Genomic DNA, 144,179 nt, shown 5'->3' on the forward strand with positions numbered 1-144,179 from the left:
CTGGCTGTGATTGGTCAAAACACCTGCTGTGTGTGAGGCTGGCTGTGACTGGTGAAAATGCCTGCACAGCAACAACAGTTTAACTCTATGCTTTCTGTTGTTTCTGCTGTGTCATTGAGCTTACCTCACATCCGTATAATGAATCTTAAAGGCATATTATATTTTCTGCTTCTGTGAACACAATATATAACAGTTTTATGGCATCCAAACATGAAGTCACTGTAAACAACTCTGCTTTTGTCTTTAACACACAAACATAGGAACTGTATTAAGGCTATTGGCAGGTCTAGCTGTATAAACATATAAGCTATATTAGCAACCTAGGACAGGTCTTAGCTGGCCAGCTACACTCCCACCAAAATTACCTATAATTCTATGTTCTCAGTAGTAGGACTTAATCATGAATTTGAGGAATTTTCCATCAGGTTCTCAACTTCCAAGTGTCTTTTATCACTCTCAAGTAGAACAACTAACATCTGTATAGGACGTTCCAACTTGAGTGGAGTAGTGAGACGTTTTATCAAGTTTTGAATCTCCTATTTGTAACAACACTCTTCTTACTAGTCTGTCTTCATCCTTTTGAACTTCTAGAACTTTGGCCAATTTCCATTGACTTCTAGGTAAATCTTCTTCTTTCAGTAACACCTTGACATTTCTTCTGGGTGCTTGCCATTTACTTCTTAGCATAAGATTGGCTAAGTACTCTTTCCTCCATCTATTCCAAAACTGTTCTGATAGATATTGAACTCTTCGCCATCTCCTTTTAGCATATAAATCCTCTTTGGGGAACTTGCCAGGTGGTGACTGTATGTAATCAGACTTAAAGGGGTATTCCCATCTTCACTTTTCATACTTACCTTTGTTGAGCGCGACAATCACTTCCTGAATTCTTCACCCGCGCAGAAGACTGAAGATTTTCTCCTGGCCAGGCCGCGCAATGTCCTGAACGCGCACGCTGCCGCGCATGCACCATGGTGACTTATTCCTGGCCTGTATAGTACAGAGCCGGCGTGTGCGTTCGCGGCTCTGTACTATACTGGCCAGGAAGAAGTTATCATGATGCATGCGCGGCGGCGTGCGTGTTCAGGACATATCGGGCCCGGCCCGGAGAAAATCTTCAGTCTTCTGTGCAAGCGCCGCCCGGCGGGATTCGACAGGAGAGGTGGCCATAACCAGGGAAGACAAAAGACAACGATCAGGTAAGAGGGGACATATTTTCTCAAAAAGGGTGGGAATTGGGTAATTAAATGTATTTACAAAAATTATCACTGTCAAATCATTAACAGATTTAACAGTGATCATTGTGATGGGAATACCCCTTTAAGGTGAAGTAGATGGTTGGGAGTTAAAGGGTCCAAACTTGTTGGATCGTTGATATTATCAACTGTAAGTGGACAACTGTTAACAATAGACATTACATCATAGAACAGAGTCCTAAGTGAAGCACCATCTATTCTTCCAGCGTGGTTTTTCAACACTGAAGTTAACACATTTCTTACAGTTCTGATTTCTCTTTCCCAAACTCCTCCTGTATGGCTTGCATGTGGAGCATTCATATGAAAATCACACTGTTTCTCAAATACTCAGTTACTTTTTCTTTATCGATCTCTTTTAGAGCTTTCTTCAATTCATTCTTTGCGCCGACAAAATTAGATCCTTGGTCAGATCTAAGCTCTCTGACAGTACCTCTAATGGCTATGAAACATCTCAAGGTGTTGATGAATACGTCAGGTGACATATCTTCTAGCATTTCCATATGAATTGCTCTGGAGCTTAGACATGTAAATATTAGTCCATATCTCTTGTACGCCTTGCGGTTCTGTTTGGTGATGAATAGGCCAAAACAATCCATTCCGCTATAAATAAATTGTGGTGATGGGTTTACACGATCTGCCGGTAAATCTTCCATTCTTTGCTCTTCAGTAGGTCTACGTGCCTTTCTGCACACTACACATTTACTTATATACTTTGCTATAACTTTGCTTCCTTTCACTATCCAGTAACTACCTTCTCTCAAACAGCTTTGGGTAAAGCTTCTTCCTTGATGTAAGGATTTGTTGTGGTAGAATCAATAATCAATCTTGTGAAGGTAGAATTTTTGGGTAGAATTGCTGGATGCTACACTCTGCTAGGTAACAAAGCATTTTCCAATCTCCCTCCCACCTTCAGTATACCATCCTGCAGAACAAGATTAAGCTTGTACAATGGGTGGTTGTTGGGAAGCCTTTTAGGTTCTTGACTAAGTTTCTTCAACTCTTCTCTGTAGAATATCTGTTGAATGAGTCTTATGACTGTTTCTTCAGCTTTCATTCTTTTCTCTACATTCAATGATTCCTTATTTCTGATTCCCTTTGCCAAACGTTGAATTCGAGCTACTATATTTATGACTGCATTCCATTTTGAACATCTGGCTAGTCTTTCAAGTATGTCATCTTGACACTTGGCAGCAGTGCTCAATGTTTGTACAACTTTTACTTCTGAACCACCCATAGACATTTCTGTGTAACCTTTACTGGGCGTGATTTCCTTTCCCCAAAGGAACTCTGGGCCTGTGAACCAATTAGAATCTTTCAATTCTGTTACATTCAGGCCTCTTGAAGCATGATCTGCTGGGTTATGCTTTGTGTCAATGTGATGGCAATGTTCTGGATTTGTTATTTCCCAAATTTTCTCAACTCTGTTGGTGACAAAGATATGGAATCTTTGAGCTTCGTTGTTTATGTATCCTAGGACAACTTGTGAGTCTGTCCAAAAATATTCTTCATCTATTTAAATTCCAATTCTTCTCTCAGAAACTTGCTTACTGATGCTGAAACTACAGCTGCTGTCAGTTCAAGTCTTGGTATTGTCTGAATTCTGGTAGGTGCAACTCTGGCCTTTCCCATAATTCTTGTAGTATTTATTTTTCTCTGAGGATTACTGGGGCCAAGAATCCCAATGTCTATCTTCAAATATAGAAGCCACTGCGGAAAGAATGGCGCGTCTAGTTGCAACTTTCTCTTCAATAGATACTTCAAAGAAGAACTTGTCATTCTCTACATTCCATCCCAATCCAAGTACGTTATGAACTGGAAGATGATCATAATTGAGATCTACATTCTTCATTGTTGATGCATGTTCAGAGTCACTGATGGATACCAGTACCTCTCTGTTGTTTGAGATGAAATTATGAAGGCACAGTTTCCTCTTGCACATTACTCTTGGCTTTTTTTTCACTAGTTTGATTGCAGATTCTGTGGACACTAGACTTATGAGACCATCATCTACATAAAAGTTTGCTGCTGATGGGCAATCCTTTTCATTCTGATTGGCCAGGTACTTCATACCATAATTGGCGCAACCTGGAGATGATGCTGCTCCAAACAAGTGTACTTTCATTCTGTATTCTGCTGGCTCTGTATCTGTATCTCCATCCTCCCACCATAGAAACCTCAGGAAGTCTCTATCTTCATTCTTCACATGAAACTAGTGGAACATCTTTTCAACGTCACACATGACCGCTACGGGATACTTTCTGAATCTACAGAGTACTCCAGGCAGAGTGTTTGTAAGATCTGGTCCTTTTAGTAGATGATCGTTCAATGCAACACCATTGTACTTCGCTGAGCAATCAAATACCACTCTAATCTTATCTGGTTTCTTTGAGTGGTAGACACCTTGATGTGGGATCTACCACACTTCTCCTTCTTTAGGTTGCTTATAAAATTTCTCTGCATGTCCTTCTTTGAGGATGCCTTCCATGAATTTCAAATAATCATTCTTGAGTTTGGGATCTCTTCCCATCCTCTTCTTCAAACATTTCAATCTTGCTAGGGCAAGATTTCTGTTATTTGGCAGACGAGGTCGCTCTCTAAAGGGTAAGGGCATTTCAAGATGACCTTGTTGATTCTGCTAAATACTTTCTTCTAGAGTGTGTACGAACTTTGTGTCTTTTTGGGATACACTCTTTTCTTTAGAACTTATGTCTGCAAAGTCGATTCAAGGATCTTGATTACTTTTGCTGGACTTACAGTTGGTAACTCTTGGACAGATATTCGATGACACAATCCTGTCACCTGTCTTGAGTTTGCAATCTGCTGTTTTCCTCCAATAACACCCCATCCTAGATCAGTTTGAACAGCGTAGGGTTCACCCTTTCCTCCTGTGATTACCTTTCGTGGTACCAAGGCTTTGAGACAATCGTAGCCTATCAACAGTCCAAAACTAAACTCCTTCAGCAGGGACATTTCTTGAGATATGACAGATAGGTGCTCCCATTTATTGGCTGTTTCACAGGTAGGGATGCGATCTCGATCTAGAGGTATATCTTCTTTTGTATAAGCTGGAGGTAGATCTAATGTGCAATTTTAATGAAGTCCTCTAACTCTCAGTCCTTTGACCCTTTGAATGTTCACTAATGTGTCTCTCCCCATCATTGTGCTGAGTTTGAGCTTCACTGATTCTGTAGCCACTTGAAATTTCTTGCAGATTTCTTGATTAATGAAGATGACATCACTTTGGGCATCCAGTAGAGCATAGGGATATACCTTCTTGTGGACTTCTCCTTCAATTGTTGGAACTTGTGTATGTAGTGGTTTTCTCCACAGAACTTACACTTGAGGGTAGTCTGAAGATTTGTCAGTTCTGTCTCTCTACTGATCCCAGTAGTGACTTTGAACTTGCTCTCGTAGGTATCTGGACCTTTAGTTGTGTTGGTTGCAAAGCTAGTTGCTCTTGTGCGTCTTATCTCTCTTGCAGGCCTTTCTTCTAAGGATTTTAAGACATAAGATGATGTTACTGGATTACATGCTATCCATGCTTCCTTATTGACAAACTCAGAGAACTCTTTAAAACTTGGGAAGTACTTGCCTAGATCTAACTGTTAAGTCACATAGCGATTCCATCTAGAAGCCACTTTTTCAGGCAGCTTGGCTAGCATCCTGTGGTTTTCTAGATAGTGGTTCAGTACTTCTAGACCTTGAACATGTGGGATGGCATTGCTGCATGCTTGCAGGAAGTCACCATACTCTTGGAGTCTGAAGTGTTCTTTAGGACCTATTTTAGGCCAGTTATTTAATTTCTCTCTAAAAGCTCTTTGTACTAAGAAAGGAAAACTATATCTTGCATTAAATTTTCCCAAACTTGCTTGTAGGCTTCTTCGTATTTTCTATAGAAGTTACCTTCAAGAACTTTCTTTGCTTCCCCACCAACATATCTCTGAAGGTAGAATAACTTGTCGACTGGACTGAAGCAATGATGCTCAATGATCATTTCAAAACTTGCCTTCCACTCTATGAACTTCAGTACGTCTCCTGAAAATACAGTAGGTTCCAGAACGTGAAGTCTAGTTAGGACTGTTCTCTGTGGTCTTGCTGGGAAAATGGTTGTAACATTCTCCTGAGCATTGCCGTGGCATCTAGGAATAGAATCATCCGGTTATATTTTCTCACTTATTTCTGAATTAGGTGAGTGCCTTTCTTCTTCTTTTCCGGTAGAGATAGAGGGAAAATCCACACACCTAACACTGGACTTGGCCTATCTTTGTCTTTCTGAGCAGGGATAATGACTTATTTCCTCACTAAATGCTGGAGATTTCTTTCCATTCTCCTGGGCGTATGAAGGAAAGTAGGAGTCTGTTTCTTCACTTGGTACAGATTTGAACTTATGACTACTCTGATTCATATCCTCTTCGTGTACTCTGAGTCTGGCTTCTATGATTTTAACTTCTTTCTGCCTTTCCATACTTTTCATTCAGCTTCCATTTGATGGCGCTGTGGTTCCATTTGGCAGCTTCCATTTCAATTTCTGCTCTCTTGACAGCAAGTTGTTCAGCTAATTCCTTTCTTTTGGCTGAAGTATTTGAGAACTCTGATATATGGGTGGCACTTCTGCTAGCGAAGGAAGTCACACTTAAGATTGTGGTTCCCCCTAAGGACCTAGCATAGCCTCTCATAAAAAGCTCATTCATTCTACTTCTTGCTTTAACTTCATCATAATTAGCTGCAGATGAAAGTTCTCTCATGAGCTTTACTAAATCTTAAGTGACTGCAGTACATGTGTCCATGTTTCTTACAATATCCTGGGAAGGTGTCGTAAAAGACCGCAGGTTGACATATGCTGCCATAAGCTCTGATTCTGATTATTCTACCGTCTCTACCATATCACTCAAGTTCCCCTTTTATACTTTCTTGCTTTAGCTTTTTACGAATATCTTTAATGCATAATTTCCACTTATCATACATTCTGGCAAACTTTTTTCCTTTCAGTGCTGCTTCTTATTCCAAATTTTCCAGCATCTTTGAGGTCGGTTCTCTGGGACGTGATGAACGTATAATTAATCTGCTATATTTGCTTGAGGCAAGACTAATGCTATATCAGACTCTTCTACCTCAGACAGGTTCCATTGCTCTTCAACTTCTACTCTATCTATCTTTGCATCCTCTAACAGTGGCATGGTAATACTAGGCTCAGACATTTTACTTTCAATGCTATCACAATCAATATAAATAATAAGATGCCTTTCACTTTAAATGCAATACTGATTAATGCAGAAATAAATGACTTTCACTTTAAATACTTTAGAGTCCATATACTACAAACTGCCCTTTGTTTTTGCTTTATAGCAAATAAAGTAATAAAAGTAAAGCTCTAACCTTATTCTGAAGAGCAGAAACAAATGTCTGTCTTTTTTTTTTCAAAAACATTTTTTATTAGTTCACAAGACAAGCAAGTACATAGTCATAGCAGGTAAAGATCAGACATCGCGTCTAGCGAACATTTTCAATACAATATTGTTTTTCAGAAAAGCCATAACATAGCCTTTCAGTAATATATAACATAAACATAGCTGTCTCCATGGGATACACCATCATCACAAGTCCCAGTATTAATAACCTTGACCGGTAAGACATAAAAGTATGTTTTATATAATACCTAGAATATGTCATATGGTTCGGTTCCTACTAGAGAGAAGATCAACTCTTTAAGGACCCTGTTGTAATCTGCCCAAGGAACCTTTGAGTTGTTCCGTTAGATACCATTTCGTCAAAGTAAAAGGCCTCATTATATGTTCTATTTCCCCATCAGAAAGAATATGTATAAGAAAGCCACTCCATTTTTTACGAACTTCCCAATTTTCTGCTCTTTATGCCTTTCAACCTCCTGTCTCTCTAGGGCCAACAGGTCTTTCAGGTTCTGAAGTAGAGTATCTCTTGTAGGGCACAAGGGCTGCAGCCATTGTGCTAATAAGCACTTCTTGATTACCATACATATTGCGTGCAATAAAACCGGCAATTTTTGCTCCACCCGTCCCCCATCACCCTCCGTCTCCCTAAAGTGGAATAAATAAGTTATGGGTGAAAGTGGTATTTCTAACTTCCAGACATCTTTAACGAGAGTTGCGACCTGATTCCACAGTTCAGTGGACTTAGGGCAAGTCCACAACCCATGAAACAAGTCGGTCCTCTGCATCTTACACTTTGGACAGTGTGTTAGTCTGTCCGGTTTCTCATTTGTTGGGGGAAGATTAAAGGCATAAATGGCGTTGTGCATGATCCTAAAATGCGTGTCCCTCCAGGTTTCATTTAAGATGTGCTTTCTCAACGTCCACCAACCTTTTAATATTTTCTCTTCCACCTCTTGGTCCTCTAACAATCTAGCCCAGGTCCTTAAAGCCTGCTTAGGCAACCCATCTCCCAGAGCTTCCCTAACCTGTGCATACAAACATGATATGGACTGTGGTCCTGCCCCTCTGTGCAATATTTTATCAAAGGCGTTCTGTCTGGTTTCCTTTGCGGGGTCTAACAAGCAGCTGGAGAGGAAATTATAAACCTGTGCATATTGTATGCTTTGGAAGGGATTTAGCCCATAAGATTCTATTGTTTCTTGTCGCGTTAGCCATCTACCTTCCGTGTTGTGCATTAGGTGTGCCGCTGTCAGTATCCCCCTATCCCTCCATTCCTTAAATAATTTGTTGTTCTTTCCCTGAGCGAAGTCAGGGTGCTCCCATAAGGGCAGATACTTGGATACTCTCTGGCTAAGGTGGAAGCACTTCCTGAGAGCCCTCCAGGCCGCCCAAGTGTGTCTGAAGAGAACAAAGTTTCTTAGGCGTAGCGGCAGGCCCTTCATGCTCGTATGCAACAAGGTACAGGGATCAAAGGGTGCTACCAAGGTTTTCTCCTTGGTCTCCCTTACCCAGTCTATTATATGTCTGAATAGGCAGGACAAGTTATATAACCAAACATCCGGCAGATTCAGCCACCTTTAATTTTAAGTGCCATTAACTTTTTGATCCCTATCCCAGGGCGTCTGCCTTTCCACAGAAAGTGGGTTATTTCGCTGTGCAGTTTGGTAATATCCACATGTTTAATTAATAGAGGCAGCGTTTGCATTGGATATAGGAGTCTAGAAAAGGTAATCATTTTGATTAAATGGACTCTCCCCAAAAGGGATAAAGGAAGTCCCTGCCACCTTCTCAGTTCCTGCGAGATTTTATGGAACAAAGGGGTATAATTTAATCTGTATAATGAATCTGCCGTATGCCTCAACCTGATTCCCAAATACTTGATGTGTGCTCAGCAACTGGTATGCCATACAGGTGCGTTCCTCGCTCATCAGAATTGCTTCCCCGGCCAAGGTACATCAGTACGCATTTCGCCACATTTATTTTAAAACCTGAAAAGGAGCCAAAATTTTCTATTTTATCCAATATCATCTGGAGTTCCTCCTTGGGTTTCCCTACGAAAAGTAGGATATCATCTGCAAAAAATATTGGCTGTAACACCTTATTTCCCACATCAATGCCAGTAAATTGTCCTCTTCTATTCAGATAACGCACAAGGGGTTCCACCGCTAAGTTAAAAAGGAGGGGGGACAAGGGGCACCCCTGCCTAGTGCCTCTATGAAGTTCGAAGGGAGCGGATAAAAAACCTGGTGTACTAATGCGAGCCTGGGGTTTATCATACAGCTTCTTGAGGTAAGTTCGAAAAGATCCCTGAAAGCCCATCCTGTCCAGCACCTGCTCTAGCCACTCCCAGTGAATATTATCGAATGCTTTTTCAGCATCTAGAGTGACCACAGCGGGCGCCAGACCTGGCTGAGACCCTCCGGCCACTCCATCCATGGTCGCCAACACCCTTCTTATGTTCATGATCGCCGATCTCCCCTTAACAAAACCCACCTGATTTGGGCTTATCAAATTGGGCAATATTTGCGCCAACCTATTAACCCATAAGCTTAGACAGTATTTTTACATCCTGGTTTATCAGGGAGATCGGACGATACGAGGATGGGTCATCAGTGGGTCTATCAGGCTTGGGCAACAGTCTGATGTGAGCCATGGTCATCTGAGTTGTAAAGTTCCCCCCTTGTAAGGTCTTGTTTCCCAGAGAAGCTAAAACTGACGCTATCTGAGAAGTCAATATTCTATAGAAGTCCCCCGAATAGCCGCCAGGTCCTGGCGCTTTATTTCCCGGTAATGTCGCTATAATGGCCTTTACCTCTTCTTCAGTAATCAGTCTATTCATACTTTCTAGTTGTTCCGGTGAGAGGGTCGGCAAGGTCACCTCATCAAGAACATCTTTCCTGTCTCCCACCCTTTCATCAGGTGCGCCGTAGAGTCCAGAATAGTAATCTCTAAATACCTGTTATACCTCATCTGGATTAGATCTTATCATTCCGGTTCGATCACGAATCCGGTGCAGGTGGTATACTGGGCATCTTCCTTTTGCCAAATTTGCTAACAGTCTACCTGCCTTGTTGCCAAATTTCTGAAGTTCAAGCTCCCATTGGGCCTTATAGAAGTTCTCCCTCCTGTCAGCCCAGAGGTCAAAATCCCTTCTCGCCTCAAGCCAAATTTGTTTATGTCGGGGAGAATGGGACTGTATAAAATCTCTATAAGCTCTTTTAACTCGGCAACTAGACTCCAGATATTTCTCTTTAGTGGCTTTTTTTAATCCCGACATATAAGCTATCAATCGACCCCTCAAAACTGCCTTGCCCGCCTCCCAGAATAACAGGGGATCTGAGACATGTTATTGGTTCAGAGATCTGTATTCCAGCCACCACCCTCTTACCAGCTCCACAAAGGAATCATCCTTTGCCATGAAAGAGGGGAACCTCCACAAGAAATCTGTGCCACACGGGGTGGAGTCTGTAATAGCCAGCACCACCGGGGAGTGGTCGGATATCAACAGGTCACCTATAGAAACATCCTGTATCCTATGCAATAGATGGGGGCTTGCTAACCAGTAGTCGATACGTGACCACGAGTCATGTACATGAGAATAATGGGTAAAATGTCGTTCGTCTGGGTGTAACACCCTCCAGGCATCTAGCATGCCAGAGTCTGAGAGAAGATGACTCACCATGTCAGCATCTGGTCTATCCGTCAACCCTTTTTGTGTCGTCCTCTGTCGGTCTTCCAACTTGCTTACCACCGCATTTAGGTCTCCACCTAGAAGCTTATCCCTCGTGGGGTCCTGCAGAATCTTGGCGCTCAGTTGTGTGAAAAACGGGCCCTGGGATACATTAGGGGCATAAATGTTATAAATAGCCATATCTCCCCCTGGACAAGACAAAGCAAAAGCCGATATTCTACCTGCATCATCATTAAAGAGGACCTGAGTCCTCTGTGTTAGGTTTTTATGAATCAAGGTCAGGACTCCCGCCTTCCCTTGAACTGCAGAGGACCCATATACTTCTCCTACCCACATTTTCGCCATTCTATGAAAATCTGATTCTTCTAAATGAGTTTCCTGCAGAAGCGCAATATCAGCGCCTAGGCGCTTCAGGTGCCGGAGAATCATCATGCGCTTCTGCGGGGAATGCAGGCATTTTACATTCTAAGTAATTAAATTAAGCATGATATGGTATCTACACACCAAGAACCTGTGATTGCGCCCCCCACATAGACAGCCAAAAAAGTAAATAACAGTAGAACCTGAAACATGAGGTTACAAAACCATGCCCTGTAAAGAAGGGCGCTAAACATCAGAGAAACTGAAACGAAAGTCAGCATTTTATGCATTCTGAACTTCACTTTTTTCTGGTACCTAGCGGCACTCCGTCACCTCTTTTAGGCTTGGTATAGGAAGGCCCAGGGGAAAGAGGAGATGGAAAGAAAGAGAGAAAAGAAAAAAAATAAGTCCTCCACGTCAGGAACCTGCAAACATATTACTCTTCAGGTAAATTCCCCATAACGCATAAAACATGGAGGTATCAACGACGTGGTCTATGTTGCTCTTTCGCCGGCGTCTTGGAGGTGTCCTTATTCCACTGTCCCTGAGAAGATGTAGTAGCAGTCGGGGGCCTCTGCGACGCTGTGGATCCTCCGTTGATTATAGTTGCGGCCTCCTCACTATCCCGAATATAGGGGCCTTGTGCAAAAAAGGCTTCAGCATCTTTAGAAGAGTTAAAAGTTTTGTAAGATCCATCAGCACATCGGGCCCGAAGAAGTGGCGGGTAAAGTAGCTGAAAGCGTATATTTCGGCGGAAGAGAGAGGTGCAGACCTCACTGAACGCCTTCCTTTTCTTCGTTACCGCTGCTGAATAATCATTGAAAAGTATGACCGTGGAACCTTGAAATGTGAGCGTTTCTTTCCGAGCCCGGAATGCCCGCATAATTTCTTCCTTGTCTGTGAAGTCTAAAAACTTTATAATTACTTGCCTTGCTTTAGGTGTGTGGTCTGATTGACCCTCCTCACCCTCTTTAAACGGCCCCAGCATGTGGACTCGTTCTACTCTGCATGGGAAAGATAACCCCAGGGCTCTGGGTAACTCTGACTCACAAATGCGATGTAGTTCAGGGCCCTTTATGTCCTCTGGCAGCCCCACCATGCGCACATTGCTTCGCCTGGAGCGATTCCCCAGATCATCTATTTTATCAGTAAGTTCACCAATTGTGCACTTAAATGTTGAAATAGACATTCTGCTGCGCTCAATGTCTTTTTCTGCACATGTTGTGCGCTCCTCTAACTCGTCTATTCTGTGCTCTTGCAGGTTAAACGCTTCCTGCAGGTCATTCAGTGCCGTCTGCACCGTGGCTGAAAGGGAGGCTTTTAAGTCAGGGGCTAAATGGCTTGCCACTTCCAGGGCTAGTTTTTTAAGGTCCTGGGGTGAGAGGGCATTTGTATTTATTAAGTCCTCTTGTGAGGAGATCGGCAGTCCGACTGGTGATCTCACCGTCTGCGCCTCCGAAGGTTCAAGCGTGTCCGCCGCCATCTTGCCTTGTGTGCCGGGCTCGGGGCCTGTGTCCTCTCCTTCTCCCATATTCCTCCCGCTCCTGAGCAGGTATCTTTCCATCTGCGGCATGTAACAGCTCCAGTTCAGGTCCCCACCCCGTGGGGAGCAAATGAGCCTTGCGGCGAGCTAGAAATAGCGGAGAAGTTGCGGAGGTATACGGAGCTCCTCTCCCGCATGTCACTCCATACCAGCGCCGGAACCGGAAGCCAAATGTCTGTCTTAAAGGAGATGTGTCTTTTCTTGATATGATGCGATGCGCTGACTTGCGATGTTCTGTGCTGACTTGCAATGTTTGTGATGACTTGCGATGCTCTGTGCAGACTTGCGATGCTCTGTGCAGACTTGCGATGCGCTGGCTTGGATACGCTGCTGCAGGCTTTGGGCCTAGTGGCGGGAAACTAGCTGGCTGCAGTACGTGGTCTCTCAGTGAATAGAGGTGCGGGCACTCTAGCTCTGGACTTTGGCCTCCCACCATGCATCTCTTTCTCTCTTTAGGGATCGCAGGAGGGTTGGCGCTCTTTCTCTGACTATTTTGCCTTTGCCGTTCTGCCACTTTAAGAGCCAGCTGCAGTTTGACTAATGCACACGTTCTATGACCTCTATGCTAGCTCCGCTGAGGTGTCTTTGCTTGCTCACTCAGGGAACAGTTGCTGCGCGGCGGTATATGCTGGAGCTCCGCTGCTCTAATGCGCTCTTTACTGTGCAAGTTGAGGAGCGCTATCACTTCACCCTCTGAGGGTAATAGTTCCACTGTGGCAGGCGCAGCACTATGAAGTGCCTTTTGCGCTGTGGCATTAGAAGAATTTTGATATCTCTGACTTTTTAGTCTAAGCAGACTGTCTATTACTCTGTAATTCCTCTAGCGCTGTTCTACGGAAGCAGTAGGTTTAAAGAGCACACCAAATGCTTGAAATAACTTCTTTATTAACTTTAACTTTTCTTCATATATAACACTGCCGTCTCCGCAGCAGATTGTCCATGTACATAACACGTTTTGAATAGAGTATCAAAAAATGGTGGTATGCATAAGATGGTGGTTCAACTGTTCAATCTTGTCATTCAACATAAAATGGTGGATATATTTCTCTCTTGAGTATCTGTACTCTCACTTTAAGTTATTTAAGCACTGTATGATCTCTCTGAGAGGTATATCTGAGGTCTAATTAATAGTTCAAGGGAAAAAAGAAAAAAGAACTGTCTCACCAGGAGAGAATAGTGCGTACACATCTCTCACTGGGTACTGCTCAAGGTATGATCTACAAAAATCAGAAAAAGAGGAGCAGTAACATACTTAACTTTTATTATACTAGATAAGAACTCCCATAGCCGGGAGATTGAAAACCCCTTACAAACATAAACAGACAAATAAGTGCAGGACCTAAACAAATGTGCCACACAAAAAAAAAGTCAGCGACACACCAAGCTAGGTTCTAACATGGGAGAGGGATCCAAACCGTAATACTGGATCTAGCAAGAAACAATACTCAAGGTATGAACCACAGTGATGAACCAGGGTCACATACAACACAAGGCGTAGGGTACCTAAGTTTGAGTACCTTACTGCCCCCTTTTTCTGTGTAAGCGGTGAGTGCTCGTCACCCCGCTGTCATTTTCAATGGTCTGTTTTATAGGTTGTTCCAGACGACGCCACCCCTAGCGGGGCACGGACCCTGTGTTAGGTCACTAGGGCTGAATAGGTCAAGTAGGGTGCAATAGGGACAGATTTCCTTTCCCGGGGCTTCCCTACCGCCAAGACTGATGACCTAAGGACCTGATGCCTGTATTACTATTCGGACATCTGGTATCTAAAGCCCTCAAGCCTGGAGTGACCATTTCCTCTACCGACATTCCACACTTTGGGAATAGTGAGGTTTCTCAACCAAACTGGTAAGATCCTTCCGTGTTTTGATATAGCGTCCTGCTCGTCTCAGCATCTGTTCACGGGACTCGGACTTAGGGACCCTAAGCCTTGTGTTGTATGTGACCCTGGTTCATCACTGTGGTTCATACCTTGAGTATTGTTTCTTGCTAGATCCAGTATTACGGTTTGGGTCCCTCTCCCATGTTAGAACGAAGCTTGGTGTGTCGCTGACTTTTTTTTTTTGTGTGGCACATTTGTTTAGGTCCTGCACTTATTTGTCTGTTTATGTTTGTAAGGGGTTTTCGATCTCCCGGCTATGGGAGTTCTAATCTAGTATAATAAAAGTTAAGTTTTACTATGTTACTGCTCCCCCTTTTTTGATTTTTCTAACTAATAGTTCACATGATGAATGTGTTTGCAATTTGCATTATGCAGTTAACAGTAACTATTTGCAGATTGGTTGCGTATGATCTGGTATGGTTGTATGCAATTTGGATTGCAATATGGAATATGAATTTGGATTGTGAACTTTGTAGTTTGCAATTGGTGGAACTGTAAGTAAACATACATATAACTGGTTCAGTATACAGTTATAATCACTATATTAACAGTAGGAACATTATATAACTGTTTTAAATACCTATTTTGGCCTCATTGCTTCCATAAAACATAGCTCTTAGTGGAGTGAATCATGTCTGTTGAGCTTCTCTCTTCTGGTGTAATGATTTTAGTAGCTCCTACTAGGGGAATTTCCCACACAGGCTGTGTGTGAGGCTGGCTGTGATTGGTCAAAACTCCTGATGTGTGTGAGGCTGGCTATGATTGGTCAAAACGCCTGCACAGCAACAACAGTTTAACTCTATGCTTTCTGTTGTTTCTGCTGTGTCATTGAGCTTACTTCACATCCATATAATGAATCTTAAAGGCATATTATCTTTTCTGCTTCTGTGAACACAATATATAACAGTTTTATGACTTCCAAACATGAAGTCACGGTAAATAACTCTGCTTTTGTCTTTAACACACAAACATAGGAACTGTATTAAGGTCATTGGCAGGTTTAGCTGTATAAACATATAAGCTATACTAGCAACCTAGGACAGGTCTTAGCTGGCCAGCTACATTCGCCCCTTCCAACCAATGATGCCATTCCTCAAAGCCAATTTAATTGCCAGCAACTCTCTGTTACCCACATCATAATTTTTCTCAGCGTGGGATAGTTTTTTCGAGAAAAATGCACATGGTTGCCATTTACCAAGTGATGGGCCCTGTGACAAAACTTCTCCTACCCCCACCTCGGATGCGTCCACTTCCACAATTAACGGTTGTGACACATCTGGCTACACCAATATGGGAGCAGAAGAGAAGCATTCCTTATTCGCAGAAAAGGCTTGCAACGCTGAATCAGATCATACAGAGACATCCGTCCCTTTCTTAGTCATATCCATTAAGGGTTTTACTATTGTCGAATGAGTCTTAATAAATTTTCGGTAATAGTTGGTGAATCCTAAAAACCGCATAAGAGCCTTCAGATTTTGGGTCAATCCCAGTCCAATACAGCACGGACTTTCTCAGGATCCAATCGAAAACCCGAAAATAACAGCAGGTAGCCCAATAACTGCACCTTGTGTACCGCAAAAACACACTTCTCTAATTTTGCGAACAATTTATCCCTTAGAATCTGTAACACCTGTCTCACATGATTCTGATGTGTTTCCATGACAGGAGAATAAATAAGAATGTCATCCAAATACACGATCACAAACCTCCCCACCAGGTGATGAAAGATGTAATTCACAAAATGTTGGAAGACCGCCAGGGCATTGGTCAACCCGAAAGGCATGACCAGGTTCTCAAAGTGCCCCTCAGGAGTATTAAAAGCCGTCATCCATTCATCCCATTCTTTTAACCTAACCAGATTATATGCCCCCTTTAAGTCCAACTTGGAGAACACCCTGGCACCAATAATCTGGTTAAACAAATCAGGAATCAAAGGAAGAGGGTAAGAATCACGGATAGTAATCTGATTGAGTTCACGAAAATCCAGACATGACCGAAGACCTCCTTACAAAAAAGAACCCTGCAGCCACTGGAGACTTGGAAGATCTTCTGTGCCCTTACTTCAAACTCTCGGCAATATATTGTCTCATGGCCTGCCTTTCAGGTTCAAAAAGATTATACAACCTAGATTTAGGCAATTTAGCCCCAGGAATAAGATTGACAGGGCAATCATATTCCCGATGGGAAGTTAAATTCTGACATCCACTCTCAGAAAACACATCGGCAAACTCGGATATAAAAGAGGGTACAGCCTTAGTAGTGACCACAGAAAAGGATGTATTGAGACAATTATCAATGCAATAGTCCCCCCAATCTTGCCAGAATCTGCCTAGCTTGCCAATCGATAGTTGGATTATGCTTGGTAAGCCACGGTAAACCCAGAACCATAGGTGCAGGGAGATCTTCCAAGACAAAACACAAGATAACTTCTTGAAGAAAGTCACCCACTCTTAATCTGATATCATGCAAAACTTGCGACAAGCACCTCTGAGTAAGAGGGGCAGAATCAATAGCAAATACAGTAATGTCTTTTTTTAATGTACTTGGTGATAACCTCGGCAGTCAGGAGAAATCGGGTATTACCAGCAAAGGACAAATGCACATTCTCTGACTCCCCACTCACACCTCCGATAGTCAGATGGGATTTAGACACCCATTTTTGTTTCTCTTTTTGGTGCTGAATGCTTGGACATACAGTACAGACCAAAAGTTTGGACACACCTTCTCATTCAAAGAGTTTTCTTTATTTTCATGACTATGAAGGCATCAAAACTATGAATTAACACATGTGGAATTATATACATAACAAACAAGTGTGAAACAACTGAAAATATGTCATATTCTAGGTTCTTCAAAGTAGCCACCATTTGCTTTGATTACTGCTTTGCACACTCTTGGCATTCTCTTGATGAGCTTCAAGAGGTAGTCCCCTGAAATGGTCTTCCAACAGTCTTGAAGGAGTTCCCAGAGATGCTTAGCACTTGTTGGCCCTTTTGCCTTCACTCTGCGGTCCAGCTCACCCCAAACCATCTCGATTGGGTTCAGGTCCGGTGACTGTGGAGGCCAGGTCATCTGGCGCAGCACCCCATCACTCTCCTTCATGGTTAATTAGCCCTTACTTTCAAAGTTTTCCCAATTTTTGGGCTGACTGACTGACCTTCATTTCTTAAAGTAATGATGGCCACTCGATTTTCTTTACTTAGCTGCTTTTTTCTTGCCATAATACAAATTCTAACAGTCTATTCAGTAGGACTATCAGCTGTGTATCCACCTGACTTCTCCTCAACGCAACTGATGGTCCCAACCCCATTTATAAGGCAAGAAATCCCACTTATTAAACCTGACAGGGCACACCTGTGAAGTGAAAACCATTTCAGGGGACTACCTCTTGAAGCTCATCAAGAGAATGCTAAGAGTGTGCAAAGCAGTAATCAAAGCAAAAGGTGGCTACTTTGAAGAACCTAGAATATGACATATTTTCAGTTGTTTCACACTTGTTTGTTATGTATATAATTCCACATGTGTTAATTCATAGTTTTGATGCCTTCAGTGTGAATCTACAATTTTCATAGTCAGGAAAATAAAGAAAACTCTTTGAATGAGAAGATGTGTCCAATCTTTTGGTCTGTACTGTATATTGACAAAATTTCCCCTTTGACTGCAGAAAAAACATACTCCCTGCTTGCGACTCCTACTTTTGCAAGCAGATCCCGGATTCGCTCCCCCTAATTGCATGGGTTTATCCCCAGGTATAAGCTCAGGAGTCTCTTCACCCAAAGAGTCAAAGGAATAGGGTACATTATGTAATAGAACGTCCTGAGAGAGTGGGCCCTTAGATCTCTCTCTCTCTCAGGCGTATATCAATATGTACAGCCAAAGACATAGCAGCTTCCAAAGACTCAGGATTCTCATGAAAGGCCAAAGCGTCCTTCAGCCTCTCAGATAATCCCTGACAAAACTGGCTATGGAGAGCTGGATCGTTCCATTCAGTATCCGTAGCCCACCTCCTAAATTCGGAACAATAGATCTCCACCGAACGCTCTCCCTGACGCAGGCCGCGTAATTTAGTCTCGGCCAGGGAGGTTCGGTCCGGGTCATCATAGATGAGACCTAAAGCTCCGAAAAAAGCATCTACTGATCGGGAGAGACTGTGATCCAGTCGGCAGAGAAAAAGCCCAAGACTGGGCGTCCCCTTTAAGAGGCTTATAAACACAACCAAACTATGCATTGGTTATTGCCAGAAGAACTGGTACCTGAAAATCACATAAAATATACAACTGTAAATGGATACCTTAAAACGTAACTTTTATTAAATTGAAAAAATAAATCCCTAGATGATTCAGATAAACACCACTCGCTGCGCCATTGGTAACCAGGAGCTAGGGATGATGGGGAGACTAGTACTAAGTCTCTGACTAGTCCATTCCTATAATGGATATACCCAATATCCTCATTGGAATCCCACAACTGTCCGTGGACACCTAAGAGGCCGTCCCTGTCCCTGCGCAGCAATGGAGACTGCCCAGCTTCGTCACACTGTGGTGGAGGGCCTTGTTACCAATAAAGTATTTCCTTAAGTCCCTAATTTACGTCCCAACGTGTTTCGTTGGACATTAGTCCAACTCATCAGGGGACCAATTAATTATGACCCCAGTTTCTGAGGAGAATCAGGTTGATGGGCTGTGCTGATAATCGCGCAGAATCAAAACTGCCTCTTCCTGCTGGGTCAAAATACAAACACCGATCAGATAAGAAAAAAGGGAGAGTGGGTCCCATTCAATTAGATAAGAATTGATACTTATCTTAGCCCCCCATATCTCAGTCCACAAGGATGCGGCTGTGTTTTGGCGTGTGGCAGCGTCCCCTTTAAGAAACAAAATAATCACACCCACTCTCTGGCTCTCGTCCCCAGATGAGTGTGGATGCAACTTAAAGTACCATTTGCATGCTTCCCTGAACTGAATAATTATCACTCCCCCCGAGAATCTATCCAGAAGAGCAACTTTAGGTTCAGGTCAAGGTAACCACTACTAGGATCAGCCTACAGTGGTCTCTGCATCTGTGAGACGGTCGTGCGGAGGTCATCCACCTCCAGAGACAGCCCCTGTAGTTGTCCGGTCAGTGCAGCGATAACATCCATGGCTGAACTGATACAGATAACAAAATTACGGTTATTCAGCGGTTTATAATGTCACGATCAGTGTGGGGGAAAAACTCCATACTAAACACAGGAGGGAAGGGGAACAGTAACTGGGCCTGGAAACTAGGGAAGGAACAGGTCACCTCCTAAACAATCCTAATCTGGGCCCTAACTACCTATAAATATGAATAGACCTTGGAGGTAGGAATATTCATATACTGGATACCTAGGTCCTTATATCCCTATAAGGCCCTGGAATGAGGTAAGGACCAGAGACAACCCATTCCTCCCCAGATGGACAAATGGAAGTCTCTGTCTCAGCCCCAGATACAAACAGGGAATATAACAAACACAGTACAATAAAAAAAGACAAGCCGTATCTATAAGTAGAAAACTGGCAACTCCAGAAGCACCACATACTACAACCGACCAGCTAGTTAGAAGGCAGGAAGAAAATCTATAAACTGCACCCCCAAGAGTGAGAAGCAGCTACTTACGGAAAAGGTCAATTATCAACAAGCAACACCTGAAGCAAGGGGTGTGGCATTCACCAAAACACAGACACAATTAGATCCACAGTGAACTTGTCAATTTAACCCACAAGTTGCCAGTCTCTCCAATCTCCTGGTACATGCCACGGGAACGTCCGTGACAGGAAGACATTGTAAAAAAAAATGTCAAAATGTGGCACATTTCATGATACATTTGGCTGGGACTATACATTTCAGTGTCGCACTGCAGCATCGCAACTAGTGACCCAACAACACGACAACTTGCGAGTCACAATGCAACCAAATTCACTTTCATTATCCTGCCGTGTACAGTACTGTAGAATCACAATGCTGTAATTTCTTACACATGCAAGTTGTGTCGTGGCCAAAGTTGCTGGGGGAGATTTATCAAACTGGTGTAAAGGAAAACCAGTTTAGTTCCCTATAGAAGCCAATCAGATTCCACCTTTCACCTTTCTAAGCAGTTCTGAAAAGGAAAGGTAGGATCTGATTGGTATTGGTCAGTTTTCCATACCTCCCAACTTTTGAAAATCGTAAAGAGGGACAATATGTGCGGTGTGCATTATGGGCATTTTTTTCATACTAGGCCACGCCTCTAACTCCGCCCAAAGCATAATTACTGACTCCGTCACAACTGCAGCCACTGGGGATCGGTTAGGTGATTATAAGTTCCTTGATTTTTTTACAGCATGTAGAGCCCCTCGGACAACTTTATTTCTTGCTCTTCAATATCCATTTAAATATTAGATCATAAATCATCCAAAAATACTGTAAGGTCCAAATTGCACAAAATAATGAAGTTATGGTCCAATATACAGGTAGAAACCATACAGACACTTTAGTAAGGAGACAATTAGTAAATTTATTAATGCAAATTCATGCATTAAAGGGGTTATCCGACACTAACAAATGCTCCCCATATCCCAGGACCTTCACACTGATTCTACTTGCCTGGCTCCCCGAGCCTTCTTAGTGTCACCCATGGTGGTGTGGGGACCAGGAGCGCCAAGAGGAGCGGGGAGCCAGGTAAGTAGAATCAGTGTGAGGGACCCGGCATATGGGGGAGCATTTGTTAGTGTCGGATAATCTGTTTAATTCCCCAGGTAAAAAAGAGGGACATTTGAAGGGGTTCTCTGGGCTTTTTCATATTGATGACCGATCCTCAAGATAGGTCATCAATATCAGATCGGTGGGGTTCCGACACCCGCTGATCGGCTGTTTGAGAAGATGGCACCCGCAGTGTGCACGTGGCATCTCCCGTCTCTCTTCCTGTCCGCTGCTGCTGTTTCTTAGACATACAGCGGTGAGCAGAAAGAGAGACGGCACTTGCGCACTGCGTGCCATCTCCTCAAGTTGGACCCCCACCGATCTGATATTGATTACCTATCCTGAGGACAGGTCATCAATAGGAAAAAGCCTGGAGAACCTGTTTAAGGAACTTGTGTCAAAAATAGGGACTGTCCCTCCAAAAGAGCAGTTTGATAAATCTCCCCAGCTGTGTTTTATGGAGCATTGGCCCTTTTCTGTACTGGTAGTGCCAGTCTGTGTGGCTGCAGTCCTGGGAAGCCTGGTCCATAGATGGGAGCAGCAGAGCACACACAGCAGGCTGTAGCCCTGGGAGCAGCAGAGCACACACAGCAGGCTGTAGCCCTGGGAGCAGCAGAGCACACACAGCAGGCTGCAGTCCTGGGAAGCCTGGTCCATAGATGGGAGCAGCAGAGCACACACAGCAGGCTGTAGCCCTGGGAGCAGCAGAGCACACACAGCAGGCTGTAGCCCTGGGAAGCCTGGTCCATAGATGGGAGCAGCAGAGCACACACAGCAGGCTGTAGCCCTGGGAGCAGCAGAGCACACACAGCAGGCTGTAGCCCTGGGAGCAGCAGAGCACACACAGCAGGCTGTAGCCCTGGGAAGCCTGGTCCATAGATGGGAGCAGCAGAGCACACACAGCAGGCTGTAGCCCTGGGAGCAGCAGAGCACACACAGCAGGCTGCAGTCCTGGGCAGGGCAGGCTCAGCCTCCTCTCCGGATTGGACACAGACACACCCAGCCTGTGCAGTATAGCAGCCCTGCCCTGCCCGCTCTCATCACTTAGCTCTGCTTACCCGAGGCAGACCAGAGCCGCTGGCTCCCTGCACTCATTGTGCCAGCCAAGGACCACACAGGTAACCCGTCTGCGGCGTCTTCCAGGACTCTCCACGTCTCAGGAACTCGGTTTCCTTCTTCTGAAGTTTTTTGTGTGGAAGTTGCAGGACGTTTCTTCTTGCTTTTCCAGAGGACGATGTGATGTTGGAGGGTCATGGAGGCATTGCACGTATGCGCACATACAAGCTAGACTAGTGAGTGGGGTGTGTACAGGGATAGGCTCGGGTGGATGGGTCTCCTACCTGTAAAGGGATATATACATGTATATTATCTTCTGCTTTACTTCCAATAATCCCACTTTCTGCATTATTGCCCACGTTTGCTTTGGACTGGATTCTGTGGCTATTACAACACAGAAGTATGAGGCGCCACACCCTCCTCTGGCGGAGATTTTGGAATGGGGAGGGGAGAGGGGTGCTGGAATGGAGGACTACGTGTGTAGATCTATACATCTGCATACATACGACACCCCGAAGTACTTCTACACGTTAGTCTTATCAGCAGAGAGTGCTTGCAGCAGTTTTACAGTATTAGCAATGTTTTGCTTCTTTATTTTTTTACTTCCCATTCTTTGGCTAGTATTGTTGTTGATCTTATTATATACTTTGTTTTCCTTCTATACCAGAATGTGATCACATTAGTGAGAATTTGACCTTTTACTCTTTTATAGATTGCCTTTGTGCTCTTATGTGCATGCGTTTTGTATACTTTACCCTGTGCCTTGCTCCTAGATCTGCAGTAAGCTAAGAGTATGCTCAATAATTTATTAAATGGCAGCTATATTAATGTTGATTCTTGTGGCGCACATAATCGCTCAGCGTGTTTCCTTGGAAGGGAGGGGTTCACGTCATTGATTCCGATTGGCAGAATCACCTCTTTTAAAATTCTGGGTGTAAATGCCATGAGAGGTGTATTGAGAGAAAAGGTGTATTATCTGCTCCCAAAATGTCTAAGGACTGGGTTTCTCTTTGACATGGGTTGGAGAAATTGTGATGCAGGAAGTTTTCTGGTGGGGGAAGAATTCTCTGTAGACCTTAAAAATTGATGGCAAAGTTGAGTCTTGAGTTAAGAGCATAAACTCTTCTATGATGAATGCTTGAATTAAAGAGTTAAATGGTTTCGCGATGGTGGTGGAAAAAGAGCCCATTGCTATAACTCTAGGGGCTCCAATGTGTTAAATATATTTTTAATAACTTTTTATTGAACATGTTTGAAAGCTTTTGGCCTCAAAAAACTAGTTCTGCTAAGGGCTGAAGCAGATACAACTTGAGAAGGGACACATTTGGGTTGAAAACCTTCCTTCACCCTCATAAAACATCTTGGCAGCTCCTGCTATGTGGAAATAGGGGTGTGCTGAAGGAGGGGGAGACTCAAGCTAAAAAATAAAAGTAGTCTGTATATTTATTATTCATGATCTGACTAATAGCTCAGCTTGGTTGTTGGTTTCCTCACTGCTCTGGTCTGTATATTATGGCTCTCTTCTGTATATTGCTGTGCTCAGGGTGTGTCTGGAAGTACTGGCCTCTCTCCAGAATCCTTCAGGAATGTTGGTTTGGGAGCAGAGTGAGTCACAGCAGTTCTGTAGTTTGAGAAGAGGAGGGGGTTTATGAGGGGGAGGAGGAGGGGTGGCAGGAAGGAATTCACAAGGGGAACACACTGTAGGGCTGCACACGTGTGTGTCACTATAGGTGTAAATATATAGTTGCATCTGTCTTTACACCGCCTTCCAGCGTGACCAATGTAAAGCAGAAACACAAGTTTTACCAGTTGTGTTTCAGGAGAGAAAGATGTAGCTCTACTGCTAAACATGAATTCGGATACAGTGCAATATACAATATGAATGCTACTCAGCCACGTATACTCAGAAGCACACATGCTCTACAATGCCACATTTAAGATATCAGTAATTCTACAATTTAAAGGAGTGGGTTTCAAAAAGGAGCATCCAGTGACGTGTAACTTCTCCGTCCTTCTAAGCTGATAATCCTGCCGAGGAGACAGAGCAAGATTCAGGGTGTGGTTCTGCCAATGGCTAAACTGGAGATGAGTAACTTTGTCAATTAACTCTCACATTACAAGTACATGTCTTAGGGTCCCGCGACACATTCAGGCTTCTTGAGGCAGTTTTGAAAGCCAAAATCAGGAGTGGATCTAAAAAGGAGAGAAAGTAAGGCTACATTCACACTGCTGTGAAAAACAGCCCTGTTATGGCCTTCACACGTCCGTTTTAGAACCAATTAAAGTCCTTAAAAATAGTCACATGTTTTTTTTAATGGCCAGTGAATAGGGCCCATCAAAAAGGAGTATATGTTCTATTTTTGGCCTTTTCCACGGCCACGCGGACCTCATTGACATCAACGGGGCAATTTTTAACAGCTGTTTAGACGACAGTGCAATTGTCTAACAGCCAATAAAAATGGGTACTTTCAGGAGTTAAATTAAAGAAAGAAAATAATAATACCTCAACTACTTGCACACACAGACAACTGGCTCTTCACTGAATGCAGCAGGACCTGATGCTCCTAGTGTGATGACGTCACCATGCTTGGAGCGCAGGTCCTTTCCTGCTGCATCCATTGAAGAGTATGTCTCTGCATGCAAGTGGAGGTAAGTATTTTTTATTTTTTTTAACAAGCAGAATGAGGGCCAAAGGGTGAAATACTGCGGGCCACTAAGGCCTGCGTCTAGGCCATGTGGCCAATGAATGTGATGTCACTGGCCTAGAGAAAGCTGTGAGAAGACCACAGTACTACTGTGAGCTCTGCTGCTTTCTCAAACAGCTGATAGGTGGGGGTAGGTAGTCAGTATTAAAGTCTCAGAAAACCCCCTTCAAGTATTCACAAGTAGCTGAATACAGTGCCTGGAAACCCTCCTTAATTTTCTGTGGTATCTGAGACATTGTAGTTCATAAATTATCTGTAGCGCAAATCTATAAAAACTACATAAAACACTAGAATTTTCAATGTAAAGGGCAAGAATCAGCCAGATAATCGCTAACAAGCATTCATAGAAAAACTCGTTAGTGATTATCTAGCAGTGTAAAAGTGCCGCTGATCTGGTAATCGCATCTTTCGTGTGGTCACCTAAATTATCGTTTGCTGACAGCAGATTGTGCCATCTAAACGGCCTCTGCTGCCAGCAAACATTGATTCTGTATGGTGACGAGCCGTGGTATTAGCGATCGCTCCTCCCCATACTGCGGAGGAGATTGTTGCATGTAAACACTTCCTTCGCGACAATCATCTGCTTGATTGAATAGTGTAAAGGGACCTTAATGCCTTGTATGATTATGCATAACAGTGACTTGGTGTGGGAGTGAATAGGGCATTCATTTGACCTCGCCCATAGTAAACACAACTCCTATTGCCTAATCCATATCTTTTTCTTAATTCATTTAATGGTTACTTGCAGGATCATTCATGTAGAAAGACTTTCTTATCTGATAAATTGTAACTGCACAGTTCTTATTTGTTATACACACACTTATCCTTTGTACTAGGAGAAGATATGGTAAATGCCCATTGTTTCTTTTAATATTGGTTACTTATTGGTGCTTGTCTCAATGAAGAGTCTTGGAGCCCCTAAATTGAGCAACTTTTGCCTGAGTGGCCTGTTAGTCTGAGTGTGGAAGCATTAGTTCTTGGGTCTAATGAAGATTTGAGATGAGTAGATTAAATCCAATGACAGACCATCGTTTTCATGCAGATATTATCGTGAACTAATTTGTTGGCATGTGATCGTTTACTCACTCAAATGAGGATTGTTCACTGTGTCGACAGCTATGATTTTCAATTAAAAAAAACTCCTGATTTATGTTTTTCACATTGCCGAAAGATCACACGATACGCCTTTACCCTACCACAATTCAATGACGACAAAGGATAACTTATTTGTTTGCATAACTGATTTTGCAACAATTTAACAATGATTTTCAGTACAGTTGTCCAGTCGCTACATACATTTAAACTACACCATTATTGTCCAACATGAATCGTTAGCATTCGAATTGTAACATTAATCTGCTCATCTGAACCTGCCTTAAGGTTGCCTTCACGTGCGGCAAACTTTGTTGCAAAAATGTCTGCAACTGAAAATCAACTTTAGTTCATACAGCAAAACCCATCAGCAGAAAAAGCAGTGCCATATTAGTAGAAAAATTGTGTGAACCAGGTCTTTTTGGTGGTGGATAGATACACCACCAAATACACTCCTCTCACTCATTGATGTATTTTACCCCTTTCCTATTCTCATGAAATCAGCTTCAAAGTTGTAACATGCCACTTCTCAAGCTTTCTCAAATCCGCTGTGGAAGGAACTTTATCATCGGAACATAGTTGACTTTTTACTTTGAATTCATCAGGAATAGATTTTCTGAGAAATTCCTGCAGAAAGGTCTCCCGTGTGTAAAGGACACCCTAAGCGTGTTCAAAACATTCTTCAATAGAGATTGCTGTAGGCTCATTTATTCGCACCAAATTCATGAATGGAACATTAAATTCTCAACTTGAGTCCCACAATCTGTGTTGGTATGGTCATGATCTGACCCTTAAATGGAAAATATTCTGGCAGTTTTCTTTCCAACATGTGTACCAAAATCAGTAAAGCAGTTATATGGCTTTCCATGGTTCAAAAATCCATTCTGATTTTACTGAAAAGTAAGACTAACTAAATTAGAAAAGCCAAGCTGCAGCAAATCGAAGTTCCATTATGATTCTACTATATGACTGGCCAGACAGCTTGTGCAATAACTGGTCGTAAGTACCATATTATTGGATGCCATCCTTCGCCTGTTTGAACCAAATAATTCTTATGGTCCTCACAAAATCCTGTCTGCAACTTACCAAACTGTTTACTATAATGGAGACTGGTTAAATCCTATTATGCTACTCCCTAACCAACTTGACATAGATAGAAGCAGCTTATCTTATTAATACAGTGGTCCCTCAAGTTGCAATATTAATTGGTTCCAGGAAAACCATTGTATGTTGAAATCATTGTAAGTTGAGTAATCTGTTTCAAAGCCCCAAAATGTCATCCAAGATAAAAGAAAATGAAGATTTAAGAATAATTAGCAGGTAACTAAGACAGATTAAACATGTCCTTACATATAACAGTCAGTAATAGATGATAACTAGCAACTAATACAGCTATTTCACCAGAAAAAATGGCCTTGATCGGTTGGATCTGAGTCTGAGACATTGTATGTGGAGTCTACTTTCAACTTACGATGGGTCAGAAAAGACCATTATATCTTGAAAATATTGTATCCTGAGGCCATTGTATCTTTAGGGATCACTGTATCGATAAGTGACCCAAAAACAGAAGTACTGTGGTGAAGGCTGCTTTTGGGATTTTGTTGTATTGTGGCTACTTCCCAAAATATACAATTATCGTTGGACACCATAGCAAATTCTACAAGAATGGCTGGCAAAGGACACATTGTCACATGGTTTTAAAATGAGTAATTGTCACTAAAACACTTCAGATCTCGTGACTTGTAGATTAAATATTGCCTGATTCTGCAGTCAAATGTCTTCCTTTCTCCAGCCTCTTGCTTCTTTAGGCTACTTTCACACGTCGCCGGAACTGCCTGCCGGATCCGGATATCTGTATGCAAACAGATACCATTTGTAGACTGATCCGGTATAATGGATTCAGTATTTATCTTTTCCACATTTTTAAAGGTCTGCGCATGCGCAGACCGCAAAACCGTATCCGTTTTTCCCAAACACTTGATGCCGGATTAATGCATTTCAATGGAAAATAATGCTGGATCCGGCATTCCGGCAAGTGTTCCGGAATTTTGGACGGAGAAAATACTGCAGCATGCTGCGATATTTTCTCTGTCCAAAAAACGTACAGTGACTGAACTGAAGACATCCTGATGCAGACTGAATGGATTGAAGTTTAACGCAAGTGTGAAAGTACCCTTAATCTGTACAATGCATAAATTACGATGATATAAATGCTGCATATCAAATGGATAACTGATGCAAAAGTACAATGTTCCCTGTACCCTAAATTATACCACAAGTATAAGTACCATGGATATCTGAATGTACTAGAAAATTTAACAACATGCATTCGAGAGACAATACAGCTAGTCATAACTGAATGTGAAGAAAAAAAACTAGATTTTTTTTTATATATATATATATATATATATATATATATAGGATTACAGCCAGGAAGCCTGTAAGATCAATGAGTAGTGATTCTCCAAAATATCATGACTTTTTTTTTGGAACTCCAGAATTCTCAATGGCCATTTTGTGTGATTGTATCCTTCCACTTTGTTACTGGTCTTCCTTATTCTCATTCAGCTTTCGTTGAGGTATAATTTTATTTTAATCATCTTGTGTATCAAAAGTTTCAAAGTTTTTCCCATAGCAGTAAAATCTAGTTCAGTCAGTTGTACGTGCTCTATATTATACATGTTCTAGTATTAGCATTTTCCAAACTTATGCAGTGAAGCAAAATAACTAAGTACTAAAAGTAGTTCAGAAAAAACTTCTGTGGCGTCTGGTTTTAGTTAATACTTTTTTCTTTATAATGAGCCAATATTTATTCTTTTTCCCTCAATTTTATTTTTTTAAACTATTTTGTTTTTTATTGCTCCTTTTAAATGTTTGCATTTACAGTGGTGGCCAATTCTTGATCCATGGTAACATATTTGCTTCATTGTATATTACAAAGATACTTGTTTGTCTAATCCTGTTAGAGATTAAATTTGTCCATTTACGGGTATGTCTACAACTTGTCTCCACTGTTCATGCAGCGATATGTGACACACATACTGTTAAGTACTATATTCTATAATTTCTAGAATTGGTGACTACTTTGTAATGTAATATTTGAGAAATGCAATTGCAGGATTTTTGAATTTGAATATGCGACTTTGGTTAATAATGTACATAGTCATTTGCTGGGTGGACTAACAGATCAAAAAGTTGATGGGGATTTTGAGCAGATCTTCTCATGTTGAGGTGGCGCTGGATATTGGCATAGGATATGTTTTGTGAAAGCGAAAATTTAATAGCGAATGTTAGAAAGTCACTGTGAAGTTGTGAATTCCTCTGTTTGGGTGCAGCTCAGCGATGCCTTGAGGCCCCTTAAGGGTTTATGGTGTTGTTAACTACATTGAGAAATACTTTCAAACTTGTTTCAAACCCATTTTTATTAAAGTACAGTTTCTGTATTACCTTTATTCTATATGTGCCCAGTTTAAGCTAGACCAGGAAATGAATTTGCCTCAGGTATTTAATCACTATATAGATATTTCCAGTATTTCCACGATCAGGTTTCTACATGCATTTTTAGAAGCCCGAATTCGGAGTGGATCATAAAAGGAGAGAAAGTATAAAGGACAGATATGACTTCTCTTTTTTAATCCACTCCTGGTTTTTGCTTCCAAAACTGCATCAGGAAACCTGAACTTGTAGCTGTACCCTTACAGTGAGATTGCTCATCAGCGGAAATGTGACCATGCTTCATTCTAAGAGTGATTATCTGCTCATTGTGATGTGTATGATCAGGAAATATGTCACAGTGTATGGTTGACATTAAAAAGGTTACTTGGTAGGATTGTCTACAGTCGTGGCCAAAAGTTTTGAGAATGACACAAATATTAGTTTTCACAAAGTTTGCTGCTAAACTGCTTTTAGATCTTTGTTTCAGTTGTTTGTGATGTAGTGAAATATAATTACACACACTTCATACGTTTCAAAGGCTTTTATCGACAATTACATGACATTTATGCAAAGAGTCAGTATTTGCAGTGTTGGCCCTTCTTTTTCAGGACCTCTGCAATTTGACTGGGCATGCTCTCAATCAACTTCTGGGCCAATTCCTGACTGATAGCAACCCATTCTTTCATAATCACTTCTTGGAGTTTGTCAGAATTAGTGGGTTTTTGTTTGTCCACCCGCCTCTTGAGGATTGACCACAAGTTCTCAATGGGATTAAGATCTGGGGAGTTTCCAGGCCATGGACCCAAAATGTCAAAGTTTTGGACCCCGAGCCACTTAGTTATCACTTTTTCCTTATGGCACGGTGCTCCATCGTGCTGGAAAATGTATTGTTCTTCACCAAACTGTTGTTGGATTGTTGGAAGAAGTTGCTGTTGGAGGGTGTTTTGGTTCCATTCTTTATTCATGGCTGTGTTTTTGGGCAAAATTGTGAGTGAGCCCACTCCCTTGGATGAGAAGCAACCCCACACACGAATGGTCTCAGGATGCTTTACTGTTGGCATGACACAGGACTGATGGTAGCGCTCACCTTTTCTTCTCCGGACAAGCCTTTTTCCAGATGCCCCAAACAATCGGAAAGAGGCTTCATCAGAGAATATGACTTTGCCCCAGTCCTCAGCAGTCCATTCACCATACTTTCTGCAGAAGATCAATCTGTCCCTGATGTTTTTTTTTTGAGAGAAGTGGCTTCTTTGCTGCCCTTCTTCCAAAAGTCTTCGCCTCACTGTGCGTGCAGATGCGCTCTCACACCTCCCGCTGCCATTCCTGAGCAAGCTCTGCACTGGTGGCACTCCGATCCCACAGCTGAATCCTCTTTAGGAGACAGTCCTGGCGCTTGCTGGACTTTCTTGGACGCCCTGAAGCCTTCCTTGAAGTTCTTGATGATCCTATAAATTGTTGATTGAGGTGCAATCTTAGTAGCCACAATATCCTTGCCTGTGAAGCCATTTTTATGCAACGCAATGATGGCTGCACGCGTTTCTTTGCAGGTCACCATGGTTAACAATGGAAGAACAATGATTTCAAGCATCACCCTCCTTTTAACATGTCAAGTCTGCCATTTTAACCCAATCAGCCTGACATAATGATCTCCAGCCTTGTGCTCGTCAACATTCTCACCTGAATTAACAAGACTATTACTGAAATTATCTCAGCAGGTCCTTTAATGACAGCAATGAAATGCAGTGGAAAGTTTTTTATGGGATTAAGTTAATTTTCATGGCAAAGAAGGACTATGCAATTCATCTGATCACTCTTCATAACATTCTGGAGTATATGCAAATTGCTATTATAAAAACTTAAGCAGCAACTTTTCCAATTTCCAATATTTATGAAATTCTCAAAACTTTTGGCCACAACTGTACAGCTCATCAAGTCACTGGAAAAGAGAAGTAGCAAAGCATTGGGAGAAAGGTGGACAGATCCTGAAAAGAATACCTTCCATGTCCATATGTTAGTTAGGATGGACAGAAGGCTTGGAAATGGGACTAGATCATCATTGGAGGATGCACACGAAGCTGTACAGTATTATATAGGACAGGAAATGGGAAAGGGAGTATCTAACATAGGAGCACGCCATACAGCTACTGTGGGGCTCTAGATTTAGGATCTGCACTCTATACTACTAGGTGTTAAGATCTTGTGCAGAACTGCCCTTTCTAGAGGAACTACATTGTTAGCAAACAGCAAGGGGGATGGGCTAGAATTGGCAGAGAAGGGCATGGATTAGAAAATTGGTGGCAATATCCAGCAATCTGATGAGGGCTTGTATCTCTTAGTACCTGCTTAGCTGGAATTTCTTTCTTTGAAATATAGACCAATTAGCCATAGTATGAAAACTAAAGAGAAGAGAAGTATTGAAAAATTCAATTTGGCTGCTTCGCCAAAGTTTGCAAAAAAATTGCTTTGTGACAAATTACTTTGCCACGAAGTGCATTTCTTTGCAAGTAGTGGGTGCAATGACAGGGTATCCCTCAGATGCCGCATTCATAGCTGATCCCAGCATCTGGCAATGGTATTACAGTGTAAAATTTAAAAAAATTATAATAAAATCGTACTTGCCTCATCCATTTGATCGCAAAGAGCTAGGGGCGGGATCTTCAATCAAGATGGTGGTGGCCGGAACATCGCACTCAAACAGATGAGGTAAGTATGATTTATTTATTTATTTTTTATTCAGGAAAAATCGTTTAGTTACCACAAAGCATGAGAAAATTCGGCTTCACGGCGAATCAACTAATGAAAACCATTCATAGGTGAAGTGAATAGCATTGATTAACATGTTACAATGACATTAGTGAAGTTCATATGTTAGAAGCAAGTGAAAAATTTTGCGGTTGTTACTTGTTCGCTTTTAAATCGTTCCTTGTTATTACATGTAAAGATAGGGAACAGATGCCTGGTCAAAAGGCAGGTATGAGATCATTAGCGAGTAGACGACTTAATATACGAACGGATCTATTAAAGTAAAGTAATAATCTTTTTTGCATGATGAAAGATCACGATGGACAAGAAATGAACGATTTGTCGCTCGTCTTTGAATCATTCATACTTATTACATCACATTCTCATTCATTTTCCCTTGTGTGAGGGATATCGTGCCCCGACTGACGCCGGACGTCAACTACGTCGAGCTTACGAGATACGGTATGGTCACTGGTTACCAATGCGTGATGTTACGCCCTCCTGGAAGAGTGGGTAAGGTCAGTCTTGCTACAGTTTTCACAGACTCCTCCTGTCCACACGGGCAAAGAGAGGCTGAGGGAGCCTTTTCACTGCCCCAGTGAAACAGCTTGTTCTCAGCCCGGCAAGACTGCCACCAGTTTCTTGTTTGATATAAGCCCGGTCCGCTAACGGGATTATATAGGGTAAGAAACCAACCTGCGGTAGCGTATAACTAGGCCGAAACACGAACGTGGGGATTCGTGATCGAGATACAAGACAGCCTTAAGGGCTCACTAGAAATAATACTATACACACAAGGAATATATACAGTTGTCTGAGATTACAAATACAGGTGGTATGGTACAAACAGGGTTAAGCAGAACAAAAGTCAGTTTACCAGATGGATGAGTCCTTTTGGGTGGTGGTGAGTTCTTAGCTGTATTCACATAAAGGGCAGTGATGTCAGCAGGTTACAGGTCCCTCTAAACACATGGCACGATGTGACCCTCCTTCAGAGAAAAGACTCGCCCACTTGCTGGCTGAAGCCTTTTAAACTGTAGCCAGCCTCTCCTCTTCCTGCATCTGGGAAGAGTCCCCCGCCTCCCTGCTGATCCTGGCAGCTCAATGACCCACACAACCCTTTAGGGTTCATAGCTCCAGACCAGAAGGTCACAGGGAGATGGTTCTGGGACCAACAGACCTGCCTGGGTTCCGGCTACAAGTAGAGTCCAAGCATGGTACTGTTATTTAGTTTCTGTAGGGAGATATGTATATCTGACTTCCCTGGCATCCCACCACCAAACCATGACCACGGGCCTGTTCTTTGTGGCCACAGGGACACAAATATGTATCTGGTTCCTTATGAACTGCCGGCCCCAGAAAGTCTGATAATTTCCATTAAACTGGGGAATGGACTAGACCTCCTGCAGAGAGGTCTTTCCTGTTCCATTAGCTGGGTTCCTGGCTGGCTAAATGGAAGTGTGAAAAGTTGTAAACACTGGTGGACTGCTAGAAGTCCTCTGCTATCTGCTGGCTTTGAAGCAGGTCCCCCCTGTGGAGCTGACTACCTCTGTTACCTTTCAGCAAATGGTGGGTGGGTGAAAATGGCTGACAGTAAATAATAATCCATATTCCTCACAGCTCGCATGCGCAATAATCTGTACAATATTCGCTCCATATAATAGGGCATTCAGAATCTGAGTGACTTTGGCAAGGACCAAATTGTGATGGCTACAGAAATGGGTGAGTGGGCTGTGCAGTTTCCGCACTGAAAACAGCCTGCTGTCCTATACCGTAGCTCCCATTCACCATTATGGGAGTTACAGAAGCAGCAGAGTGGAGCTGACTCAGATTTTTCCCTAACTCTGGCCATCCCCGGCCAGCGCTTGCTCGGATTATTCACATTTTTGCCATAAGAGAGATGGGAATAACCCCCTCGGCACATCTAATGTGCATGGGAGTCTCCTGACTTGGATTTCTGCTAACGGATCCTTTTGATCTCAGTTACATAAACTACTGCCTGGGGAGTCTTGCAATAGTTTATCTCCCTTCCCTCCATTCCGGTCACATTTATGCTCAGATGAGCCAAGGATGGATATGTATGAAGGTTGGGAGATGTCAACCGTCAGTTATCGAATGTGTATTGCCATCTTCAGATTACAAGGTATAACCACCAACATTTTATCCAATGTGTATAACAAACGTTGACTAAATATAAATGTGTTGTCTTCTCACTGCTGACATTTCAGTAATATTATATAGTGGTTGTGATAGCTACTTCTAAAGTGCTATTTAGATTTTTGGTGGAGAACCAAGGAGTGCTGATAAGTGTGTTTGATATCCTATCACTCTAATTGTGTGTATTACAGACTTGTATAAATAATAGCACACCCTTTTGACACCTCGTAAACTCACACCCTGCTTGACTGTTTGTTCTGTACACCTAGGCATGTCTATGAGGTCAAATCTTTTTATATTATTAGAATTGTGTATTTTAGCCCATGTTGCACCAAAATAAAGGGTCTAATTGTCTTTTATAAATGATATATGTGCATTTTACTGAACTCTGGCACTGACCTCATACCTCCCAACTTTTTAAAAATGTTTTTCTTTCATCAAGCCACGCCCCTAACTCCACTCAATGCTTGTTTTATACACGCCCAATTCTGCCCAGTGCCTCTTGTATATCCAAGCAATAGGATGCACCTTTAGGGCCCCACACAGTAGAATGCCCCCTTAGGGACCCCACAAAGTAGTTATGTCCCTTTAATGCCCCTACACAGTAATTATGTCCTGTTCAGTGCCCCCATTAGATTGATGAAGGCCCCTTAGTGTCAACTTTACAGTAGTGAAGACCCTTAGTGTTAATAAAATTAAAGGGGTTTTCCGAGAGTTGTTTATTTTATTTATTTTTTGCTGATGACCTATCCACTGAATAGGTCATCAGTATCTGATTGCTGGGGGTCCGACACCTGGGACCCCTGCTGATCAGTTGCTTGAGAAGGCAGAAGTCCATGCAGTTGTAGTGCATTCTCCTCCAAGCAGGCGCGATGACGTCACTGCATCATGCCTGCTGCTTGGCAGAGGAATGGCGTGACAGAATACAATCCGCTAACTGACCCATGAACAGCTTTGCAATATGTTCCTCTATTCTCTGGGATCCCAATGCTTGTAGTACGCTGACTGTGCCACCATATCATCTTCTCCATGGTGCTTTTTCGTCCTAGTAGTGTGCAGTACTGTGTATGAGCAGTCTACTCTTCTAGGAGGAAAATAAACTGGGACATGTAGGTCAGGAGCCACTGTAATGTCTGTTTATACTGAAGTGTGTGTCACCATGCTGTAAGTGCACTTTGTGCCTTTCTAGATAAATACCTGTATATTGCCCCCCCCACCCCCCCCCACCCCATTCTTTTCTGTGTTGATAGTTACATGACAACATATCACTGCTCAGGACAAGCAGTCAGAGAGGTTTTAAAAATATGAAAAAGTGAACAGAGCAGATTAAAGAGGTTGTAGAGGATCTTCTTAGTTTTTACTTTCTACCCCCTAGCATGTTTGTAGATCATTGCAAATGGTGCACCACATTGAATATGCAACTGACAATTTAAGGCTAACCCTCACACTGATGTTAAAAAATGAGATTTCAGCCAATATATTCTGGTCAGGAACATATCAGAGCCCACGCACCCCGCCAAGGTATCTCAGTGTAGCGTGGGACCTTCTGCTAACTTACCTATAGTGTGACAGTAACACTGTCTGATAGGTGCCAAGGTCCGTCTCACAGCCAAACTCCCACATAGCTCCAAAGTAAGATCACTAATACAATGGGAGTAGGGAAGAGGCTGCCAGCCCCATCTATGGCAGGCCACGTGACACAGGCTACCAGGTGCACCAGAATGTTACCAATGATAAGCGTCTGCACATTTAATACATATCAAGAAAAATCACAGAATAGAGTGTATTCATTGTGGTGCACCATTTGTAGTGATCTATGTACTCTTATATTTTCATCCACACATTATTTCATCTTGTGTAGGATGTTTTTGTGGTACATGTGGTCCGCTGCCAGCATCCTCCATTGTATGCATTTTGTGCTGGGGATTCCCGCCTGCAGCGGATCACATGTGGAGGATCTGCTCCCCCGGTTATAAATATGCTACAGTATTTGGGGTTTGAGCATTTTCTCCCAGTAAGGCCACTTTATTCTGTGATTATATATATTTTTTCCCCTAGCATGTTTGGCCTAATACAAGAATCATACTCGCCTGGTCCCGGCCACTTCAGCCCTTCTCTCTGGCTGCATTAGGCGGTCCTCCAGTCCTAGGCTTATTTACTTCCAGAAGGGCCATGGATGGAGTGAAGTGCACTGCTGCAATAAGTGACTGGCCACATCGCTGCTTGGGGAAGTTAACAAGCCTGGGCCTTGAAGATCACCAAACTCAGCCAGGGTGTGGGCCCAGAGCACGTGTATAAGGTTGCACATGCCGCAGGTCACAACTTTTACTGCCCTTAATAGACATTGGAGGAGAGTTATTAAAAACAGGTGCAAAGAAAAACTGGTTTAGTTGCCCAAATCAACCAATCCAACTGATCATTTCATTTTCCAAAAGAGCTTTGAAAAATGAAAGGTAGAATCTCACTGGTTCCTATGGGAAGCTAAGCTAGTTTTCCTTTGTACCAGTTTTTATAAATCCCCCTAATATATTGTCTATACCTTTTAGAATATAAGGTATTCCTAAAGGGATTTTGTTTGTGGGTGCTGGCTGTTAATATTCAAATTATAAAGAATCACCTTGGTTGGATTTCTTTGTCTTCCAATGACTGGTTGGTTGAGTTTTGTCAGACCAATTGTTTTATATATGAACCCAGCCTAACTTAAGAAATCTGAAGGGATAGCTTTGTTTTGTTTCGTCGTGTAACTTATACAGGCTTAGATATTTTGTCAGATAAACCCTCTACATGTGAGATGATACTATGATCATGTAAAACCCCATCTGCAGCCATTTTTGGAGAATGCAATAAAATACACATTGTGCTTTAGTATCAAGTTCTGCAGCAAATCCTTCTAATCGATGAAGTGACTGGCTAAGTGTGTACAAGAACGTAAGCAGCGGTTCAGTTACCAAAACTTTGCATCATTTACTTGAAGACTGGCGGTAATTGGAGTGATTTGGAGCTGTAGTGCGTCTCTGGGGTTCCCTGAAATGGAATCAATGTTAATTATCGGTGGTTTTATAAAGCGCTGGCAGGGCAGCACACCGTGTGTCACTCAGCCGCCCGGCCCAGTGGTACATGTGTGCAGCCTGAGGCAGAAACAGCTACTGAGCTTCTTTTTGTTTTCACAGTGTTGGGTACGTGTTACCATCTACCTCCGTACAGATGTTTTATGCAGTTAGTGTTACTGTTTAGTTTGTATACATTGTACAGTACATTGTAACCTTTCTTTCTAGGTACATAGAATGTTTTATAATATGCATTTGTGCTATATACACTTTGCATTGCTTTTCTCTTTGTATATATGCTCAATGTGTATCTTTTATCAGGAAACTGAGCATTCTTCTGATAACATCTGGAAATACTTCTGGCCCAGGTCACAACCATGCTCCTCCTAATCTTACACAGCGAGGGGGGGGGGGGGGGGGGGCAGGAAACCCTCCCTTGCTCCGAGCTGCTCTGATGGCTGTGCCTATTAACACACTAAAGTTTGAAGAAGTCTCATAATAGTGGAGAACACTTGTTAGCTATGTGCACCAATATGCTTGCCTATGTACTTTTGTCTTTGGGTGTGCCTGGCTTTGGAAATATATGGGTGTATCTAGTTCTGTATTTGTACAGTAGCTTGTATATAGCTCATTGTGTAGAGCTGTGTATCTATGAATTAGTGAAACAACCCTTGTGTGTGTGTCTCTAGGTGTGTCCCCCTGAGGCTGTACACCTTTTGTTGTCACCATGTGTGACCTTGTAACACACGGAAGTGACACTTAAGTCTGTTATAAACAAGCTGTGTGTGAAGTGAAAGAGCTTGAGGGATGGGAAAAATATATTCTAAAGGCCTCATACACATTAGATTGAAATAGGTGGAACCCACCGATTGCAGCACAACTGATTGTCTAAGGCCACCTTCAATCTGGCAGGCTGTTCCAGTAGGCAAGCGGAGGATTGGCCGGACACAAACCGCAGCATGTGTCCCCGGCAGGTTCTCCTCCTGCCAGCCGGATGTGGATGGAGTGTCCGCCAGACCTCATTATAACTAATGGGGCTGGTGGACGTACCGCTCGCATCCGGCAGTGCTGGATCCACACCACTGGTGTGAAACTAGCCTAAGGTGTATGAGTGCCTCCTGACTGTCCCCTGACAGATAATGGGCAAAAGAAGGAATAATAAATTGAATTTCAACGCTTGATCCATTGATTCTAGCGGGAGATAAGCTTCTGCCAGAGGTGTCTGGAAGCAGCTTTTTCTTCTTTCATTGAATGGGGTAGTTTTGAGGAATAGCTGTCAAACAGATATTGTACGTGTATGAACCAGTGTCTATTGAAGGTTTAGTTAGATACAGTAGCTGCCAGCTCTAACATCTTCTGGCATATTGTTGACCTGCCTGATCCTGCAAAAAAATCAGTTCAGCCAACATTTACCTAACCGTATGGGCACCTAATGTGCATTAGCATTTTACACCAATCCTTGCCAATTTATAGTAGGTACTACTTTGTAATATGCAGCTTTTATATAGCAATGCATTGACTGTCATTGACAGCCAGCTTCAGTATCTCCTCTGCTGAATTGCATTTGAAATAAAGGACTGGTTTCAGGTAGTCATAATGTGTCTGCATTTTAGTATCTGTACTATGGGTAAAATACCTGCACCTCCCAAGCTTCTAATAAAGTGAATTTAGATTGCCATATAGATCACCAGGATTTTGTGTATAGAGCTGAGGACATAGGTTGCTAGATGGCCGCTAGCACATACGCAATACCCAGTCCCCATAGCTCTGTGTGCTTTTATTGTGTAAAAAAACAAAACTGATTTGATAAATATGCAAATTAACCTGAGATTGAGCAGACGATTGTCTGAAGCGTTCCTTCCCAACAGTGGAGGAGACTGCTGTGTTTACATGTAGTGATCTCCTCCACAGTATGGCGGGTAGCGATCGCTAATACCATTGCACGTCCTCATACAGAATCATTGTTGGCACTAACCACTGCCTGCAAACGATGATTTAACAGTTTTTATTTTGCTCGTTCATCAGGTAATGGGCGGCACCTTTACATCGGCGTTCGTACAAAAGCTTGTTAGAGATAATCTGGCCGATTTTCGGGCAGTGTAAAGGGGTCTTTAGTTAGGAGACAGTATCACAAAGAAGGAGACATTAGTCACTTTACGTAATAAAATTGACTCATAAGCTTAGTCAGATAAATAAAGTAACTATTGGCGGATTTAGACAAGTGGATAATCAATTAGGCGATTAATGACACAATTGTATTTAGTGATTTAAAGATGAGGCCAGCATTTTAGTGCAAAGATTACCATTAGGGAACTTGGATTCGAATCAGAGTTCGGGAAATGTTTTTTTACAGTACAAATTAATTTCTGAAGTTATTCGCGAAGCAATACCTTTGGCTCATCGGAGCCAATACATTCTAATACTGTACGGAGCTCCTGCTCCGTACAATATGGCCCCTTTCACACGAGCGAGTTGTCCACGCGGGTGCAATGCGTGATGTGAACGCATAGCACCCGCACTGAATCCTGACCCATTCATTTCAATAGGTCTGTGTACATGAGCATTTTTTTTTTTTTCACGCATCAGTTCTGCGTTGCAGGAAAAAAATGCAGCATGTTATATATTCCTGCGTTTTTCACGCAGCCCTGGCCCCATAGAAATGAATAGGGCTTCAGTGAAAAACGCATTGCATCCGCAAGCAAGTGCAGATGCGATGCGTTTTTCACTGATGGATGCTTAGAGATGTTGTTTGTAAACCTTCCGTTTTTTATCACGAGTGTGAACAATGCATCAAAACGCATTGCACCCGCGCGGGAAAAACTGAACTCAATCGCAGACAAAACTGACTGCACTTGCTTGCAAAATGGTGCGAGTTTCCCTGAACGCCTCCGGACCTAATCCGTCACGCTCGTATGAAAGAGGCCTATTGGAACGAAGTTTTATGCAAATCAACTTCGGATGTTTTGATCCAAAAGCGATTCGCTCATACTTAATTATCATGTACAAATTCATTCCCATGTGATCGTTTACTCACATAATCGAGGATCATTCACTGTATTTACACATCAGTCATTTCCATAAAACACGCCTGTTTTTACATCCCTGAAAGATCACATGATGCACCCTTCCATTACCACAATTCAATACCCACAAAAGCTAATTTCTCATTGTTTACACGATTGTTGTCTGACATGATTTTTTAGAGTTGAAATTGTACGGATTATCTCCTTGTCTGAATATCTCCAGAGAAAGGTAGTTTTTCCCTGTAACCAGTTTATCTGTCGTTCCATTGCATCCAAAAAAAAAAAAAAAAACTGAAGAACCATTGTAGATAGTTTAGCACCCTACCATTTGTGTTCCCAGTGGCCATGCAGAACTATGGTACTGATTCATCAAGACCGGAGTCTCTTGTGTCAGTCTTGATGGGGCCTGTGCAGCCAGAGGAGGCATGTGTACATAAGGAGGCCTCGTCATAAATGACATGCCTCCTCTAGCAGTCCATGTGCCAGAATGAAATCTATGGCAGTTCGTAGCTGCTGCAGATATCATTCATTATTTGCCCCAGTTTCTGGTGTAAACAATGATGAATGAGCTAGGGCCGATGGCCACGCTCTATATATGTAAAATTGGCGTAAAACTCAAATTGTGACTAGAAAATCCAACAAATCTGCAACTTTTTAAGACAAAAAAACTGCATGGGGGAATAATACATTTTCCCCTATGTGTCTCCTGCAGACTATAAACAAGCATTGTATGATCAAATGGCCAACTGCCTGCCATAAACTGTCAAATTACTGAATGTTTAGATCAGGCATCCTCAAACTGCGGCCCTCCAGCTGTTGCAAAACTACAACTCCCAGCATGCCCGAACAGCCTACAGGTATCAGCCTACAGCAGGGCATTATGGGAGTTGTAGTTTTACAACAGCTGGAGGGTCGCAGGTTGAGGATGCCTGGTTTAGATGCATTTAGTATATCATATATGCAGTACAAGGCCTCATGCACAGGACTGTATTTTTCATCCAAGTGCTATCCAGATTTTTTGCTATCCATTCATTTCTATGGAGCCATTTTTTGCAGATTGGTGTGGCCATTCAACAAATGATAGAACATGTCTTATTCCTGTCCATATAAGAATAGTCCTTTCTGTCTCTGTCACTCCTGTTGCTGGTTTCCTGAACCCACAAGACATTTCTTAACTGTGAAGCTGTCCCCAGACACTGTCGGTACAATGGCACTGTAATATATAGTATTAATTAGTGGTATAATTTCTCTTCTGTTAGTGTAGCTGGTTAGATGCAAGAAGTGCTTTTTTGGAGGTGACTACGTGTCCCAGCTTGCCCTAATTATGCTATGTTGAAAGGGGTGGTGTCAGAAGCTTGCTATCCCTTTCTGCCCTAGAGCTGATCCTCCACCAGCACAAGGCAAGGAATGTGGTTTAACTGGCTCAGAGGGGGAGTTCTCTGGAGGGTCAAGTGATATTCCCTGCATATGAGAATCATCGTATTGCAAGAAATGTTCTACCATGCACAGGTCTGAATGTCAGCTTTTTAATCCAGTAGTTGGTATTTTTGAATTGTAGATATAAATTGCCCACGTGTGTAAATGGCTTGCCCGTTAGTCGGATAAATCACTACATTCACATCAATAACTGTGTAGTATGTAGAGAGTAAACTACCTTACTGCTGCTTGTGACCTTTCTGGGTCATCTTAAGTGGACTGCTATATGACTGCTGCGGGTTTAGGAAAGTCATTTATGCAGGCGGGTATGGTGTCAGATGCACACATGTCTACAGACTCAATGGTAGATAAACAGCAGCTGCTAGAGAAATGTGATTCACCAAGGTAAGGGCGGCTTATACAGAAAGTAAATGAGTGTAGACTTAAGGGCCCTTTACACAGGCCAAGAATCCCACTGATAGTAGCTAACAAGTGTTCATATAGCGCTTTTTAGCGATTATCTGGTGGTGTAAATGTACCGTGAAACACTCGTCCATCAGGTAATAGATCATTTGGGTGGTCACTAAAATTATTTTTTGCCAGCAGCAGATTGTGCATTGTAAACAGCATCTGCTGCCAGCAAACAACTAGTCAGTATGTGGACGAGCGATGGCATTAGTGATAGCTTCTCCCCATACTGTGGAGGGGATCGCTGCATGTAAATGCAGCAGTCTCCTCCACCTGTGGTGGAGCAGGCGATTGTCGGGAAGGAATGCTTCATTCCCGAAAGTCTGCTGCTGTATTGTCCCGTGTAAAGGGACCTTAAATTGTTGCTGTGCCAGAGGCAGTCCCATCTCTGGGCCATTGACAACCAATTGGGGTTCACCTTCTGCCCTTTATACATCATGGTCAGCTTATATGCCAAATGTCTTATGAAAACTGCTAAATTATTAGATAGCCTTTTTAAGGGTTGGTTCACAAGGAGTATTTCTGTAATAGGTTTCAGCTCTACTTCCCGTCATTTTCAATGGGAGACTGCACTGCAGTCCATGCGGCCAAGAGTTTTTTCCGTGCAGCTTTCAGGACCCGCCAATTCTTGGTGGGGTTACCACATGGACGCCTTGCAAAGCTGCAGAGAGAGCCTGCTCCATTCAATGAAGCTAAATCTAGAGAAGGTCGCATGAAAACCAACAGCAGAAACTGCAGCTCAGTGGTTTCTGCCGTGGGATACACACTTAGGCCTCTTTCACACTACAGTATTTTGCGTTCAGTATACTGGACGTTTTTTGAGTTCAGTATACGGAACAGATACTGAACCATTCATTTCAATGGTTCAGCAAAAAATACTGAAGTGTCTCCGTGTGCATTCCGCTTCAGTATTTCAGTATTTCCGTGCCGTGGAAAGATAGAACATGTCCTATGTTTCTCCGCAAATCACGGTCCGTGGCTCCATTAAAGTCAATGGGTCCGCAAAAAAACGGAATGCATACGGAAGGCATCCGTATGTAATCTGTATGTCATCCGTTTTTTGCGGATCCGTCATTAACAAATGCTAGGCCCAGCCCACTGTGGCCATGTGTTTCTTGTTGCCAAACTTTGGCTGAGCACAAATACAGGTGGCTTCCGTTTTTGATCCGTGAAAAACGGACCGTATACGGGAACCATACGGAAACCATACTGAAAGGTTTTTGCGGACATACTGAACGGAAACGGAGACACAACGGAACCCAAAAACGGGACAACGGATCCGTGAAAAACGGAACGCAAAACACTGAAATGGAATGTGTATAGCGTTGTTATCAGTGAATAGATCCCTTTTATTAAGCTGGCCATACAGGGACTTCATTCAGAGAGGTGTTTTCTGAACAACTACTCATTCATGGCTAGTCTGTGAAGGTTGTAGCCTTGGACGACAATGCCATCATTTAAAACAAATCACTGATCGATTTCTGCCATGATCTGTGGCCTAGTCTGGGCCATGGAAGGGATGCTGATCTGTAGTTTGGCAAGAACAACTTTTCAACTAAACATGTCCAGTGAATGATAATTCACTCCCTTGTTGTTGATTACATCTGATACGAAGACCTAAAAATCATTGTAGGTTGGTAGCAAACATCCGCTTGTGTCTTGCAATAGAAACATATGAGGGGGGGGGGGGGGGGGTGAAGAATTGTATGATAAACATAATTATTATTACACATAAATACACAAAATGGTGAACAACTAGCTATATTGTTGATTGGTGCTCGTTATGGGCAATTTATTTGAATGTGTAAATGGATCCTTATACTACTCTTCTTCTGTAGCTTACTTTCAATAATGACACAAGATAGTGGGTTGTCCTAGTTATATAACACATTGCATTAACTTTACAAAAAAAAGAAAAAAATACACATTTAAAAAGAAAATTAATATCCAGGTTACCAAGCCAGAAAAGATTATAAAATAATTGTATGTAATCACTAGACTTTGCTTCCTAGTCAGGCAGCAGACTGCTCTGTTTTCTCCCAGGTGGCTTTGGACGTACAGTAAGTACTCAGGAAGCAAGGAACTTTCAAGATAATGATATAGCCACACGGAAATGAGTATAATAATATAGTCACAGGCGTTATTTGTGCACTCATGCAGGTGACATATACAACATGCTGTGATCATTTGTAATTTTTTGTCCCTCCAAATTACTCAGTGTCTGGTTTAATTAGCATAGTCCAGTGATTTAGTAAAGGACAGGTAAAAGTGGCAGAATTCAGAAAAAGTGTCCAGCAAACCTTCTGTGTAGTAATACTGAAGCCCCTTTCTAGTAACTGCAATGTTGACTGACCAAGGGAGACATCTTGTGTGTGACACTTAATGTCCCTTCAATGTCTCGTGGACATACAATCCAGCTGCCCCCTGTGCCCTAAAACATGTGACTAAGATGAAAATAGCGTCAAAACATTCCATGGAGCATACCGCCTCTCACGTTACCTGGAATCCAGCAATGACACAGTGAGCTCTTACACAATCCACTCCACTTAACCCCTTTCATCTCCCCCCTGCCCATTATAAATAAAGCTCATGGTCACAAAACTTTCCTAATCACAATTTGGAAGGGAGTCGTCCTGCCAGAGTGAGAACTTAGTTGTCCGTGGAGTGGCCAGTTTGGCTTCTATAGTCTTAGGTATTCTGTCTAGTGTTGTGGTGAGATCCAGTCTTGCAACGCGTTGCATACACTTTGTGCAAAAAAAATAAATCGACTTTGCACTGAGATTTCTTCACGGTATAGTGTGCGTTATTCCATTGAGCATTGGGACAACATGTCTTCAGTTGTGTGAAACAAGTTGAGATAGATAAGGAGGGGTCCAAGTGAAGACTAAATGTAAGGTTAAACTTGTGCTAAATATACTGGAGCAGATTTACGAACACTGTCTAGAAATTAGTTTCGTGTCCGTTCCTTTATTTATTTTTTATTTTATTGATTTTTTCCGGCCCACATGCGGAACCATTCATTTCAATGGGTCTGCAAAAAAAGCTGAAATGACTCCATGTGCATTCCGTTTCCATATGTCCTCATGGCTGGTCAGCAAAAAAATATAGAGCATGTCCTATTCTTGTCTGCTTTGTGAGCAGACTTATCATAGTGGTTGTGATGGTTGATACATCTGTCACATCTTAAAACTGTCTAGTTTAGGTGTACACCACCTATAAGGTGGCTTAGTGTTACTGCAAGACTGCGCCAAAATATTGGCACACAGAGGTGCCCTTAAGCCACATCCCCTTTCTGCTAAGTCCCTCCCCCTTGTCAGAGGAGGTGTAAATGGCTGGAAGTGTGTAAAATACTTATACTGTAGGCAGACTGTGCCTAGTAAATCTGCTCCAGTGTGTTTCCTTTCTCTCTTCTACCATTGAAAACTGATATACATGTTTCCATGACTGAGGCACATATGGAGGTTGGAACCAAGCACTAAGGGAGAAATTTACCATCCCATGCTCCTCTTTTTTGGCAACAAAAAGCCACAGACCTTGTGTTTGTGACTCTTTAAACGTCACTTGCGACACATTTTGTTGCAATTGGTGTTTCTGTGCCGCTCTTGTCACTTTCTGAAAAGGAGGACTTGTGGGGGTGGGTGGGTCCAGCAGATACTCCATATTTACCTTCATTTATGCCTGTTTTCTGGAGCTAAAAAAGACATAAATCCACACCAGCTCCAAGCTGTCATAGATTTCATTTCTACGTATGTACGTATTTGCTTATTGATTCCTGTATGCCTGGTATCATACCAGGCATACAGGAATCAATATGCAAATTATATATAAAGTTGGTAGAAAACAGCATAAAAAGTGTTACCATCCAGCTCTCAAGACCAAATATAGCCTCTAACGAGAAAATAGTCATCCTTTCCAGCAATCTCTCAGCCACACTCCATTCCAAAGGACAGTCCATATTTCAAGTACATATTTCGAGGGTATTTATCAAAGACTGGCTGGTCCTTGAAATATCCCACGCCAGAGGAGGCAACTAATTAATGACGAAGCGCAGGTCTCATCATATATTAGCTGCATCCTCCAGTCTTTGTCATATATGATCTCTTTATGTTGGTGCCACATAATTGTAAAAGGAATTTCTTCATGCCTGTATACTAAAAAGAAGAATATAGCTGGTCCTGAGATTGGCAAAATTTCTACAAGTGTGTGAACTCATGGCACGCTGTTTCTAAATGAAACTTGATGTTCCAGCCTTGGGGCATTTGGCATAATGGGTGTATATACTGTACTACAGCATTAGGATACTCTATTTTGGAACAGCCTGTTCTTTGTGGGTTTTTTTTTTGTTTTTTTTGTGCCAGCCATTTAGGCTCAGTAGTTCTCAAATATACCACTTAGACAGTGAAAATTGCAAAGTCATAGGTACGGATTTTTAATAACCATTCCAAGCTTTATGAACCTTTGTCGCTATTGTAAATTAGACATGTCATAAAATCAGTAGAGACTAGCCAAACATTTCAAATAGCATATACGTCTACAAAGATGGACAGTTTCATGGAAACACTGGCCTGGACATTTTTCCGAATAATGGGGGAGATTTGCTAAGCTAAGTATGCCACAGTTCTGTAGATGCCTTTCATGGCATTTGTGTTTTACCACATTGCACTGCATCTGTGTAATAGACACATTTTCTGCCTCACTCCATGAGAGGGCGTGGCTTAAAGGTAAATGGGTGAGGCTTAAAGGAGTCGTCACTTCATCAAATAGTATGTATTATGTAGAGAAAGTTAATACAAGGCACTTACTAATGTATTGTGATTGTCCATATAGCCTCCTTTGCTGGCTGGATTAATTTTTCCATCACATTATATGACAGATCCGCACCAAACGCAAGTGTGAAAGTAGCCTAAACTGCCTGCTCAACCCTTTATTGATATGTCATGATACATTCAGATGGTGGCTTCCCTGCCCAGTCTTGTCCCTGTACTGCTCGAGTCATTCTCTGTTTATGTTACCCTTTAAAGGGGTTCTGCACTTTGTTTTAACTGATGATCTATCCTCTGGATAGATCATCAGCTTCTGATCGGCGGGGGTCCGACACCCGGGACCCCCGCCGATCAGCTGTTTGAGAAGGCAGCGGCGCTCCAGCAGCGCCACGGCCTTCTCACTGTTTACCGCTGGCACAGTGACGTCACAACTAGTATCGACTAGCGTGGGCGGGGCTAATATCTGTTCACTTGAATGGAGCTTAGCCCCGCCCACGCTAGTTGATACTAGTTGTGACGTCACTGGGCCTGCAGTAAACAGTGAGAAGGCCGCGGTGCTGCTGGAGCGCCGCTGCCTTCTCAAACAGCTGATCGGCGGGGGTCCCGGGTGTCGGACCCCCGCCGATCAGAAGCTGATGATCTATCCAGAGGATAGATCATCAGTTAAAACAAAGTGCAGAACCCCTTTAAGGTAAATTTTGCCCCTTATTTAGGATTGGGGTGAGACACTTGCCAATGAATGACTGCCAAGTGTGGTAATCTGAAGTGCTTCTCATTTAGTATGCAAAATGTATACCCATTTTTCATTTGTTTATTAGGAATTCATTTACTGTTCTTTGGGATGCAGTTTTTGATTTATTTATTTTTGATTCCCATATTATGTGCAGCCACATTAAATATCAAGAAATTACACAAATGGTAGTTTCTCAAATAATAAAATATTCCATTGAGAGAAGCGTGCTCCTAATAATTTACTAGGCATAATCTGTAATGATCATCTACTGCTGCTATTCAGAATATAATCAGAATCTCAATGACTATTTTGCATGTTGCTCAGTCTCAGTTCTGAAAGGAATAACCAATAAAAAATGTCACTGTAACGTCAGAATATATGTCATGCATGGAACTGTGGTTTGACCGTTGACCATTAAAATTTCCAAGAATGTGGGATATAGAGGGGATTTCTAATCTGAGAAATATTTTCCTTCTATTACTTGGGGGGGAAGGGGGGGGGGGGTATGGCAGCAATTTATCAGCTGCAGATGTTGCAGACATGTACTCCAAGCAGATCCCCTCCTCTCATTCTCTGTAATCGGAGAGGTATATGTGGCATTATTCATGGATAAACCAGCTCTGCTAGATCACAGCCTCCCCTACATGTCTCTGCATGGCCTCCCTGCATTCCTGTACCTCAAAGCTTCTCGGTTCTCAGGACACAACAATCTTGCTTTGTTTCTAAACCCAGTCTTCTCTCTTTTTTTTCTTTTCTTTTTTTTACATTTTATTTATTTATAAACTCCTATATATTTTTTTATTTATTTGATCTAGAGTTTCAGCAAAACACATTTTCCCTTTCCCCACTTTCATACCCCCAGTTCTGCCTATGCATGTCTCTAGCTCCTCCTTGGTAAAGTCTGCTCAGAAATCAGATTATCTAGAGCGTCCTAGTTTAGAACCCACACCGTGTCATTCTTCTGTTATTGCTCCTGAAAATGTAAGAATAATTTGGCTTGTTACCACCCACCTTCTCAATGTTTTTTTATTTCCTAAATTATGTAACTCAATGCAGAAATCTAATAAAAGTTGCTCCAGAATATTTACTAAAACAAATGACTTCAATTCAACAGCCCAATCCTTCTCTCTCCTGCCATCTGCCCTCAGTCAAGCGTCAGGAAGCCTCCATACACAATAAAGGGTCAGCTAGTCCCACCAAAATCATAAAGTTTGGAAAACACTAAAGAGGTTATCCAATTCAAAAAATTCCCCCCACAATGGCCGGGCCCCTCCTATAGATCATACATACTTACTCCGCTCCCCAGTACCTGTGTCATTCCGGATCCCTGCAGGCCACTGCTGCATCTCACTGTCGCGTGAAGGGGGGTAAGTATGATCTATAGGAGGGGCCCGGGCATTGTTAGAATTATATAACCCCTTTAATCTAATGAGTATGGCCAGCTTTAGTGATGTCTTCCGGTCTCCCAGGTGTTATACCTGGAGTAAAATGTATTTCTCACTATTGTCTATGTAGTGATGCAATGACAAGAATTGTCCTTCAAAAATAAATTGCTTCTGTAACCGACATCCTATATTAAGGCCCATTTACATTACCCAAAGGAGCATACGATTGTTGGGAAGAAAGCATTCCTTCCCCACAATTGCTTGCTTGTCAGTGGAGGACATGCAGCGATCTTCTCCACAGTATAGGATGGAGCGATCACTTATTGTTTTTCCAGCAGCAGAGCGTGTTTACACAGGATCTGATGGCAAGCGATGATTTAGGTGACAGCATTTCAATTGTTCATTGGATATTTAGCAGCACTTTTTACACTAGCAGATTCATAGGGATGCTCATTAGCAGTCTAAAACTAGGCAATGTAAAGGGACCTTTAGGCATTTTTTGTTTTGGATTTGTACTGGTGACAGGCTTGGGCTCATCAGACATTTTAGTTCATTAGCACTGGGATGGTGATGGCTAGAATAGAATAGACCCAGTCCGGCTTTATACAGTGTTCCCTAAAGTTACAATATTAATTGGTTCCAGGATGACCATTGTATGTTGAAACCATTGTAACTTGAGTAATCGCTTCCAAAGCCCCAAAATGTCATCTAAGATAAGAGAAAATGAAGATTTAAGAACAATAAGCAGATAACTAAGACAAATAAAACAAGTCCTTACATATAACAGTCAGGAATAGCTGATAACTAGCAAACTAATACAGCTATTTTACCAGAGAAGAGTCCTTCATCGGTTGGATCTGAGTCTAAGACCTTGTATGTTGAGTCTAGTATCAACTTGAAAAGACCATTGTATGTTAAAATATTGTATCCTGAGGCCATTGTATCTTGAGGGACCACTGCATAGAGTTTCAGTGTCTAGTTAATTTATGGCGTATGGCCTATCATTTGTGGCCAAGTCATGGGAGAGGGACTATCTTCAATTCTTTGTATAATATTTACACAGGGAGGTTTGTTTATTGTCACATGGCTTTTATGAATATCCACATTTTTAAAGGTCCTCACCCGCCCTGTCTGTCTCTATAGAGTCTGTTTTTTTATGATTCCTAGTTTTATCATGGGGCAAAATATATTTTTGGGACTTTAATGAGTTTTTTTTTTTTTCTGTCCTATAGACTGAAGTCCTCATGCAAACAACCGTGCAGACAGAGCCAGCAAGGTCTTGTAGAAGGTAACAGACTCCAAATATCAAGGTAATTCATACACTGCATTCACTGTACCGATATGTGATATTATGAAAACTCTTCATAGTTTATGGGTTATCCTTTAAAACAGTTGCACATGACAATCAGTTTGCTTCTTCCACTTTACTAAGGTCCCCTGAGTAAATCTTATTGTCATAGACAACTGCTCTACTTTTCCCTTGAACCAGTTTTGACTCCACAAGAAGAAAAAAGCAACTGTACAAAAATAGGTTTCATTTGTAAACTGCAGTGGTTTATTGCAAGCTGCATGCTGTATCCTTAAAGGTGTTGTACAGGGTTTTATATCCCCAGGATAGGTCTTCAATATCTGATCGGAGGGGGTCCAACACCCCCGCCAATTAGCTGTTTGAAGAGAAGGAGCGCTGCTTCCTGTTTATTAGGGTCCATTCACACGACCGTATGAATAAGTCTGCATCCATTCCGCAATTTTGTGCAGACCCATTCATTTCAACGGGGCCGCAAAAGATGCGGACTGTATACAGTGTGCTGTCCCTGTCCATTGTTGCAAAAACATAGAGCATGTCCTATTCTTGTCCGCAATGGCAGACAAGATTAGACATTTTCCATATCGCCGGCCATGTGCAGTCAGCAAAATGCGGAACGCCCACGGCCAGTATCCATGTTTTGCGGATCCGCAATTTGCAGAGCGCAAAACACATAGTCGTGTGAATGTAGCCTTACACTGTCCATTGTCTCGAAGTGCAGTGTAATTGCAAGTACTCTCTCCATTCACTTGAATGGAGTGAGTACTTGTAATTACATTGCGCCGCTGCTGCAGTGGAAAAGACACATCGTGTAATGAAGAGGAAGAAGTGCTCACATGGAGTGCTGCCTCCTCTTCAAACAGCTGATTATCCCCGCTGATCAGATATTGATGATCTATCCTGAGGAAAGGTCATTAAAGGGGTTGTCCAAGTTATATTCATTGATGACCTATCCTCAGGCTTGTTCCTATATACTTGTATAGGAGCGATCCGTCCCATTGAAATAAATTGGACGGCTTGGGAGTAATTACACCTGCTCACCGCTGCAGATGCGACAGCGAGCAGGTAAACAATGAAGAGGAGGCAGCGCTGGCACACTGAGGATAGGTCATCAATAAAAATTACTTGGAAAATTAATAAAACCTCTGCCCAGCCCCTTTACGTCATTTTAGAAAGAAAATCTGCTGTTCTTCAGAAATTACTTTCATTATTAACGTGTAACTGTCAATCAAACTAATAATATATATTATATAGTATAGTATATAATAACTGCCGGGAAATGCACGAGTGTGGGCAGTCAGCTCTCGCTATTGCAGTAAGTACAGAGACAGGAAGAAGCTGTTCTACATATATGTAAGGGACACTTCAGAGCCATTTTTTATACAAATGTATAAATTAATTTAATAAAATATTAGAAAAGCTGTCCTTGTCACTTCCCCTACACATTAATTACTAAAATAAAAAATTAAATGACTGACTTTAAATCTTTATTAGGCGTTATTGGTACACTTTTCTTGCTACGCCCTGAGGACTGGTATTCCAGTAGAAAACATTTCTTACCTATCCAGAGGATGGGTAAAAGATTTGTGAGGGTCTAGCCCAGGCATCCTCAAACTGCGGCCCTCCAGCTGTTGCAAAACTACAACTCCCAGCATGCCCGAACAGCCTACAGGTATCAGCCTACAGCAGGGCATTGTGGGAGTTGTAGTTTTACAACAGCTGGAGGGCCGCAGTTTGAGGATGCCTGGTCTAGCCAAACAAAACATCAATTTCAGATCTAATCCGTACCGTTATGTCAAAAGCTTCTCACCCAGCCAACCAGTCCCCTGCTCTGTACTGACAAGGTGTCACGGTGGGGAGTGGGGGGAAACCCCCCACTGTATAATGGGAACTGTAACTAGGCCAGACAACAATGAAGGGAGCAGGCCACAACCTACAGCCGCCCTAATCCTGACCCTGATCTTCTGACCGCATGAGCAAACCCTTAAGTTGGGAGGGCTCATGCACTGGAACCTGGATCCTGCTGACACTGACGGTCCCTGGCATAGGGGTCAGGAATAGGAGACAACCGATTCCTCAGGGACTCAGATGAACCGGAGTCTCCAGCTCCCTAGTAACAGGTAGAAGGAAAAAGACCATATGCAGCAACTGGATCGGCAGGTAAGAACACCGGAAAACTAACTTACCTGCCGCTGCCACCACGACTGGAATCTGTGCATACGAACCGGAGCCCACACAAATAGGACACTGTACAAACAACACCACACACAGGAATCCAGCATACCTGATACTGCCTGGGCCCCATACAGCAAGGTGCACGGCAGCCCTAGGCATCACTGCATCCAGACATATGGTTAACCCCTCCGGGAAACCAGCCCCCTTTCGGAGGTAGCAACATACAGGGTAACGTATAGCATACATGTAGGGACCAACACCAACAACAGCCCAGACATGTAACAATCAACAAAACGCTACACACACCTAGAACATAAACCCACACCACACATACAACAAGTGAGGGTAAAGGTACAAGGAGGGTACAAAAGGGAGGACAATTTATGTTCCATAAGGTGGTCCTCAAGGACTGGGCTGGAACACCCAGGCAAGGAGCAAAGCTCCAACACCAAGCACGGCTGTAGTACAACTGCACCCAGCCAGCAAGCCACAGATTTATATCAAGCTTGCGGCACACCCAGGAAACACCTTAATCCCCCTTAGCCAGAAGATTAACCCCTTGCACACCAAACAGCAGGGAGGCACACCTTAAAGGGGAAGTGCACGTGCAAGCTACACGTTGCCCCTGGCAACCAGTCTGCACGGCAACTGCTTCACGGTCAAACACCAATATGACCGTGACACAAGGTTCAAGAACTTCAAAACAGATGTTTACAGATGGGTGTCTGTTCATTTTAGAGGAGTCTTTGGAGTGATCAAAATCCCTAACCATGCTTGGACATTGACTAGCTCCAGTAGGTGGCACTAGAGAGACTATTTTCTTACTTTTGGAAAATACCTAATTTGTGTACATCTCACATCAGAAAACATTGACAATGAATATCTTAAAGTGAATGTCGAACTTTTAAAATATAATTATTTATATTTTCATAATATATCTCTAAAGCACAGATCTGCATTTTCCTTCTACTATACTCCATATTCCCTTAACATGTCATTGAGTCAACTAATAAAATTCTGTCTGCCTGCAAATAGCATTAGGGGGAGCATAGGCGCCTAAAGCATAGTTACTTTACGTTATTTTAGTTTTGCAAGTCTCCTTAGATGTGGCTTCAAGCAATCACTAATGGATATACGGGGAACAGAATCTCTTTAACAATATAACAAAGACCCAACAGTTATAGAGGTATATTATGAAATATAATGGCCCAGAAATTTGAATATAGTATTATAAAATAGCCTTTAAAAGTGGACATTCATTGTTGTGGTCAATTGAATCACATCTATATTGACACCTTCCTCACATTATTCAGATCTCCAATCACAGGACATTTTAAAAAGGGAGTCTGTCAGCGGTTTTGACCATGCTAAACTGCTAACCGCACTAGGTAGTGGTTGGGATAAGCGGGACAAACATACCATTTGTGGAGCTTTTATTATCAAGAGTACTGTAAATATGAACCTTTATTCTTCCAGAATCTGCTCCTGCATGTGCACTGTAGGTAGAGCTGCTTCACAGACACCCTTGGCTCTGAGTGACAGCAGTAGCATCCAACCAGGACACCACTACGGCTGTCACTCAGAGCATAGCTGAGGGACTGTGGAACAGCTCAATGCAGGAGCTCCCCCTTTAGTGCATTTGCAGGATCAGAATATGGTAGAATAAAAGCTCATATTCACACTACCTCTGATAATGAAGGTTCCACAAAAGGTATGTTTGTATTGCTCTCCGCAGCCCCTACCTAGTGCAATCAACAGTTCAGCATAGTCAAAACTGTTAAGACACCCTTTAAAAGGGTTCCTCAGGAATAAATCCTTTCTATCCATGGCCAAATGTGGGACATCATCATTATGTGACCATGCCCATGCACCGCCAGATGTAAACAGTCCAGGGACCGAAACATGGACATGCAGGAGCCAATGCAGGGAGCAGGTAAATATGAATCTTCTGCGGGCATTAAAGAAAAAGGGGGAAATTTACTATTCTGAAACGTGCCTAAATTAGGCGTATTTCAGGTGCAGATGGCGGCGCAACGGCTGTCTGCAACTTCGCCCCTCTCACACCAGGTTTAAAATTGTGGGCGCGGAATGGGTCAAGCCGGTAGGCCCGTCTCATTCATCATTTTCTACGCCTGTTTTAGGCATAGAAAAAGGTCTAAATGTATGACAGTTAGGAAGCTATCTTACATTTAGAACTGGTGCTGGATGCGCCGAAGTTATGGAGAGGCCGGCCCTTCTTCATTACTTCAGCAGAACCACCGGCAGCTATGGGCCTTTATTAAAACCAGCGTCTAAAACGCCAGTCTTAATAAATGTGCCCCAAAGTCTTTATTCCTGGAAATCCCCTTTAAGCCCTGCGCTCATTCCACTTGGTAATGCCCATTTAGGGCTGAAACAATTACTCGATTGAATCGAGTAATTAGACACAAAAAATCCTCCATGCAAATTTTGTGCATCGAGGATTCGTTTGTGGCATGTGACCACGGAGCGTGAGTGAAGCGCTTGCTATTACTCACCGCTCCGTGGCCACCCGCTGGCCCGCACCGCAATTTCCTCCTGACACATCGTCAGTACATAGTGCATGCTCACGTGCACTATGTCCTGATGATGTGTGACGTGAGGACGACAGTGCAGCTCACGGAGAAGAGGATGAGCTGTGGAGCAGCACCCCTACAAGAGAGGTAAGTATTTTATTTCACTGGTGCTGGGGACATGGCTAGGAGGGGGAGATGGTGGTACTGGGGGGCAACCTGATGGCACTGGGGGGCAAGCTGATGGCACTGGAGAGAACCTGGTGGCACTGAGGGGCAGCTGATGGTCCTGGGGGATAGCTGATGGCATTGGGGGCAGCTGATGTCACTAGGGTGGAGCCTGCTGGCACTGAGGGGGGGGCAGCTGGTGGCACTGAGGGGACAGCTGGTGGCACTGAGGGGGAAGCTGGTGGCACTAAGAGGGAGCCTGATGGCATGGGGGGAACCTGAAGGCATGGGGGGGGGGGGGGCTGATGAGTTTTTATAAAGAGAAACTTTATTTTAATTAGTTTTTGTTATTAGAGTACTTGATTAATCGTTGGATTAATCAATAGAATACTCGATTACAAAAATAGTCGATAGCTGCAGCCCTATGCCCATTTTTAACCAAACCTGTAATAACTTTTGCATTTTTGACCTTCTGTTAATGGAACGGTCGTGCAGAAAATGGAGCTGTTGGGAAGTTTTGTCTATTTTGTTTCCTCCAGTTACAGGGGTGGTGGCTGCTTCCATTCGGTTGTGCACGCTTTCCACCTGTTTTTAGTTTGCTTTCTAGCCAGGTCTCTTTTTGTCGGGGTACACAGTTTAGTATAGGAACCCTTCTGAGTGAGGTTGCCTTGTTATGGCAGGTTGACTCAAACAATTTGATCAAAATTTGTGATAATATTTATAAGTATAGTATCAAGAGCATTAATGTTATTAGTGTTAAAAAATATCATGTTTGTATGGATCTTAGTGCCTGAATGGTGTTGTTTATGTTTTTTTCTTTTATTTACTCTATTAAGAGCACAATCAATAATTAAGGTGCCCATACACATTAGATAATCATTGGCCAAATACACCAATACCGGCAGTTGTCGTAGGAAATAAACGTCGGACATGTTGTATTTCAACATATCCCATTGTTTGTTCCTATAGGAAAATTATCTCCTGTCAAAGGTGTCTGGTAGGGACTTAGTCCCCTGTTCCCATTGAGAACACATGTACACTTGGACAAGCTGAACGTGCATAGTTGCCAACAGTTCAGAATTGGAAGGGACTGTCCCTAATTTTTTAGAGATAGTCCCTGCATTTTTGGGCTTCCCTGAGTCGAATGCAAACGGGGGCTATTTTTTACTGAATTTACCAGCTGTAAAATGTGTAACTGTGCATGTGTATGGAGGCAGGAGGAGTAGCTCTCTGCCGAATTAGTGTTTGGGTGTATGGCCACATTTACAGATCAATCTGCATATGTTGTGTATGTGTTCATATGTTCATACACCAGTCTTCCTTTTGTTATTATATATACTGTATCTGAATTGATAATGGCATTCATAATTGTATATATTGGACAAGCTTTACAAAGACTCCTAACCTCCATTTTAGATCTTCAATAGTTTGTATATGAGCCATGAAATGTGCTCATAATCAGTGGACAGTATATGTTTTCATAGCACCCCCTCTGCTGGTAGAATAGAGTATTGCCTTATATAAAGGTTCAGTTTTACAAGTACAAAGTGAAAAGTAACCCAGCTTTTTGCTAAGGATACACTGTATTTTACGGAATGTTTTAGACATCAGGATATTTAGTTTTGCCTTTGTGTAGCTCCCAATCCCTACAATGGGAGTTACGGTAACAACGGAGTGCCAGCCCACTGCTGTTTCTGTAAGCTCATACACCTGGGGCCAGCACTTAGTCCCATCTTAGTGAAAAGGACAATATGGGACAACTCCTTTAAATACTACCTTATAATACTTGATGGGAAAAAAATCGAAGAGACAAATTTAACTCATTTGTTGCCAGGGGTGTTTGGACGATTTCACCTCTGGTAGCCAGGACAATTTTCACAGTTTTCACATATACAAATAAAAGCTAAGTGACAAAATAAAAAAAGTCACAATAACCCCCCCATGCACATATATTTTCTGAAAGCAGAAACCTGGCACATTTTCAAAATTCCACTCAGTGTATTACACATGCCAACACCTTCATGCAACCTTGTTTCAAAGTTTTCATAAAAATTGCATAAAAGTTGATGATAGTGGGTAAAAGTGTGACCCAAGAAGAAAGTTATATGACATCTGACATCTGTACAGAGAAAAGGGCAAAAGAAATTTGAATAAAGACCAACAAAAATGATTTGTAGTCCAAAATTTGTAGAATGTAGTAATAAAAAATTTCCCCAAAGGTGTCCATAGCTTTAATTGTATCATGCTTTACTTTTTTACTTTAATATAATGTCTTGACACATGCAGCACATCCAAGTTGGATGTATTTTTCTTTAATAATGATTACTGTATATCGCATTGTTAAAACATTAAAGGGGTCTTTGTAAGTTTTTTTTTTTTGGACGCACTTTTTAGCAGAACAATTAAAATAACGGAAGTGCCGCATTTCGCACAAAATTGCCATAAATGGAGCCAAACATCCCACCAAGTCCGCCTTTTTAGCAGAATTTTTTTTATTTTTGAGAGATTCTGTGATGGAGACACAGAACGGAGCCTTTGACGCAGATGTGACCAAGCCATAAAACAATAGCAAGTTGTTCTAAATGTTAATAAAAATCTACCTACTTTTTAAATTAAAGGGGTTATCCAACCCCCTATAATGACCCCCCTCCCCAATGCCTGGGCCCCTTGTATACAATATACTTACCTACTCCCGGCACCCGCATCGCTCCGGATCCCTGCACGGCCACCATTGGGTCTCCCCGTCGCTCGGATCAAAACATCTAGCGATGCCGGGGAGCAGGTAAGTATATTGTATACGAGGGGCCAGGGCATTGGGACGGGGGGTGATTATAGGGATTCGATAACCCCTTTAAGGTCCTTCCAGTGATCACAGTGATAAAGTGTCCTTTGATGCCATGTGACCACATCAACCAAATAATGGCCACAGTTTTGATGTAGCTGTGGATGACACATGGCTGAAGTTTGACTACCTTGTTCGTCTGGCCCTCATACATGTCATCGTTACAATAATAGGATGCAGAAGGAGACCCTAATGTCAGTAACATGATAAAGCTCTGTTAACATCTCCATCAGTAGCTTCCATAGAAGTGGGTTGCACGTAATAAAAATATATTATAAAAGCCCCTAAACTTTTGATGTAGCACAATAAACTGTATAAACCGTAAAGCTCCTCGTACATTGCCCCAGCTATCCTTGCATTCATGTGACCGCTTTCTTGAATGTTCCTAACTTCACCCTTTTCTGGGCATATCTGAACGCATTCAGTGCCTGTGTGGAAGAGGATACAGAAGGGGACAGCCAAGGAAGTGGCCATGTGGGTAAATCATGTGACTGCCACCATCTGGCTTCCTATGGACACAGGGACTGTGGTTCTACACTTTTTACATAGTCCATAGATGAGAAGCTGGGGTAAGGTATGAGGAGCTTTATGGTTTATACAGCAAACCGTTTAGGGACTTTTTTTGGAATACATCTGCCAAACCTAATCCACAATTTATAGCTTCACAAGACTGATAAATGTAGTTGTGTGTATATCGTTAATTTTGTATTAAGAAAAAACTTGTGTCTTATGTATGACAAAATCATTCAAGTCTTTGAACATTAGTGATAAATGGGTTTGTTTTTAACTGGCAGGGAGATGGGAATTTCTTTGATGACCTGCATTTTTTTTTTATATAGATGGCGGAGGAGGATACCAGGGAACTTTTGCTACCCAACTGGAAAGGGAGTGGGACTATGGGTCTCACCCTTGACCAAAACGAAGAAGGAGTTTTCGTTAAACAACTAGTACAGAACTCACCAGCTGCCAAGACCGGAGTTGTTCGAGAAGGTGAGTGCTATATAGCTATATATAAAGGATGTGTTAACCCTTTTGCTCACACAGAACAGAACACTGGTTCTTTTTGAAACTCATGTTTAAGATGCATTGAAAACCTAAATTACACATATTGGGGGAGATTTAATAATCAAAATGCACCAGAACTCTGGCATAATTTTCACCAAGCAACTGGATTATGTGTTTTCTTACACCTTTATTGTTTTACAACCTATTTTTGACTTTTGACACAGGGTATGGCTTAGGGTACTTTCACAATGGCGTTGTTAGTTTCCAGCAGGCAGTTCCATTGCCGGAACTGCCTGCTGGATCCGTAAATCCGTATGCAAACGCATAGCATTTGTTTCCGGATGCGGATCCGGCTGACAAATGCATTGAAACTCCGTCTCTCCGGTGTCATCCAGAAAAAGCATTTCCAGTTTTCCGGAATACTTGGTACCGGATCCGGCATTAATACATTTCAATGGAAATTAATGCTGGATCCGGAGTGTTTCGGAATTTTGGCCGGAGAAAATACTGCAGCATGCTGCAGTATTTTCACCGGCCAAATACCGTAAGAGTGACTGAACTGAAGACATCCTGATACATACTGAACAGATTGCTCTCCATTCAGAATGCATTAGGATAAAACTGAGGAGTTTTTTTTCCGATATTGAGCCCCTGTGACGGAACTCTATGCCGGAAAACTTTAACGCAAGTTTGAAAGTATCCTTAGTTTAACCCTTTTTCTGACAGAGCTGTTTTGACATTATGCACCATTGGTAGTTAAGAAACTATCCTTAGTTTTGACATGCACAAATAAAACCTAAATTATAAAATGAAAAAAAATCATACTAATGCCCTATATCTGTAAAATGCAACTTAGCACTCTATACACAAAGACCCCTTCATGCAACTTTGCGCCAAATGTAATTTTTCATAGATCACAAAAGTTGATATTAGTGGGTAAAAGCAGAAATTTATATGGACCATACCTCTTAAAAATAAAGGTTGAACGTTAGAGAGTTAATTTCTACCACTTTGGCTTACATTTACATGCACATATTTTTATAAAATAACCACATCTAGGAAAACCAACAACTGTAAGGGATCAGCTCTTTTTCAGGGGTCATTCTCACAATTAGCTTCGCCACAGCCGGATTGCAGGTCCAAACGTGAGATTTATTTTCACAGCAACAACAAAACAGTACAAACTAAAAGCCTGCCCATCTGGGCTCTGCCTAAACATAACGTAACCCTACCTCACTTATAGCACCATTCACACACGGTACCAACATGCGGCTTTCTTAGCCAATACTCCAGCACTTCCAGGCTGTTACAAAGTCCAGTACCTTTGGGAGATTGTGGCCTACCGACCGTCGATTCCCAGACCTCATTGAGTCCCCCAAAGCTCAGGCTAACACCTAGCCCTGTGGCCCCTCAGGCAGCCTGGTTGAGACCACACTTCCAGAGCCTCTAGCAGGCCTCTGTTGCACCAAGACTCTCTCTCTGACTAACAGTCTGGGCTGGGCTCTTATCCCAGACTGATTGTGTCACCTGGTGCTGCCTCACACCTGATGACTGACAGGGAAGACACAGAAACTCCTGCAATGAATCTCCCCTAGCAGCTATGAGGCCTATCACTGCCTCACACAACCTTTTTAAAATACAGGAATTACAGTTCTTGAAAAGTAAATACACCCCCCAAAACCTATTTATTTCCTGAAAGCACACTACCTGATTATTGCAATTGCTTTGATGGACTGTTGAAAACCATGTCCACCTTCAGGTAACTTTTTGACAAACAGGATTTTTTTTTTTTTTTATTGCTTCAAAACAAGCATTAGCACCTAAAACGCAAAAGTTTCTTTGCTGGATTTATTAGTTTTTCTATCACATTATAAATAGGGATGAGCGAATCGACTTCAGATGAAACATCCAAAGTCGATTTGCATAAAACTTTGTTTCAATACTGTACGGAGCGAGTATTAGAATGTATTGGCTCCGATGAGCCAAAGTTGTAAAAAAACATTTCCCGAACTCGGGTTCAGTTCCAAGGTACCACTTGGAACCGAACCCAAATTCGGGAAATGTTTTTTTACAGTATAAATCAATTTTTTAAGTTATTATGCGAAGTCTCGCGAGACTTCACAAAGTAATAACTTCAGCTCATCGGAGCTAATACATTCTAATACTGTAGGGAGTGCTCGCTCCAGTGGGCAGCAAGTGTTTACAGCGGCATGAGCAAATGGGGAAGGTGTGTTTTTTATTTTTATTTTTTTGTTTAATTAACACAAATAGGGGGAGGTAAAGGATGTACTAATGAGCGCTCCACAATGGTAGCGCTCATTAGTAATCGTCCTTGTAGAAAAATACCAGCAATTAATTTTGCCGGTAGAAGAAAATTACCGGCATCGGCAGGGCCACTAAAATGAGATACCGGCCGGGTGGCAACCTTAGTATAATGTGATAGAAAAATAAATTAAGCCAGCAAAGAAGGCAGTATGGAGAATCACAATACATAAGTACCTTGTATTAACTTTTTCTACATGATAAATGCCATTTGCTGAAGTGAGACAGCCCTTTAAGGGAAAGGTGTTTATTCTCCTAATCAATTTTGACAAAAGATAAAGCATTTAAAGGAGACAATATGGACAATTGCAATACATTAGTAAGTGCCTTGTATTCACTTGTTCTACATGATAAATGCCATAAATGTCATGGTTGTGGGTTGAATGGAAAGCATTTTAAACAGCATTGTGTAAATGCATTCTAAGTGACACTTCAATTAAAAACTGTATGAGATCTGTCAACATTTCAAAATCAGAGTGATAACACACTCTAAAGAAAAAATGTGGGGGATTCAGTCAGCACAACCCTATATGCAGGTGCACATCGCTATGGCGAAATACATATACAAAGAAAAGAACACAAATGCAATAGCACTCTGCAACCAGCACTCCGCCCTGCCTCCATGCTGGATGTTGAATGAGGCATTGGTGTACATTTTGGCCAAAGTGTAATAAGCCACTCACCACGTCAAGGTCACCTCTATGAGTGGTCCCTAACACTAGTTCCTACCTGTTTATGGGCCATGACAGCCACACAAAGTCCAGGGAGCGCAGGTACAGCATGAACGCCAGGCACACTCTGCTTTTAACCCCGTCCGGTGCCGTTACAGCTTTCATCGGATCCAGGGATGCAAGTACCAACATGCATGCTGAGCCCACTATATACTTCTCCTGGAGCCAAATGGCTACTGGTAGGCCCTGTAGAAGTAGACTCAGTTTTATACTGACTTTAAAACCAGCCTCCAGGAGTTGGGGTTAAAAGCAGAGTGTGCCTGGCGTTCATGCTGTACCTGCGCTCCCTGGACCTTGTGTGGCTGTCATGGCCCATAAACAGGTAGGAACTAGTGTTAGGGACCACTCATAGAGGCGACCTTGACGTGGTGAGTGGCTTATTACGCTTTGGCCAAAATGTACACCAATGCCTCATTCAACATCCAGCATGGAGGCAGGGCGGAGTGCTGGTTGCAGAGTGCTATTGCATTTGTGTTCTTTTCTTGATAACACACTCTGCCTGTGGAATATTAACTAAATATAAGAGGACTGGAAGAGGAAACCTTCTCTGTAATTGATTTATTGTATCTATGTTTAGGTGACCAGATTGTAGGTGCGACTGTGTACTTTGACAACATGTCATCAGAGGATATTGAAAAGCTACTGGCAAATGTAGGGCAGCACACCGTCGGCCTCAAACTACAGAGAAAGGGGGATCGATCCCCTCAGCCTGGTGTGACCTATTCACATGACGTCTTCAGCTTGAAAAGTCCTGATGTTGTTCTGGTGAGTCATCCCTGAACATTGATAAGCAGAAATAATTGTATTAATTATGAAGTGTTATTTAAATGGGTGTTATAACTCATTGTAAGTGCATGTGATAAAGGAAATACCAAATATTAAGAATATAAAGTTAAAGAAATAAAACAGCTTCTTTCACTGGTTCCATGTTATTGCTACCCAATGCTTTACAAGCTAGAAAATTGAACTCTCTACTCCTTAACAGCCAAACAGCTCCGGATGTATATAAAAAAAGCAATTTCTTTTTAGTCAACGCCTTCTATAACTTTGTGTTTCATGAATGTCTTATGGCAGCACAGTCAAAATGCGTTAAAGCCACATAAGGCCTAAGTAGACAAAGACAGGTTAATAAGCAGTAATGATCAATCAATTAACCAATCACTATAGCCCCTATAATGCTAGATCATGATGGAGACAAGGTCCTACTGCATTTCGCCTTTTACCGACAATTCTCCAGCACTCTCCAAGCCTTCAGGCTCCCGGTCTGTTTATTGCCTCCCTTCTTTGACAGTTAGGTGCGCTACAGCGAGTCAGCAATACGGTGTGGAGTCACTCGCTGGTGCTCAGGTTGCATACTGTGCTGTGTTTCAGTCCCTCTGCCTGAAGGCAATTCAAGATGGTGCTTTCCCTCTTAAGTGTCCCAGCCACTGCGTCTTTTGATTGCAAGGAGAACGTTTACCTCTGGTTTCATCTCCTTACTTGATAGGCTGCTCCTCCCCTGGATTTAGGGTATGCAGCACCTCTCTCTCATGCATCCACCACCTGGCTGAGGGGTGCTGAATGAGTGGTGCATCCGCAGAGATTGTCTACACATCACTGGAGTACTACTCTCTCTTTATTGAAATACTGGGTGCATTTCTCCAGAATAGCTCATGGCCAGCCTTCCCCCTATGGGAATGATAGGGAAACCTTCTCAGGGAGATGGCAGATACTGCACTGGCTGATTCAGTGCCTGCTTGCCCTCAGGCGGTAGGTTGGGAAGCCTCGCAATCCCCTAACCTGCCCTTGGTTCCTGTGCCTCCAGGCAGGGGGAAAGGATTGAGCACCCAGACTCCAGGTCAGTGCATGCCTCAAAACTGTCTTTACTCTGAACAAGCCAGGAAGGATCAGCCATTAGAGCATCTGACTCTATTCTGAGGAACAAGGGTTCAGATTCATGTTCGGTTCTTTCATTCACTGTGTGCTACCTGGTGTTGGGATGGTGATTTTCACCTTTTTAGTTCAATTTGCTGTATACACCTAGCAATAGGCAGCCTCTCAGTCCTGAATAGGTCCAGTCTGCCTTATGTTTAAAGCTAAGCAGAGCTTAGGGTCTGGTCTGGATGGGAGACCTTCTATTCAGCAGGTGCTTTCCTAATGAAAGGAAGCAGAAGGGAATGAGGGAGCCCAGCACCCATATCTGCATGTAGGGCCAGCAGCGCAGGCATGGAGCGCTGGGCTAACATTCACTTCCCCCAATACAATATACACCCCATGAAACAGATGCCACAAAAGCCTACATAAGAAGTTTTTGGATGTCTCCTTTAATTCACCAAAGGCTGAAGTGGTGGCTAAAACTCAGGCATCTGCTATGGAGCAACTTCCTGATTCCCCAGCCTCAGAAAAGTCCTCACTGCGTATTCCTCTGCCTGAGACTTGGGTACGCATGGTGACAGATTGTGGGTCCACAAAATATGGCATAATCAGAAGAGGTTTTCATCCAACTGGAAAGATCTCAAAGGGCTGTCAGACTGGCCTTAGCTCACTTTTAAGCTTCCTTTACTAAATGGTTTATATCAATAAACAGCTGCAAGGAGCTTTATCCAGAGCTATAATCTTCTCTTTGATAATGAAGTTAAAAAAACTGACTATTTCTCAATCCGCTGCGAGGAGAAGCGTGTATCTACATATATATATATATATATATATATATATATATATATACAGTACAGACCAAAAGTTTGGACACACCTTCTCATTCAAAGAGTTTTCTTTATTTTCATGACTATTAAGGCATCAAAACTATGAATTAACACATGTGGAATTATATACATAACAAACAAGTGTGAAACAACTGAAAATATGTCATATTCTAGGTTCTTCAAAGTAGCCAACTTTTGCTTTGATTACTGCTTTGCACACTCTTGGCATCTCTTGATGAGCTTCAAGAGGTAGTCCCCTAAAATGGTCTTCCAACAGTCTTGAAGGAGTTCCCAGAGATGCTTAGCACTTGTTGGCCCTTTTGCCTTCACTCTGCGGTCCAGCTCACCCCAAACCATCTCGATAGGGTTCAGGTCCGGTGACTGTGGAGGCCAGGTCATCTGGCGCAGCACCCCATCACTCTCCTTCATGGTCAAATAGCCCTTACTTTCAAAAGTTTTCCCAATTTTTCGGCTGACTGACTGACCTTCATTTCTTAAAGTAATGATGGCCACTCGTTTTTCTTTACTTAGCTGCTTTTTTCTTGCCATAATACAAATTCTAACAGTCTATTCAGTAGGACTATCCGCTGTGTATCCATCTGACTTCTCCTCAACGCAACTGATGATCCCAACTCCATTTATAAGGCAAGAAATCCCACTTATTAAACCTGACAGGGCACACCTGTGAAGTGAAAACCATTTCAGGGGACTACCTCTTGAAGCTCATCAAGGGAATGCCAAGAGTGTGCAAAGCAGTAATCAAAGCAAAAGGTGGCTACTTTGAAGAACCTAGAATATGACATATTTTCAGTTGTTTCACACTTGTTTGTTATGTATATAATTCCACATGTGTTAATTCATAGTTTTGATGCCTTCAGTGTGAATCTACAATTTTCATAGTCATGAAAATAAAGAAAACTCTTTGAATGAGAAGGTGTGTCCAAACTTTTGGTCTGTACTGTATATATATATATATATAGACAATAAAAATCTGCAGCACTCCTTGAAAGATGAAAAAATTTGTTGTTTATTCACACATATCAAGTGACAAAGTTTCGGTTCTCTCACAGAACCTTTTTCAAGTCAGGTGAAACATAAAGTGCAATAGTGCTAGTATATATACATAGTATAATCATTACCAATTAATTGATCAACCTATAAAAAACGTGCACTCCCCTTTAAAGGAATGTTAAATTTCATTCATTCCCATACCACATCTCAATGTGAACAGGGACGAAAAAACGCCCCACACATATTCCATAACAATCCATGAATTGTTACCCCTGTCCAATGCGCATGTGTCAACCCTTATCCCTCCTATTGGGCGGTACATAACTGCTGCACGTCACCAGAGGCGGAGATCAAACTGCCGCAACATCAGGTGTCCGTGTAGTGTCGGCGCATCCAGCACGCATCAGCGTGCTCGTGGACCTATCATCACCGCTACTCGCCGTGCTTCATTGGCCATTTCCACCATTTTGTCTAAGAGCAATCTTTTGGGCAATATATATATATATATATATATTTTAGATATCCTCCTTATTTCACCATATTTGTATACAGCCGATCTAGAACCCAGCAAATCGGCTTCCTTGTTATTCACTTATATCACACAGCAATACAAAGAATCACATTGTGGCATTATTTATAGAACTGTAATTGTACGTAACATCCACTGGATCCACCTAATACAGCATTCTGGATATACATAGCCATGAGGAATAGAGGATAGGGCACTAGCCCAACATCCCCCCAGTTACCCTAAACTCAACATTTAAACCTTTGGGCTTCAATGTATCTAAACGGAAAATCCATCTGAGCTCATTTTTCTTTAGTATCATTAACCTATCACCACCTCTTTCCAGCGGCTTTACATGGTCTAAGATCATAAATTTTAATTCATTTTCTCTACGATTTTTTTTCCACAAAGTGTTTTGACACCGGTCGGTCTTTTCTTTTATTTCTGATGGATTGTCTGTGATTGTTTAACCTGGTTTTCAGGTCACATGTAGTTTTGCCTACGTAGCACGTAGAGCATTTTACACGGACACCATAATACATACACTCATCTAAAGAATTATTAGGAACACCTGTTCTATTTCTCATTAATGCCATTATCTAGTCAACCAATCACATGGCAGTTGCTTCAATGCATTTAGGGGTGTGGTCCTGGTCAAGACAATCTCCTGAACTCCAAACTGAATGTCCGAATGGGAAAGAAAGGTGATTTAAGCAATTTTGAGCGTGGCATGGTTGTTGGTGCCAGACGGGCCGGTCTGAGTATTTCACAATCTGCTCAGTTACTGGGATTTTCACGAACAACCATTTCTAGGGTTTACAAAGAATGGTGTGAAAAGGGAAAAACATCCAGTATGCGGCAGTCCTGTGGGCAAAAATGCCTTGTGGATGCTAGAGGTCAGAGGAGAATGGGCCGACTGATTCAAGCTGATAGAAGAGCAACGTTGACTGAAATAACCACTCGTTACAACCGAGGTATGCAGCAAAGCATTTGTGAAGCCACAACACGCACAACCTTGAGGCGGATGGGCTACAACAGCAGAAGACCCCACCGGGTACCACTCATCTCCACTACAAATAGGAAAAGGAGGCTACAATTTGCACGAGCTCACCAAAATTGGACTGTTGAAGACTGGAAAAATGTTGCCTGGTCTGATGAGTCTCGATTTCTGTTGAGACATTCAAATGGTAGAGTCCGAATTTGGCGTAAACAGAAAGAGAACATGTATCCATCCTCTGATGGCTACTTCCAGCAGGATAATGCACCATGTCACAAAGCTCGAATCATTTCAAATTGGTTTCTTGAACATGACAATGAGTTCACTGTACTAAAATGGCCCCCACAGTCACCAGATCTCAACCCAATAGAGCATCTTTGGGATGTGGTGGAACGGGAGCTTCGTGCCCTGGATGTGCATCCCTCAAATCTCCATCAACTGCAAGATGCTATCCTATCAATATGGGCTAACATTTCTAAAGAATGCTATCAGCACCTTGTTGAATCAATGCCACGTAGAATTAAGGCAGTTCTGAAGGCAAAAGGGGGTCCAACACCGTATTAGTATGGTGTTCCAATAATTCTTTAGGTGAGTGTATATATATTGCCCAAAAGATTGCTCTTAGACAAAATGGTGGAAATGGCCAATGAAGCACGGCGAGTAGCGGTGATGATAGGTCCGCGAGCACGCTGATGCGCGCTGGACGCGCCGACACTACATGGACACCTGAGACAAAATGAGTGGATTGATGGATGTTGCGGCAGTTTGGTCTCGGCCTCTGGTGACGTGCAGCAGTTATGTACCGCCCAATAGGAGGGATAAGGGTTGACACATGCGCATTGGACAGGGGTAGACGCACTCAATTAGCTTGAACCACCGCGAGTTAAGAAGCAAGTTTTATCCTCCTTGTTCGCTACATACAGCTTCAATCTCCCAGCAAGGTACATTTTAATGTTTTTAATGCACTGTGCACTTTAATACACGCACTATGATTATGTGAAAGTTTCTAATTAAAATCACTGTCAGGATTCATGGATTGTTATGGAATATGTGTGGGGCGTTTTTTTGTCCCCGTTCACATTGAGATGTAGTATGGAAATGAATGAATTGTAACATTCCTTTAAGGCCTCATGCACACGACCGTATTTTTTCACGGTCCGCAAAACGGGGTTCCGTTGGTCCGTGATCCGTGACCGTTTTTTCGTCCGTGGGTCTTCCTTGATTTTTGGAGGATCCACGGACGGTGTCCGCCTGGCCGTGCGGAGCCAAACGGATCCGTCCTGAATTACAATGCAAGTCAATGGGGACTGATCCGTTTGACGTTGACACAATATGGTGCAATTTCAAACGGATCCGTCCCCCATTGTCTTTCAATGTAAAGTCAGGAGTTAATATACCATAGGATCAGAGTTTTCTCCAATTCGATGGTATATTTTAACTTGAAGGGTCCCCATCACCATGGGAACGCCTCTATGTTAGAATATACCATCAGATTTGAGTTACATCGTGAAACTCATATCCGACAGTATGTTCTAACACAGAGGCGTTCCCATAGTGATGGGGACGCTTCTAGTTAACATATACTACGAACTGTGTACATGACTGCCCCCTGCTGCCTGGCAGCACCCGATCTTTTACAGGGGGCTGTGATCAGCACAATTAACCCTTCAGGTGCCGTGTGTATCATAGCCCCCTGTAAGAGATCAGGGGCTGCCAGGCAGCAGGGGGCAGACCCCCCTCCCTCCCCAGTTTGAATATCATTGGTGGCCAGTGTGCGGCCCCCCCCTCTCTATTGTAATATCATTGGTGGCCAGTGTGCGGCCTCCGTCGGCCCCCCTCCCTCCCTTTATTGTAATATCATTGGTGGCCAGCGTGCGCCCCCCCCTCTATTGTAATATCATTGGTGGCCAGTGTGCGGCCTCCCCCCCTCTATTGTAATATCATTGGTGGCCAGTGTGCGGCCTCCCCTCCCTCCCTCTATTGTAATATCATTGGTGGCCAGTGTGCAGCCTCCGTCGCCCCCCCCCCCCCCTCTATTGTAATATCATTGGTGGCCAGTGTGCGGCCTCCCCTCTCCCCCCCCCCGCCCGATCATTGGTGGCAGCGGAGAGTTCCGATCGGAGTCCCAGTTTAATCGCTGGGCCTCCGATCGGTAACCATGGCAACCAGGACGCTACTGCAGGCCTGGTTGCCATGGTTACTTAGCAATATTACAATATTGGAAGCATCATACTTACCTGCTGCGCTGTCTGTGACCGGCCGGGAGCTCCTCCTACTGGTAAGTGACAGGTCTGTGCGGCGCATTGCTTAATGATCTGGCACTTACCAGTAGGAGGAGCTCCCGGCCGGTCACAGACAGCGCAGCAGGTAAGTATGATGCTTCTAATATTGTAATATTGCTAAGCAACCATGGCAACCAGGCCTGCAGTAGTGTCCTGGTTGCCATGGTTACCGATCGGAGCCCCAGAGCGATTAAACTGGGACTTCGATCGGAATCTCCGCTGCCACCAATGATCGGGGGGGGGGGGGGGCCGCACACTGGCCACCAATGATATTACAATAGAGGGAGGGGGGGGCCGCACGCTAGCCACCAATGATATTACAATAAAGGGAGGGAGGGGGGGCCGACGGAGGCCGCACACTGGCCACCAATGATATTACAATAGAGGGAGGAGGGCCGCACTGGCCACCAATTAAAACTGGGGAGGGAGGGGGGTCTGCCCCCTGCTGCCTGGCAGCCCCTGATCTCTTATAGGGGGCTATGATATGCACAATTAACCCCTCAGGTGCAGCACTGTAAGAGATCGGGTGCTGCCAGGCAGCAGGGGGCAGTCATTTACACAGTTCGTAGTATATTCTAACTAGAAGCGTCCCCATCACTATGGGAACGCCTCTGTGTTAGAATATACTGTCGGATATGAGTTTTCACGAAGTGAAAACTCATCTCTGAAAAAGCTTTTATGCAGACGGATCTTCGGATCCGTCTGTATGAAAGTAACCTACGGCCACGGATCACGGACGCGGATGCCAATCTTGTGTGCATCCGTGTTCTTTCACGGACCCATCGACTTGAATGGGTCCGTGAACCGTTGTCCGTCAAAAAAATAGGACAGGTCCTATTTTTTGGACGGACAGGAAACACGGATCACGGATGCGGCTGCAAAACGGTGCATTTTCTGATTTTTCCACGGACCCATTGAAAGTCAATGGGTCCGCGAAAAAAAACTGAAAACTGCACAACGGCCAAGGATGCACACAACAGTCGTGTGCATGAGGCCTAAAGGGGATTGCACGTTTTTTATAGGTTGATCAATTAATTGGTAATGATTATACTATGTATATATACTAGCACTATTGCACTTTATGTTTCACTTGACTTGAAAAAGGTTCTGTGAGAGAACCGAAACTTTGTCACTTGATATGTGTGAATAAACAACAATTTTTTTCATCTTTCAAGGAGTGCTGCGGATTTTTATTGTCTATTCACCGTCCTTAATCGAGGGATTACCGCGGGCACCCTCAATCTTAAACTTCAAGGGAGTGCTGCCAGACCTTTTTATATGGATATACAGTACAGACCAAAAGTTTGGACACACCTTCTCATTCAAAGAGTTTACACATGTGAAATTATATACATAACAAACAAGTGGGAAACAACTGAAAATATGTCATATTCTAGGTTCTTCAAAGTAGCCACCTTTTGCTTTGATTACTGCTTTGCACACTCTTGGCATCTCTTGATGAGCTTCAAGAGGTAGTCCCCTGAAATGGTTTTCACTTCACAGGTGTGCCCTGTCAGGTTTAATAAGTGGGATTTCTTGCCTTATAAATGGGGTTGGGACCATCAGTTGCGTTGAGGGGAAGTCAGGTGGATACACAGCTGATAGTCCTACTGAATAGACTGTTAGAATTTGTATTATGGCAAGAAAAAAGCAGCTAAGTAAAGAAAAACGAGTGGCCATCATTACTTTAACCCCTTAAGGACACATGACGTACCGGTACGGCATGTTTCCCGAGTCCTTAAGGACACATGACGTACCGGTACGTCATGGCTTTAAATAGCGATGCCGGCGCCACGGGGGTTAATCGGAACGGGATGCCGGCTGAAATCATTCAGCCGGCATCCTGTAACAATGCAGGGGGGGGTCATTTGACCCCCCCGCATCGACGATCGCAGAAAACCGCAGGTCAATTCAGACCTGCGGTTTTCTGCGTTTCCGGTCCATTCGGGTGTCCTGTGACCCGATGAACCGGAAAAAGACTGCGATCGGTGGCGTAATTATACACCACCTATCGCAGTCCGAGGATTTGGAGAGGCGGTGCTGGCCCTGGTGCTGAATGCCGCTGTCCAGGGTGCTGATTGGTGCAGGGGAGAGAGGCGCGAGATTCAAACTTCCTGCGCTCCTCTCTCCCCTCCTCTTCCTGTCCAGCACCCTGACCGTGCAGCATCGTCCAGCACCAGCTCCTGTGTCCCCCTAATCGCCATCCATCACCCTCCTGCACCCATCGCCATCCAGGTAGGTTAGGGTCAGTGAGGGAGAGGCACCGTTAGGCAGGGAAAGAAGGGAAAAGTTAGAAAAAAAAAAAAAAAAAAAAAAAGCACATTTATTCTAAACTTTTTTGTTTCAGCTTTCAGACCCCAGACCCCCCCTGCCACTTGCCCCCCCGCATCCCCCCCACCACCAGCCCCCCCAATCCACCCACCAACCCCCCCCCCCCCCACCAGACCCTTCCCCCACCACCACTTTTTTTTTTTTCTGCGTGCGCTGACTGTCCGGCACTCTTAGCGTCCGGCCACTGTTAGCGCATCGCCCGCCCCACCACCCCACCGACCGCTGATCAGCGTTGAACCGCTGATCAGCAAGTTTGAACTTTTTTTTTTTTTTTTTCCTAACATTTGCCCATTTTTTTTGCCTGGACTTTTTAGTACGTGAACACCCGTGCCCCCACACACACGCACATAGAATAAAGGTTTACACGCACGCACATACACACGCACACACACACACCCATGGCCCACCGGATGTTCTCGGTGGAGGAGGCATACGCCCAGATTGCCTCCGACTCCGAGAGCCCCAGTGAGGATGAGGATGACCCCACGTTCCTTTTGTCATCCGCATCCTCCTCATCATCATCGGATGACGATGAGCCACCAAGGCAGCGGAGACGCCGCCAGGCGGAGCCAGGGGCCCCACATGCTAGGGATCCTGTGGCCCACCCTAGTACGAGCCGCCCTGGGGTTCGTACTGGTTTCCCGGCCCACCAAATAAGCCCACCGGAGCCCCCTGCCGATGAACTTAGCTGGTGTCCCCCAGTGGACTTTGAGCCCGAGATTCCGGATTTTGTGGGGTTTACTGAAATGGACTTTTTTAGTTTTTTTTTCAGTAACCCACTGGTGAATCTGATGGTGGAGCAGACGAATCTGTACGCCCAACAGTTCGTCGCTCAAAACCCGGGCTCATTTTTGGCTAGACCCGGTGGCTGGATGCCGGTCAGTGCAGCCGAGATGAGGACATTTTGGGGCCTCGTGCTGCATATGGGTCTAGTGCAAAAACCCAGTGTCAGGCAATACTGGAGTGGGGACATACTCTACCAGACCCCACTGTACAGTACGGCCATGACACGCTCCCGGTTTGAGGCCATCCGGAAATGTCTGCATTATTCCGATAATGCAGCATGTCCCCCCCGAAGTGATCCTGCCTATGACCGGCTGTACAAGATACGGCCGGTCATCAATCACTTTGGGGCCAAATTCATGGAGGCCTACGTACCTGGAAGGGAGGTTGCGGTTGATGAGTCTCTCGTTGCGTTCAAGGGGAGACTCAGTTTCCGCCAATACATTCCCACAAAGTGGGCGAGGTATGGCGTGAAGCTATACAAAATTTGTGAGAGTACCTCAGGGTACACTTACAAATTTCGTGTGTACGAGGGGCGAGATTCCCGGATTCAACCACCAGAATGTCCCCCCACTCTGGGTGTTACCGGGAAACTCGTGTGGGACCTTATGTACCCACTGCTGGATAAGGGTTACCACTTGTACGTGGACAACTTTTATACCAGCATTCCCTTGTTCAGGTCCCTTGCCGCCAGATCCACGTTCGCTTGTGGGACCGTGCGGAAAAATCAACGCGGCCTCCCTGCCCACCCCCTCCAGGTACCCATCCCCAGGGGTGAGACCCGTGCCCTTACCAGTGGAAGCCTGTTGCTGGTCAGGTATAAGGACAAGAGGGATGTCCTTATGCTGTCCACAATCCACGGTAACAGCACCACCCCCGTCTCTGTGCGAGGTACCGCGGCAACGGTCCTCAAGCCCGATTGTATCGTCGCCTACAATCGGTATATGGGAGGAGTTGATCTCTCTGATCAAGTCCTCAAGCCATATAATGCCATGCGCAAAACCCGGGCATGGTACAAAAAAGTTGCGGTCTACTTGGTACAGGTTGCCATGTACAACTCTTTTGTACTATCCCGAAGCGCTGGCAGCACAGGGACATTCCTCCAGTTCTATGAGGCAGTCCTCAAAGACCTGATCTTTTCGGACCGGGAAAGAGCAGGCCGGAGTACCTCGGGAACTGGAGGCGCCCGGATCGTCCCTGGCCAACACTTTCCAGGTGTGGTCCCCCATACTGGAAAGAAGGGACGAACCCAAAAAAGATGCAGAGTGTGTCACAAGAGGGGGATACGGAAGGACACCACCACTCAGTGTGACACGTGCCCCGATCATCCGGGCCTCTGCATTATCGATTGCTTCAGGGAGTACTAAATTTTTATAATCCCCAACAGTCCACTAGAGAACATAAAAAACTATGTCTCTCAGACTTTGGAGACACAGAAACAATTTTTCTTTCCCCAAAAAATATTAGTTTTAGTGCAGGCATCCTCAAACTGCGGCCCTCCAGATGTTGTAAAACTATAACTCCCAGCATGCCCAGACAACCTACAGCCATCAGCAGGGCATGGTGGGAATTGTAGTTTTACAACATCTGGAGGGCCGCAGTTTTAGAATGCCTGCTTAGTGTCTCCAAAGTCTGAGAGCCATACATATTGGGCATCGTCGCGTGCGTAAAAGTCGTCGCTATAAAAATTACTTTTGACCAAACGCCTCGGATGAACGGTGTTAAAAATATAAAATAAAAACGGTGCCAAAACACCTATTTTTGGGCAAAATTTCAATTTGAATCCATTTTGCCGGTAATAAAGCAAGGGTTAACAGCCAAACAAAACTAAATATTTATTGCCCCGATTCTGTAGTTTGCAGAAACACCCCATATGTGGTCGTAAATGGCTATATAGCCGCACGGCAGGGCATAGAACGAAGGGAACTCCATATGGTTTCTGGAAGGCAGATTTTGATGGACAGTTTTTTTTTTGACACCATGTCCCATTAGAAGCCCCCCCTGATGTAGCCTAGACTAGAAACTCCAAAAAAGTGACCCCATCTAAGAAACTACACCCCTCAAGGTATTCAAAAGTTACTTTACAAACTATGTTAACCCTTTAGGTGTTCCACAAAACTAAATAGCGAATGTAGAAACAATTTTAGAATTTAATTTTTTTGTTACATTGCCTCAAAAAGAGTAATATAGAGCAACCAAAAATCAAATTTACCCCTAAAATAGTCCCAAAACAACAACCACCTTATCCCGTAGTTTCCTAGATGGGGTCACTTTTATGGAGTTTCTACTCTAGGGGTGCATCAGGGGGCTTGAAAGGGTACATGGTGTAAATAAACCAGTCCAGCAAAATCTGCCTTCCAAAAACCATATGGCGTTCCCCTTCTTCTATGTCCTGCCGTTTAGCCAAATAGTAGTTTACGACCACATATGGGGTGTTTCTGCAAACTACAGAATCAGGGCAACCCATTTTGAGTGTTGTTTGGCAGTTAACCCTTGTTTTACTCCTGGAAAAAATTGATTATATTGGAAAATTTTCCAAAAAATAGAAATTTCAAAATTGTTTCTCCATCTGCCATTAACTCTTGTGGAACACCTAAAGGGTTAACAAAGTTTGTAAACCCAGTTTTGAATACCTTGAGGGGTGTACTTTCTTAGATGGAGTCACTTTTTTGAAATTTCTATTCTAGGGGTGCAACAGGGGGCTTCAAATGGGACATGGTATAAACAAAACCAGTCCTGCCAAATCTGCCTTCCAAAACCCATATGGTGTTCCCCTCCTTCTATGTGCTACCGTTCGGCCAAACAGTAGTTTACGACCACATATGGGGTGTTTTTGCAAACTACAGAATCAGGGCAACCCATTTTGAGTGTTGTTTGGCAGTTAACCCTTGTTTTACTCCTGGAAAAAATTGATTATATTGGAAAATTTTCCAAAAAATAGAAATTTCAAAATTGTTTCTCCATCTGCCATTAACTCTTGTGGAACACCTAAAGGGTTAACAAAGTTTGTAAACCCAGTTTTGAATACCTTGAGGGGTGTACTTTCTTAGATGGAGTCACTTTTTTGAAATTTCTATTCTAGGGGTGCAACAGGGGGCTTCAAATGGGACATGGTATAAACAAAACCAGTCCTGCCAAATCTGCCTTCCAAAACCCATATGGTGTTCCCCTCCTTCTATGTGCTACCGTTCGGCCAAACAGTAGTTTACGACCACATATGGGGTGTTTTTGCAAACTACAGAATCAGGGCAACCCATTTTGAGTGTTGTTTGGCAGTTAACCCTTGTTTTACTCCTGGAAAAAATGGATTATATTGGAAAATTTTCCAAAAAATAGAAATTTCGAAATTGTTTCTCCATCTGCCATTAACTCTTGTGGAACACCTAAAGGGTTAACAAAGTTTGTAAACCCAGTTTTGAATACCTTGAGGGGTGTACTTTCTTAGATGGAGTCACTTTTTTGAAATTTCTATTCTAGGGGTGCAACAGGGGGCTTCAAATGGGACATGGTATAAACAAAACCAGTCCTGCCAAATCTGCCTTCCAAAACCCATATGGTGTTCCCCTCCTTCTATGTGCTACCGTTCGGCCAAACAGTAGTTTACGACCACATATGGGGTGTTTTTGCAAACTACAGAATCAGGGCAACCCATTTTGAGTGTTGTTTGGCAGTTAACCCTTGTTTTACTCCTGGAAAAAATTGATTATATTGGAAAATTTTCCAAAAAATAGAAATTTCTAAATTGTTTCTCCATCTGCCATTAACTCTTGTGGAACACCTAAAGGGTTAACAAAGTTTGTAAACCCAGTTTTGAATACCTTGAGGGTTGTACTTTCTTAGATGGAGTCACTTTTTTGAAATTTCTATTCTAGGGGTGCAACAGGGGGCTTCAAATGGGACATGGTATAAACAAAACCAGTCCTGCCAAATCTGCCTTCCAAAACCCATATGGTGTTCCCCTCCTTCTATGTGCTACCGTTCGGCCAAACAGTAGTTTACGACCACATATGGGGTGTTTTTGCAAACTACAGAATCAGGGCAACCCATTTTGAGTGTTGTTTGGCAGTTAACCCTTGTTTTACTCCTGGAAAAAATTGATTATATTGGAAAATTTTCCAAAAAATAGAAATTTCTAAATTGTTTCTCCATCTGCCATTAACTCTTGTGGAACACCTAAAGGGTTAACAAAGTTTGTAAACCCAGTTTTGAATACCTTGAGGGGTGTACTTTCTTAGATGGAGTCACTTTTTTGAAATTTCTATTCTAGGGGTGCAACAGGGGGCTTCAAATGGGACATGGTATAAACAAAACCAGTCCTGCCAAATCTGCCTTCCAAAACCCATATGGTGTTCCCCTCCTTCTATGTGCTACCGTTCGGCCAAACAGTAGTTTACGACCACATATGGGGTGTTTTTGCAAACTACAGAATCAGGGCAACCCATTTTGAGTGTTGTTTGGCAGTTAACCCTTGTTTTACTCCTGGAAAAAATTGATTATATTGGAAAATTTTCCAAAAAAAAGAAATTTCAAAATTGTTTCTCCATCTGCCATTAACTCTTGTGGAAGACCTAAAGGGTTAATAAAGTTTGAAAAAACAGTTTTGAATACCTTGAGGGGTGTAGTTTCTAGAATGGGGTCATTTTTGGGAGGTTTCTATTATCTAAGCCTCACAAAGTGACTTCAAACCTGAACTGGTCCATATAAAGTGGGATTTTGAAGATTTCTGAAAATTTCAAAATTTGCTTCTAAACTTCTAAGCCTTGTAACATCCCCAAAAAATAAAATATCATTCCCAAAATTCTACAAACATGAAGTAGACATATGGGGAATGTAAAGTCATCACAATTTTTGGGGGTATTACTATGTATTACAGAAGTAGAGAAACTGAAGTTTGAAATTTTGCTAATTTTTCAAAATTTTTGGTAAAAATTGTATTTTTTTTATGCAAAAAAATTTACTTTTTTGACCCAATTTTAGCAGTGACATGAAGTGCAATATGTGACGAAAAAACAATCTCAGAACGGCCTGGGTAAGTCAAAGCGTTTAAAAGTTATGAGCACTTAAAGTGACACTGGTCAGATTTGCAAAAAATGGCCTGGTCCTTAAGGTGAAATAGGGCTGTGTCCTTAAGGGGTTAAGAAATGAAGGTCAGTCAGTCAGCCGAAAAATTGGGAAAAGTTTGAAAGTAAGGGCTATTTGACCATGAAGGAGAGTGATGGGGTGCTGCGCCAGATGACCTGGCCTCCACCGTCACCGGACCTGAACCAAATCGAGATGGTTTGGGGTGAGCTGGACCGCAGAGTGAAGGCAAAAGGGCCAACAAGTGCTAAGCATCTCTGGGAACTCCTTCAAGACTGTTGGAAGACCACTTCAGGGGACTACCTCTTGAAGCTCATCAAGAGAATGCCAAGAGTGTGCAAAGCAGTAATCAAAGCAAAAGGTGACTACTTTGAAGAACCTAGAATATGACATATTTTCAGTTGTTTCACACTTGTTTGTTATGTATATAATTCCACATGTGTTAATTCATAGTTTTGATGCCTTCATAGTGATGAAAATTAAGAAAACTCTTTGAATGAGAAGGTGTGTCCAAACTTTTGGTCTGTACTGTGTGTATGTATAATATATATATATATATATATATATATATATATATATATATATAATATCTCCATAGCTTCCATTATTGTAAATAGTGCTCAGGAAGCGAAGCAGGCAAAAATCATAGCCATTCTCCCATGATGGCCTTGCATGGACTGCTTCCCGTTTTTTGTGGTCACACTCAAAGGATAGTTACAGAAGTCTGTCAGATATTTTGGGCCTTATCTTCCAGAAGAAGAATCTTCTTCATCTACATAGGTTGTGTCTCATCGTGTGGTAGCTAGCAAGGACTAACTTTTATACCTAGGATTTCCACTGAGGTTGTTAATTCTATGTTAGCTGTCTGAAGGCTCAGGATATTTCTGTGTAATATATTATAGGAAAAAAAAAAACTCCAGGATGCGCAGTTGCCAAGCAAGATTTATAACCGCCATCTTGTCAGTTCTTTTCACATTTCAGTTATTTGGTGAGTTATTTCCATCAGTTATTGTGAGCCAAAACCAGTAGTGAAGCCTACTCAGAGATAAGGTATAATGGAACTATCTACGCATGTTGTATTTTTGACACCCACCTAGTTTTATGCAATCTAGCACTTCATTGCCTACAGCTTGTTGTGGCTGTCTGTAGTGTTAGCTGCACTGATTAAACATCAGATTCATCATATTCAAGATCTTTTTTTTTTATACTTGTCATCACCTCTATAAGGCATATTGGAAATCTACAGAATTTGTCATACAAGGGACCTTTTTTCAGAGAGCTAAGATCAACAAGTTTAACCACTTCCAGACCAGGCAATTTAGCCTAATTTTGCAAATCTGACCTGTCACTTTATATGGTAATAACGTTGGAATGCTTTTACTTATTCTAGCCATTCTGAGATTGTACATCATGTTAAAGATAAATTTGAGTCAATATATTTTACCTTTTATATATAAAAAAAAAGTAAAAAAAATTGGAAAAATTCACTATTCTCTAAATTTGAATCTTTCTGCTTTTTAAAGCGGCTCTGTCACCAGGATCAACCCAATAAAACCAGCCATGCTTCCTGGTAGGGCTCATCTTGCTGATTAAAATGATAACTTTCTTTTGTCTGTATGTTAAACGGCTACAGAGATTTGTGTTGGGGTACCTCAGGGATCTGTTCTGGGACCCATATTGTTTAATATCTTTATCAGCGAAATTGCAGAAGGCCTCGATGGTAAGGTGTGTCTTTTTGCTGATGACACAAAGATTTGTAACAGGGTTGATGTTCTTAGAGGGATACACCAAATGGAAAAGGATTTAGGAAAACTAGAGGAATGGTCAAAAATCTGGCAACTAAATTTTAATATTGATAAGTGCAAGATAATGCACCTGGGGCGTAAAAACCCAAGAGCAGAATATAAAATCAGTGATACAGTCCTAACCTCAGTATCTGAGGAAAGGGATTTAGGGGTCATTATTTCAGAAGACTTAAAGGTAGGCAGACAATGTCATAGAGCAGCAGGAAATGCTAGCAGAATGCTTGGGTGTATAGGTAGAGGCATTACCAGTAGGAAAAGGGAGGTGCTCATGCCGCTCTACAGAGCACTAGTGAGACCTCATTTGGAGTATTGTGCGCAGTACTGGAGACCATATCTCCAGAAGGATATTGATACTTTGGAGAGAGTTCAGAGAAGAGCTACTAAACTAGTACATGGATTGCAGGACTAATTGTTTTGACTGTGTCATCCAGCGCTTTCCTGTCTCATATCACCCACGGGTGATTTAATATTATTATTTATATTTATCTGAGGAGAACAATAGCTCCTTGTCAGCCAGTCAGCAGCGGGATCTGCTTCATTAGGTAGATTTACACAGCTTAACAACAGGAGCGCAGGGGGGGCTCTATATAATTCCTTTAAGTATTTAATTCCACAGGAATTAAAGGGAAATGAAGGTAAAATTTCAGAATTTCACCTTTTTTTTCAGACTTTCCATGTTAATCCATTTTTTCCTGTAGAACATCAAGGGTTAACAAGGAAAAAACAAACCTGAATATTTATTACCCCAATTCTGCAGTTTGCAGAAACACCCCATATATGGTCATAAACTGCTGTATGAGTACACGGCAGGGCTCAAAACGCAAGGAGCACCCTATTGTCTTTAGAGGGCAGATTTTGCTAGTATGCCCCATGTTGCATTTTAAGAGACCCTGAGGTACCCCCACAGTGAAAACCCCAAAAGTGACCACTTTGTGCAAACTACATCACCCAAGGAAATTTTAAGGAGTGTAGTCAATACTTTGACCCAACAGGCATTTCATATAATTTAGAACACTTGGCACTGAAATTGAAAACTACAATTTTTTTTTTTACACGAAAATGGTTATTTTAGCCCAAACTTTCTTTTTCGCAAAGGATAACAGGAGAATATCACCCCACAATTTGTTACCCATTTTCTCCTGAATACAGTAACACCCCAATTTTGGTCGTAAACTGTTGTTTGGGTTTGGGATTTTCTAACATGGAAATTGATTAAATGGTTTTTAAGAGTGATAACTTTTTATTTTTTGTTGACTGAGCTGCGTGAGGGCTTATTTTTTTGTGGGACAAACTGTAGTTTTTATTGGCACCATTTTGGGGTACATTTAATTTCCCGATTTTGCTTTTTATAACATTCTTTGGGAGGTGAGGTCACAAAGCTGTTTGGTGTATATTTAACTTTTTTATGCCGTTCACTTGATGGGGTAGAACATGTGATATTTTTATAGATCATATGTCTTTACGTTTTACACAATAAGATAATTTTTAGAAAAGAAAATCATGTTTATGTGTTGCCATTTTCTTAGAGCCATATTTTTTTTAATAATTTTTCTGGCTGTGGCCTTGTATGAGGGATCATTTTTTGCAAAATAAGGTGACGATTGATCAATTGAATGAATAGTTTTTTGTGAGGTGACTAAAGAAAGCAGTGTTGACATAATGTTTATTTGTTTTTGTTTTTTACGCCATTCACTTGATGCGGTAGATCATGTGATATTTTTATAGAGCCAGTCATTACGTACATGGCGATATCAAATATGTCTATTTTTTTTCTATTTTTAAAATTTTTTAAGTTACTTAATTGGGAAAAGGGTTTCTTTTTTACATGTGAACCTTTTTTTTATTTTTATAAAACACTTAGTTTTTTTATTTTAAACTTTATAACCCCCATAAGGTCATCCAAGACTTTTGGGGGACATTTAACTTCCTTCATCCTCATTGCAGATCTGATCGTGGTCTATGGAATCGCCGGGCTGGAGCAGGAAGCAGCACATCACTTCCTTGCTGTATACACAGTGCTCATTCAGCGCTGTGTGTACAGCAATCTACAAGGCAGGGACACACAGTAATGGACCATGCCTTCTCTATGAGGATCCCTGCGGTCACTGCAAGCGGACCCCTACTACAGCAACAGCACAATTAGCATGCAGCTGCAATCTCTGAAAGGACGTTTCCAAACATCCATTCAGAGATAAACCCGACTGCTCAGGACATTTATAGTCTATGGGCATTTGGGAGGTGGTTAAGAGAAGTAGGAATGGCAGCACCTTGATGTCAGAAGGACTGTCTTAATATCTTTAGAAAGTTTGAAGCCCTGTTTCTTCAGCATCAAGGTCTCATTAAGGCTCAGAGAGCAAGTAATGCCTCTAGTGCGGTGAGTCAAGGGATCTGTTGAGCAGTGCAACCAGTTTCATCAGTCATTCTACCTGCTGCAATGCCATCTCCTGCACTAAACTGGGGCACATACCACTGAAACAAATCTGCAACACTGCGGCATGGTCAGTGTTTTCATTCTTGATGGGAAATTATAGGCTAGACATTCTTACTCCATAGGTCTCTATTTACCATAGAATATTGAATGTAGTCTTTTGTCCCACCCACTTGAACTCTGTTTTGTAAGTCCCATTTGTGACTACATTTCCTGTAGTCTGTAGGTAGCACAGCTTTCCCACCCTTTAAACAATAGAATATTGCTTTATGAAAATACACTGGCTACTTCCTCCTGGTCAGCTTTTAGGCGCCATAATGATTTGTTAATTGATTGATCATCATTAACCTGTCTCTGTTTAGTTGTACCTAGAAGAAAATTTCAGGTAAATAAATTTTTGTTTTTTATCTCACAGAGTGGAGATGATGAAGAGTACAAACGAATTTACACCAAAAAAATTAAGCCACGTTTGAAGTCTGATGAGACTCTAGAACCAGAGACCCAGACAAGGACCATCACCGTTACAAGGAAAGTTACAGCTTATACTGTGGATGTGACTGGCTCAACAGACTCAAAAGAGATTGATATAAGTAGCCCTGAATACAAAATCAAGATTCCTCGTCATGAAATAACAGAGATTTCAAAAACTAGTGTTGAGACAGAAGAGGGTAAAACCATGATCAAAATTCCTGGTATTGATGTATCTGGGAAAAGCTTGCAAACAAGTGGAGAGTCCAGTGTTTCCCTTCCAGGAGATTCTTTGAATGTTCACACCACTACTGTGAGATACAAAGGACAATTTGCATTTCCTGAAGGTGAAAATGATGCTAATTCTCAAGTTGGCAAACTAGCCTCTGCAGGCATACATGTGCCAGATTTAAGTATTTCTGGGCCAAAATTCCAAAGTTATGAAAGGAAAATTGATGTCAAAACATCCAGATTTGGGGCAGAACATATTGATTTTAGAAGCCCTAATTTTATGGGTGCTTCTGAAGAGATTGGACTTGAGGTAAAAACGCCTGATCGTGATACTTCAACAAAGTCAGCTGTGAATATCAAAGAAAGTCAGAGCACAACTTCTAAAATTGGCTTCCAAACATCCAGTACAACAGTAAAAGGTTTGCAGCTTGATGTAAAAGCGCCCGAGAGTCTGAAAAGTGGAACCTTAAACACAAGTGTTAGAATGCCAGAAACAGATATAAACATTTCTTCTACACAATCCCAGTTTGCCAATGTAAGTGGAAATATTCAAACACCTAAAATAGACTTACACAGTCAGGATAAAAGTGGTAAATCAGTAAAAATAGCGCTCCAAGGTGAAAATATTAAGATGTCAAACTTTACATCTGTTGGACCAAAGTTAGACAGTCAGTTCAAGCTCAGTCAATCTAGTCAAGAGGGATTAGCAACTACTGGTGCTCATGTGGACACCACTTCAGGATTTGAAGGAAAAGCAAATATTTCTAAGGTAAATGTGACAGGACCAATTGTAAATTTGAAAGGAACTGATGTAGAGCTTGAAAACTCTGTGGGCAAGATAAGCATGCCTTCATTTAAAGTGCCAAAATTTGGTTTCTCAGAAACAAATTACGAGACTACTCAACCTGAATTGAAACTTCAAGGAACAAATTTGCCAGAGGGTAAAAGCGAGACATGGGGGGTTAATGTACCAAAACTTTCCATGCCAAATGTAAGGATAGATACAAAAGGTCCTAGTAGGAGGATGGGGACTGAGATTTCAGGTATTGAGAGTGAACATGATTTAAAATTTGGTGTTAAGCGTCCAGAGGTTAGCATTGGAACTAAAGGTGTTGGAATTAAAGGTTCGAACGTTTCCATTGAGGGCAAGGAGGGACCTGTAGAAATTGCAGATGTGGGTGGTTTGGAGGGAGGGCTAAAAATGCCTAAATTTTATTTGCCTAAATTCACCTTGTCAGAATCAAAAGGTGGGATTAATCCATCAGACCATCAAGCTGATATAGTAGGTAATTTAAAACCTCCAGCTCTAGACATTACAGGTCAGTTTGGGAATGTTGAAGAAGGTCATCTAGCTAAGTCATCTGTAAGTGTCTCTTTGCCAAAAATATCTGAGCCTGCTATGAATCTTAATTTGAAAGGCTGTAAAGGAATAGATATTTCAAAACCTAAAATTAACATTATGGGTCCCACAGCTGACCTAGATGCCACAGATATGAATATTGGTGGAAAAGTTGAAGGTTTAAAATTTAAAGTGCCACCAGTGCAACTTCCAAAATCTGAAACTAAACTGAAAGGTCCTACAATAGTAGGAAATCTGGAAAGTGTCAGTGATAGTATTAAAGTACCAGAAGTTGAATTTGAAGCCCCAAAAATTAACCTAGGATCTCCAGAAAGTAAGCTTAGTATGCCCACATTTAAAATGCCAAAGTTTGGGATTTCTGAGTCAAACTTGGATGGAAGACGTGTTGATGTAGACCTACCCAAACTGGATGTAAGTACCATTGATGACAAAATAGATGTTGATAGCTCTAAACTTAATACACAATCTGTAAATATCAGTTTATCAAAGGTGTCTGTACCTGAGGTTGATCTTAATGTTAAAGGTCCTAAATTTGAAGATGCAAAAGGTCAAAAAGTTGATATTAAGACCCCAGAAGTAGACCTTCAAGCCCCAGATGTAGAACTTCATGGTAAAGTAATAGGTCCCAAAAGCAAGATGACTACAGTAATTCTCCCAAAAATACCCATGCCTGATTTTGACATTAATCTGAAAGGTCCAAAAGTTGAAGATGTAAAAGGCCCTAAAGTTGATATTAAGGCACCTGAGGTAGATCTTCCGAAAATGCGTATGCCTGATGTCGATCTAAACCTAAAAGGGCCAAAGCTAGAAGGAAATTTAAATATTAAGACTCAGGAAGTTGACTTAGAATCACCTGATATTATTCTGAAAGGTTCAGAAGGAAAGCTTAAGATGCCAAAGTTTGGTTTTTCAGGACAAAATGTTGAAGGTTCTGAAGGTGATATTAGTCTTCCTACAGCTAATCTTGATGTGTGTGGACTAGATGTTGAAACACCTGAAGTTAAGTTGAAGGGTCCTAAATTAGAAATGCCCTCTATGAATTTTAATCTACCAAAAATATCTAAGCCTGATGTTGATCTGAGTATGAAAGGTCCTAAAATTGAAGGAGATCTAAAAGGCCCTAAAATTGACATTAAGGCCCCCGAAGTTGATTTTAAAGTCCCTGATGTAGAAGTCGATGATAAGGTGAAAGGTCCAAAATTCAAGATGGCATCAGTATCTGTACCAAAAATGACTATGCCAGAATATGACATCAATTTAAAAGGTTCTAAGTTGGAAGGGGACATCAAGGGTCCAAAAATTGACATGAAGGGGCCTAAGGTGGACCTTAATGCTCCTGAAGTAGACACAGATGGGAAAGTAAAAGGTTCAAAATTGAAAATGCCTTCAGTTAATTTTCCCAAAGTTTCTATGCCTGATGTTGATTTGAATATGAGAGGCCCAAACTGGAAAGGAGGGGCAGATATTTTGTTACCCAAAGCAGAAGGAGAGGTTAAAGGTCTTAATTTTGACTTAAAGGGTCCAGAGTTTAATGCAGATATGACAGGTGTTGATGTAGAAGGTCCAGAAGGAAAAGTGAGAATTCCCAAATTTAAAATGCCAAAGTTTGGATTTTCAGGATCTAGTGTTGAATCTACTGGACTGGATGTTGATATTCCTAAAGCTGATCTTGATTTGTCTGAACCAGAATTAGATGTCTCTGGCCCTGATTTTAAAGTAAAAGGCTCCAAATTTAAAATGCCCTCAATAAATTTCAATCGGCCCAAGTTATCTAAGCCCGAGCTAACTGTGAAAGGGCCGAAGATTGAAGGAGATGTGACAATTCCTAAAGTTGACATTAAGGCACCAGAGGTAGACATAGAAGGCCCAGATGTAAACCTTGATGGTAAAGTAAAAGGTCCAAAATTCAGGATGCCCTCTGCAAATCTTCCCGAAATGTCCATGCCTGATTTTGACATTAATCTTAAAGGTGCTAAAGTTGAAGGAGATGTAAAAGGCCCTAAAGTTGAAATGAAGGCACCAGAGGTAGACATAGGAGGCCCAGATGTAAACCTTGATGGTAAAGTAAAAGGGCCAAAATTCAGGATGCCCTCTGCAAATTTTCCCAAAATGTCCATGCCTGATTTTGACATTAATCTTAAAGGTCCTAAAGTTGAAGGAGATGTAAAATGCCCTAAAGTTGAAATAAAGGCACCAGAGGTAGACCTAGAAGCCCCAGATGTAGATCTTGATGGTAAAGTAAAAGGTCCAAAATTCAGGATGCCCTCTGCAAATTTTCCCAAAATGTCCATGCCTGATTTTGACATTAATCTTAAAGGTCCTAAAGTTGAAGGAGATGTAAAATGCCCTAAAGTTGAAATAAAGGCACCAGAGGTAGACCTAGAAGCCCCAGATGTAGATCTTGATGGTAAAGTAAAAGGTCCAAAATTCAGGATGCCCTCTGCAAATTTTCCCAAAATGTCCATGCCTGATTTTGACATTAATCTTAAAGGTCCTAAAGTTGAAGGAGATGTAAAATGCCCTAAAGTTGAAATGAAGGCACCAGAGGTAGACCTAGAAGCCCCAGATGTAAACCTTGATGGCAAAGTAAAAGGTCCAAAATTCAGGATGCCCTCTGCAAATTTTCCCAAAATGTCCATGCCTGATTTTGACATTAATCTTAAAGGTCCTAAAGTTGAAGGAGATGTAAAATGCCCTAAAGTTGAAATGAAGGCACCAGAGGTAGACCTAGAAGCCCCAGATGTAAACCTTGATGGCAAAGTAAAAGGTCCAAAATTCAGGATGCCCTCTGCAAATTTTCCCAAAATGTCCATGCCGGATTTTGACATTAATCTTAAAGGTCCTAAAGTTGAAGGAGATGTAAAATGCCCTAAAGTTGAAATGAAGGCACCAGAGGTAGACCTAGAAGCCCCAGATGTAAACCTTGATGGCAAAGTAAAAGGTCCAAAATTCAGGATGCCCTCTGCAAATTTTCCCAAAATGTCCATGCCTGATTTTAACATTAATCTTAAAGGTCCTAAAGTTGAAGGAGATGTAAAATGCCCTAAAGTTGAAATAAAGGCACCAGAGGTAGACCTAGAAGCCCCAGATGTAGATCTTGATGGTAAAGTAAAAGGTCCAAAATTCAGGATGCCCTCTGCAAATTTTCCCAAAATGTCCATGCCTGATTTTGACATTAATCTTAAAGGTCCTAAAGTTGAAGGAGATGTAAAATGCCCTAAAGTTGAAATAAAGGCACCAGAGGTAGACCTAGAAGCCCCAGATGTAGATCTTGATGGTAAAGTAAAAGGTCCAAAATTCAGGATGCCCTCTGCAAATTTTCCCAAAATGTCCATGCCTGATTTTGACATTAATCTTAAAGGTCCTAAAGTTGAAGGAGATGTAAAATGCCCTAAAGTTGAAATGAAGGCACCAGAGGTAGACCTAGAAGCCCCAGATGTAAACCTTGATGGTAAAGTAAAAGGTCCAAAATTCAGGATGCCCTCTGCAAATCTTCCAAATATGTCCATGCCTGATGTTGATTTAAATTTGAAAGGTCCAAACTGGAAAGGAAAAACTGATTATGAATTTCCCAAAGTAGAAGGGGGGGTAAAGGGTCCAGAGATTGATATAGGAATGCCTGACATTGATAGTCCAGAAGGAAAACTAAAAATGCCTAAATTTAAAATGCCAAAGTTTGGATTTTCTGGGCCACATGTTGAAGGCTCAGGCGATATTGATCTTGATATTAGTTTACCTAAAATGTCTATGCCAGATGTGGATATGAATATAAAAGGCCCTAAGTGGAGGGGTAGAGAAGCTGATATTTCTACTCCTAATTTGGAAGTAGACCTAAAAGGGCCAGCTGTGGATGTAAAGGCTCCAGCGGTAGATATTAAAGGACCTGAAGGCAAACTTAAAGCTCCTAAAATTAAAATGCCAAAGATTTCTGTGCCTGATATTGATCTTAATTTAAAGGGACCCAAAATAAAAGCAGGAGGAGATATTGAATTAGGGGATGCTGAAATTAAACTCCCTAAATTAGAGGGAGATTTAAAAGGTCCAGATTTTGACCTTGAAGTACCCATTGGTAATGTAGAATTATCTGAAGGGAAACTGAAAATGCCAACATTTAAAATGCCAAAATTTGGTTTTTCAGGCCCTTCTGCAGAGGGGTCTGGTGTAGATGTTGACATTTCTGGACCAAAGATGAATGTAAAAACACCAGAGGTAGGAGTTGAAATCCCAGAAGGAAAGGTTAAAAGTCCTAACGTTAAAGTGCCATCAGTTAACTTAAACCTACAGCATGTTTCCATGCCTGACACAGATCTGCATCTAAAAGGACCCAAATTAAAAGGAGGAATAGATGGACCAGATGCAAATATTGAGGCAGATCTAAAAGGTCCAAAAATTGAAATTAAAGGTCCAGAGTTACAGGTTCCAAGCTCATCATTATCTGCTGAATTACCAGAGGGTAAAGTTAAAGGTTCTAAATTTAAGTTACCATCATGGGGATTTTCAAAACCAAGCATATCCATACCTGATGTAGATCTTAATTTGAAAGGGTCAAAAGTTAAAGGTGACCTAGATATTACAGCAAAGGGAGGAAGTCTTAAAGGACCAGAATTAGGAGTTGGGTTGCCTGAAGTAGACATTGATGTACCTGACGCAAAGGTTAAAAAGTCTAAATTCAGGCTTCCAAAGTTTAACTTTTCAGGTAGTAAAGCAGCCAGTGCAGACATAAAGGTTCCAAAACCTGATGTTGAGGTTAGTGGGCCTGATGTGGACATTCCCAATTTGGAAGCAAAGGGTAAAGCTCAAAAATTTAAAATGCCATCATTAAACATAACAAGCCCTAAGGTGTCAGTACCAGACGTAGAATTGAATTTGAAAGAACCTAAATTTGAAGGCGATTTGAAAGGGCCTAAAATAGATATTAGAAGCCCTGATGTAGAGGCAGCACCAGATATAGATCTTGATGGCAAAATTAAAGGTCCGAAATTTAAAATGTCATCAATGCAGTTTCCAAAAGTGTCCATGCCTGATGTTGATCTCAATTTAAAAGGTCCTAAAATTGAAGGCGACTTGAAAGGTCCCAATATTGACATGAAAGGTCCTGAGTTAGATATTGAAGGTCCAGACATTGAATTAGAGACACCAGATGTCAATTTAAAAGGCTCTGAAGGAAAATTCAAAATGCCCAAATTTAAAATGCCCAAATTTGGTATGTCTGGGCCAAAAGTGGAAGGACTGAATGTAGATGTTAGCTTACCAAAAGGCAATGTTGATGTTTCTGGCCCAAGTGTAGATATTAAGCCACCTGAAATTGACATAGAAGGCCCGGAAGGGAAGTTGAAAGGTCCACATTTAAAGATGCCAAAGATGCCATCAATGAATATCCATGCACCCAAATTATCCATGCCAGACTTTGACTTAAATCTGAAAGGTCCAAAAGTTGAGGGAGATTTGAAAGGACCCAAAGTTGATATCAAGTGCCCAGAGGTTAACCTTGATGCCCCTGACATAGATGTTGATGGAAAAGTCAAAGGGCCCAAGTTCGGACTGCCATCAATGCAGTTTCCAAAAATGTCCATGCCCAATGTTGATCTCAATCTAAAAGGTCCTAAAATTGAAGGTGACTTGAAAGGTCCCAATATTGACATAAAAGGTCCTGAGTTGAATGTTGAAGGTCCAGACGTTGAATTAGAGACACCAGATATCAATTTGAGAGGCTCTGAAGGAAAATTCAAAATGCCAAAATTTAATATGCCAAAATTTGGTATGTCAGGGCCAAAAGTGGAAGGACTGGATGTAGATTTTAACTTACCAAAGGGCAATGTTGATATTTCTGGGCCCAGTGTAGATATTAAGCCACCTGAAATTGACATAGAAGGCACGGAAGGGAAGTTGAAAGGTCCACATTTCAAGATGCCAAAGATGCCATCAATGAATATCCATGCACCCAAATTATCCATGCCAGATTTTGACTTAAATCTGAAAGGTCCAAAAGTTGAGGGAGATTTGAAAGGACCCAAAGTTGATATCGAGTGCCCAGAGGTTCACCTTGATGCCCCTGACATAGATGTTGATGGAAAAGTCAAAGGGCCCAAGATCGGACTGCCATCAATGCAGTTTCCAAAAATGTCCATGCCCAATGTTGATCTCAATCTAAAAGGTCCTAAAATTGAAGGTGACTTGAAAGGTCCCAATATTGACATAAAAGGTCCTGAGTTGAATGTTGAAGGTCCAGACGTTGAATTAGAGACACCAGATATCAATTTGAGAGGCTCTGAAGGAAAATTCAAAATGCCAAAATTTAATATGCCAAAATTTGGTATGTCAGGGCCAAAAGTGGAAGGACTGGATGTAGATTTTAACTTACCAAAGGGCAATGTTGATATTTCTGGGCCCAGTGTAGATATTAAGCCACCTGAAATTGACATAGAAGGCCCGGAAGGGAAGTTGAAAGGTCCACATTTCAAGATGCCAAAGATGCCATCAATGAATATCCATGCACCCAAATTATCCATGCCAGATTTTGACTTAAATCTGAAAGGTCCAAAAGTTGAGGGAGATTTGAAAGGACCCAAAGTTGATATCAAGTGCCCAGAGGTTCACCTTGATGCCCCTGACATAGATGTTGATGGAAAAGTCAAAGGGCCCAAGTTCGGACTGCCATCAATGCAGTTTCCAAAAATGTCCATGCCCGATGTTGATCTCAATCTAAAAGGTCCTAAAATTGAAGGTGACTTGAAAGGTCCCAATATTGACATAAAAGGTCCTGAGTTGAATGTTGAAGGTCCAGACGTTGAATTAGAGACACCAGATATCAATTTGAGAGGCTCTGACGGAAAATTCAAAATGCCCAAATTTAATATGCCAAAATTTGGTATGTCAGGGCCAAAAGTGGAAGGACTGGATGTAGATTTTAACTTACCAAAGGGCAATGTTGATATTTCTGGGCCAAGTGTAGATATTAAGCCACCTGAAATTGACATAGAAGGCCCGGAAGGGAAGTTGAAAGGTCCACATTTAAAGATGCCAAAGATGCCATCAATGAATATCCATGCACCCAAATTATCCATGCCAGACTTTGACTTAAATCTGAAAGGTCCAAAAGTTGAGGGAGATTTGAAAGGACCCAAAGTTGATATCAAGTGCCCAGAGGTTCACCTTGATGCCCCTGACATAGATGTTGATGGAAAAGTCAAAGGGCCCAAGTTCGGACTGCCATCAATGCAGTTTCCAAAAATGTCCATGCCCGATGTTGATCTCAATCTAAAAGGTCCTAAAATTGAAGGTGACTTGAAAGGTCCCAATATTGACATAAAAGGTCCTGAGTTAGATATTGAAGGTCCAGACATTGAATTAGAGACACCAGATGTCAATTTAAAAGGCTCTGAAGGAAAATTCAAAATGCCCAAATTTAAAATGCCCAAATTTGGTATGTCAGGGCCAAAAGTGGAAGGACTGGATGTAGATTTTAACTTACCAAAGGGCAATGTTGATATTTCTGGGCCAAGTGTAGATATTAAGCCACCTGAAATTGACATAGAAGGCCCGGAAGGGAAGTTGAAAGGTCCACATTTAAAGATGCCAAAGATGCCATCAATGAATATCCATGCACCCAAATTATCCATGCCAGACTTTGACTTAAATCTGAAAGGTCCAAAAGTTGAGGGAGATTTGAAAGGACCCAAAGTTGATATCAAGTGCCCAGAGGTTAATCTTGATGCCCCTGACATAGATGTTGATGGAAAAGTCAAAGGTCCCAAGTTCGGACTGCCATCAATGCAGTTTCCAAAAATGTCCATGCCCAATGTTGATTTCAATCTAAAAGGTCCTAAAATTGAAGGTGACTTGAAAGGTCCCAATATTGACATAAAAGGTCCTGATTTGAATGTTGAAGGTCCAGACGTTGAATTAGAGACACCAGATATCAATTTGAGAGGCTCTGAAGGAAAATTCAAAATGCCCAAATTTAATATGCCAAAATTTGGTATGTCAGGGCCAAAAGTGGAAGGACTGGATGTAGATTTTAATTTACCAAAGGGCAATGTTGATATTTCTGGGCCAAGTGTAGATATTAAGCCACCTGAAATTGACATAGAAGGCCCGGAAGGGAAGTTGAAAGGTCCACATTTCAAGATGCCAAAGATGCCATCAATGAATATCCATGGACCCAAATTATCCATGCCAGACTTTGACTTAAATCTGAAAGGTCCAAAAGTTGAGGGAGATTTGAAAGGACCCAAAGTTGATATCAAGTGCCCAGAGGTTCACCTTGATGCCCCTGACATAGATGTTGATGGAAAAGTCAAAGGGCCCAAGTTCGGACTGCCATCAATGCAGTTTCCAAAAATGTCCATGCCCAATGTTGATCTCAATCTAAAAGGTCCTAAAATTGAAGGCGACTTGAAAGGTCCCAATATTGACATAAAAGGTCCTGAGTTGAATGTTGAAGGTCCAGACGTTGATCTAGAGACACCAGATATCAAATTGAGAGGCTCTGAAGGAAAATTCAAAATGCCCAAATTTAATATGCCAAAATTTGGTATGTCAGGGCCAAAAGTGGAAGGACTGAATGTAGATGTTAGCTTACCAAAAGGCAATGTTGATATTTCTGGGCCCAGTGTAGATATTAAGCCACCTGAAATTGACATAGAAGGCCCGGAAGGGAAGTTGAAAGGTCCACATTTAAAGATGCCAAAGATGCCATCAATGAATATCCATGCACCAAAATTATCCATGCCAGATTTTGACTTAAATCTGAAAGGTCCAAAAGTTGAGGGAGATTTGAAAGGACCCAAAGGTGATATCAAGTGCCCAGAGGTTCACCTTGATGCCCCTGACATAGATGTTGATGGAAAAGTCAAAGGTCCCAAGTTCGGATTGCCATCAATGCAGTTTCCAAAAATGTCCATGCCCGATGTTGATTTCAATCTAAAAGGTCCTAAAATTGAAGGTGACTTGAAAGGTCCCAATATTGACATAAAAGGTCCTAAGTTAGATATTGAAGGTCCAGACATTGAATTAGAGACACCAGATGTCAATTTAAAAGGCTCTGAAGGAAAATTCAAAATGCCCAAATTTAAAATGCCCAAATTTGGTATGTCGGGGCCAAAAGTGGAAGGACTGGATGTAGATTTGAACTTACCAAAAGGCAATGTTGATATTTCTGGGCCAAGGGTAGATATTAAGCCACCTGGAATTGACATAGAAGGCCCTGAAGGGAAATTGAAAGGTCCACATTTAAAGATGCCAAAGATGCCATCAATGAATATCCATGCACCCAAATTATCCATGCCAGACTTTGACTTAAATCTGAAAGGTCCAAAAGTTGAGGGAGATTTGAAAGGACCCAAAGTTGATATCAAGTGCCCAGAGGTTAACCTTGATGCCCCTGACATAGATGTTGATGGAAAAGTCAAAGGGCCCAAGATCGGACTGCCATCAATGCAGTTTCCAAAAATGTCCATGCCCAATGTTGATCTCAATCTAAAAGGTCCTAAAATTGAAGGTGACTTTAAAGGTCCCAATATTGACATAAAAGGTCCTGAGTTGAATGTTGAAGGTCCAGACGTTGAATTAGAGACACCAGATATCAATTTGAGAGGCTCTGAAGGAAAATTCAAAATGCCCAAATTTAATATGCCAAAATTTGGTATGTCAGGGCCAAAAGTGGAAGGACTGGATGTAGATTTGAACCTACCAAAGGGCAATGTTGATATTTCTGGGCCCAGTGTAGATATTAAGCCACCTGAAATTGACATAGAAGGCCCGGAAGGGAAGTTGAAAGGTCCACATTTCAAGATGCCAAAGATGCCATCAATGAATATCCATGCACCCAAATTATCCATGCCAGATTTTGACTTAAATCTGAAAGGTCCAAAAGTTGAGGGAGATTTGAAAGGACCCAAAGTTGATATCAAGTGCCCAGAGGTTCACCTTGATGCCCCTGACATAGATGTTGATGGAAAAGTCAAAGGGCCCAAGTTCGGACTGCCATCAATGCAGTTTCCAAAAATGTCCATGCCCAATGTTGATCTCAATCTAAAAGGTCCTAAAATTGAAGGTGACTTGAAAGGTCCCAATATTGACATAAAAGGTCCTGAGTTGAATGTTGAAGGTCCAGACGTTGATCTAGAGACACCAGATATCAATTTGAGAGGCTCTGAAGGAAAATTTAAAATGCCCAAATTTAATATGCCAAAATTTGGTATGTCAGGGCCAAAAGTGGAAGGACTGGATGTAGATTTGAACCTACCAAAGGGCAATGTTGATATTTCTGGGCCCAGTGTAGATATTAAGCCACCTGAAATTGACATAGAAGGCCCGGAAGGGAAGTTGAAAGGTCCACATTTCAAGATGCCAAAGATGCCATCAATGAATATCCATGCACCCAAATTATCCATGCCAGATTTTGACTTAAATCTAAAAGGTCCAAAAGTTGAGGGAGATTTGAAAGGACCCAAAGCTGATATCAAGTGCCCAGAGGTTCACCTTGATGCCCCTGACATAGATGTTGATGGAAAAGTCAAAGGTCCCAAGTTTGGATTGCCATCAATGCAGTTTCCAAAAATGTCCATGCCCGATGTTGATTTCAATCTAAAAGGTCCTAAAATTGAAGGTGACTTGAAAAGTCCCAATATTGACATAAAAGGTCCTAAGTTAGATATTGAAGGTCCAGACATTGAATTAGAGTCACCAGATGTCAATTTAAAAGGCTCTGAAGGAAAATTCAAAATGCCCAAATTTAAAATGCCCAAATTTGGTATGTCGGGGCCAAAAGTGGAAGGACTGGATGTAGATTTGAACTTACCAAAAGGCAATGTTGATATTTCTGGGCCAAGGGTAGATATTAAGCCACCTGGAATTGACATAGAAGGCCCTGAAGGGAAATTGAAAGGTCCACATTTAAAGATGCCAAAGATGCCATCAATGAATATCCATGCACCAAAATTATCCATGCCAGATTTTGACTTAAATCTAAAAGGTCCAAAAGTTGAGGGAGATTTGAAAGGACCCAAAGGTGATATCAAGTGCCCAGAGGTTCACCTTGATGCCCCTGACATAGATGTTGATGGAAAAGTCAAAGGTCCTAAGTTCGGATTGCCATCAATGCAGTTTCCAAAAATGTCCATGCCCGATGTTGATTTCAATCTAAAAGGTCCTAAAATTGAAGGTGACTTGAAAGGTCCCAATATTGACATAAAAGGTCCTGAGTTGAATGTTGAAGGTCCAGACGTTGAATTAGAGACACCAGATATCAATTTGAGAGGCTCTGAAGGAAAATTCAAAATGCCCAAATTTAATATGCCAAAATTTGGTATGTCTGGGCCAAAAGTGGAAGGACTGGATGTAGATTTGAACTTACCAAAAGGCAATGTTGATATTTCTGGGCCAAGTGTAGATATTAACACACCTGAAATTGACATAGAAGGCCCGGAAGGGAAGTTGAAAGGTCCACATTTCAAGATGCCAAAGATGCCATCAATGAATATCCATGCACCAAAATTATCCATGCCAGATTTTGACTTAAATCTGAAAGGTCCAAAAGTTGAGGGAAATTTGAAAGGACCCAAAGGTGATATCAAGTGCCCAGAGGTTCACCTTGATGCCCCTGACATAGATGTTGATGGAAAAGTCAAAGGTCCCAAGTTCGGATTGCCATCAATGCAGTTTCCAAAAATGTCCATGCCTGATGTTGATTTCAATCTAAAAGGTCCTAAAATTGAAGGCGACTTGAAAGGTCCCAATATTGACATAAAAGGTCCTGAGTTAGATATTGAAGGTCCAGACATTGAATTAGAGACACCAGATGTCAATTTAAAAGGCTCTGAAGGAAAATTCAAAATGCCCAAATTTAAAATGCCCAAATTTGGTATGTCGGGGCCAAAAGTGGAAGGACTGGATGTAGATTTGAACTTACCAAAAGGCAATGTTGATATTTCTGGGCCAAGTGTAGATATTAAGCCACCTGAAATTGACATAGAAGGCCCTGAAGGGAAATTGAAAGGTCCACATTTAAAGATGCCAAAGATGCCATCAATGAATATCCATGCACCAAAATTATCCATGCCAGATTTTGACTTAAATCTAAAAGGTCCAAAAGTTGAGGGAGATTTTAAAGGACCCAAAGGTGATATCAAGTGCCCAGAGGTTCACCTTGATGCCCCTGACATAGATGTTGATGGAAAAGTCAAAGGTCCCAAGTTCGGATTGCCATCAATGCAGTTTCCAAAAATGTCCATGCCCGATGTTGATTTCAATCTAAAAGGTCCTAAAATTGAAGGTGACTTGAAAGGTCCCAATATTGACATAAAAGGTCCTGAGTTAGATATTGAAGGTCCAGACATTGAATTAGAGACACCAGATGTCAATTTAAAAGGCTCTGAAGGAAAATTCAAAATGCCCAAATTTAAAATGCCTAAATTTGGTATGTCAGGGCCAAAAGTGGAAGGACTGAATGTAGATGTTAGCTTACCAAAAGGCAATGTTGATGTTTCTGGCCCAAGTGTAGATATTAAGCCACCTGAAATTGACATAGAAGGCCCTGAAGGGAAATTGAAAGGTCCACATTTAAAGATGCCAAAGATGCCATCAATGAATATCCATGCACCAAAATTATCCATGCCAGATTTTGACTTAACTCTGAAAGGTCCAAAAGTTGAGGGAGATTTGAAAGGACCCAAAGGTGATATCAAGTGCCCAGAGGTTCACCTTGATGCCCCTGACATAGATGTTGATGGAAAAGTCAAAGGTCCCCATTTCGGATTGCCATCAATGCAGTTTCCAAAAATGTCCATGCCCGATGTTGATTTCAATCTAAAAGGTCCTAAAATTGAAGGTGACTTGAAAGGTCCCAATATTGACATAAAAGGTCCTGAGTTAGATATTGAAGGTCCAGACATTGAATTAGAGACACCAGATGTCAATTTAAAAGGCTCTGAAGGAAAATTCAAAATGCCCAAATTTAAAATGCCCAAATTTGGTATGTCGGGGCCAAAAGTGGAAGGACTGGATGTAGATTTGAACTTACCAAAAGGCAATGTTGATATTTCTGGGCCAAGTGTAGATATTAACCCACCTGAAATTGACATAGAAGGCCCGGAAGGGAAGTTGAAAGGTCCACATTTAAAGATGCCAAAGATGCTATCAATGAATATCCATGCACCAAAATTATCCATGCCAGATTTTGACTTAACTCTGAAAGGTCCAAAAGTTGAGGGAGATTTGAAAGGACCCAAAGGTGATATCAAGTGCCCAGAGGTTCACCTTGATGCCCCTGACATAGATGTTGATGGAAAAGTCAAAGGTCCCCATTTCGGATTGCCATCAATGCAGTTTCCAAAAATGTCCATGCCCGATGTTGATTTCAATCTAAAAGGTCCTAAAATTGAAGGTGACTTGAAAGGTCCCAATATTGACATAAAAGGTCCTGAGTTAGATATTGAAGGTCCAGACATTGAATTAGAGACACCAGATGTCAATTTAAAAGGCTCTGAAGGAAAATTTAAAATGCCCAAATTTAATATGCCCAAATTTGGTATGTCAGGGCCAAAAGTGGAAGGACTGAATGTAGATGTTAGCTTACCAAAAGGCAATGTTGATGTTTCTGGCCCAAGTGTAGATATTAAGTCACCTGAAATTGACATAGAAGGCCCGGAAGGGAAGTTGAAAGGTCCACATTTAAAGATGCCAAAGATGCCATCAATGAATATCCATGCACCAAAATTATCCATGCCAGATTTTGACTTAAATCTGAAAGGTCCAAAAGTTGAGGGAGATTTGAAAGGACCCAAAGTTAATATCAAGGGCCCAGAAATTGACCTTGATGTTCCTGAAATAGATGTTGATGGAAAAGTAAAAGGTCCCAACCTTGAAGGAGACTTAAAAGTTCCTAATATTAACATAAAGGGTCCAAAATTGGATGCTGAGGCTCCAGATGTTGATTTACAGATACCAGATGTAAATTTGAAAGGCTCAGAAGGAAAGCTTAAAATGCCTAAATTTAAACTGCCCAAATTTGATATCTCTGGTCCAAAGGGGAGGTTAGATGTAGATGTTAGCCCACCTAAAGGACATGTTGCTATATCAGGAGATCTAGCCCTATCTAGTCCTAAGATTGAGACGGCACTACCAGAGGTGGAATTTGAGGCTCCTGATGGTAAGATAAAAGGATCAAAATTTAAGAAGCCTTCACTGAACCTACCAGATGTATCAATGCCAGAAATAAGTTTGAAAGGACCCAAAATTAAAGGGGATGTAGATCTTTCTGGTCCAAAGCTAGAAGGAGATGTATCTCTGAAGAATCCAAATCTAAAGGGAGATTTTTATGTCACTGGACCACAGTTAGGAGACCTAAAAAGCTCAGAAATTGATGTAGATATTGATTTACCTGAGGGTAATTTAAAAATACCAAAAGCTAAGAAACCAAAGTTTGGTTTTGGCATTAAGTCACCTAAAGCAGAAGTCAAATCCCCTTCTGTAGATGTTTCTGTTCCCGATGTAGATTTTGATTCTGAAATACCTGATGTAAGTGTGAGTGGTAAGGGGAAAAAGGGAAAATTTAAAATGCCAAAAATTCACATGAGTGGCCCAAAAATAAAAGGCAAAAAGGGTGGTTTTGATGTAAGCACACCTAATATGGATAATGACCTAAATCTTAATGCACCTGATGTGGATTTAAATTTGCCAGGTGGCGATTTAGACGTAAAGACAGAAATTGGCTTGAAAGCTCATAAAACCCGAAAACCATTGTTTGGAAAACTTCATTTTCCTGATGTGGAGTTTGATATAAAGTCTCCAAAATTAAAGGGAGATGGTTCTCTTCAAAGCCCTAAAGCAGACATAAAGACTCCAGATTTAGATATTGGTGGTGGAGTAAAGATGCCGGAAGCTGATTTAACAACTTCAGGAGTTAGCATTGAAGGTCCTGATATAAAGATGAAGAAAAACAAATTTAAACTTCCAGGTTTCGGTATGTCAGGCCCAAAAGTAGAAGTGCCAGATGCAGATCTTTTGCTTTCTAAAGGAAGTGTTGACCTATCTGGCCCAAAAATTTACGTAGCAGCCCCTAATCTAGATGTCAAAACTGGTGCAATGAGTAGTAACAGTAAGTTACCCAGTCTTTCTGCTGACATGTCTGCACCCAAAATTTCTGTTCCAGACATTGATTTGAATTTGCAAGGACCAAACGTTAAGGCAGATAAGGTAGGCTCTGTTGACCTAAATCCTCCCAACATAGACACTTCTGGCGTAAGTGGCAAATTTAATGTGCCAGAATTTGGTATTTCAGGCCTCCCCCGAGGTGGAGCTGATGTTAATTTTGACACAACATTCAAAACTGCAAAGCTAGATTCTAGCTTCCAAGGCCCTTCCATTACAACTTCTGCAACTGACATCACTTTTCCAAAAGTAACTGGGTCAAACCTTGGCATCAGTTTGAGAGAACCAAAAATTGAAGGAAATTTTGGAAGTTCACCTGGAGTCGATTTACCAAGTGTTAATGTGAAAGGTATTGGCATACAGGCTGGATTATCTGGTCAACAATTGCAATTACAAGGGCCCCAGGTAAGGTTACCTAAAGGGGACTTTTCTGTATCTAAACCAGAAGCTGATATTTCTGGTAAAGATGTAGCTTTAGACATCAATATAAAAGGAACTTCATTTCAGACATCGCCTGGAAGTAAATTTTCTGCTCCAGGAATTAATGTTAATGGGCAAGGTATAGATTTGAAAGGAGACCTGTTAGGTGGTGTAGGATACTTCAAAGGGGCAGATCGTCTGAGAATAGAAGGGACACAAGTAGAGGGTGATCTGATTGGTCATAAAGTTGAAGGAGGGTTGAATGTGACACCAATAGATATGAATTTAGAAAGTTCTACTGGTAAAATAACGTTTCCCAGACTTTTGATGCCAAAATTTTCAGCTTCTGGACTTGAGCTATCAGGAAGGGAGGTGGGGGTTGATGTAGATTTTCCTTCTTCAGATGTGAAGTTTGTAAAGTCTGGTCAGGCAGATGTGGATTTAGAGGAAAGTGACATAAAAGTCAAAAAGTCTAAAATAAAAATGCCAAAGTTGAACTTTAGATCCAAAGGAAAGGGTGATACTAGTCTCCCAGATGTTTCGATGTCTGGGTCAAAGGGTGACCTTCAAAGTTCAAAGGTCACTTTAGGTTCTGCTGAAGGAGGATTAGGGTCTGCTAATCTTGAGGTGGAGAAACCTGCAAAGTATGAGTTTTCTCTGTTTACCAGCAAAAAGACAAGACATAGATCTTCATCTTTAAGTGAGGAGAAGGATGAATCAACACATTCATCACCTAGTGGCACATTAGAAGCAGGAGGTTCACTAGCTGTAGAGGGGGGTAAAAAGAAGGGAAAGCATTCGAAGATCAAATTTGGCACATTTGGTGGCTTGGGATCTAAATCAAAGGGTTCTTATGAGGTCACTTTAAGTGATGATGAAAATATCCAAGGAAGTGGAGCTTCTCTCTCTTCCCGTAAGTCCAGAGTGTCTTCATCATCAAGCAACGATAGTGCAACAAAAGCAGGTGTCCGTCTTCCTAAAGTGGAACTCACTGTTGCTAAAAAGAAAGAATAGGACTCCTCTTTAAGCCTAACATGTATATAAATATATATATCTGTGTGTTTGTACATACATTTAGCAGCCTTTATATGATGATAATTCTTTAAGTAAACAGTAGAGCTAAAAACAGACAATTGTCTAATAAATTTCATGCGCATATTAAACCTTTCACTACCTAACCAATTTTACATGTAAACATGACTGGCAGTGAATGGTTTAATGGTCTGCTAAGAGTATAAGAATTTGTACATGGAAATATATTTTCCATATTATTTTTTTAACTTGCTTTTACAGTTTGTTTTCTTTTGTGGGGCTTTACATAGATGCAAGCAGATTTATTAAGACAAAAACACTGTAAATTGCATTGAACCAGATGGACAGCTGAAGTTCAGGGAATTCTTAGAAATATAAATGATAACACAAAACTATGTAAACCTTAAAAAATTATTCTAATGCGGTTTTTACAGTTTTATAGTCAAAATTACACAAAAAATAACAATGTTTAAAATTTGTCTTGTTTATAAATTTGGGATTTTGCCAAGTAGTCAGGCTGATACATATTTTTAAAGATTACATTGAACTTGTCATCCCTCTCTTCAGCAGCCAATTGTTAAATGTTTTTTTTAATCTGTACTATAAGAATTTCTTCTATTGTCATACCTAAACTGCCGCTTGGTGGACATAAACAAGATTTGCTTTTATTTCTAGCAAATATATGATTTCAAATAAAACTGTAACTTCAGAAATCTGTAAGCACTTCATTAAGAAATGTGTTACGGTGGATTGTTCAAGTCAAAATAAAGCTTCTAACCTTTATAAAAATGTGTCCATACTCTGTTGCATTGTGTCCTATCATTATGCAAACGCATGTGCACACACACACACACTATTTCTGTATTGAAACCCTGGAGAACACCTTTTAAACAAGTGAATTATGAAGATCTGTTTACCTTTATCATGCTTTCAGATGAAAATGGGACGTGATAGAGCTTGTTAGAGGTACCTTGCATAATACAATATTTTACTTTTTTTCATCTTTAAACAGTCATTCTTATCCATGGGCTGTGTGCTTTATTACAGCTCAGTAAATAAAATAAGAAATAAGGCCTCAGTAGGTGAGAGTAACAGTAAATGATAAATATAATACTGCCTCTCACATTAATACCCACTTTACACACAAACTCCCCAAGGGGAAAAAAATAAATAAATATATATATATATATATATTAAGGCCAGCTGGCCTGTGATTGTGGGAGGGGCTCGTTATTTACTCCTAGCCTATTTAAGGGACACCCCTTACCTGGCTCCATACCATTCGAGGACAGTGTTGAATGAGGATCAACTTCCGGGTTCTCCCAGACGCCTTCATGGTTTTTCAGTATTCAAGAGTTTTTCCGCGGCAAGCTGTGTCCAGGAATCCTGTTACAGGCCTTCCGTCCGTCCAGCTTCTCTTTACCCCGGTCATCGTCGTAGATCGCGTCCCAGGGACTCCTAAACCGTAAGTTAAGACCTACCTGTCACACCAGGATCGGTTCCCAAGGCGTCCGGTACAGCACGGGTCCTCACTTTACGGTCTTTTTTCCCTGTTATACGTATGGCTATGTTGCATCAGACAGTCTGTTTGTGCAATCATTTTGTGCTCTGTTTAAAGGTATCAAGGTTGTATTTTGTTTCACAAGTTCACTATCTGGATGAATTATTTGACTCCCACGCTTTCAGGAGTTTTCATAATTATACATTTCAGTCACGTGTTTTTCAGCCTACGATTACAGGCCTCATTTCTGGGTTCAAACTGCGACCCACGACATATACATGAGGATACGTTTTCCTTTCCCAAACGGGGAACTCTCGGGATGAATCACACGCACTGATCCAACCAATCATACGTCCTGGCATCACATACTATCATACACACTTCACATCTTCACTTTGGAGTATCGTGTTACCCTTCCCCCTTATTATTTACCCCCATCATACAACTCCTCTGTTTATAGCCAGAATCCTGGCTTACATAGAGAGAAAAAAAAAGAAAAAAACACAGCATCACTTGGCCTTTTCTAAACAGTCTGTTTTCATGACGTTCACTACACTTTCGTGCCAGTTACCAGTTTATCTCCATAATCAAGTCCTTAAAGACCCTCTGGTACGGGCTACACAGACCACACTGTTCCCACACAGACCACACTCACTGTATTACCTTTTTTCCAGGTTTATATTTCACCTTACGAATTTGCAGAGATATACGCATACTACCAGGTACGTACGCCTGCTCACGTAGTATTCTTACATACATTTCATCCACCCCCCCAGGTTTAGAGTACTGGCAACAGGGTCACAGGCTCCCCAGTTAGGTATTTACCCCTTCTTGGCATTGCCATCGGCTAGTGGTCCCACGAGGCCAACACCCCGCCTCAACGTTTTGGAGGCAAACACCCATCGGGCCACACGTGAGCTAGTCGCCTCGCATGTCGCATAGAGAGGGCTTCACCTGTCACTCCCTTCCCCTGTTTTCTGTGTTACAGTCACAGAGAGGCCTACAATCCTGCCACTACAACGGGTGGCCTCGAATCCCCTCGCGCCAACGCAGAGATAGAGCCTCTCAAGCCACTTGGCAACTAGCAGGGCCTCACCTGTCACCAAACAAGTTTAATTGTTTCGCCATTTGGCTTAGCTAGCCTGCCAGTACAAACTCTGTGGTCTTCATACACTAGTTAAATTGTTTTATTTTAGTATGTATCAAGAAGGGGTAAAGGATTTCTCCCTACCTAGCACCTCGGCTAGAGCAATTTCTCCTACACGAGGAGGAGAGGTAACCAGTCCAGCATCAATGAAATCCTGGACGATCCCTCGTATAACTACTGAATTGAGGAGACGGCAAATCCCCTACCCCGCTCCAGGCTGGAAAGGCTCGAGTCGGTCACCACGGCCCTTACCCTAGCCGGGTCACCCGCTGCGGCTTCACCAGCACCGGCCGACTTGCTATTAGTTGCTCCAGCCATCACCTATGAGGACCAGGAAGTTAACCCTGCTCATATGATCCCTGAGCACCTTAAAAGAGATATCCTGGAAGGTAAATACATCAACCTGGCTTCTCTGCTGATTGCCTCCCAGGATATCGTTAAAAATAAGACTTATGCCTATGATGATGTGTCCGTTGTTGTCAGATCTAGGGACGCCCGCCTAAACAGGAAACTGACTATCCCAGAGCTTGTCCTAGCATTTGGTATTTACCGGGATGTCATCTGTGCGGTCTATCCCAATAAACGAGAGGAGTTTAATCTTTATATGCACAAGCTGGTAGACCTGGGCAACAAATATGGTGGATCAGCCTTTTATGACTACCATAGGTCTTTTTCTGCAAAAGTGTCTGGGGCCTTCTTCCAGTATGGTACAAGATCCAACTGGGGTAGGATCGATACCGTCATTTTTTGCAGACACTTTGCAGGTCTAAGAACATCGGCTTGTGCATACTGCTCCTTTATGACGCATACGACACATTTTTGTCCCACCACGGCGGACGAACATGCTTCCATGCAAGGAGCTAGTTCCTTTGGTGTTTCAGAGAAATTGACCAGAGACAAACTGGGACGCCCGATCAAGTTTCTGGGCAAGTTCCAGATATGTAATAATTTCAATGTCGGGTCTTGTAATTATAGTGGTTGTAGATTATTGCATATCTGTTTAAAATGTTTCAGGGCACATGCCAAAACCATGTGTCCAAATAAAATGTACCCTAAGCCATACCTAACGTCTATTAACATTTCGGCATTTACAGCATTTCTGTCACATCACCCGTCTAGACACTTGGTAGATTTTCTTATCTCTGGTATAACAGAAGACTTTCACATGGGTATTCTACACATACCATCCGGGATTCTGGAATGCCCGAATCTACAGTCCGCACAGCACAACCCTACAGCTGTTGACACTCTCATAGCCCAGGAAGTTGCTGAGGGTTTCTTATTGGGGCCTTTCCAGTCTCTTCCATTCAACGAATGGCGCACTAACCCCATTGGTATTGTCACAGGGAAATCTTCCCTTAAACAGAGACTCACCTGTCTGCACCACACTCGACCTAGACCTGTCTGCACCTGACTAGACCTGTCTGCACCACACTCATCGGCTAACCCCAGTCTCAATTCCCTCATACCCTCCGAAGAATTCTCCCTGCAATACACGACCATAGATCACGCCATTACAGCTATCATACAGGCAGGGGTCGGAGCATGGCTTAGACCGATATTACTCACGCCTTTAAATTGCTTCCAATTCACTCTACCCTATGGCACCTACATGGCATCAAGTGGTCCGGGAACTACTATTTTTTTTCTCCCGCTTAACTTTTGGGTCCAAAAGTAGCCCTGCTATTTTCGACACATTTGCCGAGGCATTGTGCTGGTTACTATTGAACATAGCCAGATGCCCTACTGTATTACACTACCTGGATGATTTCTTACTGGTCAAGGAGAACACTTCCCCTCCCAGTAGCCTCACAGCTACCATCAATCTATTTGAGCAACTAGGTGTCCCAGTCTCCCCAAAGAAGACCGAGGGGCAAGACACGATCATCACATTCCTGGGTATTCAATTAGACTCAATCACGATGCAAGCAAGCCTGCCACACGACAAGATAGGGAACATTCTTACCTACATCAACCACTACCTCCAGCTCGGTACTTGCAACCGTAAAGAGCTAAAGTCCCTGCTGGGTTCTCCAAATTTTGCCATGCGTATCCTCAAGGCCGCTCCTTCATATCACGACTCCTGTATCTATTTCCACTCTTCCTACACGACACACACAGGTTGTCCTTAGATACTCAAGCTACGTCAGACTTACGCATGTGGAAGACATTTTTAACCACTTGGAATGGTAAAAGTATGTTCCTCCCTCAATTGACTCATTACCTACCATTTGGTCAGATGTGGCATCTACCACAGGTTTTGCAGCAATTTTTGGGAATGAATGGCTTTGGGGCAGCTGGCCTACAGCAGTTCAGGATGTGGAGGGTTTTTCCACTACCTCAGCTCTCTTTGAGATCTATCACATCGTGGCAGCTGCGGTGGCGTGGGGTCATTTATGGGCAGACTTGCCAGTACGTTGCTACTCAGATAACCAGCCAACCTGTCACATCATCAACAAAGGTCGTTCCAAATCCCTTACGATCATGAGATTTCTGAGGAAACTCACTTGGTTGGCTGCTTGTCATAATTTATTCCTGCATTGTTTCCATGTTCCAGGTATATGTAACACAGCTGCTGACAGTTTGTCTCATTTTAAATTCCAGGCATTCCATCAAGCACTCATAGAAACATAGAAACATAGAATGTGTCGGCAGATAAGAACCATTTGGCCCATCTAGTCTGCCCAATATACTAAATACTATGGATAGCCCCTGGCCCTATCTTATATTAAGGATGGCCTTATGCCTATCCCATGCATGCTTAAACTCCTCCACTGTATTTGCAGCTGCCACTTCTGCAGGAAGGCTATTCCATGCATCCACTACTCTCTCAGTAAAGTAATACTTCCTGATATTACTTTTAAACCTTTGCCCCTCTAATTTAAAACTATGTCCTCTTGTAGCAGTTTTTCTTCTTTTAAATATTCTTTCCTCTTTTACCTTGTTGATTCCCTTTATGTATTTAAAAGTTTCTATCATATCCCCTCTGTCTCGTCTTTCTTCCAAGCTATACATGTTAAGGTCCTTTAATCTTTCCTGGTAAGTTTTATCCTGCAATCCATGTACCAGCTTAGTAGCTCTTCTCTGAACTCTCTCCAAAGTATCAATATCCTTCTGGAGATATGGTCTCCAGTACTGAGCACAATACTCCAAATGAGGTCTCACTAGTGCTCTGTAGAGCGGCATGAGCACCTCCCTCTTTCTACTTGTAATTCCTCTTGCTATACACCCAAGCATTCTGCTAGCATTTCCTGCTGCTCTGTGACATTGTCTGCCTACCTTTTAAGTCTTCTGAAATAATGACCCCTAAATCCCTTTCCTCAGATACTGAGGTTAGGACTGTATCACTGATTTTATATTCTGCTCTTGGGTTTTTACGTCCCAGGTGCATTATCTTGCACTTATCAACATTAAATTTTAGTTGCCAGATTTTTGACCATTCCTCTAGTTTTCCTAAGTCCTTTTCCATTTGGTGTATTCCTCCAGGAACGTCAACCCTGTTACAAATCTTTGTGTCATCAGCAAAAAGACACACCTTACCATTGAGGCCTTCTGCAATTTCGCTGATAAAGATATTAAACAATATGGGTCCCAGAACAGATCCCTGAGGTACCCCACTGGTAACAAGACCTTGGTCTGAATATACTCCATTGACTACAACCCTCTGTTGCCTGTCCCTCAGCCACTGCCTAATCCATTCAACAATATGGGAGTCCAAGCCCAATGACTGCACTTTATTGATAAGCCTTCTATGTGGGACAGTATCAAAAGCCTTACTAAAGTCTAGATAAGCGATGTCTACTGCACCTCCTCCATCTATTATTTTAGTCACCCAATCAAAAAAATCAATAAGATTAGTTTGACATGATCTCCCTGAAGTAAACCCATGCTGTTTTTCATCTTTCAATCCATGGGATTTTAGATGGTCCACAATCCTCTCCTTAAGTATGGTTTCCATTAATTTCCCCACTATTGATGTCAGGCTTACTGGCCTATAGTTGCCCGATTCCTCCCTACTACCTTTCTTGTGAATGGGCACAACATTTGCTAATTTCCAATCTTCTGGGACGACTCCTGTTGCCAGTGATTGGTTAAATAAATATGTTAATGGTTTTGCTAGTTCACCGCTGAGCTCTTTTAATAGCTTTGGGTGTATCCCATCAGGCCCCTTTGACTTATTTGTATTAATTTTAGACAGTTGACTTAGAACCTCTTCCTCTGTAAAGACACATGCGTCAAAAGATTCATTAGTCTTCTTTCCCAACTGAGGTCCTTCTCCTTCATTTTACTTTGTAAAAACTGAACAGAAGTATTCATTGAGGCAGTCAGCTAGTTCTTTATCTTCTTCCATATACCTTCCTTCTTTAGTTTTTAATTTGGTAATTCCTTGTTTTAGTTTCCTTTTTTCATTTATGTATCTGAAGAATGCCTTATCGCCTTTTTTCCTTGACTGAGCTAATTTCTCTTCTGCCTGTGCTTTAGAAGCTCTTATAACTTGTTTGGCCTCTCTCTGCCTAATCTTATAAATTTGTCTGTCATCCTCGTTTTGGTTTTTTTTATAATTCCTAAATGCTATCTTTTTGTTTTTAATGATTTTGGCCACTTCTGCTGAGTACCACAGTGGTCTCTTCCTTTTTTTGCTTTTACTGACAAGCCTAATGCAATCTTCTGTTGCCTTCAATAGTGCCACTTTTAAGTAGTCCCATTTCTCCTGGACTCCAATTAAACTGTTCCAGTCTGATAGGGACTCGTATACCACTAATCTAATTTTAGATTCGTGCTCACAGCCACGCCAACTCCAACTTTCTAGCAACTAGTAATGGACTAGACGCCATTATGCATCATAGCAGAGCACTGTCCCATTTGGCACTGTATAAAAATACGCACAAAACATACGACAGGGCCTTTACCTTATTCAAAAGATTCCTTTTGGAACATGACATCATGCAACCATTTGTTATGACATCATTGTTGGGTTTCGCTTCTTTTTGCCACCTTAAACTTAAGATGTCATACACCATTAAACTTTATTTAACAGGCATTCAACATCATATGCTAACCCTACAACCAAACAACACAAGTTTCATGGCCTCTCACCAGATTAAGACTATCCTCATGGGCATTCAGAGATCTGAACCCACACGTACATCACAGAGGTTACCTATAGACAACCATAGTTTCAAAGCATTGTCTAACCTGCTTGATTTAAAACCTTTCGACATCAACACGCATTCTGTCATCAAGGCAACTATCTACATAGCTTTCTATGGATTCCTAAGGCCTAGAGAATTCACTACGACCAACACCACACAATCTACTCCTATTCTCCTCTGTTCCCACTTAACAAAACACATGGATCATTACAGCCTGACTCTGCCTCATTCCAAGACCAGTCAGCAGGCACCAGTAGAAGTAGCATACTATCCTACGCACAATAGGTGGTGCCCTGTCAAGATTCTCAATGCATGCATACATACAGCATCATAACTCTTTACCATCACAACCATTATTCATTTTACGAGGTTCGGTACTCACCACTACGACCTTCATGACCTACGTCAGGTCTTTACTCACTCAGCTGGGCCTCAACCCAGCTAACTACTCGGGTCACTCCTTCCGCATAGGAGCAGCCTCCACAGCCTCCAGTGTTAACATTCCAGTTCATGTTATTAAAGCACTGGGGCGCTGGAAATCATCTGCTTACTCACGCTACATACCAAACCCAGTACAAGAATTAAGAAATGCATTCAAAGACATGTCTGGTTGATATGTGTATTTGTATTGGTCGTTTGTAATAAATTAGATTATTTCATTTTTGCCCTCTTCTTTCTCAGGCCTACCTCATCATCGGTTCCGGCACACCACAACCGACTTGCCATTTTATACCATCCTACGTTCATTATGGTATTTTACTCTGTACTATCATAAGCCCCTAACACAAGTATTAAGGCCAGCTGGCCTGTGATTGTGGGAGGGGCTCATTATTTACTCCTAGCCTATTTAAGGGACACCCCTTACCTGGCTCCATACCATTCGAGGTCAGCGTTGAATGACCCTCCCACCACACCACATTATAACATTATTTTCCTTTTTCTTCTTTTCTTTTTCTTGGTAAGCCCTCTTCTTTCTCAGGCGTACCTCATCGTCGGTTCCGGCACACCACAACCGACTTGCCATTTTATACCATCCTACGTTCATTATGGTATTTTACTCTGTACTATCATGAGCCCCTAACACAAATATATATATATATATATATATATATATATATATATATATATATATATATATACACTGACGAGCAAAAGAGTAACACTGTTGAACTTTTGACTTTCAGGCTACATATCTCACCATCCACTACAGCTTTGAACGTGAGACTACCATAATTTTTATAGACCATCATCTTGTCTATCTCATACATAAATTCAGCTTGCAACTATTTAGGATATGAATATTTATGCAGATTCTTGTCATGTAAATGTATTGTTACTGCTTTGCTCCTGGTGGTGGACCAATCTTTTTCTTTCTGTATACTACAAATTACAACCTGTTCTTACATTCCCTAATAGCAAAGTATGTTATTAGGTTGATTCCCAAGCGAAAGGTCGCAATAATAAAAATTTTAATTTACAATTTTAGGAGCAAAACAGTAACAATTCAGTTATATGACAAGAATCTGTATAACTAATCAAATTATAATTAATAAGAACATGAAAACAAAATATTCAAACCATCTCGATTTATTCAGTATTGAGTACTAGCGTGACGTTTAGAAATACAGGCCCTTGCACGGTTTGGCATGCTTAGGTCATTGTCTGATGAATGTTCTGCCATGCTGAATATACTTTAGGCACACAAGTCATCTAGATCTGCTGGAAGCTCCCTTTACAATTGCTGACCAAAGAAGTTCCAAAGTGGTTGATGAGAGAAAAGTACAGAGATGCTGCAGGCCTTGGTAACACATTTAGGTCACACAGACTGCTAACAGTCGCACAAGAAACTGGCATTGTGCTGTTGAAAAACAGCTTCTGGGACATTTTGGATAAATGAATGAAATGAGCACAAAATTGTTTTTGGAGGGCAGATTTTGCCGAATGATATTTAGGTGCCATGTCACATTTGAAGAGACCCTGAGGTACCCCTACAAAGGAAACCCCAAAGGAAACTACACCCCTCAAGGAAATGATCGAGGGATGAAGTGAATACTTTGACCCAACAAGCGTTTCATAGAATTTAGGAACACTTGGCTGTGAAAATAAAAAATTACATTTTATTTCCAATAAAATGTTGCTTTAGCCCCAAATTTTGGTATTTTCGCAAGGAATAACAGGAGAAAAAGCACATCACAATTTGTTAGGCATTTTTCCTGAATACGGCAACACCCCATAGTCATAAACTGCTGTTTGGGGGCACGACAGTGTTCGGAAGAAAAAGAGCGGCATCAGGATTTTCTAACATGGAATTTGCTGAAATTGATTTTAGGGGTCATAACATTTTTATTTTTTTCACCAGTGTAGCTGTGTGAGGGCTTGTTTTTTGTAGGACGGGCTGCAGTCTTTACTGGTATCATTTGGGGGTACATATTTGGGGAGGTGAGATGTGCAAAATGTGCAATTCTGTCAAATTTTTTTATGGGGTTCCTCATGCGGCATTCATGCAGTTCCTTGGCATTAGTAACCTGATCAATAAAATATATATTTTTTAAAAGCGAAGGAAGGATACATATTGACAGGTTAAAAGACATCAACTAATCATAATTATGATAATCACATTTATGTCAATACATTGCATAGTTCGGTATTCACTATAAATAATTTTCTGTATATAAAGAAAAAACATAGCTTCCCTCCATTCTCCCTTTTCTTGTTTTTACCACTTAAACATCCCACAACCTTTAAACCTAAACATAAACTGCTCCATGAGTATCGTCAAGCCAATTACTATTTATTTTCTCCCCATTCATGTCCTACGGTGCCCCTGCATCAGTCGGAATTAGTCTCTCCTGTGCCTCAAGATACCAAGTGGTATTGTGAAATGGGTCATGAGTAGATATGTCCCGAACTATTCGCTAGCGAACAGTTCCCGGCGAACAACGCTTGTTCGCGTTCGCCGCGGCGGGCGAACATATGCGATGTTCGGTCCGCCCCCTATACGTCATCATTGAGCAAACTTTGACCCTGTACCTCAAAGTCAGCAGACACATTCCAGCCAATCGGCATACCCTCCCTCCCAGCCCCTTCCACCTCCTCTAAAAAAGCAAGGACGGCAGCCCTCTTAGATTCATTCTGAAGCTGCAGTGTTAGTTAGAGCAGGGAGAGTGCTGCTGCTGCTGCTGAATTAATAGGGAAATCGTTAGCTAGGCCAGTGTTCTGTGTCCACTCCAGTCCTCAAAGACTCATCTGCTGTAAGGACAGTGTCCTGACAGCACCCCAAAAAGCCCTTTTTAGGGCTGGTACATCAGTCTGCTTTTATTTTAAATATATATATATATATATATATATAAAGTAAAAAATAAAAAATAGAAGAGCAGCACACAATGTATCAACAGGTGCAATACCTTGAAAAGGGCCACGGGACCTGGTCCAAATTAGATATACAGAAGGAAAAATCCAAGGCAGCACACAAGTTATCCGTGAAAAAAAGGGTGTTTATTGACCCATATGTGGACAGCAACGTTTCAGCTCTCTCACTGGAGCCTTTGTCAAGCCATAGTGGTCAGTGCAACATCAGGTGTTTATAAAGCATACAAATTTACAACCATCTCATTACATGATTAAACATCAATTATATCAAAAACTGTAAAATATTCCAGTGAACATGACATCATAAAGTGAAATTGTACACAGTGCGTTCAAACACTGTATTATATATAGAATAGTGTCACCAATAATACTTAAAAAACATCCACCTACAAGATTGTGATACATACATATCATAAGGCAATCATCAGTGCCAGGTGCCCCTAGTTGTGTTAATGACAAAACAGTAAAATCTTTAACATATTTACTCCTGGATGTCCCATGTGCAGCGGAAGATCGCAGGACCCGTTCGGCGTCCGGAACTCGGCACTGCGCATGCGCGAGACTAGCTTCATCCCGCGAGCTGTTCTGGGTATGCGGAGATCGGCGGCCCACATCCAATATGGCCACACGGCAACACAGGCGAACTGGGCATGCTCATTCCCCACACTGGGCGGGCAGTCAAACGGCATACACAGCGATCATGTGAGGAGTCACATGATACCATCACTAGGCAACGGACCTGTCAAACTTTACTTATAGAGCTACAGCAACGTAGCATAGGGGGATACAGCGGACCAATCCAAATCTGTGGCACACACCACTTCCACATGATGCCGCCTCGTCCCCAAATGTTATGCACGTTCAGGTCCATCTACCATCTCCATTCACACTTCAGCTCTCCGAGTATGCGGCCTCCATATAAAATACAATCAGAGACAGCAAAATAAGGGGTATCTCGTGAACACAGGTGTGCCCATAAGTTAACACCTGATCACAGCATCCCCAATAGGAGAGCCAAGTTGATGCAGTCACACAATACATGAATTCGCCATCCCCACCGTGCGTGTAATATGGAAATTCGCTGCCACAGAGCGCTTGCGTCACCAAGCACCACCCACAGATGCGGGTCCCCGACGTCCGCCCCTCCACAACCCAGCGATCAAAAGGCTTGTGTAGATGTTGAAACGCCGTTCCAGTCCTGCCGTCCTCCAGTGCCCAAACTTGCCATCCATTGTAAAATAAAGTGTCACTTTGATCTACAAAGAAGTGATAAATATAAAAACAATATTAATTATTAGCTTAACCTATAGCAATTGCACTTGTATATGACCTTACACAAGAGAGAAGAGGCTCAATTTCCCAGAACCCCACAAATACGACAAATCATGGGACACCACACATCACTCGGACAACCCACATCAACAAACATACATATAGGGAAACAGACATACAACATAAACAGAGACATCAGACCACCCTAAAATCAACGTTGAGCCCTGCTGGTTTAAGAGTCTTCAACTCGTAAATCCAGTAGAGCTCCCTTCTTTTCAGACGTGTCGTCCTGTCCCCACCCCGTCTGGGTAAGGGTACTTGTTCTAGAATCCTAAATTTTAAATCCCGTTCTTGATGGCCTACATCTGTAAAGTGCTTGGGAACAGGTAAGTCCAGCCTCTTCTTCCTTATGGTATATCTATGTTGATTCAACCTTGTTTTGACATCCCAGGTTGTTTCCCCGACATACCAAAGTCCACAAGGACAGGTTAGCAGGTAAACAACATAGGATGAATCACATGTAAGGTATTGTTTAATACAGACTGTTTTCCCAGTGGCTGGATTGACAAAAGAGTCACCCTTAATCATATAGGGGCAATTGACACAACTACAGCACGGATAGCAGCCCCTTCGTGTGGAGCCAAAATACGTGCTGCAGTCAACCTTCCTGGATCCAACATCTGTTCTAACCAATTTGTCACCTAGATTTCGGCTTCTCCGAAAGGAACATAATGGCGGTGTCTTGAATTCGTCTATATGGTCAAAACCACTGGCCAAAATCGGCCAGTGCTTTCTGACAATAGTGGATAGCCGAGGGCTACTAGTACAATAGTCTGTAACTAACGGTATCCTTGGTGTGGAAATCTTAGACTTGACTGGGTCACCATCCTTCATCCTCACTTCAGTTTTGGTAATACTTTCCCTGACAAGCTTTTTAGGATAACCTCTAGATCGAAATTTTTTAGCCATCTCGGCTAGCCGTTGGTCCCTGGTTGGACCTGGCTCAACTATCCTGGCCACTCGTAACATCTGACTGTATGGGAGGGACTTAATCATTGGCCGCGGGTGGTGGCTCTCATATCTGACAATAGTATTTTTGTCCGTAGGTTTCACAAAGAGGTCAGTAGACAGGGTGTCTCCCTGAATAATCACCTCAGTGTCAAGAAATTGTATTCTCTCATGTGAGTAGATCAAGGTAAACTTGACGCTGGGGTCAATTCCATTCAGGAATGAGTGGAAAGCCATGAGGTCCTCTGTGGCGCCCACCCATATCAAAAAAACATCATCTATGTAACGCCACCACCCCAGCACATGGCTGAAGTGGCAGCATCCATAGACGTGAGAGTTTTCCAAATGTGTCATATATATATTTGCATAGGTGGGCGCCACATTGGACCCCATCGCTGTCCCCCTCAACTGTACATAGTAATCATCCTGAAATAAGAAATAATTTCTAAAAAGAATAAATCTCAATAATCCCAATAAAAATGACCTGCATTCCTCAGTGTAGGCCGTCTGCATAAGACATAGTTCCACTGCATGGAGCCCCAATTCGTGCTCGATTGACGTGTATAAACTACACACGTCAAAGGACGCAAGAATGGCACCATCAGGGATTCTCAGATCCTTGATCTTCACCAGAAAATCACTGGTATCCCTTATATAGGATCTGGCGGACACAGCAAACGGCCGCAAGATCCTATCAAGGAAAATGGCTGGATTGCAAAACAAAGAGCCCCTACCAGACACAATAGGTCGGCCCGGGGGGGCACGCAAATCCTTGTGTATCTTCGGAAGCGTATATAATATTGGGGTCATTGGCTTTTCACATAACAAATAACTACACAATTTCTCATCTATGATGCCACCAGATTTGGCCTGTAATAACATATCCCTGAGTTCCCTCAGTAGATTAAACTTAGGGTCATTAGAGACCCGCTGATACACATTTCTGTCCGCCAACTGTGATAGAATTTCTTGCACGTAGAGATCTGTGTCCATTACCACAACCCCACCACCCTTGTCAGCAGACTTGATGGTGAGGCTGCGGTTTGCAGACAGATCTCCAACGGCTTTGATGTCCTCAGACGTCATGTTAGCATGGCCCACAGGATTCGCTGTCAATTCTCGCTTCAATTTATCTATGTCTCGCCCTACTGCCAGAGTAAAAGCCTCAATGGCAGGGTGGTGTGACACAGGATTGAAGTCACTTTTTAGGAAAAGTCCCGTATCATGTAAAGTTAATTCACTTGTTCTTATATTATCAATACGTGATCTATCCTGTTGCTCAGAGGCCCACACCTTCAATTTAATCATGCGATAGAATTTTTGTAAATCTAGTTCAACATTGAACCAGTTGGTTGTGGCCACGGGGCAAAAGGATAGTCCCTTGTTTAAAACATGAATCTGTTCACTGGTAAGTGTGGTAGAAGATATGTTTACCACTGTATTTTCTTCCTTTCTTTCACCGTCCTTGGTCTCTGGGATCTGGGTGCCCGCTCTCTTTCTCCACTTGTGCTGGCGCCGGCCGCCCCGCCGGAGTCTCCTGGTCCTGTACTCTGCTCCGGAAAAGAAGGACGAGAAACTCCACTCCTAGGAGAAAATGCAGCACCCTTCTCTTTGGAACCTTGGTGTGTATTTCTGTTATCACTCGCTATGGCTGGGGTTCTCTTTTCTCCAATCGGTCTCCGATTTTTTCTCAGATCGCCTTGCCAATTATAAACATAGCCAGTGGCATAGTCGTCCATGTCCCTGGACCATTTACTTCGTTTTTTTGCCTGGAGATCACCCTTAAGTTTTTCAAGAAATACAGCACTAGCTGACATATAGGTGTCAAAATCCTCTTGGGAAAGCATCAATTTAAGTTGGTCAGTGAGGGCTTGTGTACTAGCCCCTGTGATGGATAATTCTTTTTGCAAAAATTCTATATTCAATAACATAAAGTCAAAAGCATATTTGTTAGAAATTTGTGTGAATCTCGCACAAAACTCAGAATTATTTAAAAATAAGTCCGGTCTAAGGTGCGAGCGCATACCTCTCGGTATTCTATGGAGGCGATGGTATTCGCTTAGCGTTTGCAGATGCAAATCCAAATTAATGGAACGTTTTGAATCATACTCCAGCTTTTTCTTGACGTCTAAAACAGAAGGAGAGGATAGGAAGGAGACATCTCTCACCGTGTTCTGGAAAATTCTCTCCTCATCTTCTCTCGTGTAAGAAAACACATCAGGGTTTCCGGTAGTTACATTATCATTCATGGTGATGGTGCAAAACAGCTCGTCTGGTCCAGGTAATATAAAGTAAAAAATAGAAGAGCAGCACACAATGTATCAACAGGTGCAATACCTTGAAAAGGGCCACGGGACCTGGTCCAAATTAGATATACAGAAGGAAAAATCCAAGGCAGCACACAAGTTATCCGTGAAAAAAAGGGTGTTTATTGACCCATATGTGGACAGCAACGTTTCAGCTCTCTCACTGGAGCCTTTGTCAAGCCATAGTGGTCAGTGCAACATCAGGTGTTTATAAAGCATACAAATTTACAACCATCTCATTACATGATTAAACATCAATTATATCAAAAACTGTAAAATATTCCAGTGAACATGGCACTGATGATTGCCTTATGATATGTATGTATCACAATCTTGTAGGTGGATGTTTTTTAAGTATTATTGGTGACACTATTCTATATATAATACAGTGTTTGAACGCACTGTGTACAATTTCACTTTATAATGTCATGTTCACTGGAATATTTTACAGTTTTTGATATAAATGATGTTTAATCATGTAATGAGATGGTTGTAAATTTGTATGCTTTATAAACACCTGATGTTGCACTGACCACTATGGCTTGACAAAGGCTCCAGTGAGAGAGCTGAAACGTTGCTGTCCACATATGGGTCAATAAACACCCTTTTTTTCACGGATAACTTGTGTGCTGCCTTGGATTTTTCCTTCTGTATATATATATATATATATATATATTGCAGTTGCCTGCCCGTGTGTGAGAGGACACAGGCCCACAGACGACACTGTGTGCAAACCACTCATATAGGGTGGCACAGTACCTTGTAGATAAAAAAGTCATTTAATTTTTCCTCTGTAATATAATTGCAGTTGAATGCCAGTGAGTGTTAGGCCCACAGACTGTACTGTACCCACTGCCCACCACTCATATAGGGTGGCACAGCACCTTGCAAATAAAAAATTCATTAAAATTTTCCTCTGTAAAATAATTGCAGTTTCCTGCCAGTGAGTGTCAGGCCCACAGACTGTACTGTGCCCACTACCCACCACTCATATAGAGTGGGACAGCACCTTGCTGTTAAAAAATTCATTTAATTTTTCCTCTGTAATATAATTGCAGTTGCCTGCCAGAGAGTGTCAGGCCCATAGACTGTACTGTGGCCACTGCCCACCACTCATATAGGGTGGCACAGTACCTTGCAAATAAAAAAGTCATTTAATTTTTCCTCTGTAATATAATTGCAGTTGCCTGCCAGTGAGTGTCAGGCCCACAGACTGTACTGTGCCCACTACCCACCACTCATATAGGGTGGCACAGCACCTTGCTGTTAAAAAATTCATTACATTTTTCCTGTGTAATATATTTGCAGTTGCCTGCCAGTGAGTGTCCGGCCCACAGACTGTACTGTGCCCACTACCCACCATTCATATAGGATGGGACAGCATCTTGCTGTTAAAAAATTCATTTAATTTTTCCTCTGTAATATAATTGCAGTTGCCTGCCAGTGAGTGTCAGGCCCATAGACTGTACTGTGCACACTGCCCACCACTCATATAGGGTGGCACAGCACCTTGCTGTTAAAAAATTCATTACATTTTTCCTCTGTAATATAATTGCAGTTGCTTGCCAGTAAGTGTCAGGCCCACAGACTGTACTGTGCCCACTGCCCACCACTCATATATGGTGGCACAGCACCTTGCTGTTAAAAAATTCATAAAATTTTTCCTCTGTAATATAATTGCAGTTGCCTGCCAGTGAGTGTCAGGCTCACAGACTAAACTGTGCCCACTGCCCACCACTCATATAGGATGGGACAGCATCTTGCTGTTAAAAAAATCTTTTAATTTTTCCTCTGTAATATAATTGCAGCTGCCTGCCAGTGAGTGTCACGCCCACAGACTGTACTGTGCCCATTGCCCACCACTCATATAGGGAGGGACAGCACCTTGATGTTAATAAAATCATTTAATTTTTCCTGTGTAATATAATTGCAGTTGCCTGCCAGTGAGTGTCAGGCCCATAGACTGTACTGTGGCCACTGCCCACCACTCATATAGGGTGGCACAGTACCTTGCAAATAAAAAAGTCATTTAATTTTTCCTCTGTAATATAATTGCAGTTTCCTGCCAGTGAGTGTCAGGCCCACAAACTGTACTGTGGCCACTGCCCACCACTCATATAAAGTGGCACAGCACCTTGCTGTTAAAAAATTCATTTAATTTTTCCTCTGTAATATAATTGCAGTTGCCTGCCAGTGAGTGTCAGGCCCATAGACTGTACTGTGCCCATTACCCACCACTCATATAGGGTGGCACAGCACCTTGCTGTTAAAAAATTCATTACTTTTTTCCTCTGTAATATAATTGCAGTTGCCTGCCAGTGAGTGTCAGGCCCACAGACTGTACTGTGCCCACTGCCCACCACTCATATAGGGTGGCGCAGCATCTTGCTGTTAAAAAATTCATAAAATTTTTCCTCTGTAATATAATTGCAGTTGCCTGCCAGTAAGTGTCAGGCCCACAGACTGAACTGTGCCCACTACCCACCACTCATATAGGGTGGCGCAGCACCTTGCTGTTAAAAAATTCATTACATTTTTCCTCTGTAATATAATTGCAGTTGCCTGCCAGTGAGTGTCACGCCCACAGACTGTACTGTGCCCATTGGCCACCACTCATATAGGGTGGCGCAGCACCTTGCTGTTAAAAAATTCATAAAAATTTTCCTCTGTAATATAATTGCAGTTTCCTGCCAGTGAGTGTCACGCCCACAGACTTTACTGTGCCCATTGCCCACCACTCATATAGGGAGGGACAGCACCTTGCTGTTAATAAAATCATTTAATTTTTCCTCTGTAATATAATTGCAGTTGCCTGCCAGTGAGTGTCAGGCCCATAGACTGTACTGTGCCCACTGCCCACCACTCATATAGGGTGGCACAGAACCTTGCTGTTTAAAAATTCATAACATTTTTCCTCTGTAATATAATTACAGTTGCCCGCCAGTAAGTGTCTGGCCCACAGACTGTACTGTGCCCACTGCCCACCACTCATATAGGGTGGCACAGCACCTTGCTGTTAAAAAATTCATAACATTTTTCATCTGTAATATAATTGCAGTTGCCTGCCAGTGAGTGTCAGGCCCACAGACTGTACTGTGCCTACTGCTCACCACTCATATAGGGTGGCACAGCACCTTGCTTTTAAAAAATTCATTGAATTTTTCCTCTGTGATATAATTGCAGTTGCCTGCCAGTGAGTGTCAGGCCCACAGACTGTACTGTGCCCACTGCCCACCACTCATATAGGGTGGCACAGTACCTTGCAGATAACAAAGTCATTAAATTTTTCCTTTGTAATATAATTGCAGCTGACTCCCAATGAGTGTTATGCCCACAGACTGTACTGTGCCCACTGCTCACCACTCATATAGGGTGGCACAGCACCTTGCTGTTAAAAAATTCATTTAATTTTTCCTCTGTAATATAATTGCAGTTTCCTGCCAGTGAGTGTCAGGCCCACAGACTGTACAGTGCCCACTGCCCACCACTCATATAGGGTGGCACAGCACCTTGCTGTTAAAAAATACATTTAATTTTTCCTCTGTAATATAATTGCAGTTGCCTGCCAGTGAGTGTCAGGCCCACAGACTGTACTGTGCCCACTGCCCACCACTCATATAGGGTGGCACAGCACCTTGCTGTTAAAAAATAGATTTTATTTTTCCTCTGTAATATAATTGCAGTTGCCTGCCAGTGAGTGTCAGGCCCACAGACTGTACTGTGCCCACTGCCCACAACTCATATAGGGCGGCACAGCATCTTGCTGTTAAAAAATTCATTAAATTTTTTCTCTGTAATATAATTGCAGTTGCCTGCCAGTGAGTGTCAGGCCCACAGACTGTACTGTGCCCACTGCCCACCACTCATATAGGGTGGCACAGCACCTTGCTGTTAAAAAATAGATTTTATTTTTCCTCTGTAATATAATTGCAGTTGCCTGCCAGTGAGTGTCAGGCCCACAGACTGTACTGTGCCCACTACCCACCACTCATATAGGGTGGCACAGCATCTTGATGTTAAAAAATTCATTACATTTTTCCTCTGTAATATAACTGCAGTTGTCTGCCAGTGTGTGTAAGGCCCACAGACTGTACTGTGCCCACTACCCACCACTCATATCGGGTGGCACAGCATCTTGCTGTTAAAAATTTCATAAAATTTTTCCTCTGTAATATAATTGCAGTTGCCTGCCAGTGAGTGTCAGGCCTACAGACTGTACTGTGCCCACTGCCCACCACTCATATCGGGTGGCACAGCACCTTGCTGTTAAAAAATTCATTTAATTTTTCCTCTGTAATATAACTGCAGTTTCCTGCCAGTGAGTGTCAGGCCCACAGACTGTACAGTGCACACTGCCCACCACTCATATAGGGTGGCACAGCACCTTGCTGTTAAAAAATACATTTAATTTTTCCTCTGTAATATAATTGCAGTTGCCTGCCAGTGAGTGTCAGGCCCACAGACTGTACTGTGCCCACTGCCCACCACTCATATAGGGCGGCACAGCATCTTGCTGTTAAAAAATTCATTAAATTTTTTCTCTGTAATATAATTGCAGTTGCCTGTCAGTAAGTGTCAGGCCCATAGACTGTACTGTGCCCACTACCCACCACTCATATAGGGTGGCACAGCATCTTGCTGTTAAAAAATTCATTACATTTTTTCTCTGTAATATAATTGCAGTTGCCTGCCAGTGAGTGTCAGGCCCACAGACTGTACTGTGCCCACTGCCCACCACTCATATAGGGTGGGACAGCATCTTGATGTAAAAAAAATTCTTTTAATTTTTCCTCTGTAACATAATTGCAGTTGCCTGCCAGTGAGTGTCAGGCCCACAGACTGTACAGTGCCCACTGCCCACCACTCATATAGGGTGGCACAGCACCTTGCTGTTAAATAATTCATTTAATTTTTCTTCTGTAATATAATTGCACTTGCCTGCCAGTGAGTGTCAGGCCCACAGACTGTACTGTGCCCACTGCCCACCACTCATTTAGGGTGGCACAGCACCTTGCTGTTAAAAAATACATAAAATTTTTCCTCTGTAATATAATTGCAGTTGCATGCCAGTGAGTGTCAGGCCCACAGACTGTACTGTGCCCACTGCCCACCACTCATATAGGTTGGCACAGTACCTTGCAGATAAAAAAGTCATAAATTTTTTCCTTTGTAATATAATTGCAGCTGACTCCCAATAAGTGTTATGCCCACAGACTGTACTGTGCCCACTGCCCACCACTCATATAGGGTGGCACAGCACCTTGCTGTTAAAAAATACATTAAATTTTTCCTCTGTAATATAATTGCAGTTGCCTGCCAGTGAGTGTCAGGCCAACAGACTGTACTGTGCCCACTGCCCACCACTCATATAGGGTGGCACAGCACCTTGCTGTTAAAAAATACATTTATTTTTTCCTCTGTAATATAATTGCAGTTGCCTGCCAGTGAGTGTCAGGCCCACAGACTGTACTGTGCCCACTGCCCACCACTCATATAGGGTGGCACAGCACCTTGCTGTTAAAAAATACATTTTATTTTTCCTCTGTAATATAATTGCAGTTGCCTGCCAGTGAGTGTCAGGCCCACAGACTGTACTGTGCCCACTGCCCACCACTCATATAGGGCGGCACAGCATCTTGCTGTTAAAAAATTAATTAAATTTTTTCTCTGTAATATAATTGCAGTTATGGGCAGGGCTGAATGCGTCTTGGATGTGGGTAAGGCATGCCGAACCTGAACTATGGCTGAGTTGTGCCGGGAGCCACGGGCGTGGGTAAGCCTGGAGAGGGCGTACCCTATTGGAGTGTGTGAAAAAAGGGGTGGGAGGGAGGGGTAAGTGAGACACACCACCTGAGGGAAGGAATTGGCAGGTATATATAGGGAGCCAACGCCCTGCCCACAAATACAGGCTGAAATCAGCCTTAATACTTATGGGCAGGGCTGAATGCGTCTTGGATGTGGGTAAGGCATGCCGAACCTGAACTATGGCTGAGTTGTGCCGGGAGCCACGGGCGTGGGTAAGCCTGGAGAGGGCAAAAAGACAAGTACACTATGTTGTCTAAACCGGTTTATTCATATACTTCCAACTCGCATGACCTATAACGCCAATGACTGAAAAGCCTGGGATATTTCCCTGTGTGGGTTTGGAATGTATCTAATGAAACAAGATGATCTCCAGTGCCCCATGGAACGAATGACATGAGCAGGGACTTGGTGTTTCGACGCTGACGAAGCCGCTCCGATGCGTAACGAGTGACCCGAGATGACTCCTGGGACGTACCCAAGGCCTGCTGCCAGAGAACGGATATGGGACGTGAATTGGTTTGAAGAGAGGGGTTTGTTTTTGAAGGGCAGGAGAGGACTGTTACGAGGCGCTGTCTGTCAGGGATAATAATTTGTTGAGGATCCGAACTGGGCACCAGTTATTTTGGGTAGGGAAATATTTAGTCTCCGTGGGTGGCCCTGCTTGGTTTGTTTTGGTCAGTGAAAGGCTGAGTACGAAATAGTCATTATGCCACGACAGCTGTTCTTTGCGGAGACAGCCATGTCCCGGAGAGCTGCCAGTGAATTCTCCTGGCCGGAGGAAGCCGTAAAACTTAAAAACATGGCTGCTTGTATTACCGTGCTGGTCAAGGGCCCAAAAGGACAGCCATCTAGGGCAGAAAACAAATCCCTGAACAGCTTGCTGGACACCGGTTGTCTACGGGTGGGAGCCTGTTTTGCATTTTTTTGTATTCCCCTGAGGGCCGCCTTGATTGCCTGGTTTGAAAAAAAATAGAAGATCGACCCAGATTACTGAGCATGAAGTGATGTTGGAGGCCCGCTAGGTATAATTTGATGGTATTATAAGAGAGTTTAAGTTGGGAATAACAGAAAGCTATGAACGCCAGCAAGTATGATGTTTCGTCACGGCCGCCCTGAGGGTAAAGGAGTCTAAAACTATCAAACGCTTTCAACCCGGCTCTGTAATTCCTGGCCGTATTTGGGGCTAATGATTGACTTATGAGGTGTTTTGCTGTCGAAATCAAAGACTCTAGCCCATCACTAGAGTGTTGTGTGTCGGGATTGAGGCTCCCGTGGGGTCCGCGTTGGGCATCTCCTGAAAGAAAACCAAAAAATTAAATCTAGACAGTGCATCTGCTGCTACATTTCTTTGACCCTGAGACATCGTGGATCCGCCTTTGACTGAACCTGACTTTGATGAATGACTTGATCTGGATTGCCGCGAACAGAAAAAACCAACAATAAGAGCTAAATAAGGTATATACAGACTGGGATATGCAAGGATAGAACCTCCCAGTGCTATTACCCTCGTTGCGTATGACTTACCTTGCGGGACTTTTAGCCTACTTTGAGAATGATAGTGGCCGGAGACACTTCTAGGAATCTGAGGGAAAACATTTAAGTAAACTGAATAACGTAGCCGTGAGAAAAGGATGGGGACCGTGAAAACCCCTTGATTGACCGGAAGGCTCCTAAAAGCCGAGCCTGGACAGACTAGAACGGGGTGTGGCGAACCCAATATGACATATGATGTGGATACAGCAGTGGCTAACTTGGAGGTCCAGTTGTCACTCAACATTTAGCTCATCCTAGGGGTAACCCGGACAGGACAAATGGTGTGACATGTTATCAGTGGTAGCTGAACCTGGACAACCTATGTGACGTACTACATTAAACATGGCCTGGACAACCTATGTGACGTACTACATTAAACATGGCCTGGACAACCTATGTGACGTACTACATTAAACATGGCCTGGACAACCTATGTGACGTACTACATTAAACATGGCCTGGACAACCTATGTGACGTACTACATTAAACATGGCCTGGACAACCTATGTGACGTACTACATTAAACACGGCCTGGACAACCTATGTGACGTACTACATTAAACACGGCCTGGACAACCTATGTGACGTACTACATTAAACACGGCCTGGACGATCCAGGTGACATACTACATTAAACACGGCCTGGACGATCCAGGTGACATACTACATTAAACACGGCCTGGACGATCCAGGTGACATACTACATTAAACACGGCCTGGACGATCCAGGTGACATACTACATTAAACACGGCCTGGACGATCCAGGTGACATACTACATTAAACACGGCCTGGACGATCCAGGTGACATACAACGCTAAAGTTGGCCTGGACGATCCAGGTGACATACAACGTTTAAAGTTGGCCTGGACGATCCAGGTGACATGACATTAAACACGGCCTGGACGATCCAGGTGACATACAACGCTAAAGTTGGCCTGGACGATCCAGGTGACATACAACATTGAACTCGGCCTGGACGATCCAGGTGACATACAACGTTTAAAGTTGGCCTGGACGATCCAGGTGACATGACATTAAACACGGCCTGGACGATCCAGGTGACGTACAACATTGAACTTGGCCTGAGTGGTCCAGGCGACAGATGATTTAAGTACGCGGTATATGTGATAACTGAACTGATCGCGCGCCGCTGACGGATCTTTCCAGCCAAACCTGCGTTTGGAAACAGGGAGCCTGCCACGCGCAATTTTGGACCCCTGACACCTGCTGGCAGTGTGAATCCCTGCTTCCATGCCGTGACACAATTCTGACCTGCAGGGACCAAGTAACTTACTGGCCCATGTGCTGTTGATTAATATATGCAAATACGCACACCAAAATTGCCCCTGACACAGGCTGGAAGCTGGGCTGCCGCAGTTTGGCGTAACGCCGGCAACAATGCCCACTGCTTCCCATCTGTGCCGCCTCTGCTATATAGCGTCTCTGCTGGGGCAATAATTTATTATCCCCCTTTTTTTTTTTTTTTTTTTATCTGGGGTGGATATTTCCGAGTGGGCATGTGGCGCACTCATGGCCGCTGCAGGGAGGGGAAGGGGGACCCCCGTGCTTTCTACCCTGCTTGGACTGGGATGTGCGGTCCCCAAGTGCGAGCCTGGAGTGGACGGACGTGTGTGGGAGGTGTTGCGATCAGTGCTCGGCTGGAGGAGGGCAGGCGGAAGTGGATGCGTTCCACCTTGAACCGCAGAACCTTTGTGGAGGAGTGCTACTGCCCGTAGCCGTGAGTAGGCGGGAGCTCATGCTCCAAGAACTTACGTGTAACCGAACGACCTCTCTTGATATCGTGGCACTGTGTAGCGAATCGCACTTGAACAACCCGACGTGAAGCTGGAAAAAAAAAAAAACAGACGTGAAGCTTGCATGGCAGCTAGATGTGGCTCCTCCTACAAAGTAAGTGAGACACACCACCTGAGGGAAGGAATTGGCAGGTATATATAGGGAGCCAACGCCCTGCCCACAAATACAGGCTGAAATCAGCCTTAATACTTGCCTACCAGTGAGTGTCAGGCCCACAGACTGTACTGTGCCCTTTACCCACCACTCATATAGGGTGGTACAGCATCTTGCTGTTAAAAAATTCTTTACATTTTTCCTCTGTAATATAATTGCAGTTGCCTGCCAGTGAGTGTCAGGCCCACAGACTGTACTGTGCCCATTACCCACCACTCATATAGGGTGGCACAGCATCTTGATGTTAAAAAAATTATTTTAATTTTTCCTCTGTAACATAATTGCAGTTGCCTGCCAGTGAGTGTCAGGCCCACAGACTGTACTGTGCCCACTGCCCACCACTTATATAGGGTGGGACAGCATCTTGATGTTAAAAAAATTATTTTAATTTTTCCTCTGTAACATAATTGCAGTTGCCTGCCAGTGAGTGTCAGGCCCACAGACTGTACTGTGCCCACTGCCTACCACTCATATAGGGTGGTACAGCACCTTGCTGTTAAATAATTCATTTAATTTTTCTTCTGTAATATAATTGCACTTGCCTGCCAGTGAGTGTCAGGCCCACAGACTGTACTGTGCCCACTGCCCACCACTTATATAGGGTGGCACAGCACCTTGCTGTTATAAAATACATGACAGGGGTATTGGTTATCTGCCGCTCGACCCCCAACACTCCTTTTCACTTACCAACATCCTGAACCTAACTCCACCCATCACTCGACTCAACCTGACCCCAAAATGACACACAGACACCGATCTTGGAATAAATCGGCCACAGCAGCCGTCTTTTATTAACAAATAAACATAACAATTTATAAATAACAATTCCCCCCCGAGGGGAGGTCCTTGAAGCCCCCAAATAACTGCAAGAAACTCCACTGAATGAGCCATCTTGCTTCCAGCCGTTGCCCTCCAGCTCAGAAGCACCACTGAATGGCCCCTTTAAAATCCGTCACCACTGGGAGTCCAGCCCTCACCATGGAGCCCTCCCAGCATCCTCCTCTGTGAATATGACCAACTTCAAGGACCTCCCCCCGCCACAGCCACCGTGACACTTACACAACCCTGCCTGCCTTCAACACACTAAAACTCATTCTCCTAAACCTATAACAATATAAAAAAGGGGAGGGTGGGCGGGAGTTCGCTTTAGATCTCCACAAAATGGCCCCTGTCTTTCTCACTGCTCCCCTATTTAACCCCTTGACCCCACCCCTACACTCAAACCACCCAATCTCCCTTTACCCAGCTTCATCCACCCATCTCCACTAAACCCCACCCAACCCACTACCAGGGGTCTCCCTAAACCAAACCCCTGTCATGATGCCCTCCCCTAAGGCTACACCCTTCAGTCCGGCCATAACTTGACAGGGGTATTGGTTATCTGCCGCTCGACCCCCAACACTCCTTTTCACTTACCAACATCCTGAACCTAACTCCACCCATCACTCGACTCAACCTGACCCCAAAATGACACACAGACACCGATCTTGGAATAAATCGGCCACAGCAGCCGTCTTTTATTAACAAATAAACATAACAATTTATAAATAACAATTCCCCCCCGAGGGGAGGTCCTTGAAGCCCCCAAATAACTGCAAGAAACTCCACTGAATGAGCCATCTTGCTTCCAGCCGTTGCCCTCCAGCTCAGAAGCACCACTGAATGGCCCCTTTAAAATCCGTCACCACTGGGAGTCCAGCCCTCACCATGGAGCCCTCCCAGCATCCTCCTCTGTGAATATGACCAACTTCAAGGACCTCCCCCCGCCACAGCCACCGTGACACTTACACAACCCTGCCTGCCTTCAACACACTAAAACTCATTCCCCTAAACCTATAACAATATAAAAAAGGGGAGGGTGGGCGGGAGTTCGCTTTAGATCTCCACAAAATGGCCCCTGTCTTTCTCACTGCTCCCCTATTTAACCCCTTGACCCCACCCCTACACTCAAACCACCCAATCCCTCTTTACCCAGCTTCATCCACCCATCTCCACTAAACCCCACCCAACCCACTACCAGGGGTCTCCCTAAACCAAACCCCTGTCATGATGCCCTCCCCTAAGGCTACACCCTTCAGTCCGGCCATAACTTGACAGGGGTATTGGTTATCTGCCGCTCGACCCCCAACACTCCTTTTCACTTACCAACATCCTGAACCTAACTCCACCCATCACTCGACTCAACCTGACCCCAAAATGACACACAGACACCGATCTTGGAATAAATCGGCCACAGCAGCCGTCTTTTATTAACAAATAAACATAACAATTTATAAATAACAATTCCCCCCCGAGGGGAGGTCCTTGAAGCCCCCAAATAACTGCAAGAAACTCCACTGAATGAGCCATCTTGCTTCCAGCCGTTGCCCTCCAGCTCAGAAGCACCACTGAATGGCCCCTTCAAAATCCGTCACCACTGGGAGTCCAGCCCTCACCATGGAGCCCTCCCAGCATCCTCCTCTGTGAATATGACCAACTTCAAGGACCTCCCCCCGCCACAAACGCGAAGACTTGACCGCCTTAAGACTGAGCGTTCCTCCACAAACGCAAGGCCACCTCAATGCCCTCCTGAATTGCCAAGCACCACATGTCCAAACCAACCGCATTTAAGTGCACTCCATCAGCCCGCCAAAACCCCCCCACACCCTTCTCAAGCTCCAAATGCCTCACTGCCACCGCCCCATTCCTGGCCATGAACCGACCCATCGCCCGGTTCACCTTGACACGGGCCCTGTTTACACCCTCCACGGACCTTGCATCCCTCCACACCATCCTAGGCACTATATCAGACCATACTGTCACCATCCGCGGGAACAACGCCCATATCCTCAGCAAGTCAAACTTAATGCCCTGCAACAATTCCCTAAATGGCCGCGCTACCAGGTCATTACCCCCCACATGCAAAACCAACACCTCGGGTGCCCTATCCTGCCTCACAAACCTGTGAATCTCCGGCAACACCCCGGCCCAAACCATACCTCTCCGCCCTAGCCATCTCACCACCGCCACGGACCTCGAGAACCCCAGCTGCTGACCATCCGGCCGAACCGCTGCCCGGACAGCCCCCCAAAAGACATAAGAATGTCCGAGGATCCACACTAGGGCCGGCACTGCATCTGTAAAGAAAAAACAAACCAAGACCAACCAATAATAACATTGCATACAGAAAAACCGTTCCCCTACCAGCCCCCCCGGCCGTTCCCTTACAAGCTATGCAAACGAATATATGATCTGAACCGAACAGATTCCCACCGCCCAATCCTTTTAATGATCTCATCCCCCAACCCCCACCTCGCCGCTTCCGTTGCCGCCCCGATTCTAAATGAATGACTCGAATACCCGTCAGGCCCCAAACCCAACCGAACTAGACATTTCGAAAAAACCGCCGCAAACTGAAAGCGTGACAAAAATGAATCATCCCCATGCACTAACAACGGCAACGCATCGCTCCTCCTACCTCCCCAATATTCACGCAAGCTCAATACCGGACACATAGCGCACTCCGGGACCCCAAACAACACTACCCTGCGCCCCCGTCCTTCCGCATCTGTCTTAGACCGGCGAATCACGAACTCTAGCCTGTCCTGAAATAACTCCACATCTGTCGTCTGCAACCCCCCTGCCTTACGCACCGTTGAACTGACCAATTCCCCCACCCGCAATGCCCCAAAAAACGCCAACGAAAAAGCTAATCGGAACAAACGAACCTCCGAGGCGGAAGTACATACCACCCCCAGTTGCTCGCCCAGTCTTAACAATAACCCAAAGGACACAGGTCTCCTGTCATCACGCCCTGTACCCGCCCTGCGCCACCCCTTCAACGCCCGCATCACCAAAAATGACTTAGTCGCATCCGGCCGCTGTCTACACTTAAAGCCGAACGCCAATCCGGCCATGCAACTATTCATTTTTGCTATAGACCAGCCTTCCTCCCTACAGTGACCCACAAACAACAACATAGGAACCTCAAGGTCCCCTTCCCCAACCCCCAACTGACTGCACCAATCCTCCCAGTACTGCCACGATTTTAAATACAACTCCCACGTCCTAGGCGCCAGTGATGCCTGAATGAGACTTGCTACCGTTCTTCCAGTACCTCCCATAGACAACTCGGGCATTCCCTCCCAAACTCCTCCGCGTCTGGAGCCAACTGCCGGAACCGGTCCCACTGTGAACGAGAAAGAGCGTCAGCTATACCATTTTCTACACCAGGCACATGCACCGCCACCACCCACGCATTGATCAACAGGCACTCCAGCACCAACTGTTGTAACAACCGCACCACCAACCCTGACGAGGCCGACAACCCATTTATTGCCTGCACCACTCCCAAATTATCACAGTGGAACCGAACTTTTCTGTCACGGAACACTTCCCCCCACAACACCACCGCCGCCACAATAGGAAAAAGTTCCAACAAAGCCACGTTCTTTACCCAACCTCTTTCCACCCAGCTATCAGGCCACCTACCCGCACACCACTGCCCCCGGCAATAAACCCCAAAACCCTCACTCCCCGCTGCATCCGAAAACAACTCAAAATCAAACGAATTCACCACATCACCCATAAACAGAGAGCGACCGTTATAACAATCCAAAAAGGAACCCCACACCTTCAAGTCCGCTCTCAACTCCTTTCCCAACCGAACATAATGATGTGGTGCGACCACCCCCGCCGTCGCCATAGACAACCTCCTACAAAACACCCTCCCCATAGGCAAAATCCGGCACGCGAAATTAAGTTTTCCAAGCAGCGACTGTAGCTCCTTCAACTGCAGCTTTTTCAAACGACACGCCCTCGCTACTTCCCCTTTTAGATCCTCCAACTTATCTAAGGGCAACCTACACTCCATCCTAACCGTGTCAATCACAATACCTAAAAAACTCAACTCCGTGACCGGCCCAACCGTCTTCTCCGAGGCCAACGGGACCCCAAAAACTCCAAACAACGACTCTAATGTATGCAACAACAATGCGCACACCCTGGACCCCGACGGACCAATACATAGGAAATCGTCTAGGTAATGAATAATAGACTCACAACCCGCCGAATCCGCCACCGCCCATTCCAAAAATGAGCTAAACGCCTCAAAGTACGCACAGGACAGGGAACAGCCCATAGGCAAACATCTATCCACAAAAAACTCCCCCCCCCAAAAACACCCCAACAAATGCAAACAATCCGGGTGAATCGGCAGCAACCGAAACGCAGCCTCGATGTCAGTCTTTGCTAATAGCGCCCCCCTTCCAAATTTCCTAACCCACTGCACTGCCGCATCAAACGAGGTATAAACCACCGAACACAAGGCGGGGTCTATACCGTCATTGACCGACGAGCCCTTCGGAAAAGACAGGTGGTGAATAAGCCTAAACTTATTCCTCTCCTTCTTCGGCACTACCCCTAACGGCGACACTCGCAAATTCGGCAAAGGTGGGTCCACGAATGGTCCCGCCATCCTGCCTAGACTGACCTCCTTGCTAAGTTTCTCCGCTACCACCTCCGGATGCTCCAACGCCGACCTCAAATTTCTCTTACTCAACAACCCATCACCCTGAACAAACGGTATCCGAAAACCAACCGAAAAACCTTCCTGCAATAAAGCTGCCGCATCCGGGTATCTATCTAGAAACGGGCCCATCCTTCCCAGACGTACTGGCGTCTCCCCATTTGCTATTAAAATCCCCCCCCCCTCTGTCTGTTACCCCTAAAACACCGCGCTGCCCCATGCGACCCCCCACACACCGAGCACTCGTGTTTAAATTTACACTTCGCTCCGAATTTGCATGTCCCATCATTGAATCCGAAACAAAGCCCTTTCGCTGATGCCGACGCGACATTGGACTGCCCTCCACCTCCTGCATCCCCCCGAAAGGACTGGCCCTGTCTCACCGGCGCCGTAACCTTTAACCACAGCGCGATATCCTTATGGTCCCACTTTATTTCGGGCCGCACCGCCTTCCGCTGCCGGAACTGTTCGTCGTACCGCAGCCACGTTACCCCCCCATACACCCTGTACGCCTCCCCAACTGCATCCAAATAACAAAATAACACCGAACAGCACTCCGGCGCCTTCTCCCCAATTACGCTTGCTAATATCGCGAACGCCTGCAGCCAGTTTGTAAACGTCCGCGGTATCAGCCGGTACCTCCGCTTCTCTTCCTCCTCCTTCTTACCATCCTCCCGTCTCACCCTGTCCAGGTTAAACTTGTCTAAGGGGAGCAGAGAAAAAATCTCCACATACTCCCCCTTCCAAATCTTTTCCCTCACCTCCTGTTTCAAATGCGCCCCCAAAGGGCCTTCAAAGCAGACATAAACCTCCCCTCTCGCCCTATCATCCATCCGCACCGTCTCGTCCTCCGCCGCCCCCCCCGCCTGCGTTTGCACCGACGCTACCGCAGACCCAACCCCTGAACTGGCTCCCCCACTCCCACTCGCGCCAGCAGAAAAACCAGACACCCCCCACGCCTGTAACGGAGACGCACCCCCCATCCCCCAGCCCGCAAGCAAACCTGCTAGCCCGCCTAACAATTGTCCCAAACCCCTGCTAACATCTACGGGGGGCCCCCCAACACCCCCAGCCCCCCCAACAATCTGCGCTAAAGTTCCCCAAGAGGCCTCACCTGGCTGCCTGGGTGCTGTGTACCCACCAGCCGAAGATCCGGAATCCAGTAGATCACTCCTCCGCGATGCCGCCTCTTCATCCAGTCTCCTAGCCAGCCCCAGGCTAGAGACGTCAGGACCTCCATCTTCACCGGCTGCAGCAGAGTGGGCGGAGCTTCTTCTCCCCTGCATCTCGACCACCGAAGACAGGGGCCTGCTGCCGGACACCATGGCAACCGCAGCAGCCCCGTTCCTCACGCCGTCCTGTGCACGCCGGGAGGTCTCAGCCCCCGATCCTGGGCAGGAGACCCCCGCACCTGGTCCTTCTCCCCTGTCGTCCACAGTTGAAGGCCGAGGTGACCGGGCCCGGCCACCTCGCAGGCTCCGCCTCACGACCGGATTCCTCCCACGCCGGGAGGTACTCGAGGAAGCGGTCCCCGCCGACCCCCGGCGTGGAGGGTCCCTAGGGGGGCTCCGTTTTCGGCGCTGAGCCTTGGTGGGGGGCTGAGACGTATTAGACGCCTCCGGGCTGTAGCGCGCCGGCGGCCTGGCCCGCCGCGGCCGGACTGATACTGGCTGAGGCCCAGCTGGAGCCTCTGCCGCCCCCTGGAGCATCTGCTGCACCTGCGCTTCTATCCATTCGGCGCCGCAGACCTCCGCCGCTGCCCGCAGTTTAGAGATGGTCTCTTCAAGCTGGTCCATGCTGCAGAGTACAGGTACCAGTTCACTTTAGATCTCCACAAAATGGCCCCTGTCTTCCTCACTGCTCCCCTATTTAACCCCTTGACCCCACCCCTACACTCAAACCACCCAATCCCCCTTTACCCAGCTTCATCCACCCATCTCCACTAAACCCCACCCAACCCACTACCAGGGGTCTCCCTAAACCAAACCCCTGTCATGATGCCCTCCCCTAAGGCTACGCCCTTCAGTCCGGCCATAACTTTAAATTTTTCCTCTGTAATATAATTGCAGTTGCCTGCCAGTGAGTGTCAGGCCCACAGACTGTACTGTGCCCACTGCCCACCACTCATATAGGGCGGCACAGCATCTTGCTGTTAAAAAATTCATTAAATTTTTTCTCTGTAATATAATTGCAGTTGCCTACCAGTGAGTGTCAGGCCCACAGACTGTACTGTGCCCTTTACCCACCACTCATATAGGGTGGTACAGCATCTTGCTGTTAAAAAATTCTTTACATTTTTCCTCTGTAATATAATTGCACTTGCCTGCAAGTGAGTGTCAGGCCCACAGACTGTACTGTGCCCACTGCCCACCACTCATATAGGGTGGCACAGTACCTTGCAGATATAAAAGTCATAAATTTTTTCCTTTGTAATATAATTGCAGCTGACTCCCAATAAGTGTTATGCCCACAGACTGTACTGTGCCCACTGCCCACCACTCATATAGGGTGGCACAGCACCTTGCTGTTAAAAAATACATTAAATTTTTCCTCTGTAATATAATTGCAGTTGCCTGCCAGTCCCATAGACTGTACTGTGGCCACTGCCCACCACTCATATAGGGTGGCACAGTACCTTGCAAATAAAAAAGTCATTTAATTTTTCCTCTGTAATATAATTGCAGTTTCCTGCCAGTGAGTGTCAGACCCACAAACTGTACTGTGCCCACTGCCCACCACTCATATAAAGTAGCACAGCATCTTGCTGTTAAAAAATTCATTCAATTTTTTCCTCTGTAATATAATTGCAGTTGCCTGCCAGTGAGTGTCAGGCCCACAGACTGTACTGTGCCCACTACCCACCACTCATATAGGGTGGCACAGCACCTTGCTGTTAAAAAAATTCATTACATTTTTCCTCTGTAATATAATTGCAGTTGCCTGCCAGTGAGTGTCAGGCCCACAGACTGTACTGTGCCCACTACCCACCATTCATATAGGGTGGCACAGCACCTTGCTGTTAAAAAATTCATTACATTTTTCCTCTGTAATATAATTGCAGTTGCGTGCCAGTGAGTGTCAGGCCCACAGACTGTACTGTGCCCACTGCCCACCACTCATATAGGGTGGCACAGCACCTTGCTGTTAAAAAATTCATTACATTTTCCTCTGTAATATAATTGCAGTTGCCTGCCAGTGAGTGTCAGGCCCACAGACTGTACTGTGCCCACTGCCCACCACTCATATAGGGTGGGACAGCATCTTGCTGTTAAAAAATTCATAAAATTTTTCCTTTGTAATATAATTGCAGTTGCCTGCCAGTAAGTGTCAGGCCCACAGACTGTACTGTGCCCTCTGCCCACAACTCATATAGGGAGGGACAGCAACTTTCTGTTAAAAAATTCATAAAATTTTTCCTCTGTAATATAATTGCAGTTGCCTGCCAGTGAGTGTCAGGCCCACAGACTAAACTGTGCCCACTGCCCACCACTCATATAGGATGGGACAGCATCTTGCTGTTAAAAAAATCTTTAAATTTTTCCTCTGTAATATAATTGCAGCTGCCTGCCAGTGAGTGTCACGCCCACAGACTGTACTGTGCCCACTGCCCACCACTCATATAGGGTGGCACAGCACCTTGCTGTTAAAAAATACATTTAATTTTTCCTCTGTAATATAATTGCAGTTGCCTGCCAGTGAGTGTCAGGCCCACAGACTGTACTGTGCCCACTGCCCACCACTCATATAAAGTGGCACAGCACCTTGCTGTTAAAAAATACATTTTATTTTTCCTCTGTAATATAATTGCAGATGCCTGCCAGTGAGTGTCAGGCCCACAGACTGTACTGTGCCCACTGCCCACCACTCATATAGGGCGGCACAGCATCTTGCTGTTAAAAAATTCATTAAATTTTTTCTCTGTAATATAATTGCAGTTGCCTACCAGTGAGTGTCAGGCCCACAGACTGTACTGTGCCCTTTACCCACCACTCATATAGGGTGGTACAGCATCTTGCTGTTAAAAAATTCTTTACATTTTTCCTCTGTAATATAATTGCAGTTGCCTGCCAGTGAGTGTCAGGCCCACAGACTGTACTGTGCCCATTACCCACCACTCATATAGGGTGGCACAGCATCTTGATGTTAAAAAAATTATTTTAATTTTTCCTCTGTAACATAATTGCAGTTGCCTGCCAGTGAGTGTCAGGCCCACAGACTGTACTGTGCCCACTGCCCACCACTCATATAGGGTGGGACAGCATCTTGATGTTAAAAAAATTCTTTTAATTTTTCCTCGGTAACATAATTGCAGTTGCCTGCCAGTGAGTGTCAGGCCCACAGACTGTACTGTGCCCACTGCCCACCACTCATATAGGGTGGCACAGTACCTTGCAGATAAAAAAGTCATAAATTTTTTCCTTTGTAATATAATTGCAGCTGACTCCTAATAAGTGTTATGCCCACAGACTGTACTGTGCCCACTGCCCACCACTCATATAGGGTGGCACAGCACCTTGCTGTTAAAAAATACATGTAATTTTTCCTCTGTAATATAATTGCAGTTGCCTGCCAGTGAGTGTCAGGCCCACAGACTGTACTGTGCCCACTGCCCACCACTCATATATGGTGGCACAGCACCTTGCTGTTAAAAAATACATTTTATTTTTCCTCTGTAATATAATTGCAGTTGCCTGCCAGTGAGTGTCAGGCCCACAGACTGTACTGTGCCCACTGCCCACCACTCATATAGGGCGGCACAGCATCTTGCTGTTAAAAAATTCATTAAATTTTTTCTCTGTAATATAATTGCAGTTGCCTACCAGTGAGTGTCAGGCCCACAGACTGTACTGTGCCCTTTACCCACCACTCATATAGGGTGGTACAGCATCTTGCTGTTAAAAAATTCTTTACATTTTTCCTCTGTAATATAATTGCACTTGCCTGCAAGTGAGTGTCAGGCCCACAGACTGTACTGTGCCCACTGCCCACCACTCATATAGGGTGGCACAGTACCTTGCAGATATAAAAGTCATAATTTTTTTCCTTTGTAATATAATTGCAGCTGACTCCCAATAAGTGTTATGCCCACAGACTGTACTGTGCCCACTGCCCACCACTCATATAGGGTGGCACAGCACCTTGCTGTTAAAAAATACATTAAATTTTTCCTCTGTAATATAATTGCAGTTTCCTGCCAGTGAGTGTCAGGCCCATAGACTGTACTGTGGCCACTGCCCACCACTCATATAGGGTGGCACAGCACCTTGCAAATAAAAAAGTCATTTAATTTTTCCTCTGTAATATAATTGCAGTTGCCTGCCAGTGAGTGTCAGACCCACAAACTGTACTGTGGCCACTGCCCACCACTCATATAAAGTGGCACAGCATCTTGCTGTTAAAAAATTCATAAAATTTTTTCCTCTGTAATATAATTGCAGTTGCCTGCCAGTGAGTATCAGGCCCACAGACTGTACTGTGCCCACTACCCACCACTCATATAGGGTGGCACAGCACCTTGCAGATAAAAAATACATTAAATGTTTCCTCTGTAATATAATTGCAGTTGCCTGCCAGTGAGTGTCAGGCCCACAGACTGTACTGTGCCCACTGCCCACCACTCATATAGGGTGGGACAGCATCTTGCTGTTAAAAAATTCATAAAATTTTTCCTCTGTAATATAATTGCAGTTGCCTGCCAATAAGTGTCAGGCCCACAGACTGTACTGTGCCCACTACCCACCACTCATATAGGATGGGACAGCATCTTGCTGTTAAAAAAATCTTTTAATTTTTCCTCTGTAATATAATTGCAGCTGCCTGCCAGTGAGTGTCACGCCCACAGACTGTACTGTGCCCATTGGCCACCACTCATATAGGGTGGCGCAGCACCTTGCTGTTAAAAAATTCATAAAAATTTTCCTCTGTAATATAATTGCAGTTGCCTGCCAGTGAGTGTCAGGCCCACAGACTGTACTGTGCCCACTGCCCACCACTCATATATGGTGGCACAGCACCTTGCTGTTAAAAAATTCATAAAATTTTTTCCTCTGTAATATAATTGCAGCTGCCTGCCAGTGAGTGTCAGGCCCATAGACTGTACTGTGCACACTGCCCACCACTCATATAGGGTGGCACAGAATCTTGCTGTTAAAAAATTCATTACATTTTTCCTCTGTAATATAATTGCAGTTGTCTGCCAGTGTGTGTAAGGCCCACAGACTGTACTGTGCCCACTACCCACCACTCATATAGGGTGGCACAGTACCTTGCAGATAACAAAGTCATTAAATTTTTCCTTTGTAATATAATTGCAGTTGCCTGCCAGTGAGTGTCAGGCCTACAGACTGTACTGTGCCCACTGCCCACCACTCATATAGGGTGGCACAGCACCTTGCTGTTAAAAAATACATTTAATTTTTCCTCTGTAATATAATTGCAGTTGCCTGCCAGTGAGTGTCAGGCTCACAGACTGTACTGTGCCCACTGCCCACCACTCATATAGGGTGGCACAGCACCTTGCTGTTAAAAAATACATTTAATTTTTCCTCTGTAATATAATTGCAGTTGCATGCCAGTGAGTGTCAGGCCCACAGACTGTACTGTGCCCACTGCCCACTACTCATATAGGGTGGCACAGTACCTTGCAGATAAAAAAGTCATACATTTTTTCCTTTGTAATATAATTGCAGCTGACTCCCAATAAGTGTTATGCCCACAGAATGTACTGTGCCCACTGCCCACCACTCATATAGGGTGGCACAGCACCTTGCTGTTAAAAAATACATAAAATTTTTCCTCTGTAATATAATTGCAGTTGCCTGCCAGTGAGTGTCAGGCCCACAGACTGTAATGTGCCCTTTACCCACCACTCATATAGGGTGGCACAGCACCTTGCTGTCAAAAAATTCATTACATTTTTCCTCTGTAATATAATTGCAGTTGCCTGCCAGTGAGTGTCAGGCCAACAGACTGTACTGTGCCCACTGCCCACCACTCATATAGGGTGGCACAGCACCTTGCTGTTAAAAAATTCATTACATTTTTCCTCTGTAATATAATTGCAGTTGCCTGCCAGTGAGTGTCAGGCCCACAGACTGTACTGTGCCCACTACTCACCATTCATATAGGGTGGCACAGCACCTTGCTGTTAAAAAATTCATTACATTTTTCCTCTGTAATATAATTGCAGTTGCCTGCCAGTGAGTGTCAGGCCCACAGACTGTACTGTGCCCACTGCCCACCACTCATATAGGGTGGCACAGCACCTTGCTGTTAAAAAATTCATTACATTTTTCCTCTGTAATATAATTGCAGTTGCCTGCCAGTGAGTGTCAGGCCCACAGACTGTACTGTGCCCACTGCCCACCACTCATATAGGATGGGACAGCATCTTGCTGTTAAAAAAATTCTTTTAATTTTTCCTCTGTAATATAATTGCAGCTGCCTGCCAGTGAGTGTCACGCCTACAGACTGTACTGTGCCCATTGGCCACCACTCATATAGGGTGGCGCAGCACCTTGCTGTTAAAAAATTCATAAAAATTTTCCTCTGTAATATAATTGCAGTTGCCTGCCAGTGAGTGTCAGGCCCACAGACTGTACTGTGCCCACTGCCCACCACTCATATATGGTGGCACAGCACCTTGCTGTTAAAAAATTCATAAAAATTTTCCTCTGTAATATAATTGCAGTTGCCCGCCAGTAAGTGTCTGGCCCACAGACTGTACTGTGCCCACTGCCCACCACTCATATAGGGTGGCACAGCACCTTGCTGTTAAAAAATTCATAACATTTTTCCTCTGTAATATAATTGCAGTTGCCTGCCAGTAAGTGTCAGGCCCATAGACTGTACTGTGCCTACTGCTCACCACTCATATAGGGTGGCACAGCACCTTGCTTTTAAAAAATTCATAACATTTTTCCTCTGTAATATAATTGCAGTTGCCTGCCAGTGAGTGTCAGGCCCACAGACTGTACTGTTCCCTTTACCCACCACTTATATAGGGTGGCACAGTACCTTGCGGTTAAAAAATACATAAAATTTTTCCTCTGTAATATAATTGCAGTTGCCTGCCAGTGAGTGTCAGGCCCACAGACTGTACTGTGCTCACTGCCCACCACTCATATAGGGTGGCACAGCACCTTGCTGTTAAAAAATACATTTAATTTTTACTCTGTAATATAATTGCAGTTGCCTGCCAGTGAGTGTCAGACCCACAGACTAAACTGTGCCCACTGCCCACCACTCATATAGGATGGGACAGCATCTTGCTGTTAAAAAATTCTTTAAATTTTTCCTCTGTAATATAATTGCAGCTGCCTGCCAGTGAGTGTCACGCCCACAAACTGTACTGTGCCCACTGCCCACCACTCATATAGGGTGGGACAGCATCTTGATGTTAAAAAAATTCTTTTAATTTTTCCTCTGTAACATAATTGCAGTTGCCTGCCAGTGAGTGTCAGGCCCACAGACTGTACTGTGCCCACTGCCCACCACTCATATAGGGTGGCACAGCACCTTGCTGTTAAATAATTCATTTAATTTTTCTTCTGTAATATAATTGCAGTTGCCTGCCAGTGAGTGTCAGGCCCACAGACTGTACTGTGCCCACTGCCCACCACTCATATAGGGTGGCACAGCACCTTGCTGTTAAAAAATACATTTAATTTTTCCTCTGTAATATAATTGCAGTTGCCTGCCAGTGAGTGTCAGGCCCACAGACTGTACTGTGCCCACTGCCCACCACTCATATAGGGTGGCACAGTACCTTGCAGATAAAAAAGTCATAAATTTTTTCCTTTGTAATATAATTGCAGCTGACTCCCAATAAGTGTTATGCCCACAGACTGTACTGTGCCCACTGCCCACCACTCATATAGGGTGGGACAGCATCTTGCTGTTAAAAAATTCATGAAATTTTTCCTCTGCAATATAATTGCAGTTGCCTGCCAGTGAGTGTCAGGCCCACAGACTGTACTGTGCCCTCTGCCCACAACTCATATAGGGTGGCACAGCACCTTGCTGTTAAAAAATTCATTACATTTTTCCTCTGTAATATAATTGCAGTTGCCTGCCAGTGAGTGTCAGGCCCACAGACTGTACTGTGCCCACTGCCCACCACTCATATAGGGTGGCACAGCATCTTGCTGTTAAAAAATTCATTTAATTTTTCCTTTGTAATATAATTGCAGTTTCCTGCCAGTGAGTGTCAGGCCCACAGACTGTACTGTGCCCACTACCCACCACTCATATAGGGTGGCACACCACCTTGCTGTTAAAAAATACATTAAATTTTTCCTCTGTAATATGATTGCAGTTGCCTGCCAGTAAGTGTCAGGCCCATAGACTGTACTGTGCCCACTGCCCACCACTCATATAGGGCGGCACAGCATCTTGCTGTTAAAAATTTCAATAAATTTTTCCTCTGTAATATAATTGCAGTTGCCTGCCAGTGAGTGTCAGGCCCACAGACTGTACTGTGCCCACTGCCCACCACTCATATAGGGTGGCACAGTACCTTGCAGATAACAAAGTCATTAAATTTTTCCTTTGTAATATAATTGCAGCTGACTCCCAATGAGTGTTATGCCCACAGACTGTACTGTGCCCACTGCTCACCACTCATATAGGGTGGCACAGCATCTTGCTGTTAAAAAATTCATTACATTTTTCCTCTGTAATATAATTGCAGTTGCCTGCCAGTGTGTTTAAGGCCCACAGACTGTACTGTGCCCACTGCCCACCACTCACATAGGGTGGCACAGCATCTTGCTGTTAAAAATTTCATTAAATTTTTCCTCTGTAATATAATTGCAGTTTCCTGCAAGTAAATGTCAGGCCCACAGACTGTACTGTGCCCTTTACCCACCACTTATATAGGGTGGCACAGCACCTTGCTGTTAAAAAATACATTTAATTTTTCCTCTGTAATATAATTGCAGTTGCCTGCCAGTAAGTGTCAGGCCCATAGACTGTACTGTGCCCACTGCCCACCACTCATATAGGGTGGCACAGCACCTTGCTGTTAAAAAATACATTTAATTTTTCCTCTGTAATATAATTGCAGTTGCCTGCCAGTGAGTGTCAGGCCCACAGACTGTACTGTGCCCACTGCCCACCACTCATATAGGGTGGCACAGCACCTTGCTGTTAAAAAATTCATTACATTTTTCCACTGTAATATAATTGCAGTTGCCTGCCAGTGAGTGTCAGGCCCACAGACTGTACTGTGCCCACTGCCCACCACTCATATCGGGTGGCACAGCATCTTGCTGTTAAAAAATACTTTTCATTTTTCCTCTGTAATATAATTGCAGTTGCCTGCCAGTGAGTGTCAGGCCCACAGACTGTAATGTGCCCTTTACCCACCACTCATATAGGGTGGCACAGCACCTTGCTGTTAAAAAATACATTTCATTTTTCCTCTGTAATATAATTGCAGTTGCCTGCCAGTGAGTGTCAGGCCCACAGACTGTACTGTGCCCACTGCCCACCACTCATATAGGGTGGCACAGCACCTTGCTGTTAAAAAATTCATTTAATTTTTCCTCTGTAATATAATTGCAGTTGCCTGCCAGTAAGTGTCAGGCCCACAGACTGTACTGTGGCCACTGCCCACCACTCATATAGGGTGGCACAGTACCTTGCAAATAAAAAAGTCATTTAATTTTTCCTCTGTAATATAATTGCAGCTGCCTGCCAGTGAGTGTCACGCCCACAGACTGTACTGTGCCCATTGCCCACCACTCATATAGGGTGGTACAGCACCTTGCTGTTAATAAAATCATTTAATTTTTCCTCTGTAATATAATTGCAGTTGCCTGCCAGTAAGTGTCAGGCTCACAGACTGTACTGTGCCCACTGCCCACCACTCATATAGGGTGGCACAGCACCTTGCTGTTAAAAAATTCATAACATTTTTCCTCTGTAATATAATTGCAGTTGCCCGCCAGTAAGTGTCTGGCCCACAGACTGTACTGTGCCCACTGCCCACCACTCATATAGGGTGGCACAGCACCTTGCTGTTAAAAAATTCATAACATTTTTCCTCTGTAATATAATTGCAGTTGCCTGCCAATGAGTGTCAGGCCCATAGACTGTACTGTGCACACTGCCCACCACTCATATAGGGTGGCACAGAATCTTGCTGTTAAAAAATTCATTACATTTTTCCTCTGTAATATAATTGCAGTTGTCTGCCAGTGTGTGTAAGGCCCACAGACTGTACTGTGCCCACTACCCACCACTCATATAGGGTGGCACAGTACCTTGCAGATAACAAAGTCATTAAATTTTTCCTTTGTAATATAATTGCAGTTGCCTGCCAGTGAGTGTCAGGCCTACAGACTGTACTGTGCCCACTGCCCACCACTCATATAGGGTGGCACAGCACCTTGCTGTTAAAAAATACATTTAATTTTTCCTCTGTAATATAATTGCAGTTGCCTGCCAGTGAGTGTCAGGCCCACAGACTGTACTGTGCCCACTGCCCACCACTCATATAGGGCGGCACAGCACCTTGCTGTTAAAAAATTCATTACATTTTTCCTTTGTAATATAATTGCAGTTGCCTGCCAATGAGTGTCAGGCCCACAGATTGTACTGTGCCCACTGCCCACCACTCATATAGGGTGGCACAGCACCTTGCTGTTAAAAAATACATTTAATTTTTACTCTGTAATATAATTGCAGTTGCCTGCCAGTGAGTGTCAGGCCCACAGACTGTACTGTGCCCACTGCCCACCACTCATATAGGGTGGCACAGCACCTTGCTGTTAAATAATTCATTTAATTTTTCTTCTGTAATATAATTGCACTTGCCTGCCAGTGAGTGTCAGGCCCACAGACTGTACTGTGCCCACTGCCCACCACTCATATAGGGTGGCACGGCACCTTGCTGTTAAAAAATACATTAAATTTTTCCTCTGTAATATAATTGCAGTTGCCTGCCAGTGAGTGTCAGCCCCACATACTGTACTGTGCCCACAGCCCACCACTCATATAGGGTGGCACAGCACCTTGCGGTTAAAAAATACATTTAATTTTTCCTCTGTAATATAATTGCAGTTGCATGCCAGTGAGTGTCAGGCCCACAGACTGTACTGTGCCCACTGCCCACTACTCATATAGGGTGGCACAGTACCTTGCAGATAAAAAAGTCATACATTTTTTCCTTTGTAATATAATTGCAGCTGACTCCCAATAAGTGTTATGCCCACAGAATGTACTGTGCCCACTGCCCACCACTCATATAGGGTGGCACAGCACCTTGCTGTTAAAAAATACATAAAATTTTTCCTCTGTAATATAATTGCAGTTGCCTGCCAGTGAGTGTCAGGCCCACAGACTGTAATGTGCCCTTTACCCACCACTCATATAGGGTGGCACAGCACCTTGCTGTCAAAAAATTCATTACATTTTTCCTCTGTAATATAATTGCAGTTGCCTGCCAGTGAGTGTCAGGCCCACAGACTGTACTGTGCCCACTGCCCACCACTCATATAGGGTGGCACAGCACCTTGCTGTTAAAAAATTCATTACATTTTTCCTCTGTAATATAATTGCAGTTGCCTGCCAGTGAGTGTCAGGCCCACAGACTGTACTGTGCCCACTGCCCACCACTCATATAGGGTGGCACAGCACCTTGCTGTTAAAAAATTCATAACATTTTTCCTCTGTAATATAATTGCAGTTGCCTGCCAATGAGTGTCAGGCCCATAGACTGTACTGTGCACACTGCCCACCACTCATATAGGGTGGCACAGAATCTTGCTGTTAAAAAATTCATTACATTTTTCCTCTGTAATATAATTGCAGTTGTCTGCCAGTGTGTGTAAGGCCCACAGACTGTACTGTGCCCACTACCCACCACTCATATAGGGTGGCACAGTACCTTGCAGATAACAAAGTCATTAAATTTTTCCTTTGTAATATAATTGCAGTTGCCTGCCAGTGAGTGTCAGGCCTACAGACTGTACTGTGCCCACTGCCCACCACTCATATAGGGTGGCACAGCACCTTGCTGTTAAAAAATACATTTAATTTTTCCTCTGTAATATAATTGCAGTTGCCTGCCAGTGAGTGTCAGGCCCACAGACTGTA

General features: G+C 43.1%; 1 protein-coding gene across 3 annotated transcripts; it reads left to right on the top strand.

Annotated features, from left to right (window-relative positions):
* The first annotated feature begins 21,847 nt into the window (after nt 1-21,847).
* On the top strand, nt 21,848-101,296 carry AHNAK (AHNAK nucleoprotein). Of its 3 annotated transcripts, none has more exons than XM_040410594.1 (6): nt 21,848-21,957; nt 50,094-50,171; nt 58,723-58,873; nt 62,519-62,706; nt 82,262-88,906; nt 90,017-101,296. In XM_040410594.1, exons 3-6 carry the CDS (start codon nt 58,723-58,725, stop codon nt 100,487-100,489), a joined length of 17,457 nt encoding a protein of 5,818 aa, XP_040266528.1. In that variant the 5' UTR covers nt 21,848-21,957; nt 50,094-50,171; the 3' UTR covers nt 100,490-101,296. The 3 variants fall into 3 exon arrangements, with proteins under 3 accessions (XP_040266528.1, XP_040266527.1, XP_040266526.1); XM_040410593.1 differs by having other exon boundaries at nt 82,262-85,874; nt 86,049-101,296; XM_040410592.1 differs by having other exon boundaries at nt 82,262-101,296.
* The last annotated feature ends 42,883 nt before the right edge of the window (nt 101,297-144,179 follow it).

Source organism: Bufo bufo, chromosome 10 (assembly GCF_905171765.1).
Source record: "Bufo bufo chromosome 10, aBufBuf1.1, whole genome shotgun sequence".
Lineage (NCBI taxonomy): Eukaryota > Metazoa > Chordata > Amphibia > Anura > Bufonidae > Bufo > Bufo bufo.

What these genes read in the sequence shown, in the direction of transcription:
- AHNAK (XM_040410592.1), top strand. Translation starts at nt 58,723, where the DNA reads ATGGCGGAGGAGGATACCAGGGAACTTTTGCTACCCAACTGGAAAGGG. An exon ending in GACCGGAGTTGTTCGAGAAG is followed by an intron (nt 58,874 to 62,518) that starts GTGAGTGCTATA and finishes ATCTATGTTTAG; the next exon opens with GTGACCAGATTGTAGGTGCG. An exon ending in AAAGTCCTGATGTTGTTCTG is followed by an intron (nt 62,707 to 82,261) that starts GTGAGTCATCCC and finishes TTTATCTCACAG; the next exon opens with AGTGGAGATGATGAAGAGTA.